Below are 144179 nucleotides of genomic sequence, written 5' to 3' on the forward strand. Positions count from 1 at the left end.
AGCACCTCAGGAGTAAATGTCAGTTGGCTTTTCATAGCCGATCATTCAGAGTATCTCTACCGCTCCTGCTGTCTCTAGAGAGTTGAAAACAGCAGGTCTGGGACAGGTAGCACATCCGGTGAACAGGTCAGGGTTCCATAGCTGCAGGCAGAACAGTTGAAACTGGAGCAGCAGCACGGCCAGCTGGACTGGGGACAGCAAGGAGTCATCAGGCCAGGTAGTCCTGAGGCAGTGTCCTAGGGCTCAGGTCCTCCAAGAGAGAGAAAGAAAGAGAGAAAGATAGAAAGAATTAGAGAGAGCATACTTAAAATTCACACAGGTCACCGGATACAACAGGAGAAATACTCCAGATATAACAGACTGACCCTAGCCCCCCGACACATAAACTACTGCAGCATAAATACTGGAGGCTGAGAAAGGAGGGGTCGGGAGACACTGTGGCCCCATTCGACGATACCCCCGGACAGAGCCAAACAGGCATGGCTTTAGAAGCTTCTGATAGGCTAATTGACATAATTTGAGTCAATTGGAGGTGTACCTGTGGATGTATTTCAAGGCCTACCTTCAAACTCAGTGCCTCTTTGCTTGACATCATGGGAAAATCAAAAGACATCAGCCAAGACAGCCCAAAAATTGTAGACCTCCACAAGTCTGGTTCATCCTTGGAAGCAATTTCCAAACGCCTGAAGGTACCACGTTCATCTGTAACAAACAATAGTATGCAAGTATCGTTATGTTTGGAGGAAAAAGGGGGAGGCTTGCAAGCCGAAGAACACAGTCTCAACCGTGAAGCACAGGGGTGGCAGCATCATGTTGTGGGGGTGCTTTGCTGCAGGAGGGACTAGTGCACTTCACAAAATAGATGGCATCATGAGGATGGAAAATTATGTGGATATATTGAAGCAACATCTCAAGACAACAGTCAGGAAGTTAAAGCTTGGTCGCAAATGGGTCTTCCAAATAGACAATGACTCCAAGCATACTTCCAAAGTTGTGGCAAAATGGCTTAAGGACAACAAAGTCAAGGTATTGGAGTGGCCATCACAAAGCCCTGACCTCAATCCCATAGAAAATTTGTAGGCAGAACTGAAAAAGCATGTGCGAGCAAGGCCTACAAACATGACACAGTTACACCAGCTCTGTCAGGAGGAATGGGCCAAAATTCACCCAACTTATTGTGGGAAGCTTGTGGAAGGCTACCCGAAACGTTTGACCTAAGTTAAACAATTTAAAGACCATGCTAACAAATACGAATTGAGTGTATGTAAACTACTGACCCTCTGGGAATGTGATGAAAGAAATAAAAGCTGAAATAAATCATTCTCTCTACTATTATTCTGACATTTCACATTCTTAAAATAAAGTGGTGATCCTAACTGACCTAAGACAGGGAATATTTACTAGGATTTAACATCAGGAATAGTGAAAAACTGAGTTTAAATGTATTTGGCTAAGGTGTATGTAAACTTCCGACTTCAACTGTAGATTATGCAAATCACCTTGTCAGCTAGCTAGCTATGCTGTTGAAACAATCTAACTAGTCTTTACCTGTGATTGGAGTTTGTTCTGCTGCCTCTTATTCCTACTAACAAACAGTTTAATTGAAGCCTTCCCTGTGCCTGACCATGAGATGAAACATGCAACTCAAAAGGGAGCCAGTTCTACACTACCATTCGGTGCCGGTGGCTTCTGCCTGCAGGAGGAAGTTAGTGGTGCAGGAGGATTGCAGTGCGTGCTCAGGTGGAGGCAGAGGAGCAGGGGAGTGGTAATTTTCCAAGATACAAAATATTGATATTTATTTGATGGCCAATTCATTTAAATAAGGCAGCAGAAAATAGACTAAAGTTGAATAAAAATGTAATAATTAAAAAACGCCACTGATCTAAAAGGGCACTTTTCTCATAGGAGGGCAGAAGGCCAGGTGCTCAGGCACCCCTAGACCTCTATCTGTGCACATGCCAGGTATGGAAGTACCAAGAGGGTTAGAGGAGAAAATAACAAGATAGTAAAAAAGGTAGAGTGACAGATTCAATGCATATTATAACATTACCTGGCCTACTTACATCAAATTGACAATTAAACCTGCATGTAGATATGATAGATGTTACATACAGTACAATGCATCACGGCTTGTTCTTGTTCTTATGGCATCTCTTTGTTGTTGCCTACATAATGGAGCACCCACGCCTCCTCTGCAACATAAGAGCGCCCTGGTAGGGACAGGCAAGCATCTGATTCAGACAGACACATTAGCCCAAGGGTCCTCTGACACAGCAGACTGGATCATCCCGATGCTGCACAACACTGAACATGAATCCGCATTGGGTTCGAAGATCACATAAACCACACGGGATGATCATTACCAGTTCGGGTGACCACATTTAAAATAATCAGCAGGTTGATTTTGTGGGACAGTCGCCTCCCACACACACACAATTCCCCCTTATGGTGTTGTGCTAATTTCTTAGGAGCCAGAGAGCAATAAAAAAAATGTAAATTATGTTAATGAAATAATTCCTCAGAGTTTGTACCGACAGATGTAGCCTATTGAATATCATTATAGAATTTGCTTAAAATGCATCCTCCAATTACAGTCTGCCTATGCCCACATATATTGTCTCAAGAAAATGTTCTATTTTTAATATCCTCAAACACCAAATTAGGCATACCTCATTTCAAAATAGGCCATGGCATCATCACTGTCATGATAAATGATGATAAATCTTCACATTTTACCAGTGAAATGTCCAAACTTTGTCCGCATGCCAATCGTTTGATCTCAATCAGTTTCATGTAAATATGCATTTAGATCTTCTTGAATTACTGTTTTTTATTTTTTTATCCTATTTTCTCCCCAATTTTCGTGGTATCCAATCGCTAGTAATTACTATCTTGTCTCATCGCTACAACTCCCGTACGGGCTCGGGAGAGACGAAGGTCGAAAGCCATGCGTCCCCCGAAGCACAACCCAACCAAGCCGCACTGCTTCTTAACACAGCTCGCCTCCAACCCGGAAGCCAGCCGCACCAATGTGTCGGAGGAAACACCTTGTACCTGGCCCCCTTGGTTAGCGCGCACTGCGCCCGGCCCGCCACAGGAGTCGCTGGAGCGCGATGAGACAAGGATATCCCTACTGGCCAAACCCTCCCTAACCCGGACGACGCTATGCCAATTGTGCGTCGCCCCACGGACCTCCCGGTCGCGGCCGGCTGCGACAGAGCCTGGGCGCGAACCCAGAGAATTACTGTTTTTTTGAGCAAATTAGAGCAGATGGTGTTAACAAAATATACTGAACAAAAATACAAATGCAACATGAGCTGAAATAAAAATGTCCATACACAAAAAAAGCGTATTTCTCTGAAATGTTGTGAACAAATTTGTTTACATCCCTGTTAGTGAGCATTTCTGCTTTGCCAAGATAATCCATCCACCTGACAGGTGTGGCATATCAAGAAGCTGATTAAACAGCATGATCATTACACAGGTGCACCTTGTGCTGGGGACAATAAAAGGCCACTCTAAAATGTGCAGTTTTGTCACACAACACAATGCCACAGATGTCTCAAGTTTTGAGGGAGCATGCAATTGGCATGCTGACTGAAGGAATGTCCACCAGAGCTTTTTCCAGAGAATTTAATGTTCATTTCAGCCAACTCCAACGTGGTTTTAGAGAATTTGACCAGACCACGCATAACCACGCCAGCCCAAGACCTCCACATCCTACTTCTTCACAGGAGGGCTCATCTGAGACCAGCCAACCGGACTGCTGATGAAACTGAAGAGTATTTCTGCCTGTCATAAAGCCCTTTTGTGGGGAAAAATTCAAAGCACATTCTGTCTAGTGGTGCACACTTGAGTTTTGGCCACATGGGATTTTTTTTTACTATTCAGCTAATAATCCTAAAATCTCATAAGAAATGAGTTTTTGGTGTAACAGTAATGTTATTTATACCATGCTACTATATTTGTTTCTGTCAGGGGCGCAACTTTGGTTTTAGAAGTGATAAATATTCCAAACAGCCTACACGACCGCTCGGAGGCGTCTGCATGGTCCTAAAGCACAACTTTGCCTTGTTTTGAATCACATTCCAATGGTTAAAACTATGGGGGACAAAAATGCCATTTCAGAATGTGGGGGGGACATGTCCCCCGTTCCCAGTGAAAGTTTCACCCCTGGTTTCTGTTATGTAGAAAATACTAACTAATCAGTATGTGATCTTCCAAGAGATTGATTCAGCATTGAACTGACTTTACTCAAGGAGCACCATTGTGAGAAGTGGCAGAGGGACACTCCAGTGAGCTCTAGCAGCACTACACCCCTGCAGTCTGCTGCACAGAATGAGCAATTGAAGTCTACTCTTTTGCGAGACCACATGTGTGGCTGTATAATTTAAATCTGGGAATATTTGGCCAAGGAAACATTTCTGGTTGGTCTCAGGGAATGTAAAACATTTAGGAAGCGAGATTTAAAATGGGATTGAGTGAAGTAGCAGCAAATATGTTGAATGAGCAACTAATGAGCATGAGAGATTACCTTATATTTTTCAGTCTAATATGGCTATTTACTTACCTTTGTAGCTCTTCATCAGAAGCATGATTTTTGTAAGTAGTTAGGCCTAACTGTCTTTCACAAATTTAGCTGGAATTTCCCCCGAAAGGATTGGCTAAATATGATTGGGTGAAGATAGGCCTATGTCTATGACATTGCCCAGGTCTTGTTTTGCACTGTGCATAATATCAGAACTCAGATCTTTAACATCAACAGTATGCTTAGGCTACCACATCCTTAATCCTTATGATATATGCAGGCCTATATTTTCATAAACGCGAAGTGACTGCAAGAGATAGGTTGGAATGTCTGACTGAAATACAAGATGTTGACAAATCTACATTTTTTATATAGAAATTAGTGGTGTTTCAATTTGTTGATAAAATGCCGGACATGATTGTTTGGTTGCAGGTCAAAGGGCCAAAATGCAGGACTGTCTAGCACAATCCAGGACATGTGGTCACCATATTACCAGTCATGTTAAACAGTTCATACACTGCATGTGGAAAGCAGCAGTCTTCTATTTCATGTTACGTTTTTACATATAAATCTGTATTGCTAAACTCATCTATTTGCACCAACAAATAGATGGATTTTGCTGTTGATGGGAGAAAATATGATGAATGACTCGTCGATTTTCTCAATATGCTCATACAAATATTTTTGTTATAAATGTGGTTTACATCAATGGAAAGAGTGGTTGATTTAATTTTGCCCGTCCCCCACTCGCACGTGTATGCACACGCACACCACGCCTTCCTTGCCTGAACGTTGGTTAGTAGAGTAGGCTGCCTACCATCGCTGTTCATGTTCTCGTCGTGTTGCTCTCGTAAAGAAGCAGTTGATGGAGCAGATGAGCCAGGATCTACCTTTTTTATTGAACAGGGAATAAAAGTATACACTGCTAACTAACGCACGAAAACCTAACGCTCATCAAGTTCTTTCTACCACAAAGCACGCGTAAAGAAAGAAAATAACTGAAAAAGTGGACACATTTTTGACAGAGTAATTTCAGGTGAGTGAGCAGCGCGCACTTTGGACATATTAAAATGTAAAATGTTAACTACGATATCTCAAGCATTTCCGAATGAAAAACCTAGAAATGTGTTTGGTGTCATTTTGTTGGGTTTCACTACAATTTTAATGGCTTTCTTGATGGACATTCTTCACTGCATGTTGCAGGTTTCGAAAACTTTGTGCCCGCTGTATTCCCACTCGAAGGTTAATTTGAGTTACAATACAAGAATGGTGAATTTCAAAAAGCAATGTAACAATTCCATTTAATGTGAACACATGAAAGTGAACTGTTTTTATAATTGTCTGAGACGTTTGAAAGGATTATAGAATTTGAAAAAATATATACAGGAATCGGATGAAAATAGATGTATTTTCATTAGAATATCGTTAGATTTGATTGCGTATCAAATAACTAATTAATAACGACATTCAAGCCAAAATCCATTAATAATGCATGACTATTGGAAATGACACTGGTCACATCATATTATGACCATGTGCACTTTTCCTTTCCCCAGTCAAAGTTTAAGGCACAGCATCTAATGCTGCAGCATCTCCCTCAGCTCTGCAGGTTATAACAGTCTCACTGTATCCCTGTCACTTTATCCAGCAGATTAATTTATCATATAACACCCTTCTCACTTATCGTCAGAGTGATTCCTCCTCATTCTTTATTCCACATGAAGACTTGCTGCTAATCAGGTTGCACCCCTCCACTTGTTGTTCATATAATGTCATTGTTACCCTCTCAAGTGAATTTACTGTCTAAAAGGAGTCAGATTACTTCTGATACAGCGATACCTCACTGTTGGGTATCAGACAGCACCCTCCGACCCAAAGAGCGTGTCCTCGCATGCTCGTGGATACCAAGCATACGCACGCTTGTGGATGTAACCCACTGTGCAAAAACTGGTTGAATAAACATTGTTTCCACGTCATTTCAACACAAAATCTATGTGATGACGTTAAATCAACTTGGAAAGCTAATTGGATTTGCAAAAAGTCATCAACATAAGTGCATTTCGTATTTTTGTAACCCAACTTTTAATCTAAATCCAATGATATTGTTTACATTTTTGTTAAATTCACATTGAATTCACGTTATTTAACAACTCATCCAAATGTAAATCAAAACTAGACTTTGAACTGACCACTTCCAACACGAGTGTAATGAAACCGGCAAGGAGAGTGAGCTTACCGCAGGGGTATTTGAACCCACAGCCTTCTGTCCCATAGCCCAGTGTGCCATCGACTGTGCCACAATAGCTTTCTTGTGTAGCCTGTTACTCAGTACTTTGTTGAAGCACCTTTTGGCAGCAATTACAGCCTCAAGTCTTCTTGGGTATGACGCTACAAGCTTGGCACACCTGTAGTTGGGGAGTTTCTCCATTCTTCTCTGCAGATCCTCTCAAGCTCTGTCAGGATGGATGGGGAGCGTTGCTGCACAGCTATTTTCAGGTCTCTCCAGAGATGTTCGATCGGGTTCAAGCTCGGGCTCTGGCTGGGCCACTCAAAGACATTCAGAGACTTGTCCCAAAGCCACTCCTGCGTTGTCTTTGCTTAGGGTTGTTGTCCCATTGTCCTTAGACTTCGCCCCAGTCTGAGGTCCTGAGCGCTCTGGATCAGGTTTTCATCAAGGATCTCTCTGTGCTTTACTCCGTTCATCTTTCCCTCGATCCTGACTAGTCTCCCAGTCCCTGCTGCTGGAAAACATCCCTACAGCATGGTGCTGCCACCACCATGCTTCACCGTAGGGATGGTTCCAGGTTTCCTGCAGAAGTGACGCTTAGCATTCAGGTCAAAGAGTTCAATCTTGGTTTCATCAGACCAGAGAATCTTGTTTCTCATGACATGCACTGTCAACTGTTGGACCTTATATAGACAGGTGTGTGCCTTTCCAAATCATGTCCAATCAATTGAATTTACCACAGGTGGTCTCCAATCAAGTTTGTAGAAACATCTCAAGGATGATCAATGTAAACAGGATGCACGTGAGTCAATTTCGAGTCTCCTAGCAAAGGGTCTGAATACTTATGTAAATAAGATATTTTTGAATTTTTATAAATTTGTAACGTAATAAAATGTGGAAAAAGTCAAGGGGTCTTAATACTTTCCAAATGCACTGTATATGCCGTCACAGAGCAGGAACTTTATGACAGTGGTGGGTCAGTGGCTTGGATGGAGCCATTGCTTATCACTAACCCTGTTTAATAGAGTTTCTATTGTTAATATAGTTTTTAATAATAACCCTGTTAATACTAGTTTCTATTGTTACAGCTGTATGGAAAGATGCACCTGGCAATGTAGGAGAATGGTATTTTTTATCCAGGTTTTCAGATCAGAATTTTTCTGGCCTGTCAGAAGAATAGTACATTTGATTTACATCATCTGCCTCTCCTCAGAGTCTTGATCTTTAGTCCTTAATGACGCAGATTATTTTCCTCAGCTTTAGGAAATGCGCACTTGTACAGTGGTTGCTCCACTAAAGTTTTGCCATTATGATGCAGGATTTAGAGGTAATTTGTGGTTTAGTACGGTACCCTGCGTCATCACCTCATTACTCCAGACCAGCACAAGAGGGAGTTAGAGCACTGATTATGCTTTTGGGTCCTACTGTGTGTCTGACAATGAATGGGCGACATAAACCTAAATAGAAACTGATAATTGTGCACGACTTCAGTATTACTAAAACTGTTGTTACACTAAGTTTCTTTTCTTTTCTTAGGATTATTTTGCTCTTACTGTAGTACTGTAGCCCACTCCCGACCATTCACGTTGTACAGCGCCTGTGCGCTTGTACAGTACAATGGTCTAAGACTGTGTTGCTACAGATGCTTGTTCAATACCTGTGCCAGCCTTGACTGGGAGACACATGAGATGACTGTAGGTTTTTGGTTTTTCTCACTCTAAAAACAGAAATAAATCATTCTAAATAACAAACTGGTTTTATTTACAAATTAGTAACAATGTCTCACCCCATGTTCAAGAATGGCCTTTTTCTCGCTCATTTTACGTTATTTGTAAACAAAATCATCTCCAAAATGTTATTTTTTAAACAAAGCAATTATTATTATTATTATTATTCATTTAGAATTGTATAAAAGCCCCTTGGATATTCTCACAGATATATTATTAACGCTGTTATTATCAGGACAATATATATTGGTCTTGGCTCCAGAGTGGCGCACAATGGGGTTGCCTTGCAGTTCTCCAGCTGTATCCACTGAAAGCGCGCAAGGTTCATGAGGGCAGGGGGCACGGGATGGGCCGCACAGAAGACGGACCTACTAGCCCATGGGGAAGGGAGGAGGAGGAAGTGGGGGGGGGGGGTGGACTGCCACCCCGCCGCACTGGGTAGCACAGAAAAACACTTTAAGGGGCATTGCACTAATAATGGCTCTGACTAAGGAAACGTTCCCTCTGTTCTTAGTGCCAGTCTGCACGTTCAAACTTAAACAATTTGACTAATAATGGCATTTTTATGCTTTCATTGATAAAATAATGATAAAAATACTCTTTCAAAATGTTTATTTAGTTATAATTACTATGGGAATAAATATCACTGAATTACAGAAATATTGAAACAAAGTTGTCTAATGAAGGTAAACAAATAGATGCTTACTGGAAAATATTCTTTCAAACACACATGGTCAAGTTGTACAGCGCCATTATGGCTATTAGCAGGTAGCTGGACTATAAACTTGCCTAGAAGGAGGGTAGGGGGAGAATTCTATCGTGAAATGTATTTCTTAGTTAGGTTGGCTGTTTCACAACCGGCCATGATTGGTTGCAATTTCAGGTTAATCCACCAGAAAAGACAAAACAAATAATACAACAAAAAGTATTATTATTATGTATCACATCCAACCGTGAGTGGGAGTCCCATAGGGCAGCGCACAATTGGTCCAGCATTTCTCTCCCTCTAAGAACATAAATAAATGTTTTGGCCTTTACAAATATTATTTTGGCCTTTATTCAGATTACAATCGCTCACGTTATAAAAAAAAAAGAAATAACCTCAAATATTGCTATATATTGTCAAGTTGATGGCACTGTCATATAGCGGCACCTACATAAAGCTGAGTCTCACTCGTTCATGGCTTTGTATCAAAATAAATAAGTACCAACATTCTTTCTGATGGTCTTTAATAAATACATGTTTTGGTTATCCTGACCTGGACACCATGTACAGTATTATAATAGCCCATTATGAGCTATTAGCAGGACAATATACCTTTACCAACACCTCTCTGTATTTTGATACTTTGTGGATGGGGGCTCCCCAGTGGCGCAGCTGTCTAAGTCACTGCATCACAATGCAAAATGTGTCGCAACAGATACCCGTTGTGGCCGCCACCGGAAGACCCATGAGGCAGCTTTTGGTTTTAATTTAGAATCCTCAAATCCTCTATATGTAATTATTGGACGGAGAGTCATGTCATATTTTTCGATATACTGTAAGCCTACCGTAGATGACATGAGTCTCACTATTGTTGAGTAATGTCCTGTTAGTGGTGTATATCTATTTATTTAAAGAGCATATTGAAGTTACAAGCAGTAGGATTTGAAGCAATAGCCTACAACTATTTTAGCACCGTTTTGCGCTTTCTTGGAATATAAACACAATAATATTAATCACATTTAATTAAGCAAACATTTTTCAAATCAGTCCCATATACTATGTTCTTACAAAAAAGGTTTTAAATTCTCTAGTACAGCTACTATTGAAGGCTGTCAAATGCTTCTCAAAGATGCCCTCTGGTGGTCAAACTAGCACTAACTAGCATTAATGGTACCATGCAAGCTGTACCGCAGTACGCTGCAACTTTTAAAGGACGCACCACTGTGGTGTATTTGAGGTATAAAAAGGCATCTAAAGTTTTTGTAATTTCCACTCATCTTCAGACTTGATTTGTCATAACGAAAAATGTACCATTAATTATAATCCACATTTCCTGTTGCTGCAGGATTATTTCCCTGCTGTGAGAAACTGGTCCAATTAAGATAGCGCATCTGTAAGTGTTTTGTGATGAAGATAATGTTTGAAAAACACTTCAATAAAGAGGCGGACTGTTCTGCCTTCTGTTCTGTCCCCTCTGTACATGTAGCATGCTTTGTGTTGGTTTCCATGACGCCTGCGTAGTGGTTGTGTTTTAATGTGTCCAGCCGACATTATGTAACATTCAAGCTTAATGTATCAGACACGAGAGGGGAGAGAGGCTGTTGTTTTTTCCTAATTAACATCGAATGTAAAGGCTATATTTCGGAACTACCAAAATCTCAAGTAGTAGTCTCTAGCAAACCTAGGTGTGAATTACCATTCTATGTAATGATTTTGAAACCCCACCCCCACAACTATCCTATTAAAAGCAGTGTATATGTATTTAGCTTCTTTTTTTTGGCACAGGTCGTTAGGGACTAGACTTCGCACGGTCCACGGATCGACTCCCGCATCAGCTGTTCTCGCTCTCTTTACATATGTCGGCTATATTTTCAACTAACGTTGGGCGGTATTCAGATTTTCATACCTTCATACCGTTCCTTTACCGAACCAGGGTATACGGTATTACTGGCAGTGCCTCTGTACAGACTCAATCAGAGAATATGGAGAGAAGCAATCACTTATTTCCTTTGCTAAATGGCTGTAAGGGAAAATCACATCTCCCCAATGACACCACTTCCAAGGTCAGTTTGATCAATATTCCCATGGGTGACAATTAATGTTCAATTTTGTTTCTGGTGTCCTTTGACAGCTCTTTGGTCTTGGCCATAGTGGAGTTTGGAGTGTGACTGTTTGAGGTTGTGGACAGGTGTCTTTTATACTGATAACAAGTTCAAACAGGTGCCATTAATACAGGTAACGAGTGGAGGACAGAGGAGCCTCTTAAAGAAGAAGTTACAGGTCTGTGAGAGCCAGAAATCTTGCTTGTTTGTAGGTGACCAAATACTTATTTTCCACCATAATTTGCAAATGAATTCATTAAAAATCCTACAATGTGATTTTCTGGATTTGTTTTCTCATTTTGTCTGTCATAGTTGAAGTGTACCTATGATGAAAATTACAGGCCTCTCTCATCTTTTTAAGTGGGAGAACTTGCACAATTGGTGGCTGACTAAATACTTTTTTGCCCCACTGTATATAGTGTTGGTCCCATGTTTCATGACCTGAAATAAAAGATCCCAGAGATTTTACATACTCACAAAAAGTGTATTTTTCTCAAATTTGGTGCACAAATTTGCTTACATCCCTGTTAGTGACCATTTCTCCTTTGCCAACATAACCCCTCCGCCTGATAGGTGTGGCATATCAAGATGCTGATAAACCGTATGATCATTACACAGGTGCACATTGTACTGGGTACAATAAAAGGCCACTCCAAAATGTGCAGTTTTGTCACACAACACAATGCCACAGATGTCTCAAGTTTTGAGGGAGCATGCAATTGGCATGCTGACTGAAGGAATGTCCACCAGAGCTTTTGCCAGAGAATTTTATGTTAATTTCACTACCATAAGCCATCTCCATGTCATTTTAGAGAATTTGGCAGTACGTCCAACCGGCCTCACAACGGCAGACCATGTGTAATCCAGCTTCTTCACTTGCAGGATCGTCTGAGACCAGCCACCCGGACAGCTGATGAAACCGTGGGTTTGCACAATCGAAGAATTTCTGCCCAAGCTGTCATAAACGGTCTCAGGGAAGCTCATCTGTGTGTTCGTTGTCCTCACCAGGGTCTTGACCTGACTGCAGTTCGGCATCGTAACCGACTTCAGTGGGCAAATGCTCACCTTAAATGGCCCCTGGCACGCTGTAGAAGTGTGCTCTTCACGGATGAGTCCTGGTTTCAACTGTACCGGGAACTGTATGGCGTTGTGAGAGCGAGCGTTGTGAACAGAGTGCCCCATGGTGGCAGTGAGGTTATGGTATGGGCAGGCATAAGCCACGAACAACGAACACAATTGCATTTTATGGATGGCAATTTGAATGCACAGAGACCGTGATGAGATCCTGAGGCCCATTGTCGTGCCATTCATGTGCAGCCATCACTTCATGTTTCAGCATGATAATGCACGGCCCCATGTCGCAAGGATCTGTACACAATTCCTGGAAGCTAAAAATGGCCCAGTTCTTCCATGGCCTGCATACTCACCAGACATGTCAGCCATTGAGGATGTTTGGGAGGCTCTGGGTTGACCTGTACGACAGCGTGTTCCAGTTCCCGCCAATATCCAGCAACTTCGCACAGCCATTGAAGAGGAGTGGGACAACATTCCACAAGCCACAATTCTATGCGAAGGAGATGTCGCACTGCATGAGGCAAATGATTGTCACACCAGATACTGACTGCTTTTCTGATCCATGCCCCTACTTTTTTTAAGGTCTCTGTGACCAACAGATGCATATCGGTATTACCAGTCATGTGAAATCGATAGATTAGGGCCTAATTAATTCATTTCAATTGACTGATTTCCTTATATGAACTGTAACTCAGTAAAATCTTTGAAATTGCATGTGGTGTTTATTTTTGTTCACTGTACAAAAAGTTCCAAGTTTAAGGGGAACTTCAAATGATGGCAATTTATATTTCATTCCAGCTTAAACATGCTGTATTTTGCTTACAGTGCATTCGGAAAGTATTCAGAGCCCTTGACTTTTTCCACATTTTGTTACGTTACAGCCTTATTCTAAAATGGATTAAATAGTTTTTTCCCTCAATCTACACACAATACTCCATAATGACAAAGCACATTTATTAAAAATATTAAATTGAAATATCACATTTTGCATAAGTATTCAGACCCTTCACTCAGTACTTTGTTGAAGTGCCTTTGGCAGCGATTACAGCTTCTTGTGTATGATGCTACAAGCTTGGCACCTGTATTTAGGGAGTTTCTCACATTCTTTTCTGCAGATCCTCTCTGCACAGCTATTTTCAGGTCTCTCGAGAGAAGTTAGATTGGGTTCAAGTCTGGGCACTGGCTGGGCCACTCAAGGACATTGAGACTTGTCCCGAAGAGACTGCTTCGTTGTCTTGGCTGTGTGCTTAGGGTTGTTGTCCTGTTGGAAGGTAAACTTTCGCCCCAGTCTGATGTCCTGAGCGCTCTGGAGGTTTTCATCAAGGATCTCTTTGTACTTTGCTCTGTTCATATTTCCCTCGATCTTGACGAGTCTACCAGTCCCTGCCACTGAAAAACATCCCCACAGTGTGATGGTGCCACCACCATGCTTCACCTTAGGAATGGTGCCAGGTTTCCTCCAGACGTGACGTTTGGCATTCGGGAAAAGAGTTCAATCTTGGTTTCATCAGACCAGAGAATCTTGTTTCTCATGGTCTGAGAGTCCTTTAGGTGCCTTAAGGAAAACTCCAAGCGGGCTGTCATGTCCCTTTTACTGAGGAGTGGCTTCCATATGGCCACTACCATAAAGGCCTGATTGGTGGAGAGCTGCAGAGATCATTCTCCCACTGGAAGATTCTCCCATCTGCACAGAGGAATTCTGGAGCTCTGTCAGCGTGACCATCAGGTTCTTGGTCACCTCCATGACCAAGGCCCTTCTCCCCTGATTGCTCAGTTTGGCCGGGCGGCTAGCTCTAAGAAATCTTTGTGGTTCCAAACTTCTTCCATTTAAGAATGATGGAGGCCACTGTCTTCTTAGGTACCTTCAATGCTACAGACATTTTTTGCTACAGATCTGTGCCCCGACACAGTCCTGTCTCGGAGGTTTACGGATAATTCCTTTAATATGGCTTGGTTTTTGCTCTGACATGCACTGTCAACTGTTGAACCTTTATATAGACAGGTTGAATTTACCACAGGTGGACTTCAATCAAGTTGTAGAAACATCTGAAGGACGATCAATGGAAGCAGGTTGCACCTGAGCTCCATTTCGAGTCTCAAGTCTCATAGCAAAGTGTCTGAATACTTATGTAAAAACTTTTTTTTATACATTTGCAAAGAATTCTGACAACCTGTTTTCACTAGGTTGATGAGGGGGGAAAAATAATTTTGTACATTTTTGAATTAAGCTGTAACTTTAAAAAAATTGGAAAATGCTTTCCGAATGCACTGTATGTAAATCTTCAACTAGTCATTGATTGCCATTGGATAACTACAGAGAGCTGTGAAAGACTACAGACAACTATCAGTTTACCTTCCATGAACCTTGGAACCTGGTCTGTTAATAAGGTTAAACAACAATAGCTAATTATGGCCTGGTTTTACAGTTAAGTGTTTACATTCATAGAAATAACAGTGAACAAGAAAAAATTGTTCACGTCATGCTTCATGTGCTTGTAGATAAAAATGCATTTTAAATTGGGTTGTAGCTGATGAGTACTCACTATTCAATCTATTTGAAGGTACTAAAATCATTCCATGAAGGATCTCCTATTTTGATCTTTTGATGCGAGACCAAAAATGTTTTTGTATTGCATCCAAAAACCCAGTGAGGCGTGCATGACGAGACTAGCCAACCACTAAATTTAGCTCTGTTCCTGTACAACACAGTGTGGACGGGCAATGCGTCTATCCCCCCTCCTCACTGTACCCCTGACGCTTATGTAGGACTTGGTAACCATGGCAACAAACGACATCAGAACAGAATGGTCAGATCAGGCGGTAAAGCGTGACGAAGAGGGAATAAAGATCTCTGACTTAAAACAATAAGTCAGAAGCTTCTATACTGTCAACAGCAGATCAAACAGATAAAGAGGAGCTTCACACACCTGCTTGATGCAGAGATCTCTCACTGTTCTCTTCTCACCAGTGATTTCATGCCGTTTTAGGATTTCCTTGCTGTTGTGTAATGATCAAACGTGTTTGGTTTTCTGTTGTCCTAGATGCTGATGGTACCAATCTATGTTTTTGTTTTATACTAAATCTAGTGTGCATTGAGGTTGATTTAATCAAAGTCCACCAAGTGGGGGGTGAAATACACGGCGATGGTCATAGCGTTCTGAAAGGCAACGTCTGTTTCCTAGCTTGGTGTTGTGCATGACCATCTGTTCCCTGTCACCAGTGCTTCACAAGAATTAACCTTTGAAAGTTCCAAGCTCATGACAGGAATCAGGGGCATGTCTGTGGCTGGTGGCCAGGCACCGACCTGCGTCACACCTGGGAGAAGAATTGACATTTTAGTCATTTAGCAGATACTTTTATGAGGAGCAACTTATATGAGCAATTCGGGTTAAGTGCCTTGCTCAGAGGCACATCGACACATTTTTCACCTAGTTGGCTCGGGGATTCAAACCAGTGACCTTTCAGTTACTGGCCCAGTGCTCTTAACCGCTAAGCTACCTGGTTATTGTATGATACTTATAGTAGTATTATGAGGCTGAATATTACACTGAAAGAAAATATAAATGCAACAATTTCAAAAATGTATAAGGAAATCAGTCAATTTCAATAAATTCATTAGGCCCTAATCTATGGATTTCACATGACTGGGAATACAGATATTCATCTGTTGGTCACAGAGACCTTAAAAAAAAGGTAGGGGCGTGGATCAGAAAAACAGTCAGTATCCGGTGTCACCACCATTTTCCTCATACAGTGCAACACATCTCCTTCGCATCGAGTTGATCAGGCTGTTGATTGTGGCATGTGGAATGTTGTCCCACTCCTCTTCAATGGCTGTGCAAAGTTGCTGGATATTGGCGGGAACTGGGACACGCTGTCATATACATTGATCCCAAACATACTCAATAGGTGACATGTTTGTTGACTATGCAGGCCATGGAAGAACTGGGACATTTTCAGCTTCCAGGAATTGTGTACAGATCCTTGTGACATGGGGCCGTGCATTATCATGCTGAAACATGAGGTGATGGCTGTGGATGAATAGCACGACAATCGGCCTCAGGATCTCGTCACGGTATCTCTGTGCATTGACGGCCCGGTATCACTGCCCATACCATAACCCCACCACCACCATGGGGCACTCTCTTCACAATGTTGACGTCCGCAAACCGCTCACCCACACGACGCCATACACTCTGTCTGTCATCTGCCCGGGACAGTTGAAACCAGGATTAATTCATGAAGAGCGCACTTTTCCAGCATGCCAGTGGCCATTGAAGGTGAGTATTTGCCCGCTGAAGTCTGTTATGATTGCAAAATGCAGTCAGGTCTAGACCCTGGTGAGGACAAAGAACAAGCAGATGAGCTTCCTTGAGACACTGACAGTTTGTGCAGAAATTCTTCGATTGTGCAAACCCACAGGTTCATCAGCTGTCCGGTTGGCTGGTCTCAAACGATCCCGCAGGTGAAGAACCCGGATGTGGAGGTCCTGGCGTGGTTACACGGGAGGGCAGTTGGATGTACTGCCAAATTATCAAAAAATATGTTGGAGGTGGCTTATGGTAGAGTAACATTCCATTATCTGGCAAGAGCTCTGGTGGACATTCCTGTATTCAGTGTGCCAGTTGCAGGCTCCTTCAACCTGAGACATCTGTGGAATTGTGTTGTGCAACACAACTGCACATTTTAGAGTGGCCTTTTATAGTTCCCAGCACAAGGTGAACCTGTGTAATGATCATGCTGTTTAATCAGCTTCTTGATATGCCACACCTGTCAGGTCGATGGATTAACTTGGCAAAAGATAAATAAATGCTCACTATAACTGTCACGATTATCTAAAGTAGAACCCAGAAGCAGACCAGGACAAGGAGAGTAAGACGAAGGTGAGTATTTATTTACAAGTGTAAATGTAGTGATAGAAAAATCCAAGTAGCGGAGCGGGCAGCGGAGGTGAGTTGATGGAATTGAGTAAGCAGATCCAAGGAAGTAACTGAAGTCACCGACGACCAGGTAGGGATGGGATGAGTGTTCCGGGTGAATGACTGTAGACAGAAAAAACGGAGGTAAGTTCAAGGCAAGCAAGACGTACAAAACAAACTCTATCAAACTGGAGGCTGATACGCTGGCACAACATACTGTTCATGGCTAACGATCCGGCAGGGAATGGATGTCAGGTCAGAGCTTATGAAGTGGAGGGGTGATGATCAGGACCAGGTGTGCAGATAGCTGATGGGATACAGGTGCGGGTAATCAGAGATCTCCCAACTAGCTATGTCGCCCGGCATCCAGACAGGGTGCGTTCCAGGACACCGGAAAAACACTCCAGGACAGAACACAGGCAAAAACAGACTCAGGAAGCGGGATTCGTGACAATAACAGGGATGTAAACAAATGTGTGCAACATTTTATTTTTTAAATACATTTTTTTGTGCATATGGAAGATTTCTGATATCTTTTATTTCAGCTCATGAAACATAGGACCAACACTTTACATGTTGTGTTTTATATTTTTGTTCAGTGTACGAAATGAGCTATGGAAACCACTAGGGATGCACAATATTTCGGTGAGCATATCAGAATCGGATGATATTAGCTAAAAATGGCAACATTGGCATCGGCCCGATTGTCTAGTTTAACGACGATGTGCAAAACCGATGTCAAAGCTGACGTGCATACCTATATAACGTAAGTAGATGACGTAATGACGCCGCGAAAAATACACACTACAACAGAACAAAACCAGAAAAATACTAAGCTCACTCTTCCAACAACTAAACAAGTTCAAGTCGAGCACTCATTTGAAAGAGTAAGACATTTTCAGCTGGACAACTCAAAGGCGAAATCCATTAACGGCAAGATAATGGAATTCATTGCCCTTGACAATCAACCGTTCTCTGTCGTGGATGAAGTTGGCTTTCACCGACTGATCGAGCACCTCAAGCCCAGGTACACACTACCAAGTAGGCGCTATTTTTCAGATGTTGTACACAGTATTGTTGAAATGCACATCTATGAGCTAGTTGCTATGGGCGTCACTGCTATTAGCGTCACGACTGATATTTGGACCAGCGATGTCAGCCCCATGAGCATGCTGAGTCGGACAGCACAGTGGGTCGACGAGGATTTTGTACTGACGAAAGCCATATTGCATGGTCAAGAATGTGCTGGTTCTCATTCCGCTGCTGCCTTTTCAATGGCATTTGACAACCTGTTTGAAACTTGGAAACATGAACACACTCCTAGTGCCATTTGAACAACTGACTTGAGAAATAAGCTAATCAACTGCATCTGCAGCAAACGTAATACCCTCTGTCATGGCATTGAAACTCCTGCTCAACAAAACTGCCGACACAGACGGTGGGGTTAAAACTTATTAAAGAACTTGAGGCTGTGAACAAGCGATGGAAATGGACACAGTGACAGTGCGCACCGAGGAAGAGAGGCCACAAACAGACAGCTGAAACTTCACTGCTTGACATGTATGATGAAATCCTGGTTGAGACTGAGCTAATGAACAACGAAACAGCAAGTAAGTGAAAGAAATAGGTTTTGATTATGTTTTACTGGTAATGGGGACATACGTAAATGCCAACAAAATAACTTTTTGGTCAGTGTGTGTTTGTGTGTAACCTTTATTTAACTAGGCAAGTCAGCTAAGAACAAATTCCATGTCACGATACAACAGGAATACAGCAGGATAGAATGTGAAGACAAATTTTTACTTTCAATCATTAGCGGGCATTAGAATCTATGTTCCTTTATTCTTCCTTTCTTTGTTGGACGACAACAGGACATAATGAGGACTACATGAAATATGTCTTGTATTTAATGGACATTAAAAAAAGGACTTGTCTTGCGTAATATTTAGGTTGTTTTCTCTATTTTTCCCCCATTTTTTTCGAACAATTGAATCCAATGAACTGAGCAGGCTGGGCTGACATGCTTATAGTCTTGCTAGGACTTTCAAATATGAGCATGCATTTATAAGATTGTACCGTTTTATTATTTCTATTAATATGATCTATTATTGTTACTATTTTTTTTTTTCGGACTGTTTTCCATGTTACTTACTTCCATCCTCATAGGTATTTATGTTATCATGGGACTGCCCATATTTCCCTCTGGCCAATGCCAATTGGCGGCCAAGGGTTTGCCTTCGGACGCAAAGGTGCGTCATGAGTCAGGGAGATGGTCTGATGGTCTTAGTGACAACAGACCTAGATATGGGGGGAGGTTTTAGTGGGTGGAATATTAGGACAATTGGAGGTTTACAAAGTTGCAGCTACAGTATGCTTAACAGTGCAAATTATTATGGTACAGCTATGTTTTGTCTTTGGCATCATTAAAACTGAAGAATTAATCTTTATCAAAAATTCTCTGTAATTATTATTATTACGTGATTAAACTACCAAATCGTGTAACTGTAATTAACTAGGAAGTCGGGGCACCAAGGAAAATATTTAGATTACTAAGTTCTAATTTTCCTAATATAACTTTCAGATATTTTAATATCTGATCACTTAGTCTTCTGATTAATGAATTCTTCTTTACCTCACGTTAGTCTCATTCCAAACGTCGTAAATTGTTGGTTATCTGCACGAACCCAGTCTTCACTATGAGTCATCCATACATCAATTGTCTTAAAATCATTTATTTACTAACTAAGTACTCACAGAAATGCATAACAAACAAGATAAGGTTACAAAGAAATGATAGGGGGATGTGCCCTAGTGAGCTAAACCGGTATGGCGGCTTGTTAGACAGAGTGATAATTATAACAATTGAAATGCTAATCCTTTGCACATGAACGCTCACTCATTCGGGAACAATTGCAATCAATATATATATTTACGCTCAGTGTGTCGTCGGGATCTCTGTTAAAGTTAGTTTCTGTTGGAGAGTCTGTCCGCCCTCTCTCTGTCGTGGTTAGAATGGATAGTTCAGAGTGACATTCATTCATGTAGATGTTTCGGCGGTTGTCGGTCTTCGCGTTCAATGATACCGAATTCCTAGCTGCAGACTAGTAATTAATATCAAAGACTTGTTCTTATTCTGTCGGTATCGATAGTCTAAGAGTTTAACCATGTGGTATGGTTAAAAAATTCTGCCATCTACTCAAGCCTTAGGTTTATGGTCTCTACTCAAACCTTGGCCCTCTCGTGGTAAGCTGGTCTGCAACCTTTAGCCATCTCGTAATTGAGGTAAGCTCGGTCTCCTCTCAAACCTTGGCCCTTTCGTTATCGAGGTAAGCTGGTCTGGTGATAGAAAACCCGGGTGGGGGTTTCATTCGGAAGAGCAGAAAAGGGCCTGTCCCATGGTGCCAGACCATAACTGTGCTCATGGGTGGTGCTCTGATTTAGTTAAACTCCAAAGGGAATTGGAGTTTCCTTCATTAAACAGTCCAAAATCACATTACACAATTTCACAAACAGTATCATCCTCACTCATTCATCTTATACAACAATTAGATGTAAGCCTCATAGCTGAGGCTATTGTATAAACAGCGTTATGGTAATGTGGCTGTATTGTCTCTCATGAGTTTCACAAAATTGTACCAAACGGACCAATTCGTACCTGGATTCTTCACCGATCTTTTATACAGTCTCCAGAAAATAAATATTGTTCGGACCTCAAGTTCTGTGAGGTTGAAGAAATTCCTTTGTTCTCTCTATGAAAACTCACTCTCTCTCTATACTGTGGCATGAGGAGATAATCTCCTCCAGGAATTTACGACCTCTCTGACCACAGAAGCCTGGGTGTAGGAGACAGGGAGGTAGGGGGATAGTGCATAGAAAAGGTGCTCGCTGTACCCAAAGAGGGCAACGTCATGACAGCTATATGGACACTTAATCATCATGGTGCTTTTTAATGGTAAGTTTACAAACATTGGTTGTGGTAAGTGTAATTTAAACTTGGGTTTTTGTATTTATTATGGATCCCAAAGCAGCAGCTTCTCTTCCTGGGGTCCAGCAAAATTAAGGCAGTTTATACCATTTTAAAAACATTACAATACATTCACAGATTTCACAACACACTGTGTTCCTTCAGGCCCCTACTCCACCACTACCACATACAGTGGGGCAAAAAAAGTATTTAGTCAGCCACCAATTGTGCAAGTTCTCCCACTTAAAAAGATGAGAGAGGCCTGTAATTTTCATTATAGGTACACTTCAACTATGACAGACAAAATGAGAAAACAAATCCAGAAAATCACATTGTAGGGTTTTTAATGAATTTATTTGCAAATTATGGTGGAAAATAAGTATTTGGTCACCTACAAACAAGCAAGATTTCTGGCTCTCACAGACCTGTAACTTCTTCTTTAAGAGGCTCCTCTGTCCTCCACTCGTTACCTGTATTAATGGCACCTGTTTGAACTTGTTATCAGTATAAAAGACACCTGTCCACAACCTCAAAAAGTCACACTCCAAACTCCACTATGGCCAAAAAAAACACCCCCCGTGTGGTTCTGGGATTTTTGCTCACCGTTCTTGTGATCATTTTGACCCCACGGGTGAGATCTTGCGTGGAGCCCCAGATCGAGGGAGATTATCAGTGGTCGTGTATGTCTTCCATTTCCTAATAATTGCCCCCACAGTTGATTTCTTCAAACCAAGCTGCTCACCTATTGCAGATTCAGTCTTCCCAGCCTGGTGCAGGTCTACAATTTTGTTTCTGGTGTCCTTTGACAGCTCTTTGGTCTTGGCCATAGTGGAGTTTGGAGTGTGACTTTTTGAGGTTGTGGACAGGTGTCTTTTATACTGATAACAAGTTCAAACAGGTGCCATTGTGAATGACCTAGTGAATGACCTGCAGAGAGCTGGGACCAAAGTAACAAAGCCTACCATCAGTAACACACTACGCCGCCAGGGACTCAAATCCTGCAGTGCCAGACGTGTCCCCCTGCTTAAGCCAGTACATGTCCAGGCCCGTCTGAAGTTTGCTAGAGAGAATTTGGATGATCCAGAAGAAGATTGGGAGAATGTCATATGGTCAGATGAAACCAAAATAGAACTTTTTGGTAAAAACTCAACTCGTCGTGTTTGGAGGACAAAGAATGCTGAGTTGCATCCAAAGAACACCATACCTACTGTGAAGCATGGGGGTGGAAACATCATGCTTTGGGGCTGTTTTTCTGCAAAGGGACCAGGACGACTGATCCGTGTAAAGGAAAGAATGAATGGGGACATGTATTGTGAGATTTTGAGTGAAAACCTCCTTCCATCAGCAAGGGCATTGAAGATGAAACGTGGCTGGGTCTTTCAGCATGACAATGATCCCAAACACACCGCCCGGGCAACGAAGGAGTGGCTTCGTAAGAAGCATTTCAAGGTCCTGGAGTGGCCTAGCCAGTCTCCAGATCTCAACCCCATAGAAAATCTTTGGAGGGAGTTGAAAGTCCGTGTTGCCCAGCAACAGCCCCAAAACATCACTGCTCTAGAGGAGATCTGCATGGAGGAATGGGCCAAAATACCAGCAACAGTGTGTGAAAACCTTGTGAAGACTTACAGAAAACGTTTGACCTCTGTCATTGCCAACAAAGGGTATATAACAAAGTATTGAGAAACTTTTGTTATTGACCAAATACTTATTTTCCACCATAATTTGCAAATAAATTCATAAAAAATCCTACAATGTGATTTTCTGGATTTGTTTTCTCATTTTGTCTGTCATAGTTGAAGTGTACCTATGATGAAAATTACAGGCCTCTCTCATCTTTTTAAGTGGGAGAACTTGCACAATTGGTGGCTGACTAAATACTTTTTTGCCCCACTGTATCTACAGTACTAAATCCATGTGTATGTATAGTGCGTATGTTATCGTGTGTGTATGCATGTGTCCGTGCCACTGTTTGTTGCTTCACAGTTCCCGCTGTTCCATAAGGTGTTTTTTTATCTGTTTTTTAAATCTAGTTTTACTGCTTGCGTCAGTTACTTGATGTGGAATAGAGTTCCATGTAGTCATGGCTCTATGTAGTACTGTGTGCGTCCCATAGTCTGTTCTGGACATGGGGACTGTGAAGAGAACTTTTGTGGCATGTCTTGTGGGGTATGCATGGGTGTCCGAGCTGTGTGCCAGTAGTTTAGACAGACAGCTCGGTGCATTCAGCATGTCAAAACCTCTCATAAATAAAAGTAGTGATGAAGTCAATCTCTCCTCCACTTTCAGCCAGGAGAGCTTGACATGCATATTATTAATATTAGCTCTCTGTATACATCCAAGGGCCAGCTGTACTGCCCTGTTCTGAGCCAGGGCAGCACGGCACCTGACCACACGACTGAACAGTTGTCAAGATGTGACAAAACTAGGGCCTGTAGGACCTGCCTTGTTGATAGTGTTGTTAAGAAGGCAGAGCATCGCTTTATTATGGACAGACTTCTCCCCATTTTAGCTACTACTGCATCATTTATGTTTTGACAATGACAGTTTACAATCTAGGGTTACTCCAAGCAGTTTAGTCATCTCAAATTGCTCAATTTCCACATTATTTATTAAAAGATTTAGTTGAGGTTTAGGGTTTAGTGAGTCTTTTGTTCCAAATACATTGCTTTTAGTTTTAGAAATAGTTAGGGATAATTTATTCCTTGCCACCCACTCTGAAACTAATTGCAGCTCATTGTTGAGTGTTGCAGTCATTTCAGTCACTGTAGTAGCTGACGTGTATACTGTTGAGTAATCCGCATACATAGACACTCTGGCTTTACTCAGTCAGTGGCATGTTGTTAGTAAAAAAATTAAAACGCAAGGGGCCTAAACGGCTACCCTGGGGAATTCCTGATTCTAACTGGATTATATTTTAGAGGCTTCCATTAAAGAACACCCTCTGTGTTCTGTTAGACAAGTAACTATTTATCCACATTATAGCAGGGGGTGTAAAGCCATAACACAAGTTTTTCCAGCAGCAGACTGATCGATAATGTCAAAAGCTGCACTGAAGTCTAACAAGACAGCCCCCGCAATCATTTTATCATGAATTTCTCTCAGCCAGTCATTTGTGTAAGTGCTGTGCTTGTTGAGTGTCCTTCCCTATAAGGTTGCTGAAATTCTGTTGTCAATTAGTTTACTATGAAAACAGCATTGTATCTGGTCAAACACAATTTTTTCCAGAAGTTTACTAAGCGTTGGTAACAGGCTGATTGATTGTTATTGTAAGTGGGAAAATAAGTATAGCAAGTTATAATTGTAATGGCTTAGCAGATCATAAAAAATATAAAAAAAATCATGGCTAAAAGAGGTTGGGTGGAAAAAGGACTGGGAGGGAGAAATATATTTTTGTCATGGCAAAGAAACACAAAAGGGGTGATTATACTAATTAATACAAATTTTGATCCGATTGTGCAAACAGATCCACAAGGAAGATGGATTATTTTAAATATGCTATTGGACCAAAAACGGATCTAGCTAATTAATCTCTACGGGCCAAATAATGTTGATCCACACTTTTTTTCAAAAGTATATATAATAATCTATTGAGCTCACAAGCAACGAAATAATCTATTATTATGGTGGGAGATTATAATAGGGTTTTAAGTACCTCAATGGATCGTAAAGGAAATCATTCTACAAACTATCACCCTCAAGCACTTAAGAAGATCACAAAGATCATGGATACATTAGAACTAGTTGATATATGGAGGTTGAAAAACCCTGACCTAGTGAGATATACATGGAGGAGGCTTAATCAAGCTAGCCGTCTTGATTACTTCCTTGTCTCGTTCTTGCTGGCATCAAAAGTTTAAAAAAGTATTAATAGGAGACCAGATGCGATTGGACCACCATCTAATTGGCCTCCATATAACTCTTACATATTTTCCAAGTGGACGGGGATATTGGACATTTTATCAAAGCCTATTGGGTGACAATTTATTCTTAACGAAGACAAAATAATTCATAAATTACTTTTTTTTGTACAACATAGGTACAGCAAATCTCCTTATTGTATGGGACACTTTCAGAGGTACTTTTAGAGGCCATTCAAAACAATACTCATTAAAACAAAAGCAGTTTAGGTCTTAATAAGAGATTAGACTAATAAAGGAAATGGAGGAAGTAACAGCGCAGGTAGATGGTAATGGAAACTGTACTACAGAGGCACAAAATAGGTTAGAGGAAAAACAAAAAGAAATTGAGGTACTTATTCAAGAACGATCAAGTGTAATGTTAGACAAAAATAAAGCAAATTGGATGGAAAATGGTGAAAAATGCACCAAATTTTTCTTGAATCTTCAACATAGAATTTTGGCCAATTTCTTTTTACAGAAACGTGTTACAAATGGAGTTCTCCATGATTCACCAAATTATATTTTGAAAGAGGAAACAAAATATTTTTATCATGTTTTCATTTCAGTCTCCTCCATGTCCACTGTACTTTTCAGGTTCTCAACAAGAAGGTTTGATTTCATTACTACTAAAACAGGACCCATGTGGTAAGTATAGAGATCCAGTCCATTTAAAAAACTGGAGGCCTCTAATACTTCAATGTTGTGATGTGAAAATCCTGGCGAAATGCATAGCACATAGAATAAAAAAGTTTTTTCCAGATATTGTTCATCCTGATCAGACAGGTTTTTTACATGGATGATATATTGGAGATAAGTCAATTACTTTAAATAATTGAACATTATGAAACATCGGAGATACCGGGTCTGGTCTTCAAAGCAGATTTTGAAAAGGCGTTTGATAAAGTATGACTAGAATTTATATATAAATGCCTGGATTACTTTAATGTTGGTGAATCTCTTATACAATGGGTTAAAGTTATGTACAGCAACCCCAGATGGAAATAATGGTTACTTCTCAGAAAGTTTTGAACTTTTAAGAGGAGTAAATCAAGGCTGTCCGTTGTCTCCATATCTATTTATTATGGCCATTGAAATGCTAGCTATTAAAGTTTAGATCCAACAAGAACATCAAGGGGTTAGAAATCCAGGGAATAAAAACAAAAGTGTCAATGTATGCAGATGACTCTAGTTATTTCTTAAGTCCGCATTCTGGATCCCTGCACAGTCTCATTAAAACCTAATTATGACAAGTGTACCATATTACGTATTGGATTGTTAAAAAATTGTGTTTACATTGCCTTGTGGTTTACCAATAAAATGGGCGGATGGTGAAGTAGACACACTTGGTAGTCACATCTGAAAAAATAGAAATGAACTTACCACAATCAATTTCAATAGAAAGTTTGCAAAAATAGATGAGATTCTGCAACCATGGAGAGGTAAACGCTTGTCTATTTATGGAAAATCACATTGATTAACTCTTTGGTCCTATCACAGTTTACTTACTTACTAATGGCACTGCCTACTCCAGATTACTCTTTCTTTTTTTTAATCTCATGAGCAAAAAATATTTCATTTTGGAATGCTAAGCCAGACACAATTAAACATGCCTATTTATATAATGAATATGAGTTTGGGGGGCTAAAATTATTAAATATTAAAGCTTTAAACCTCTCACTAAAAACTTCACTCATACATAATTTATACTTAAACCCCAACAGTTTCTCCAGTAGATTATTAAGCCTCATCCTTTGTTCAAAAATTACCTTTTTGACTTCATACAGATTACAACTTCTCATTTCTGACTAATTGAAAATGAAATTTTGTTTAAAGTCTTAAATAAGCCATACAAAGCTGGTTACAATTTCAGTTTTATCCCCCAGGAAAGATAGAACAATGTTATGGTTAAACTCAAATATACTGATTTAATTTAAAAAAACGTTCTTTATGGAAATTAAAAATAAAAAAAAAATATGAATGAAATTATGAATAGAAATGGAGGAGTTAAGTCACATATGCAGTTATGGAAAATATATGGGAATATCTGCTCAATCCAAATTTACAACCAACTGATTGCAGCTCTACCACAAAAATCCAAGTGGAAAAGGGAGAACGTAGGGAACTTGTTTGCCTGCCATATATTAAAGATACAAATTGGCTGAAAGGAACTGACATAAATAGAAAAATATACCAGTTTCATCTGAGGACAAAAATGTGGACAGCTGCACCATACAGGTTGCAAAATAAATGGGAGGATATTGTTGATGTACTAATTCCATGGTACATGGTTTATGAACTGGTACAAAAAACTACACGTGATTCAACACTTAGTTTTTCAATTTAAATTATTATATAAATTATTGTCACCAAAAGAATGCTATACATATGGGGCATAAAACAATATCAGTTCTGTAAATTTTGTTGCAAAGAGACAGAATCAATAGGTGCAATACCAGAATCAATGATCTATGTAGCTTGTTTCTGGTCACAGGTTCAGGAATGGTTAAAAAAATCACAACATGCACTTAAAATTAACCTTACAAATGGCAGTTTTGGGCGATTTGGAAAGCCATAGTCAGTCAATAAATAATATAATAATACTCGTAGGAAAGGTTTTCATCTTTAGTTCACAATCTGTGGATAATATACGATTAGAAAGGTTAATACATTTTGTAAAACATCACAGCACAATTGAAAAATATATGGCACATGGAAACCAAACGAGGGTGGTCTATGGTGATAGGTGGGATGGGCTGAGAGTGGCTGAGGTGTGGGTTTAAAGAGCTTATGTTCGGTAATGTATTATTGTTATGTGACTGCTTTATGTAAAATGTATGTATATGTAGCAAAAAGCTGTAAAAAAACGAAGATATTTGTCCTTGAAAGAGGGGGGGTGGTGGAGGGGTACAAAAATATATATTTACAATGACGGCCAAACCCAGATGACGTTGGGACAATTGTGCGCCGCCCTATGGGACTCCCAATCACGGCCGGATGTGATACAGCCTGGATTCGAACCAGGGACTGTAGTGACGCCTCTTGCACTGAGAGACAGTGCCTTAGACCTGTGCGTGTGTGAGTGAGAACTGTTTAACTGTACTAGAATGCTTAAAAGGCCGCCAATTTGTTTTTATATCGGTATCGTTTTTGGGGCAAGGAAAATATCGGTATCGGCCAAAAATGTAATATCGGTGCCTCCCTAGAAACAACCAGTCAAAGATGAACACTGACAGTACATCACCCAATTGTACCATTCATGAAGCCATATTACTCCATCATTAGATATCTACAGTGTAATAGTTGAAGTCTCTGTAGCTCCCAAGCCATTACTTTCAGATACTGTCTTTAAAAAAAAATGCAGTTTACTTCCATTAGTGGAAGAAAAAAATCTGCCTTCGCTCAATTTGAAATTCTTTCAATAGCAAAAGAAGACCAGCCTTCTAAATCAGCAACAGTGAAGGGCTTCCCCGTCCTGAAAAGGAGAGGAATCTTTTATCATATTGAAATGATTGATTCTATTGAAAAAGCTGGATGTTTTCTACTGAGGGGTAATAAGTGGCTTTTTATTATCTTCAGCAAGTTAGGTGAGGACACAGTCTACTTTTGCTTCCATAACTTTCATAAAAGGGACAGTGTGTGTCTCCTTTAAACAGAATATGCACTGACAGTTTTCCTTGTCACTTTGGTGTCACAGTCAACAGATTGACAATCTTGTCATCCTAGACCTAATCTTTACTATTCTGCCAATGTCCATCCATTTTCAATTCCTTTGAATGCTTTGCCTCCTAACATATAGTTTAAAAAAATTGTTTACGTGACCCATTCAAGCAATGAAAGACCTGAATGGACTACAATTTCTAAAGTGAATTAATTCCCGACAATGACCATACAAACAGGATGGTAATACACTAAATGGGGAGAGATAGGAAATGGTTTTGGATGTTGGGAGCATTGGCCTTGTGGCATTATGCTTCAGTATGTAATGAATGACGTTTCATTCTCTTCCAATGATTAAAATACAAACAAGAAGAAACATAGAAATTGACCTTGTTTAATTTTAGGTGAGCATTTATTCCAGTGCTAATGATTTGTTTCCTCTTTCTGGTCATCCATCGATCTTTTAACAATGATAATAATAATAATGTGCTGGGTGCTTATTTGTCCTATTTCACATCCGTTGACTCCAATGCTTCCCACACTTGTGTCAACTTGGCTGGGGATGTCCTTTGGGTGGTGGACTATTCTTGATACACACTGGAAACTGTTGAGCATGAAAAACCCAGCAGCGCTGCAGTTCTTGACCCAAACTGGTGCGCCTGGCACCTACTACCATACCCCATTCAAAGGCACTTAAATCTTTTGTCTTACCCATTCACCCTCTTAATGGCACACATACACAATCCATGTCTCAATTTTCTCAAAAATCCTTCTTTAACCTGTTAACAAGTGACATCAATAAGGGATCATAGTTTTCACCTGGATTCACCTGACCAGTTTGTCATGGAAAAAGCTTAAAGTTTTTAATACTTTTTGTATACTCAGTGTATATTTATCATTTGTTTATGCTGTAGTTTTGTGATTGTTGCATCCTGAATTATAGTCCTAAATAGACTTTGTTCCAGACTGTTGATATTGCTGTAAGGCAGAGTCTTTGACAAAGAACAATGTCTAACTTGTTTGTCTCAGTGGTGTTGTGACAATACTTTTTGCATATTCATGATTGACTTAGCACAGAGGCTCAGGCAATACAGCAAAGTATTATGAATGTTTTTGCATTATGCTAAGCATTATCTCTGTTAGCTATATCATACCTATTGATTGATGCTGTGTCTCGCAATCATTTTGTTTGCTGAAACGGAATCTAATTGTTGCTTTGCTAGGAAAACAAAATAATATAATAAAAAGCGAACAAGGGGTTTACCAGACATAAAACCAATTTCAAAAGTGACCCCTGAGCCGACACTTCACTATTTGAACAAGAGCCGCATTGCGAAACCATAATGGGATTTTAGAACTAAGTGTCACAAGGCGGCATGTCATTATGAAGCAGTTATATAAGCTCATTTGGTGTGCGTGTGTGAGAAAATAGTAGATGCTGTAATACAGAGAGCCAGGCAGGCAGCAGTTGTAGGGACCATTCCCCCAGGATCCATGCTAGGGAAGGGGGCTCAGCAGGAGAAGAGTGGCACACTGTACTTTGGACTTCAAACCACTCACAAATCACCAGTTAGTGATGCTGAGCTTTGCAGCTTTCAGGTGCAAGATAAAGGAGGTGCATACTGTAGTTAGTGTATATATACACACACACACATGCACAGACTAAACATTATCAATAACACAAGTATTGTAAATTATTACACATTACTTGAGCATGTATGTATTTGGCTATACTCTTACACCTGCCTTCTTTTACCTGGATTTAAAGAAGACTGCAGGAGGGGCTCCAGATAATGTATTGTGAACATGAAATATCTCCCTTCCCCTATCTAACATTTTTCCTATTGTGTCCGATATAGTACTGAGGACGCAGTACTGAAATATTCATTAGATAATACACAGATACTCGCTCACTGGGAGGGGAGCGATTTTAAAACAATGAAAATCCAGTTTAGGAGAAAGGGACAAGTGTAAAGGATACCTGTGGCCTGCTCTATTAACTCCAACTCCCTAATGTTCCCAGTTATCTAGGCCCTCCCCACAAACAGCCCTGCCCTCCTGGTTTACCTGTTTCCTGACCATGCATTATTCCCTGTGACGAGGAGGTGCTGATGATGTGAAAGTGGGGTTTAGTGGTAATTAGCTAGGAGTTCAAAACTCATTATGGAAGAACAGCAGGTGTTGTACTGGCCTCATCATACTGCCATTGTTTACAGATCGCTCGTTGCGGAAGCTTCCTTAGCCTGGCATCCTTGATCAACCAAACCTAAACTATTCGGTTTCACCAAAATAGCATTTCTCATTAATATACAATATCTCTAGGAACAACAGCTTACGATTTGTCGGATTTAATCTGTCCTTCACTATCAAATAAGCGTTTAAAATACGTTTTTACACAGGGTCTCTCATTTTCCACCTGTAGAAGTGGGAGATCATGTGAGAGATTACTCTCAAGTGACTGCGTGGTCTAGAATGGACTACAATGGTAGCCCACAGGCGGAAAATGGGATTGTTCCTAGAGATATTGAATATGTCTCTGTGGACAGGAAACTTTATTTTGGTGAAACCGAATAGTTTAGGGTTGGTTGATCAAGGACGCTGGGCTACAGAGGCTTCTGCAATGAGCCATCTAAACAAATGTTTTTAAACATTTTTATTTAACCTTTATTTAACTCGGCTCTTTGCGGGACGAAGCAAACTATAGAGCAACCAGAAACACATTTTCAGAGGCTTATTTTAGTGTATGTATGGAAGGGGTAAAGGGTAAAAACAAAAATGTATGTATTCACACACAAGCAGCTTATGAAAATGTGCTGGCAAACCTGCTGGCACCGCTGTTATATTATCTCTGTTATACAACCACCTAGACTATGGAATATAAATGCAACGTGCTGCAAGCTGACAGAGGATTACAGGCACAAACATACCGCTGCAGGTGTTGCTGCCAAAGGATAGCCACAAAATAAGTTCATGAAGCTAATGCCTTTAAGACAAACATTTGGGGAGTGATGTCGAATATAAGGTAATCCAAAACCTATGGAGTAAGGTTTTGACAGACTTGACCCACTTAAAGATCTATAGTGTTATCCATTACAGAGCTGACTATCAAATGTACAGCTAAAATCTAGATGGACATGACAATCATATGTCATCATCCCCGTTGTTTTCTAATTCTAAACTCTTTTGTTGTCGATTTTACAGTAGGATACATTTACAGTAGGCTACATTTACTAGAGGTACTGTAGAATCAGTGTAGATGACTTCTGTCATGGAATGGGTTTGTCTCTCTTGTGGAGTGGGTCCGGATCAGCATACACTATGGACTAGTACCACTCTCTTTATGAATGGACAATAGATATACAGTATTAAACAGAAATTATATTAGTATAGTTGCAGGAGATATGAGAACACAGAACAAATGGCCCATGTATTTTTACCAGTTGCAGTAGTAGAGTTGCATGAGGTGAGGCTGATTTCCAGTTTATCAGCTTCACTGTGCTTTTCAGTCAACGAGTCAGGCAGTATGTATCTCTGGAGCCCTGATCCTGTAGTTATATAGTAATGAGTCCCACTGTGGCCCACACTACACTCATCCTCCTCTTCTCCTTTCCTCTGTGTCTTCATTCCAGGAACTCATTCTCTCCTTCCCGTGCAGATGATTGATTCACGACCTGAAACAGAACTATGCGCTCTTCTCTCTCGCTGCACAGGGTTCGTTATTTCCCCCTCCTGGCTGATTACTATCAGTCTACCAGTCAGATGGAGATATTGCCTGCTCCGCTCCGAACCAACGCAGACAGGGCTGCTGCTAGAGTTGAAGCACCATGGGTACAGGGAATTTAATTACTGCTTTTGAAAGCTCTTGTAATGAACAGCAAAAAAAACAGACTTCTCTGCCAGAGTGTAGACTGTGTAGATAGCTAATGGCTCTGGCTTTTTGTGAGTTTATTAGAAAGAAAAATAATTCTGGATGCAATCATTCTGGCTCTGAAATGATACTTCAGTCTTCTCTCCTGGCCCAGAGTGCTATTCTGGGAGATGGGCTCCTCTAGACAATGGAGTGTGTTCTTTACGTGGTCTAGTCCAGGGGTAGGCAACTACACTGAACAAAAATATAAACGCAATATGCAACAACTTACACTTCTTAAAAGGAAATCAGTCAATTTATATAAATTCATTAGGCCCTAAGCTATGGATTTCACATGACTGGGAATACAGATATGCATCTGTTGGTTACAGATATCTTTAAAAAAAGGTAGGGGCGTGGATCAGAAAACCAGTCAGTATCTGGTGTGCCCACCATTTTCCTCATGCAGCGCGACACATGTCCTTCGCATAGAGTTGATCAGGCTGTTGATTGTGGCATGTGGAGTGTTGTCCCACTCCTCTTCAATGGCTTTTCGAAGTGGCTGGATATTGGCGGGGACTGGAACACACTGTCGATCCAGAGCATCCCAAACATACTCAATGGGTGACATGCTGGTGAGTATGCAGGACATCGAAGAACTGGGACATTTTCAGCTTCCAGGAATTGTGTACAGATACCTAGCTTATGCCTGCCCATACCATAACCCCACCTCCACTAAGGGGCACTCTGTTCACAATGTTGACATCAGCACACCGCTCTCCCACACGACGACATACACGTGGGTTGAGGTTGTGAGGCCGGTTGGGCATACTGCCAAATTCTCTAAAACGGCGTTGGAGGTGGCTAATGGTAGAGAAATGAACATTCAATTCTCTAGCAAAAGCTCTGATGGACCTTCCTATAGTCAGCATGCCAATTGCATGCTCCCTCAACTTGACATCTCTAGTATTGTGGTGAGTGACCGAACTGCACATTTTCGAGTGACCTTTTATTGTCTCCAGCATAAGGGGCACCTGTGTAATGTTCATGCTGTTTAATCAGCTTCTTAAAGGTCCATATACCTGAAAGGTGTGGCTTATCTTGGCAAAGGAGACTTGCTCACAAACAACAATGTAAACAAATTTAAGAGAAATATGCTTTTTGTGCATATGGAACATTTCTGTTATCTTTTATTTCAACTCATGAAACATGGGACCAAAACTGTACACGTTGTGTAATTTTTTTTGTTCAGTGTAGATTCAGCCGCGGGATGATTTTTGTCAGAGTGGATGGTCGGGGGGTTGGATCATACTGTAAGTATAATCATTTGCAAATGACCACAGTTGAGCCAAAACATACCTTGATTACATTGAGACCAGTGATGTAGTGGTAAAAAAAGTGGGTAAACTATCAACTCCAGTGGGCGATTGGGGTAAGACGAACAACCACCGATATAAACCAACACATATTACATTTTTAGAACTGTATTGTTTGATTGCACAGATTATCTTTTTTAGTGAAGGTGTTGCTTTACTCAACAGCCTCTCTGTCTGCTTGCTTTCTCTCTCTCTGTCTCCTCCTGCATTGCAGCCTGCCTCAGCCTCACCACTGTCTGTCTCATCACTACACTCTGTAAAGCTATTTTAAAAATAGATTTTTATATACATGAGAATAATATTAAATTGTCTTTATATTTAAATTGTCTTTACATTTCACTACATTTTAGGTACCATAGGCTGTCCCAACACAATTATATAAAAGTAAATTCTAACAGTGTAAAAGGCCCTTAGTTTACACTAAAATGTTGTATTCTAGACCCATTTGAAGAGAAACAAGTTATACATGTGTTTGATAAGATTACAGATTCTCTCAGGGGAACCCACATTGATCCCTGACCTGAAGTTTGGGAACCACTGTACTACTAACATCCCTCTGCTTCCTTCCTCTCTGCGTCTCCTTTTCCTCCTGCATTGCAACCTGCCTCACCACTGTCTGTCTCAGTACTCTGTAAAGCAAAGTTATTTTGTTATGAGAACTTATAGTAGCCTATCTTTTGTTAAGATTATAGCTAGCTTAATTTCAGTAAACTGCTCCTGCTGAGGTCAGGCGTTGTTTAACGTTAATTTCTAACTTCTAGCCACTTAGCTAGCTATATGTAGCGAGAGCCCTTGGCTTGAACTAACAAGTTAGCTGGCCACCTGACTGAACTATCAGCTACTATTTTTACCAACAGGAGTCGAGGGACGTTTAAAAAATGTATTTATGTCAAGCATCTCACAAACTCACTGTTTGCGGCATCTGTACTTGCCACTTTGTACTTGCCAGCGTTGATGTGGACTGAGGTAGAATGTTTCACGTCTCGGCCTGTGCCGTGGGCGAAGTTTGCCATTGGACAGAGTAGTGAATGCTCTGCTAACAAGGCAAATCCGGGGAGAGCAGGCAAACATAAGGAGCATACCTGAATCATGATTCCACTCGTTCAGATAGGCAGGCGTGATTAGAACTCAGATCAAGAATATTAGCGGTCTGAGGTTTAATCAACATTGGGAACACAATAATAACTGAGTAAACGATAACTAACTAAATAAAAAGGTGAGTAAACGCTATTTCACAAATAAAAAGTTGCGTAAATGGCGTTTATGTGTGTTTACCCTCCACTACAGCCCTGATTGAGATACGATCGCATGTCTCTCTTTTTATTTGTGGGAATACTTGGGAACAGATTTCCTAAATTCAAATAATGTTAAGCTTAATTCATAGTGATTTTACAGTCTGTTTTGCAAAAATCTTTGGGGGGGGCCCAAAAGAATCAATCGCAGCCCGGTTTTGGCCCGCGGGCCACCTGTTGCCGACCCCTGGTCTAGTCAGTGGAAAAGCAGGCTTTTGCTCAGCCGTGTTCTAATAAAGCACTTTCTTAAGTTGCTTGTTTATCTCAAATGGGTTAGGGGTCTTCCATTTAGAGAGAGTTATTCCTTCGGGTCCCATGGTTCAGAGCTTTAGACCCAGGTTAACATTTACCTAATGCCCATTAAATCTCTAGCCTGGTCCCAGATGTTTTGTGCTTTTGCCTATTCCATTGTCATTGTCAAGCCATGACAATTACATAAGGAGTTGGCAAGAGAACAGAAACAGACTGGCACCCAGGCTATTAAATATCTGCAGCGTGTTCCAAGATATTATTTACTGCTAACAATAGGTCACAAACACAGGAGATGTCCTCACATTTCTGATTTGAACCGTAATCAATAGACTCCTCTGCCTGTCTTTTGTCAGTTTAGACATTTACCTGCTTCCCAGCCGTGAGTGAAGGTTCACACTGAGCACAGCAGATGCCTCATACATCATGAATGATCGGTCTGAGTGTTGTCAGAAGAAAATGACTGTACTGTCGTGTTTACCCAATGAGATTTTTTCTCAATTCAATTACTCACCTAGATCTTTGCATTTCGGTTGCTTCCTATACAATGGCTACATGTTGTGGGGCTTTTTGGATGATAAATGTTGAAATTGCTGAAATAACGGACTGTTTTTATTGCATACACTGTACTTGTACCCAGTGGTGGAAAAAGTACTCAATTGTCATACTTGAGTAAAAGTAAAGATACCTTAATAGGAAATGACTCAAGTAAAAGTGAAAGTCACCCAGTAAAATACTACTTGAGTAAAAGTCTAAAAGTATTTGGGTTTTAAATATACTTAAGAATCAAAAGTAAATGGAATTGCTAAAATGTACTTAAGTATCAAAAGTAAAAATATATTATATTAAGCAAACCAAACGGTTTGGGGCACACTGCAACACCCAGACATCATTTACAAACAAAGCATTTGTGTTTAGTGAGTCATTCAGATCAGAGGCAGTAGGGATGACCAGGGATGTTCTCTTGATAAGTGTGTGAATTGGACCATTTTCCTGTCAAAATGTACTTTTGGGTGTCAGGGAAAATGTATGGAGTAAAAAGTATATTATTTTCTTTAGGAATGTAGTGAAGTAAAAGTTGGCAAATATATAAATTGTTAGGTACAGAAATTGTTAGGTACCCCAAAAAACGACTTAAGTAGTACTTTAAAGTATTTTTACTTCAGTACTTTACACCACTGCTTGTACCTAACAATTTTTTTGCTCCTAATACAACAACAAGATTACAACTGATTGAAATCATGTGCCTTTACAGTAGCTATTACTGCAGCTTTGGTATAATGGCTCATTTACAAAGGCCAAATGCCTTTCCTGTTTATCATTAATTTTCCCATTGTTTCCTCATGTATTCGTGATCCTTCCATTAGGACGTGTTATTTTCCTCTACCACGGAGTGAAACTCACATTGATTTTCCACCAGAGATGAGCCATAATTGTTCTTCTCTTAATAGGGACATGACTGATGACACTCCACTGAGATGTCACCTCAGTCAAATGCACTCTCCTCCTCATCCTCCCACTTTATTTCACTCTGCTTTCTACTGCCAAATCAACAGTGTTGTTCAGCAACCAGACACCCATCCAGAGAGGATCATATTTATGTATTCAGGGAACTGTATGCTCTGTTCAGAAAGAACTAAATCTGTTGCTGCTGCTGGTGGTATGAATTGTCCAAAGCTGAATAGTGTGTACGTGTTGCACCAGGGACATTTATGAACACCAATTCAGTTCCAAAAGTAATTTTTAAAAGGTTGTAAATTGCCATTCTGCCTAATAGCTAAATGAGTTACTTAGAACAGAAAACAGGAAGCTATCCTAAATTCATAAAAATCTCTATTACATTGAGACATTTGCCAGCTTGTCTTTTATTCCATGCATCTTTCCCCCGTTGCTTTCCCCACTGCTACATCCTTTTAGAGTAGTCTCTCTGAGATACAGAGAGCAGACCAAGGTGGTAAAGGGCTGTCTGACTCACTATTGAGTGAAAAGAAAGCAGCCTTCCAGATTACTGGAGAGTTCAATCTTTTTGCAGGAGAGTTATCGTGAATAATGTTGAGTCCAAAGTGACGGGCATATATGACGGGCATATTCGATAAACACATTTTGAAAACGATAAGTGCATGATGTTCCTCTGCCTATTTTGTGCATGGATTGAAAGCATTGATTTAAAAACAACAAAAATCTGCAGTTGTTAGTAATGATATGCTACATTCTTTGTCATAGCATTGCATATGCTGTATACATGCTGTATACTGTATAAGAACAGCAAGGTAATATACAATAGGCTTAGGTCATGGTGCTCTTAAGTTGTTTAGTAGTGAGGTGGAACTTGGTATCTACTGTTGTACAATGTGTACTATTGTAGCAACAATATGCTATGTCTTGGTAACAGGTGGTGTTGGTGTGATCTCCCTGTGTAGCTGAGGAGCTGCCATGCCATTCGGCTGTTTGACACTCGGGGAGAAGAAGGATTACAACAATCCCTCAGAGGTGACTGATAAATATGACCTGGGACAAATTGTCAAATCGTGAGTATTCCTTCACAATGCTTCACAATGACTCTTACATTCTATAGTCTGGGACTTTAACTAAATAGTAAAAGGATGCTTCTTCCATTCAGTATAGCTTTTAGTGAAATGTTTATTTTGTTTGCTCTTGTGTGTGGTCCTTGTTTAGGGAGGAGTTCTGTGAGATCTTCAGAGCAAAGGACAAGAACACACTCAAAATGTTTACCTGTAAAAAGTTTCTGAAAAAGGATGGGAGGAAAGTGAGAAAAGCTGCCAAGAATGAGATCCTGATCTTGAAGATGTAAGTTACATTCAGTTTGGCTTATGCATTATTTCAGAGCTTTACCCTTGGCATCTGAAATGCAACAGGAATCAAATCAAATTGTATTAGTCACATGCGCCGAATACAACATGTGTAGACCGTACAGTGAAATGCTTACTTACGAGCCCCTAACCAACAAAGCAGTTAAAAAAATTATAATTAGTAAGAATAAGAAATAAAAGTAACAAGTAATTAAAGAGCAGCAGTAAAATAACAATAATAACAATAGACGACACAACAGTGGTAGGCCTGATCATCGACAATGACGAGACAGCCTATAGGGAAGAGGTCAGAGACCTGGCCGGGTGGTGCCAGAATAGCAACCTATCCCTCAACGTAACCAAGACGAAGGAGATGATTGTGGACTACAGGAAAAGGAGGACCGAGCACGCCCCCATTCTCATCGACGGGGCTGTAGTGGAGCATGTTGAGAGCTTCAAGTTCCTTGGTGTCCACATCAACAACAAACTAGAATGGTCCAAACACACCAAGACAGTTGTGAAGAGGGCATGACAAAGCCTATTCCCCCTCAGGAAACTAAAAAGATTTGGCATGGGTCCTGAGATCCTCAAAAGGTTCTACAGCTGCAACATCGAGAGCATCCTGACCGGTTGCATCACTGCCTGGTACAGCAATTGCTTGGTCTCCGACCGCAAGGCACTACAGAGGATAGTTCGTACGGCCCAGTACATCACTGGGGCTAAGCTGCCTTCCATCCAGGACCTCTACACCAGGCGGTGTCAGAGGAAGGCCCTAAAAATTGTCAAAGACCCCAGCCACCCCAGTCATAACAAAAATCCAGAAAATCACATTGTATGATTTTTAAGTAATTCATTTGCATTTTATTGCATGACATAAGTATTTGATACATCAGAAAAGCAGAACTTAATATTTGGTACAGAAACCTTTGTTTGCAATTACAGAGATCATACGTTTCCTGTAGTTCTTGACCAGATTTGCACACACTGCAGCAGGGATTTTGGCCCACTCCTCCATACAGATCTTCTCCAGATCCTTCAGGTTTCGGGGCTGTCGCTGGGAAATACGGACTTTCAGCTCCCTCCAAAGATTTTCTATTGGGTTCAGGTCTGGAGACTGGCTAGGCCACTCCAGGACCTTGAGATGCTTCTTACAGAGCCACTCCTTAGTTGCCCTGGCTAGGTGTTTCGGGTCGTTGTCATGCTAGAAGACCCAGGCACGACCCATCTTCAATGCTCTTACTGAGGGAAGGAGGTTGTTGGCCAAGATCTCGCGATACATGGCCCCACCCATCCTCCCCTCAATACGGTGCAGTCGTCCTGTCCCCTTTCCAGAAAAGCATCCCCAAAGAATGATGTTTCCACCTCCATGCTTCACGGTTGGGATGGTGTTCTTGGGGTTGTACTCATCCTTCTTCTTCCTCCAAACACGGCGAGTGGAGTTTAGACCAAAAAGCTCTATTTTTGTCTCATCAGGCCACATGACCTTCTCCCATTCCTCCTCTGGATCATCCAGATGGTCATTGGCAAACTTCAGACGGGCCTGGACATGCGCTGGCTTGAGCAGGGGGACCTTGCGTGCGCTGCATGATTTTAATCCATGACGGCGTAGTGTGTTACTAATGGTTTTCTTTGAGACTGTGGTCCCAGCTCTCTTCAGGTCATTGACCAGGTCCTGACGTATAGTTCTGGGCTGATCCCTCACCTTCCTCATGATCATTGATGCCCCACGAGGTGAGATCTAGCATGGAGCCCCAGACCGAGGGTGATTGACCGTCATCTTGAACTTCTTCCATTTTCTAATAATTGCGCCAACAGTTGTTGCCTTCTCACCAAGCTGCTTGCCTATTGTCCTGTAGCCCATCCCAGCCTTGTGCAGGTCTACAATTTTATCCCTGATGTCCTTACACAGCTCTCTGGTCTTGGCCATTGTGGAGAGGTTGGAGTCTGTTTGATTGAGTGTGTGGACAGGTGTCTTTTATACAGGTAACGAGTTCAAACAGGTGCAGTTAATACAGGTAATGAGTGGAGAACAGGAGGGCTTCTTAAAGAAAAACTAACAGGTCTGTGAGAGCTGGAATTCTTACTGGTTGATAGGTGATCAAATACTTATGTCATGCAATAAAATGCTAATTAATTACTTAAAAATCATACAATGAGATTTTCTGGATTTTTGTTTTAGATTCCGTCTCTCACAGTTGAAGTGTACCTATGATAAAAATTACAGACCTCTACATGCTTTGTAAGTAGGAAAACCTGCAATATCGGCAGTGTATCAAATACTTGTTCTCCCCACTGTAGGTGTTCCTTTTGTCCAGGTGGGAAAGGGCAGTGTGGAGTGCAATAGAGATTGCAGCATCTGTGGATCTGTTAGGGCGGTATGCAAATTGGAGTGGGTCTAGGGTTTCTGGGATAATGATGTTGATGTGAGCCATGACCAGCCTTTCAAAGCACTTCATTGCTATAGACGTGAGTGCTACGGGTCGGTAGTCATTTAGGCAGGTTACCTTAGTGTTCTTGGGCACAGGGACTATTGTGGTCTGCTTAAAACATGTTGGTATTACAGACTCGGACAGGGAGAGGTTGAAAATGTCAGTGAAGACACTTGCCAGTTGGTCAGTCAATGCTCGCAGTACACGTCCTGGTAATCCATCTGGCCCTGCGGCCTTGTGAATGTTGACCTGTTTAAAGGTCTTAATCACATCGACTGCGTAGAGCGTGATCACACAGTCATCCGGAACAGCTGGTGCTCTCATGCGTGTTTCAGTGTTATTTGCCTCGAAGCGAGCATAGAAGTAGTTTAGCTCGTCTAGTAGGCTCGTGTCACTGGGCAGCTCTCGGCTGTGCTTCCCTTTGTAGTCTGTAATGGTTTGCAAGCCCTGCCACATCCAACCCGCATAGCGGGACCAAAGATTGCCCGTTTGCTAGCAGAATGGAAGGAATACAAAATGCATTAATCATTTTGTGTTAAAATTTCACATTTATGCAATTGAAATGGAAAAAACACCATAGAGGTAGTTAACAGAAATTACTTAATAACTGTTACTAATTACTGAAGTTACACATACTGTTCCCATAACATCCCCATTACGTTCCCATAACACCACTCCTGTTCAGATTGAATTCTCCATTAGCCTTTAACAATGGAAAGTTCTTCGACTACCATAAACTCTGAAGCAAGCAAAGGAAATGTACCTTTTCTAGTTACAGTAACGCAATATCTCTTTAGCAGTCTAGTCTGAAATAAGCATGGAGTAGGATCTGTAATGAGAGCCACAGACCCCAATCTGTAATTGAAAAAAATATATATTCAAATGTAATTAAAATACTTAGGTGATTAAATTAATTTAGACATTAACTTAAATTTTTGAATAGAATATGCCAATCAAAATTCCTTGAAAGACCAAATAAAATGTCTTATTAGCACACATTAGTTTACTGCTGTAAGGAGACCGATCTCTAGATTTAATTAATTCATCCAAATTTCACAGGAATTGAAAATGGTCCACTTTCCATACAGATCAAAATATCATCAAGTCACTCATACAATATCACAAGTAATGTCCATTTTTGTCTATACTGATTTTATTCAATGCATGAGTAGGCATTTCATAATCTGAATTTAACTTGAATGGGAAAAGGTCCAATTCTCTAATGGTTATTAAATCATTAAACTACTAATAAATTTGATCAAATGTTATGTCTTAATGATACCTAGTTAATCTTGGTTTAAAATTGCTCATTATATGACTTTGTTTTTCTCTGTTTACACCTGTGTCTCCCTCCCTCTTTCACAGGGTTAAACATCATAACATCCTCCAGCTGGTTGATGTCTTTGAAACTAGGAAGGAGTACTTCCTCTTCCTGGAGCTGTGAGTGTTATTGGAGGTTATTGAGTGACATTGGTTAGGGCTTTTTATTTGTTCTCTTGAAGTCATCATGGTTCCGTTCCAATGATTACACCATTAGGGAGTGTACCTATGTCCTGCAGACTTGCCAATGCATACTTCCCTTTCTCAACCCCTGTGTGAAATGTTTATTTTCCATATTCTCCTGGAGAATCTCATTTTAGTAAACTCATCTGAGAGTTGATTTTTATTTCTTGAATTTTGCAAGAGGCCAATTTAGAAATATGACACATGACAGTGGTTTTCTCTGGATGTTGTTATCTGCAGAGCTACAGGCAGAGAGGTCTTTGACTGGATCTTAGACCAAGGCTACTACTCAGAGAGGGACACCAGCAACGTTGTCAGACAGGTGTTGGAAGCCGTGGCCTATCTGCACTCCCAGAGAATCGTCCACAGGAACCTCAAGGTATACTGCACACTCAGCACACTGCCCCCATCTGGTGTTTCATAGAGGTTATTACACCATAGGCCACTCACTCGGGTGACAGCATTAGAAATAAGAAATGTAGCTACTTTGCCCTCTGCATTAAAAGAACATGAATTATATGGCACCCTGAGTAATTGTCCAACCTGCCAATTATGTATATTTTTGTCATTCTTTCTGCTTACCAAAAAGATCTATTCAGAAGTACACTTTGTTTTGTCTCACACAGCTGGAGAACTTGGTGTACTTCAATCGCCTGAAGCACTCCAAAATAGTGATCAGTGACTTCCACCTGGCCAAGCTGGAGAACGGACTCATTAAGGACCCCTGTGGAACGCCAGAGTACCTTGGTGAGTTGTTAGGGAAGGGGGCAGATCATAGACGTATGGGGGCAAATGGGTTTGACATGACAGTAATGGTGTTTGGACAACTTTAGAGCTATATACTATGTTGCTACCTCCTGAGCATTCCAATTTTCTATTCATGAATATTGGATTGTGTGTGTCTTACTGCAGCTCCTGAGGTGGTGGGACGTCAGAGGTATGGAAGGCCAGTGGACTGCTGGGCCATCGGGGTCATTGTGTATATTCTGTGAGTGTTCTCTATCACCTCAGTTCACTAGAGTTTACAGTGTCTTGCCCATACAGTACTCATGTTATCGTCCATCTCAGGTGACTATCAACTCTGTCTTGTTTTCTCTTTCTCCAGCCTGTCTGGAAACCCCCCTTTCTATGACGAAATGGAAGATGACGACTATGATAATCACGACAAGAATCTTTTCCGCAAGATTCTGTCAGGAGACTATGAGTTTGACTCACCGTACTGGGATGATATCTCTGACTCAGGTATAAAACACTATAATTCGAGATCAAATCAAAATGCAGTACTACGTAGCACATTTAGGAACCAGTAGATGGGAAAAGGAAGGTTTTTAGTCGTGTCTACTTCTGTTGCACCAGAAGAAAGAGAAGATGTATATAAATACCTCGACTAACCTGTACCCCCGCACAGTGACTCGATACCGGTACCCTCTGTATATAGCCTCGTTATTGTTACTCTTTTATTTTTTTACTTTAGTTTATTTAGTAAATATTTTTCTTAACTCCATTGTTAGTTAAGGTCTTGTAAGTAAGCATATCACAGTAAGTTCTACACTTGTTGTATTCAGCGCATGTGACAAATAACATTTTATTAAATGTTTTTATTTGTTGTACAGCAAAAAGCCTGGTGGCAAGTCTGATGGAAGTGGAGCAGGATCAAAGACTGACTGCACAGGAGGCCATCAACCATGAATGGTATGGATCGATCCAAGATTAAAATACATAACAATTTTTGTCTTAAGTGTACAGTGTGTGTATGTGTTTTGATTGGTTTTCTGTTTACCTGTCCCTTGTTTCAGGATTTCTGGGAATGCAGCGTCCGATAAGAACATCAGGGATGGAGTGTGTGGGCAAATTGAAAAGAACTTTGCCAAAGCCAAGTGGAAGGTATTCTTCCTTTCTGTCAAACAAACATTTTTTGGTACATTTTACAATCATTGTTTAACTTGGCTGCCCTGCATAATGTATGAATGTTGTACATATGAAGTTCTATTCATTCACTGCACAGATTCTTCACTTAGATGATAGCGTTCTAAAAATATCTTTCTATGGTCTTGTTCTTCCACAGAAAGCTGTACGGGTCACAACAATGATGAAGATGCTTCGAGCTCCAGAACAGAGGGACTCAGGGGCCTCCAGCCCGGTTCCAGGGGGCTCTACATGCCCTGTCACCTCCAGCAACACTCCAGTACACTCAGCTGATGCTCCTGAGGGCACCCCTGTCAGCACAGAGGCCACGGTCACCCTCCAGGTCCCTGACTCACAGAATTCACACGCCATCATCACTCCTGATGAGCCAGATCCCCTGCAACGGTGTAACGGGGACGCCGCAGTGCCCCTCCAAACACCCCCACAAACACAGGACGATCAGAATGGCTAGACAGAGCAGCACCAGTACAACCCCACCACACACACCCTGTTAATAACACTCCGCCCCACACTCCCCCTTGCAGCATTAGTGCAGCAACATCTCACTCGGTCTGTTATATCTGTGATTGTTTGAGATGGTCTGTCTATCTTAAGCATTGTTTTCTCTCACTATTTTCCCCTCCAGTTTTAAGGATACTCATCCTTTTGAAAATGGTTCAAAGTGTGTGAGGAATACTAATTGTTTTGAGCAGGTCTAGGAAATGTCTCGGTCTCAAACTTTCTCTTCAATTAATTACTTTTAATTTCATGGAAATCTCAATTCTAGAAATGTATCTGTCTGAATCTGAATCACGCCTTTAGTGCAGTTCTTAGACACCTACAGTACATGTTTGTAATGTCCTGCCTCCTTGGTTCCATCTCTTAGAGAGGCCATTTCTAAATCTGTTTGCTACTGTACCCTAGTCGATATGTTAGTGAGAAATGATCCTCAAAGCAACTAATAACTGCATATATTGTCTTTATACTCCAGTTTATGAAAAGACGAAAGAAACCTGTGAGAAAGTCTGTCTGGTTGATTCATGGTCCCAATAAAATAATGTACAGGCCTTTATTAAGATTTTGTAAATAGTAGCTCATGTTGTATGTAATTAGTTTAAGGTAGTGTCAAGCCTGTTACACGGTGTGGTATCTATGTTTTAAGCATCTTTTAGCTGAGCTGAAGGGTTGCCAAAGTATTAGGTAAATCTATGAATTGAGAAATATTGGTAATGCTGTATAAAACAGACTTTTTTGAATTACTTTAATTGTGACTGATCAGTATGAGTTTTTTCCCCCATATGCCATAACCAGCTAATTTAACCTTACTGCTTTTCATGATGACATTCGTCATTGTTTAAAAAATTGGTTCCTATGGAGGTATGGGACAGTAGAAAATATTTGTAATTTACAGATTATACACTTGACACATTATTGTTTTTTCCTCTTTTCCCATGAATACCTGTAAAGCGGAAAAATATATTCTTAATTCACTTATTCATATCATGGGAGCCACCACACAAGTATGTGACAAATCAAAGCAATGATTTTATCAAGCCTCACACATTTAAAAGTATGCTACAAGGTTAATGTATGCTATTATAAGTATGCTATTATTATGTATTTATTTAGCGACTACATTTTCTTGTATTTTCAGTAACGTCCCTCATATTTTGTTTCTGTATTCCTTGACTGAAATCTATAATAAAATGAATGGTGATTCACAAGTTATATTTTTGATGCACAATGTATACCAACATATCATCCTCATTTCATTCCATCACATCCTGCATCGAGGATGCTGAAATTACACACACAAAAAGTGAATTCTAGCTAGCTAGCAAGCGAGTTATGTGATTGTCTTTACTGGATGCACTGAGAAAGTTGACTAACGTTTGATATACTTAATTTTGAGACTTATAACTAAGTTAATATATAACATAAGTTATATGATATATCAAATTGTATTAGTCACATGCGGCGAATACAACTGGTGTAGACCTTACAGTGAAATGCTTACTTACGAGCCCCTAACCAATTTAAGCCGTTTTCCATGTGTTAATATAATCATATTCATCTGTGGTGTTTTGTTGTTACATTAGCTATCTAAGGTAACAGGTTGAGGTTTGTCACAAAACATGATATGCTAAGGCTGGTGGGTTAGCCTGGCTGTAAATTGCCAAGTTGATGGTAACAACGATGAGTCTGTTTTTTAGTTTCCATTTACTCGTAGAATTTGATATTTTTCTGGCCTCCTGCTCCACTTCATCCAAGTGCCCCATTCTCCACAGGGTAAAATAGTTTTGGTTGGCTAGCTATCTAGATTGTTACAGAAACTTGCGAGCAGAGATGGAAATTAAGCTAGCCTAAGGCTACTATTCTGACTGGGCTATTAGAAAAAGTGCAAAACTAGCCTGCCAGGCCAGTGAAATTGTATATTTTTAAACATCCCATGGCACAGATTTTCAACCTGAATGTTACCGGCCTCGTAGAAATTGCTGTCTCCAAAAGCCCACCTGGCAAGTGCGCAAAACCCTTAAATTTCATCCTTGCTTGCAAGCATCCGATTAGTATGAAAGGAACAGCAACTAATGTCAAATGGCGCCAAATAACATTACCTACGCTGCTCTCGCTCGAGAGCTTGCGTCGTTCGAACACCTTTGCCGAGCGAGTTTATCAAAGAAAAGTTAACATTTCTTGAGTTTATCTAGCGCATCGTTTTTTGAGTAAAGTTGATTTAAGCTGTTTTCCAGCGCACTGATATATTTATCAATTCTAGCATTTATGTTTATGGTTTTGACCAATAATTTATATATACACTAGATGACTGATGGGAGCGCAGTTTTGAAGCCACCCATAGAGATAGATGGAGGACGTATCAATTCAATTCAATTCAAGGGGCTTTATTGGCATGGGAAACATGTGTTAACATTGCCAAAGCAAGTGAGGTAGATAATATACAAAAGTCAAATAAACAATAAAAATGAACAGTAAACATTACACATACAGAAGTTTCAAAACAATAAAGACATTACAAATGTCATATTATATATATGCAGTGTTGTAACAATGTACAAATGGTTAAAGCACACAAGTTAAAATAAATAAACATAAATATGGGTTGTATTTACAATGGTGTTTGTTCTTCACTGGTTGCCCTTTTCTTGTGGCAACAGGTCACAAATCTTGCTGCTGTGATGGCACACTGTGGAATTTCACCCAGTAGATATGGGAGTTTATCAAAATTGGATTTGTTTTCGAATTCTTTGTGGATCTGTGTAATCTGAGGGAAATATGTCTCTCTAATATGGTCATACATTGGGCAGGAGGTTAGGAAGTGCAGCTCAGTTTCCACCTCATTTTGTGGGCAGTGAGCACATAGCCTGTCTTCTCTTGAGAGCCATGTCTGCCTACGGCGGCCTTTCTCAATAGCAAGGCTATGCTCACTGAGTCTGTACATAGTCAAAGCTTTCCTTAAGTTTGGGTCAGTCACAGTGGTTAGGTATTCTGCCACTGTATACTCTCTGTTTAGGGCCAAATAGCATTCTAGTTTGCTCTGTTTTTTTGTTAATTCTTTCCAATGTGTCAAGTAATTATCTTTTTGTTTTCTCATGATTTGGTTGGGTCTAATTGTGCTGTTGTCCTGGGGCTCTGTGGGGTGTGTTTGTGTTTGTGAACAGAGCCCTAGGACCAGCTTGCTTAGGGGACTCTTCTCCAGGTTCATCTCTCTGTAGGTGATGGCTTTGTTATGGAAGGTTTGGGAATCGCTTCCTTTTAGGTGGTTGTAGAATTTAACGGCTCTTTTCTGGATTTTGATAATTAGTGGGTATCGGCCTAATTCTGCTCTGCATGCATTATTTGGTGTTCTACGTTGTACACGGAGGATATTTTTGCAGAATTCTGCATGCAGAGTCTCAATTTGGTGTTTGTCCCATTTTGTGAAATCTTGGTTGGTGAGCGGACCCCAGACCTCACAACCATAAAGGGCAATGGGCTCTATGACTGATTCAAGTATTTTTAGCCAGATCCTAATTGGTATGTTGAAATTTATGTTCCTTTTGATGGCATAGAATGCCCTTCTTGCCTTGTCTCTCAGATCGTTCACAGCTCTGTGGAAGCTACCTGTGGTGCTGATGTTTAGGCCGAGGTATGTATAGTTTTTTGTGTGCTCTAGGGCAACGGTGTCTAGATGGAATTTGTGGTCCTGGCGACTGGACCTTTTTTGGAACACCATTATTTTGGTCTTACTGAGATTTACTGTCAGGGCCCAGGTCTGACAGAATCTGTGCAGAAGATCTAGGTGCTGCTGTAGGCCCTCCTTGGTATCTCTATCTGTGCCATTATAGCGTCTGTAACAGCCTCAATGGCGCTGTCCATGCTATCTCCATTTTGAATGAATAAATGTTCTTCTTCATGATTAGCTGATCCCTCCTGAGGCACCAGTTGGACAGCAGGGTCACCAGGAGGGTTCAGCCAATGAAGTAGGAAGTCCCACCCAGTTGACTACATTAAAATGGTGGAAACCATCAATGGCTCTGTCCATGCTGGAAGGGCCCTTTGGCCACTAGAGGCCTCTATCATTCTCTATTAAGCAACAGCACCTCCATCTTGGTACTCCATTGTAAAAAAAAATATTTTGGAAGCTGTAGAAAATAATTTATTAATGTATACAATTATTTTTTCCTCATGTATTCTATTGCAGACACATTAATACATACTTTTACATTCTATTATGTGAACTAAAAATACAAATTTAAGTATAAAAAAGATCTAGAAACATTTTTAGAAAGTTCAAATGTTACTGTCCCACTACAAATGGAGGACTGCTTCTTGGTTCTGACTAGAGGGAGTACAGCTACAACCAGAACTGACTTTTTCATAGCAGGTTAGGAGAATTTATGCAGCAGGTTAGGTTAATTATTGTAGCAGGTTAGGAGACTTAGGTTAAGGGTAGGAAAAGGATCAGGAATGTTGTTATATAAATTCAACAAAAGACAATAATAAGTTAATTTGACAAAGGACAAATCAGTTGAAATCGCACTGTGGATGTATTTGATTCTATAACTGCATTGGGGGCATACATATATTTCACTGTACAGCCTTACCTATGGACTGTGGATCAATGAAATGGTATATCAGCCTATTCAGTGACACCCACAGAACACAACTTTGAAGAGTTTACACACATATTAGCATCGTAGCTCTTATTGTAGGACTTTGACTGTGGGAAATCACCTCAATATTCAGCCTATTGACTGGTGAGCTAATGTTGCTCATTTCACAGTAGTGTCATTTCACAGTGGTGTCAAAGTCCTGCAATAACAGTTATGACCTTAATATTTGTGTAAGCTCTTCACAGTTGTATTCTGTGGGTGTCACTGAGTAGGCTGATATCTATGGATCTTGGGTCCATTAAACGGGGTATGGCATTGCACATTGCAATATGAATGTCTAATACACTCAATAGACTGACTGGTGAGGGGATTTCCCACAGCCAAGGTCCTACAATATGTGTTACTACTGCTTCACAGTTGTGTTCTCTGGTGTCACTGAGTATGCTGATACCCAATTTCATGGACCCAAGATCCATAGGTAAGGCTGTACATTGCAATATGAACGTTCAATACACAGTACGTTGACTGGTGAGCTAATGGAGCTCCCGAGTGGCGCAGCGGTCTAAGGCGCCGCATCTCAGTGCTAGAGGTGTCACTACAGACCCTAGTTTGATTCCAGGCTATATCACAACTGGCTGTGATTGGGAGTCACATAGGGCAGTGCACAATTGGCCCAGTGTTGTTAGTGTTTGACCAGGGTAGGGTGCCATTGTAAATAAGAATTTGTTCTTAACTGACTTTCCTAGTTAAATAAAGGTTATAAAATGTTACTCATTTCACAGTGGTGTGAAAGTCCTGCGCTATGATGCTAATATTTCTCTAAACTCTTCACAGTTGGATTCTGGATTGATACCCCATTTCATGGACCCAAGATCCATAGGTAAGGCTGTGCATTGCGATATGAATGGTCATTATACACAATAGGCTGAATAATGACTTGATTTCAACACAGTTAAAGTCCTGCAATTAGAGCTACGACCATAGCCAAGGCTGTACAATGCATTCAATACATTCACAGTGCGATTTCAACGGATTGTTATTTTTTGGTAAAATTAAATAATTGTGTTTTGTTCAATTTATATAACAACATTCCAAACTTGTTAAGCATTTTCTAGTCCAAATATGGCATGATTCGACTATTTGTAGTCAATCAACAGAAGTCAATGATGATTTAATTGACCAATAAATACAAAATTAGCTGAAATCGCACTGTGGATGTATTAGACTTCTGAATTGCTTTGGTGTCATGCAGTCGAGGCGTGATATTGATCAACCAATGGTGTGTTAGATACCAGCCATGGACGTTTGACACCCCCTCATTTCCATATGGGATAAAGAAATACAGGAATAAATATATAAATGAATAAAATTAATGAAAATTTGAATAATTAGATAAAACATACATAATTAAAAACATACATTTGAGTCAGTATTTTAGCTTTTTTTATGTGTGGATGTATTTATTTATACTGAACAAATATATACACTCAACATGCAACAATTTCAAAGATTTTACTGAGTTACAGTTCATATAAACAATTCAGTCAATTAAAATGAATTCATTAGGCCCTAATGTATGGATTTCACGACTGGGAATACAGATATGCATCTGTTGGTCACAGATACCTTAATTAAGAAAAAAGGTAGGGGCATGGATCAGAAAACCAGTAGCTGGTGTGACCACCATTTGCCTCATGCAGCGTGACACCTCTCCATCACATAGAGTTGATCAGGCTGTTTATTGTGGCCTGTGGAATGTTGTCTACTCTTCAACGACTGTATGAAGTTGCTGGATATTTTTTTATTTAACCAGGCAAGTCAGTTAAGAACAAATTCTAATTTTCAATGATGGCCTACCCCAGCCAAACCCTATTTACAATGATGACCTACCCTAGCCAAACGACACTGGGCCAATTGTGCGGCGCCCTATGGGACTCCCGATCACAGCTGGTTGTGATACAGCCCAGGATCAAACCAGGGTCTGTAGTAACGCCTCTTGCACTCCGATGCAATGCCTTAGACCGCTGCATCACTCGGGAGCCTGATATTGGTGGGAACTGGAACACGCTGTCGTACACGTCGATCCAGAGCATCCCTTACAGGCTCAGTGGGTGAAATGTCTAGTGAGTATGCAGGCCATGGAAGAACTGGGACATTTTCAACTTCCAGGAATTATGTACAGAATGGCAAAACAATGGGCCTCAGGATCTCGTCACAGTATTTCTGTGCATTCAAATTGCCATCGATAAAATGCAATTGTGTTCGTTGTCCATAGCTTATGCCCGCCCACACCATAACCCCACCGCCAATATGGTTAATTCTGTTCACAACGTTGACATCAGCAAACCACTCCTACACACAACGCCGTACACGTGGTCTGCGGTTGTGAGGCCAGTTGGACATACTGCTAAAATCTCTAAAACGACATTGGCGGCAGCTTATGGTAGACAAATGAACATTAAATTATCTGGCAACAGCTCCGGTGGACATTCCTGCAGTCAGCATGCCAATTGCACACTCAAAACTTGTGGCTTTGTGTTGTGTGACAAAACTGCACATTTTAGAGTGGCCTTTTACTGTCCCCAGCACAAGGTGCACCTGTGTCATGCTGTTTAATCAACTTGTTCATATGCCACACCAGTCAGGTGGATGGATTATCTTGGCAAAGGAGAAATTCATCGATACGTATTCATCGATACGTATGCTATGATGCTGGTAAACTTGTCTCGCGCACCTACAGTGCTGGTCATAAAAAAAGCTAGCTAGCTCATGATGCAAACAATGTTCTTCCCCAAAAACATAGCAAAACGACAATCTGTTTCAGTAGCTATAGTTAGCTAGCTAACTATCTAGCTTGGTGTCATCATCTAAAATAACCCTAATTTATAAGACCATTCTTATTTGATCAATGGTGGTCGGACCCATCTATGTGAAGATAGCCACAATAAGGATTAGCCACACTTGTGGACTTTGCGGTTAGCCTTCAAATAAAAGTGTCATTGACAGTGATGCAAATTAATACAAATAGTAGAATTATGACATTGAATATATCATGCTAAATGAGGTTAAAATGTTATATAAAATCAACAAAAGACAATAATTTGTTAATTTGACAAAGATCGGTTTAAATCACACTGGATGTATGAGACTTCAGAATTGCATTAGGGGCATACTTATTTCACTGTAGAGCATTTCAATTTATAATATATATATATATATATATAGCTGGCTAGCTATATATATATATATTTAACCAGGCAAGTCAGTTAAGAACAAATTCTTATTTACAATGACGGACTAGGAACAGTGGTTTAACTGCCTTGTTAAGGGGCAGAACGACAGTTGTTTTACCTTAGTAGCTCGGGGATTCTATCTAACAACCATTCGGTTACTGGCCCAACGCTGTAACCACTAGCCTTACCTATAGATTGTGGATCAATGACATGGGGTATCAGTCTACTCAGTGACACCCGGAGAACATTGGTGTCGTAGCTCTTATTGTGGGACTCAGAAATAACTGTGAATTGAGCCACATTTATTGTCAACCTATGTGTATTGAACACTATTCCAGAGGAATAACAATACCGCGTGGATGTTTTGGAGTCTGATAACTCTGAGGACGTTGGGAAAAAATATATTGGGTATTGGGTAGACTGATACCCCATTTCATTGATCCCCACTCCTTAGGTAAAGCTGTACAGTGCAATATGAATGTCAATACACACAATAGGCTGACTGGGGAGGTGCTTTCACACAGTCACAGTCCCGCGATAAGAGCTACAACGCTAATATTTGTGTAAACTCTTCACAGTTGTGTTCTGTGGGTGTCACCGAGTAGACTGATAACCCATTTCATTGCTTCATATTCCAACCTTGTTTGACATTATCTAGTCTAAATATGGCATGATTCCACCAATTGTAACCTTCTGCATCACTTTCAAATACGTACTTTTATTTTGAAGGCAAACAGCAAATTCCAATTTTGTGCCTAATCGGTATTGTGGCTAGCTTCATAACACATAACCCGGTCCGTTCGAGCGTCATGAAGCTAGCTGGCTGTTTATAACGTTAGCTTTGGGCAACAGGGTTTAGTAGCTGGCTAGCTATTTATTTCCATGAACTGAAGTTCAATTTCAATAGGCTAACAACAAGTGGCTACCTAGCTAATACCAGAAGTTACGGTCCAACACAACATTCTACAATTAAACGGTGTTATTTGACGTGTAAAATTAAAAGCTTATTTAACATGTCAAATAGTGTTATTTGACGCGTCAAACAGCGTTCCATAGTATACTTGCTGCCGTCAGTGGATACTGTAGTTCCCACACTGTCAGAGGACTACTATTCCCACTTAAAAGTTACCCTCCCCGGAAATATCGGTTCCTTAAAATTTCCGGTCTCCATTTATTCCCCGATTGTTTCTCAGAAGAAATATCAAGGTGAGTCTCCCCTATGAAAAATACGTAGAAATTAATGAAATATGATTATGTAACGCTCATATCAACATCTGGCGTGAAATAAAAACATACCGCGTATTCTTTGAAAACAGATGGGTACCTGCCAGTATATTAGCTCGCTCGTGGCTTGGAATACAAAGCCGATGGAGGCAGTTAAACGTTGTCGTTACTGTAGCTAGCTAGACATGGTTGCCAGCACGGATAACGTTAGTTAGCTAGATGAAACGTCGTCATTAACTGGCAATGCACGCCATCGTCTACCTTGCTTGTTTTTCATCAACATACTTGATAGCTAGCCAGACAGTAAGCTAGCTAGTTTCAACTGATCAACAAATGGTGTAGTAAATATTGACTGAATGGAGCTAGCTACTATCTTACTCAATTTAGCTAGCTAACGTTAGTAACACAAGTATTAGCCCTAGCTTAATACCAATGTCACATATCTAGTTTGCTAACGACTCCATTCATTGGCACAACATACGAGGCTAAATAAAGATGGTGGTTGATGCAGACTATGGTATCAATACCATCTCGCTTTGTAGTAGCTACACTGTTTTTGTTTACTTTAATTTTCTCAGATGCTTATCAATCTCCCTATAGAAGGGGTATTTATACTGTAAAGGAAAAAATGCATTGGAGGTAAACTACTGTCTGGGATTTAACATGACATATTTTTGCTCTGTCAGATAAGTTGGTTATATGAAAATGATGTGGGACGGACCCAGGAGAGGACCACAAGGGGGCCCACCCTTTCGGTAAGCAGATGGTGGCAATGGCAGTATGCAAATAGAAAAACTATTTTACAAGAGAAAGTTAATGTTTTTACATTCTTATGGTGGTTACTTGATTTGAGAGCTACTTAATTTTAAAATGTTTGTAAATGTTTAGAGCCCAAAGTATGAATTCTGACTTTTTTGTTCCAGTGGGGACAATCGTGGAGAAATGTTTGGGGGCCGAGATGGCCCTATGCCTGATTTCAGGGGTAGAGACGGAATGAACATGGGTCCCAGGGGACCACAGGATCATGGGCCTCCTATGGACATGAGGAGAATGGACTGTCCACCTGATATGAGGGGCCAGTCTGATATGAGGGACCGTGATATGGAACCACATGACATACGAGGGAGAGGAGAACCACCTAGGGATTTCCTGGGGAGACCTGGAGAAGAACCAGACTTCAGCCTCAGAAGGCAGTATGAAATGTCAATCAGGGACAAGCTGCTTAATGCAGCTGCTGGTGGTAGTTTCATGGGGCCTGGGCCAGGCATGGGAGGGAGAGGAATGGGAGGGAGAGATGTGAGGGGGAGAGGCATGGGAGGGAGAGGCATGCCTCCACGAGATCTACGAGAGCCAAATGACAGATTTATGGACATGAGAGACAGGGATATGTTCCGCAAGGATATGCCAGGCTTCAACAATCCAGACATGGATGGAAGGCGAGGAGGATTTCCCATGGAGCCTATGGGTAGAAATGAGGGGTTCAGAGACATGCGTGATAGGGACAGGCCCCCGATGGGCATGGATGACATTGATGGGTTTAATATGGACATGCCTCCACGAGACCGAGATCGAGACAGGGGAATGATGGACTTTGACAGGAGGGGTGCTCCTCCATTGAATCCAAGGAAAAGATTTGAGTCTGATACGGACTTCAGAAACCGCGTTGGACCTCCAGCTGAATTCAGAGGTAGGGATAGATCTCCCGTAAGATTTGCCGACAATGATTGTGCTCCAATGGATGTCAGGGGAAGGCCTAGCGGCCCTCCAGATCTTGGTGGCCCAAACAGACCCAAGTTTATCGGTACAGATCCAGAAGGCACCCTTAGAGACAGAGAATTCCCAGAAATGGAAGAGGTGTCGCTTGCAGAGGAGTGGAAGAACCGTAAGAAGAAGGATGACTCTCTTCCATCTCCCATGACCAGAGGTCTTCCTCCTTTCTCCAAAGAGATGCAGGGACAGCGATTCCCTCCAGTGTCCAGAGAAGGCAGTCTTCTTGGAGAGCCAGCAAACTTTAAAGAAAGGAACATGCCATCTACAGAATTCCCTGGGAAAAAAGATGGGCCTCCTTTTGGCTTCCCTCGCCCCAACAGAGAAGCTCCAGGTTCCCAGAACTGGGATAAAAAGCCACCCACAGATATCCCTGGCATGGATCTGCCACCTTTTGGCCGTAGAAGTCTTCAGGACCCTGCCTTTCCACCCATGGGTCCTGGGCTCCTGCCAAACATGCCGAACAGAGAGAATGATGGCAAGCGCTGGCCCGAACATGGGGATACCAAGCAGAATCAAAATGCACCAAATCGAGTTGACAGGCCCCCATACCTCTTGGAGAAGGACAGACCCCCATACATCCTAGAGAAGACTCCACCAACTCCACTGGGCCATGGGCCAAACGATAAAACTCGTTTCAAAGGGCCGAAGGATGCATTGCTTGAACAAGGCCCAGAGAGGGTTAAGCTGGTTCCAGGGCCAGACTTCCAAGGCAAAGACCAGGACTACAGGGACATTGATTACAGAACAGGTCCAGGGATAGTCTTTGACTACAAACATGAGGAGCTCCCAGGACCTGACAAAGTTCTAAAAGAATCCAAAGCAGTCCCGGCTCCAAAATTCAGTGACTCTGGTTCCCAGGTTAGTAAAGCCAATATTTAGACTAAACCCAGAGAAAATGTAAATGTTTTTTATGCATCTAAATACAAATTCCATACAAATGTTCTTGTACATCTGTTAGTTGTCCATTTTGTCATTCATATGAATTTCAATTGCTTTAACCTGTTATTTGGACTGTCAACTAAAGGATCAGGATTACCGGAGTGCATCGGTGAAGGACAAGGTTACTCATACAATTTGCATCACTGGAATTCCTAAGACAGCCACAATGGAGCAGGTAGGAATCAAAACACAGACATTTAGCTTTTGACTTGATACTTTTCTGATTTCACAAAATCATGCAGTTAGGTGAAAGAAGTTTAGTTATATACGTATATGTGTGTGTGTGTTAAGGTTAGAGCCTAACAATATTTAATTATCTTTTAGATCCTTGGCGCCTTTGCAGTCCGTGATGGTGTCCCAATGCAGGGCATGAAAATCAAGAATGTTGTGCCAGGTGAGACAAAAGTCCCCGTGTGGACATGCTCAACTCGAACGATATCTCGAATCTCCTACGAATTGTTTCGCTATTTCGCTATTCGAATCATACGCTCATATTCTTTTCAAAGTGTCTTTGTTGCCTCCGATGTTCTCGGTCTTGATGCAATCGCTCATCAGTTCAACAGCCAAGTTTTCTAAGTATTTAGCCATTAGCGTTTTTCATTCCTGACAATGTAGGAACACTGTCCAAACATCCTGATTGCAGCAGTCTTTGACAGTGACTATCAGTCACTAAAGTTCTTATGACACGCAATCTCTTATGTTGTTCACACCTTATTTGTTTCCTTATACACCATTTTCTATTTTATTGAAACAAAAAACGAATTGATTACGATAGAATATGGGCAACAAGTTTATATTATTACTATGTAAGTACTTCAGGTTCTTGGTGTTGCTGTTCTCGTCATTCAGCTTAGACTAAAGTTTTCTCAATGATTTGATTGTAGGACTGCATCAGCCATCTACGTTACATTTTGGATCCCTGAGAAGCTACAATACCAAGTTTCTGAGTGACAGTATTATGGCAGGTTTAAAATGCAGCAAGACAATCCATACTTTCTTTCATACAAAGTAGGCCTATGCCTTAGTAGCACTTAAATCATACACAGTACACATATGCCTTAGTAGCACTTAGGTTATGCTATGCTTGCAGGAATTTACCTTAAGAGGGAAATTTTAAGTAAGCTGTAGTTGGTGTACTTGGGAGTATGTTTACAGACAACATTCAATCCATAGTTGGATCTGGAAAAGATGTTGGTACTGGCTTTTAATTAAGGACAACTATGCCAACTCAAATATTAAAGATAAATGACTAGAATCCATTTTGTGCTGCAAAGGTATGGAGAGATTGGCATACATGTCAAAAAATGAAGAATTAGGACAATGTTCGATTTCCCCCAATGTATTCATCGAAATGCTACACCATCACCACAAAAATGCTGAATGTGATCTCCTTTCGTGAACTGCTGTCCTTACTGGCATTGACTAACGCAAATCCATCTGTATTTCAAATGCTGTCCCCAGGTTACAGCTACGATACGGCCTATGTGGAGTTTTTAAACCTCGAGGATGCAGTCCACTTCATGGAATCCAACCAGGTGGCCCATCCTCATCTCTCTACATCGGCTGTGCCTTCGGGCAGGAAGAAGGCTTGGGCTGGGGGCGGGCATTTTAGAAGGGGGAGAGGTGGGAGCAGGGTTGGTTATTGTTTGGGATCATTTATGGGAGTTACTCCCTACCTGTGGGTGTGTGAATTGACATCGTTGGCGTAGGTTCAAGGGGACTTCGCACAACAATAGCTTAATAATGAGGTCAAAGAGGAGGCGTGCTTCTGGTGATGCACTTGGCATTGAAAAAGAAAGAAAAAGAGAAACCACTTCGAACAACATTCTCCAGATTTGTTTGCCGTAATGTAATCCTCTTAAATCGGAATGAATTTAGAAATGAAAACAAAGAAAACCATCTCTGAGAAAAAAATCACGTAGTCTCAAAACAATAAATGAGGTAAATGTTTGGATACATGGAATAAGAAATAAGGTACGTTGTATGTCTAAGCCCATAGGCATATTATCATAATGGGTCTTGTTCCTGGATTCTTGGTCCTCTGTCCATCCAAGTCTTAGTTGGATAGTTTTCTTTACAGTGATATCTGATCATTTTTAGATAGCAATGTCAGATCCTTCATGTTTTTTTTGCGTCATTTTAACATTGTTTTTATCAGGCTGGGAATAGTAGCTATTGGTGTTATGGGTATTACCTGCAGAATAATATACTAAGGATCCTAAGGTCTTTTCCAGATCAGACTACTCAGTTTAGATTTTATATTAGCTTTGAATCATTTACATATTTACATATTCCAATATAAAGTTATTTTTGGAACTTGAAGCTCAATAGATTCTAAAAAAGAATTGACTGCTGCTTTGGGATGGGTTGTGCTTACACGAGTAAGGCAGCCATTTCTGAGCTAGCGTTCAAGTCCATACTAGGTTTGTTTTTTCCCCTTTCAACTTTACACAGACTTTAAACGTACACGAAGTTGCTATTCATTTTGGTGGTGGCCATTATCCTTTCAACGGTCCTTTGGTGGCAATATTGGAAAGTTGATCTGTTTACAGTTTTCTGTGACCCTTTTTCCTTTGACTTATTCCTTCTTGGCAATATCTTGCCATCACCTTTGGCTATCCACAAGGCCAACTTTACCTCAGTGTCTTGGGGGTACTTACTACATACATTCTAGAATACTCTGTGACTGTTTGTGTCTTGAGGGTTTTACTCATTCCTTGATCTCAACAAGTGGACAATGTTCAATTTCATTCATCTTTCTCTACACAGAGAGAGCTGTGCATCATCCATAGTAACGTTATTCCTTTGCATTGCTGAATGGATGGACTCCATCTCTAAATGCATCCTCCACATCAGATCCACTCTTGCCTGCTAAATACAAGTATACATCTTGATGCACATTCACTTGACAACAGGAATCTTTTCTCTTGACCACAGTTCTTGGCTCACTTTCTCCTTTTGTTGTGAGACCTTTCAATTGGTCCTATTGGTATAGAGCCATGTAAAGTATCAGCAGCCTGCAATGGTTGGTTTTTAGCCATGGTAGCACAGGTGAATGTCAGTGGTGCACGCCATGGGTATATATAACTGATATTCTCCCAACCATATTGGCGTATTCTGGTTCCCATATTGAGGGAATCGTGATGTACTACAATCTTAAGCAACAGACCATCATCAAGGCCAGAGCCATATCTGGCTCTGCTCAAGGCTGGAAAGAAGCAGAACCAGTGACAGGTGTTACACGTTCCTTTGATGTGTCTTCTGTGTTAATTTACCCCATTGGGTAGCTGGTTGCTACAATGGTTTTGGGTCTACCATACAATGGTTATGATTTAGTTACCTAAGATATTGATTCTAGAAACATGCGCTTCCTCGCAATTGTTTCATGTAGTCAGCTGTATCTTTACCCATCAACGATTACATAAAAAGTTTAAAATACACTCGTCTTGGTTCCTGGATCTTACAATCCTAACCCTGTTAACGATACCGAACTCAGCAAGTATGGGTTATTGTAGATATAACTGCCACTCACCATTTTAGTTAAACTGGAGATTTTGAGTCTACCAACCTACAGCTTGCATGTCAAATCATGCAGTCATGTCAGTCATGCCTTTATGCAGATTAGTGTCATATACATTTACAGAGCACTGCCGACACAATGGTATATTGAATTTCATGTTGGATTAAGTACACATTTTAAGTACATATTTGAGTCCTATACTGTCAAAGAATATAGCTTTCTAGCTTTATCTAGTAAGACCACTAATATGAAATTCATAATCTCCTCCCCAAAGTACTGTACATGAGAAAAGCTAGAATTTCCACCTCCTGGCAAACAGTAATGCTATAGCATGGAGGAAATACCTTGGAAGGTATTGGTCGATCTAAGTTCCATATTCCTGTCAGAACCATAATGGTCGTCCCCTTTACCCTCGCCACTGAGGAGGACTAAACCTGCCACAGTGCATGATGGGAGTCTGTTATTCTCTTGGAACATTTAGAATTGTGAGTCACTTGGTTGGCAAGGAAGCAGATTTCTCAGTTTGAATCTAGCTCACTCTCTTCCTGTTTTTCAGGGATCCCTGAAGGTTGGCACTAAAACCGCTCTGATGCGATACGTCCAGCCGGACAGAAGTGGCAAGGAAGCTCTAGTAAGTGTTGGATATCACAGTTAGGGCCTTTTGTAGATGGAAGTGATTTATTCCCTTTACCTTTGTTCTTGTTTTAAGCATAGATCTTTTTCTTATTGGTAATGTCCACCCCAAGATTTGTATGCATGCTGGATTTGATTTGCCTGTGCTCCTTATGTTAAGCCATAGGTTGTTGAGACAACCACCACTAAATAACTGATGTGCCTTCTCTTGCTGCTTTAGGAACCAGGGCACAAGGCAGGCCCTCTGACCCAGGAACCCCTACTGGCAAGCCCAGGCCAGCTCCTGGTCAACAAGGCCAAGAATGAGCACCACAGCCAGGATGTCTCCCAAGCCAAGACCCCAGTTGACCCCCTGTCCCAGCAGGGCTCATGGCAGCGCAGCTCTGACCTCACCCCAGAGGCCTGGCAGCAGCAGGTGGACCAGCAACTTAGACAGCAGGAGGCTGAGCAGCAGGCAGAGTCCTGGGCCAGCCGCAACCCCCCTCGCCAAGGCCCTGGCCCACATCAGATGGACCCCATCTTTAAGGAGAGCAAGAGTGAGTGAGCTGGGGCAATATTGCAATAGTTGGGAATTTAGAATTGGAATCATTGGGGAGTAGGGAATTTAGAATGGGAATCGTTGGGGAATAGGGAATTTAGAATGGGAATCGTTGGGGAATTTAGAATTGGAATAGTTGGGGAGTAGGGAATTTAGAATTGGAATAGTTGGAGTAGGGAATTTGGAATTGGAATTGTTAGGGAATTTAGAATTGGAATTGTTAGGGAATTTAGAATGGGAATCGTTGGGGAATTTAGAATTGGAATCGTTGGGGAGTAGGGTATTTAGAATTGGAATCTTTGGGGAATAGGGAACCCTAGTAAGGAGTTGGTGTGATTGTTTATTTAAAACATTTGTTTGTTTCTAAGGAAAGCTCAAGATCAGTGTGCTTGTTCCTCTGTTTCCTCACAGCCATGATCATAAAGAATGTGAAGCCCACCACTACAGTGGAGACCATTCTGAAATCCCTGGACCCCTTCGCCTACCTTGATGAGAGGAACGTTCGTCTGGTCAGAGGAAAACCCCCGGGAGCCAAATGCTTCTGCTTCGTAGACATGGACTCCCATGAGGTATCACATAGCTGCCATTACATGTCAGTTGGCCACTTTGTCATGGTTTATTGCACTCCCATGTGTATGAATGTCTGAGAGTTGTACCCTGCTTAATGGATGTTACGTCTGTGGATGTCATGACGTGGCCTTCTTCCATCCTAGCAAGTGACCCGTCTGGTAGAGCTCCTCACCAAGCCCAGGCCTCTCTCTATCGACGGGGTCAGGGTTTACGCTGAGGTTGCTAAGCCACTGAAGAACCAAAAGTGAGTGACACTTATATCATGTAACCAAGCTTTTCAGTATAAGACCAGTGATGTTATTTTTTTACCACTGATGATTTGATGGTTCCTATTCCCCTGTTAGCTACAGAAAAGAGTTTGATAAATCCAACACTTCTCTCCTGGGGTACCCACCTGAGGCCAGTATAACGGAGGTACGTTAGGTGTTTGGTATCATTTTTGGTTTTGTTGAGATTGTGTTGGTTAGAAAACGAATGTGTTGTTTTGTACCCTAATCACAGCAGCAGCAGTACTATTCATCCCAACCTCACAACCAGCCACCAGGAGGCCCCCCACCTACCATGCAAGGTGAGACCTCTCTCATTAGTCAGTATCCCCATTCAAACACTATTCTACCTGACAATGTATGCCCTCCGGGATCTGTACATGAAGAGACAAGAAATGTTGCGTTGGGCTGTGGCTGTTTGTCTTTCAGCTCAACATGCTTCAATCGTCAGGTCATGTTGAGTAGAAAATGAGCAGGAAGAAAATGATTTGTATTATTTTTACCTAGGCGATCATATGGGTGGACCGATGGGCTCAGACCCTCTCTCCAATTCATCTGTTTCGCACTTGAACTCCAGCATGACTTCGGTAAGACACCATCAGACTATTATAAAACCACTTTATCCAAAAGTAAAGAAACATTGACAGTTTAAGCAGAGGAAATGCTTGAGTGAGTGTGAAATGCTCTTCTAACCAATGCTTCCCTCTTCCACATCCTAGGGAGGTGGCTATGCTGAACCTCCACCAGTTGATCCCTACCACCAGGCTCTGGACCCCCAGGTCTCCTCTGCTACAGCAGCAGGGGGGATGGCAGCAACAGGAGATCAAGGCACTGATGGCTACAGCTATGGTAAGGCCAAACAGTAGGCCAAGTGCCCTTCTCAGACATCAGGGAATATGCAGCTTCAGAAGCTCTTGTGAATCTGTGGAAAGTATGTGAATAGACAGACAGGAAATGAATCATTGTCATCTTGTCATACTCTTTTAACAACTTCTTTTTTTTTTGTCCAGCTACTGAAACTCCAGACATGACGAACTACCTGTATGATGCCACTTCTGGGTTCTACTATGATCCCCAGACTACCCTGTACTATGACCCTGCCTCTAGGGTAAGAGTTCTACACAGTAGCTCATATGTGATACATTATCTTCAAATTACCTTGGTGTGTCTGTGCTACTCTACGTCCTTCATGTCCAACGTGTGTGTGTGTGTATGTGTGTGCAGTATTTCTACAATGCCCAGACCCAGGAGTACCTGTACTGGGACAGTGTGTCCAAGACGTACATCCCTGTTCCCGGAGGACACTCTACAGACACCCAGCTCCCCATTGCCCAGTCTGGTGTTGCCTTGGCACCAGACGTACAGGCCATTCTGGCTAATCCAGCAGCAGACGCTCCGCTGGACATGAAGAGACCAGAGCCAACCCCTCACTTCGACCCTCCCCAGCTCCTGAACCCCACTCCTGCCCCTAACCCTAACCCCAACCCTTCCCCCGAGAGGAGAGAGGAGGAGGACACTGCACCTCGCATGGACAAGAAAGACAACAAAGACAAACCAGGAGAGAAAGAAGAGAAACCCAGGAGCCTAGCCGCTTTCAAGGTTAACCCACAATATAGTCAAGTATAATGAAGCTATAGGAACAATACACCACCTTATAGATGGTTAACACGCATGTCTGTCTCAGATCATGAAGGATATGGAGCGCTGGGCTAAGATCCAGAACCGTCAGAAGGACAGCGTCCGTGTTCCGTCCCCTGTACTCAAGACCTCCGGTGGCGGGCTGGATGACAGGAAGTCCTCCAAGGCAGCTGACGCAGCCTTCACCATCTTCGAGAGGAAGGTGGGTACCGGGAGCCTCTGTGACATGCATGCACTTTAATGGAATTGTGTGGAATTAAATCAGTTTTTTTTCACTGTCCCTCTTCTCTGTTTCCCCAAACAGGGTGGAGACGACCTCTTCAAGAAGCCTATGGCTCCTCCCAAGAAAGAGGGGAAGGGCTCAAAGGTAAGATTGATTGATTGGTGAGGTCACTGTCAAAAGCCTACAATGTTCTGTTGTGTATGAGCAGGGGGAAAGGGATGAATTTGATTCCAAACCATTATGTCTGTGGGGTGTCTTCCTCCATCCCCGGTGACGTTGTTTCTGAACTTCCTGCTCCCCACCCTTCCCAGCAGTCCATTGGCTCTCTGGGCCTGCTGGCGTCAGACTACGCAGCAACAGGCAGTGATGAGGAGGAGGAGGTGGTGCAGCATGAGGATCCTCAGGCCTCTAGGAGTCAGTCTCAGGAGAAGGAAGACAAGCTGACAGACTGGAAGAAGATGGCGTGCCTGCTGTGTAGGAGACAGTTCCCCAATAAGGACGGACTGGTGCGCCACCAGCAGCTCTCAGACCTCCACAAGCAAAACATGGAGATCCACATGAAGATCAAGAGATCAAAGAAAGAGCTGGAGGCTTTGGAGAACCAGGAGAAAGAGGTCAGTGGAGGCTAGATGTACACATTTGATAAGTAGTTGTAAAGCAGTTCAATAGTTGTGAAAAGCTTAATTTTAGTTGCCTTAATCTCTCTAACCTCCGATTCAGCTATGTTCAGGAAGTATTGTTGAAATGTTATATGAACGATGTATTGATGTCTGTAATCTGTTCCACAGCTGAGTGCCAGGGAGTCCAACGGCTCCCCTGAACAGAAGAGAAGGAAACATCAACACCAGAATAGCTGGGTCGGTGGCTCCAGGGACATGCATAAAGGCAGCGAGAGGCCGGGGTTAGGTTCTGAGCCTGTTGAGGTACTATAACATCTTTCTTTTTCAGTCTGTTGGCAAGTTGGGTTTTTTGGTGATTTTAACCCCAGTTGTTTTGTTTTTTTCATTTAAAGCTTGGTGGTGATTTTAACCCCTGTTTTTCATTTAAAGCTTGGTGGTGATTTTAACCCCTGTTTTTTTTTTTTTTTTTTTCAAAGCTTGGTGGTGATTTTAATCCCAGTAGTTTTTATTTATTTAACCTTTACGGGATTGGTGTCCACCCCGCGGGACGGTTAAGCTAACGTGCGCTAATGTGATTAGCATGATGTTGTTAGTAACTGGAAAATTTCCCAGGACAAAGACATGTCTTATATCGGCAGAAAGCTTAAATTCTTGTTAATCTAACTGCACTGTCCAATTGAACTATTACAGTGAAAAAAGACCATGCTATTGTTTGAGGAGAGTGCACAACAACAAACTTTTATCATGGCAACTGGTTTGATACCTCTAAAGTTAAATAATGTACTTCAGTAATCTTGCTCTGATTTGTCATCCTGAGGGTCCCAGAGATAAAATGTAGCATCGTTTTGTTTGATAAAATCCATTTTTATATTCAAATGTAGGAGCTGGGTTCTACAGTTTGAACCCCTGCTGTGTCCCCCATCTAGATGTGTGAAGGTTAGTGTCTTTTCTGTAGGGAAGCTAATTATCCATCATTTATGACATTCCTGGGATTGTGTAATTTTTATTACCATATCAATTTTGTATGTTCTCTATAGTTATGAACTTGAAAATGTATCAGTTGACCATTTGGGCAGACTTGATACAACATTTTGAACTGTAATGCAATGGTTCATTGGATCAGTCTAGAACTTTGCACATGCACTGCTAAATTGTGCCTAGACTCGTAAGTGATATAATGGCCTTTCTCTAGCATTTCAAAGTTGATGGGGGAGTGCATGTTTTTTTCTTTTGTATTATCTTTTACCAGATCTAATGTTATTCTCTTTCATTAATTTCACATTTCCACCAACTTCAAAGTGTTTTCTTTCAAATGGTATCAAGAATATGCATATCCTTGCTTCAGGTCCTGAGCTACAGGCAGTTAGATTTGGGTATGTCATTTTAGGCGAAAATTGAGGGGGGAAAGGGTCCGACCATAACGAGGTTCTATTAAAGCTAGTTGGTGATTTTAACCCGCTTTTTTTATTTAAAGCTTGGTGGTGATTTTAACCCTTTATGCTTCCTATCTTATCTCCCACAGAGGAAGAAAAAGGAGTCTGTTGTCTGGAATCATGCCACCTACAAACAAGCGGTGCGCAAGGCCATGTTCGCACGCTTCAAAGAACTGGACTGACCTTTCCTCCTTTTCAGTTTATTAAACATTTCGCTAAATTGAGTGAGTCACTGAAGGCTTGTACGGAATGACACATTACTCAAACGGTGCACACCGTTCTTCAACCGCCATTGAGCTATGTTTGCTTTTGGTGGGTGTGACCTGATCAATATTGGCGTGACCTTTTGAAATCGCTAAACTAATGCAGTGCACCATACACAATTGCCCTCTGTACCACCATACTCAACATTCTTCATAACAGCACCGTTTCCTTTGACTCAAACGTTGCACATCGTTCTGTTCTGCTGAACACACCCCACATCACCCAATCCCGACTGTGTCCCTGTGTTTGTATGTATGGGGAACATTGGTCGAATTAATGTGCCTGCCAAACCCTAGCGGATCTTTTGGACTGAGCCCACCTCTTACTGTATCTGTGGGCCCACCTCACTGTACTACCAGCAATGCAATCTGTCCGTAGCTGTTGAGACAATGTAGCTGTAGGGAGACCGTTAGGGCCTCCACATTTCTGCAGTGTTCTCTATGCTTGTTGGAGGGCCATTCACCCCCCCCCCCCCCCCCCCCCCAGTCCTGACAGAGCCAGATGATCTGAGAGCAAGATGGCAGGAGAGTGGGAGAAGAAGCAGTGGAGTTGGTGCTAAGTTGCTCTACAGACTCAACCCAAATAGCAAGCTGTCTTTGACCTCCTAATCAATCCTTTTAAGGGATGTAGCTTTTTGTTTTGCCATGTGTTGTGTGTGGCTGATGTGTAGTGTTATTGCAGCCAGATCTGGTGTTGTAGAGTACTTGTTGTACGCCACCGGGCGGTTTCAGCTACATATTGGGCATTTATTTTAACACAGCCTTTTACATGGACTTATTCCTTTCCTTGTTTGATTTATACTCTGTATTGTGTGCGCACCTTTTTTTAAGTAAAATATCAAATCTACTTGAATTTGAGTCTGTGGTTTATTTCTGTGAAATGTGTGATATTAGTTTGGAAAGGTGTGCAATAATGGACTGTATCTGTCAGACAAATGATGTTCGGTAACTCTCCATTGGGTGGCAGCAGTGTTCTTTTGAGATATGTACAGTCACTGAACCTGAACGTATTTGTCTTCCCATGTTACCCATTCAGATAATGCAATAAACTGGAATACGCCTAAGATGTTTTTATTTTCTTAAATTATGGAATTTGCACAATGGTCTTTGCTCATTGGTCTTGGGTATTGTTGAAGGTGATAAGAAATAGGATGATGTAAAACTGACTTGTCTGTCCATTGCCATGGCTACCCAGACTCCTTGCTACGCGACGCTCACAGACCTTAGTTTCTTCTCAGCAATAAGTCTGGATCTGAGTACCTCCCCCTGACCCTACACTGAATGCCAACACATTCGGGGCCATCTGATTGGTCCAGAAACAGATGGGTTGGGCCAAAGCCAGAACACAGTGGGTAAAGCGGCTGTGAGACTAATTGGATTACCTTGTGATACCGGATGCTATTGCTCTGGGACTAAATATCAGATGTCAATGGTTCCAAGCCAGGTGCCAGCTCTCTGCTCATGTCTCCTTTTTATTTTATTTGTCCCCTGAAGTTGTGTAGCTTGCTCTAATTAACCCTTGAGTCATATCTGAAGTCGCTGTGTCCATGGATTCTTGACCCCGGCCTTCAGTCAGTCAATGTAGAACAGAACAGCCTTACGTTGCTGTGTCTTACTCTGTACATTTACAAGACTGCACTCAAGGGAAAATGGACCCATTGATTTGTGTTTTGTGATTTTAGTTCCCATCAGCAGGTTACCTTTGACTCAAACTTTGCTGTCTCCCATCCAACCTGCTCCTTTATTTTCAAGCCTCCAACGGAGTGGTTAATGCAGTTTCTACCCAGAGGCATTCTCAGTAAGGGGAGTCTTTAAGTCTGGAGACAGACACATGGCAGGGAAGCAGCACAACTCAGTGGAAAGCCTGTCTTGGCAGGGAAACAAGGCAAGTGCATAGCATTACCACAAACAAACCAAACGCCACCAACAATGGCATGTTAAAGGGCATGTAGAGTGTGTTTTGGAGAAAACCCCAGCTTGAAATCACATGACTTGCTATCCAACTTTTGTTTTTGGTGTCATAAATGTGCTATGGTTCAGTAATTAATTTCATACTTCCAATTGCAGCTCTTATCCCTTAGTATTATAATTTTTTTCACGGCGAGCCAAGCGTTTGATTATGTCAGTGCTGATGGCAGAAAAGAATCCATACCCCTCTGGTGGCTGGTTTGAAGTAGAGGTGGTAAGGTATGATTGGTGATGCCATGCTGGGTCAACAGATACTCCATCATTGGTAACCCACCATGTCAGGAGTCTGAGAGCTGCAGAGTGATCCTAGCATTGCCCCACCATAGGCTGGTCATAAATCACTGTCCTCTGGCCTGCCGTGGCTCTCTTATCGCCTCTGTACCAGAGAACCCCCCTCTCCATGCTCTGCTTTGTGAAAAGGGGACAGCTACATGACTGTTTGTTTTCTGCTCATGCTTGCGTGTCGGTCGGTTGGGCCCAACATTTTACTTTGTGTCTGCATGTTTGACCTCTGCTATTCCAAGCATGGTCTCACTCACTGTCTCGCATGCACACCGAGTGCTGTTCAACATTCACAGTCTGTTGAATCAAAGCACTCAACTTTTCCTTACACAACAAACTAGTCTATAAATATTGTTTTGGGGAGCTGAGACTTCTATTTTAATTAGATGTGAGACGTTGTTACAGCGTTGTTCTGATCCTTCTGGTTCTTCTCTGGTTGTAATAGTGAGATCTGTGCTGTGTCAAGTATAGCTCTTTGCAGCAGTACAGAGGAAGGGAGACACATGAAACAGTTCCGTTTCCCCTCTGATATCGACACCGTCAGTGCACATTCAGTGTAACATCTGTAGGCCTACAGTAAAAAAACGAATATGTTGTGATTTTGAGTCCGTGGGCTGTCAGTTATTCAGTACACAACATAAGAAAAAAGCTGTCCCCATAGAATAACCCTTTTAGTTCCAGGTCGAACCCTCTGGGGAAAAGGAACCCAAAAGGGTTCTTCAAAGGGTCTTCGTATGGGGACAGCAGAAGAACCCTTTTAGGTTCTAGATAGCACCTTGTTTTCTAAGAGTGCAGTACTTTTATTAGTGTTCTCCTTCATCAAATGATGGATGCACACCACCGTGGAGCATGTCTCTGCATGTATCCTTAGTTTAACTGAACTGTGATGTTCATGCTCACCAAAGCGCCACTGACAGCACATACATCATGGACATTAAAAGGATTATACTGAGGTGTCCTGATGTTATTTCTCTATTAAGGGAGGTTTGTGTTCTTCTCAAGGTCAGGTTCTTTGATTCCCCCATTAAGCAATCTGCACATATTTCCCTTCAGAGTAATTTGTTATATAGCCAGTGGCACTGATCAAATGAATATTGTCAATGCTGCACATGTACTCTTCTAATACATTATCTTTATTTGCATATAGATGGAGAATGTATCTGGAAGATATCTATTGTAAGTAGAATTCATACATTTCCTTGAATTAGGTATGCTGTATGACTTGGACTCTGAACCTAAGGTTAATTAAAGAAACACCTCGAAGAGAAGTGTTACCGTCTGGAAGATCTGTGTATTAATGGTGTTATAGATGGACAGTGGGAATACAGCAAGCTTCCACACTGTAAGCTAAAGCGCAAATATTGTCTGGCTATAAGACGACAAGGTGTGCATACTAAAAGATATAGAATACTGTGTCTGTTAAAAGGACATTGCTGTTGAATGTGCATCTTGGGATATCTTATGCAGAGAAAAAAAGTATAATAGCATTGCATGTATGACTCTTCCTAGGGGCCTTTAGATTATGTGGCCCCTTAGTTTATGCATGGAGTAAAGGCCAGCTCTTGTTTTATTTACAGATTTAAATTATAATACGAAGGAAATAGATAACTGGAGCCGTGCAATTAGAGGTTGTTAATGTTTGCAATTTTACAACATTACACAGATTTTTAAACGGCATGTTGTTTGTCTAAAGGGGTTTGTATTATGCAGATATCGCTCTGTTAAGCCCAGTCAGAATCCATGGATTTTCTGTACTATCGGCATCTTTGAAAAGAGACTTCTCAAGGTTTCCTTTGTGTTTAATGGTCTGATTTCCATTCCTCTTTATATCCGCTCTGTCACAAACCCCCCTCTGTCACAGATGTCATCATTACCGACCGACAGCCAATGCCGTAGTGTCAGTTGATTGAATATTAAATGAATGTGAGAGGGACTTCATGAGGATGAGGACCAAACGAGGTAGTAGGGCACAACGGTGGCGAGTCACCGTTTTGTAATCCGTTCACGTACTGCTGGAGATTTCAGGCACTAGGGGTGTCAGAGATGGAGCACAGCAAGCCCAATTATCCCAGTCGGACAGCAGACGAGGGACCAGCAGTCAGGGGATGGAGCTTTAGAAGCACCTCAGATAGATGTGCTGTCAATCTGCACAGCAGATAGAGGTGGGAAGAGACTCTTTTGATCATCATGAATGCAGGTTTTGAAACAGCAGCAGTTCCAGACGGACAAACATGCAGCACATTATGTGCAAAACAAATTAAAATGTGAGCACTCTATCTTTTCATTCATGTGACAAACGGCTATGTGGCTCTTTGTGGATAGAGGTGGGTGTAATTACAGTATGATGTTTTGTATTAGGCCTGAAGTCACTGTAAATGTGGCCTTCATTTAGCCATTTACTCCTAGCCACTCCAGTACTCACATCATTATTGGAATATTACAGTGTATAGATTAGTTTGCCTCAAACCGGCCTACAGTAAATTCTACTTTTTATGACAACTCTTAGAGTTTCAGCTTTCCTCACTGTAAAATTGATGCAAGTGAAAATCAATGTATACTGGATTTACTTTGTTTTATGACAGATGGTCACATGTACGCCTCATGTAAAATGATTCTCCTTAAAGAGTAGCATGTGTGTTTTGTGGAACTGGACAAATATAAAAGCCTGATCATGCTCCTCTCTACATAATCTCCATGGTGCTTTTCCTTTCAAGTGTAAGTTGAAAAATGGAGTCTGCCATTGAGCTTATCCATATGACATCATCTTAAAAATGTCCTGGTTGTCAGAAAGAGACCGGGCTTCAGGGGGCAGCTTTGATTCCGGAGACGGAGCCAGTGGCTGGTACAGCAGGACTGGTTCCGTTGTTCTGTGGTTCCGTTGTCTGGCCCATCACTGAGAACATTATAAAACATTGGGAACACTTAGAACTGGTGATGTCATTGCTCTCCGCCTCAGCTCAGACAGGAGTAACAGCCTTGAACAAATACAGAAAACAGGAGGTTGGAACCATTTCCTTTGCTGATTGAGCTCTCTGGCGCACACACTTAAATAGTGGATGAAGAGAATACTTTCAAGAAATAAAGGAGAGACAAAATAAATTGTATTTTCTTTCTCTGACAGTCAGTTTGAAGCAAGTAGCTTGGGTCATAATTTTGCTGTCTAGCCACCAATCTGTTCTCTGTATGTTTAGGTTGTAGCTCAGGGAAAGGTGAAGTGTGTTTCTTTGAAGCGTTGACCGTGACCCCTTCTGTCCCTGACTCCTTTCTCACCCTGACCACTCCTGACCCTGACCACTTCTGACCCTGACCACTTCTGGCCCTGACCCCTTCTGGCCCTGACCCCTTCTGGCCCTGACCCCTTCTGGCCCTGACCCCTTCTGGCCCTGACCACTTCTGGCCCTGACCACTTCTGGCCCTGACCACTTCTGTCCCTGACCCCTTCTGGCCCTGACCCCTTCTGGCCCTGACCCCTTCTGGCCCTGACCACTTCTGGCCCTGACCACTTCTGGCCCTGACCTCTTCTGGCCCTGACCCCTTCTGTCCCTGACCCCTTCTGTCCCTGACCTCTTCTGGTCCTGACCCCTTCTGGCCCTGACCCCTTCTGGCCCTGACCTCTTCTGGCCCTTACCCCTTATGGGCGGTGTTCCTGACACTAGGAGTAGGGTGTATGCCACTGGGAGGAGGGTGTCTGGCACTGGGAGGAAAGTGTCTGCCGCTGGGAGGAGGGTGTCTGCCGCTGGGAGGAGGGTGTCTGCCGCTGGGAGGAGGGTGTCTGCCACTGGGAGGAGGGTGTCTGCCACTGGGAGAAGGGTGTCTGCCACTGGGAGGAGGGTGTCTGCCACTGGGAGGAGGGTGTCTGCCACTGGGAGGAGGGTGTCTGCCACTGGGAGGAGGGTGTCTGCCACTGGGAGGAGGGTGTCTGCCACTGGGAGGAGGGTGTCTGCCACTGGGAGAAGGGTGTCTGCCACTGGGAGAAGGGTGTCTGCCACTGGGAGGAGGGTGTCTGCCACTGGGAGGAGGGTGTCTGCCACTGGGAGGAGGGTGTCTGCCACTGGGAGAAGGGTGTCTGCCACTGGGAGAAGGGTGTCTGCCTCTGGGAGAAGGGTGTCTGCCGCCATGAGGTTGTGAGTGATGGCTCACTGACCACGTTCACGCTAATTACTAATTTCACAATGCATTTGTAAACATACTGTACAAAACGGCTCCTGGAGCTACTTATCAGTGATTTATGAAGCGTCCCTTGAACCATTGCCTTGCTTCATTACAGATCTTATCATATGCTGCATCTAGTTCGTCGCCAGAAAGTTAATCATTTTAATCTTAGCTGTCATGAAGCCTGGCGTTCGGTTTTTGAACACTCCATAAATCATTATTGTCTTCCAGACAATGTCATATTAGCCATGCTTCCATTACAGGATCCGAGAGGATGTTTCACAAAGGCCAGGAACAACGTCTATCCAGGGATAGCCACAGCCACCGCTTAAGTACCTCTATGGCAACTGTGAAGAGAGACAGCAATTATGGTTGGATGAGATTGATGCACCTGGGTTGTTGTGTGTTTGTGTTACTATGTTGTTATATTAGCATACCTGTTAGCTTGTGGTAATAGGATAATTACTCAGGTATGTTTGATTTTCCACTCTCTCGCTCTCCCTCCAATTGCATTTGGCCTTGACTGATACTGAGTTACAACCGAGTCGTGTGAGTGAATAGATTCCACCTCAGTCATGGAGCGTAAACAGTCTGAGGGAAGACCTGCCTGTCCTGGCCTGGTCTCACATCTCTCCCTATTCCACCTCTCTTTCTCTTTTCCATCTCTCTCCCTATTCCACCTCTCTCTCTCTCTCTCTCTCTCTATTCCACCTTTCTCTCTATTCCACCTTTCTCTCTATTCCACATATCTCCCTATTTCAGCTCTCTCTCTCTCTATTCCACCTTTCTCTCTTTCCCACACCTCTCTCTCTCTATTCCACCTCTCTCTCTCTATTCCATCTCTCTCTCCCTATTCCAACCCGTTCTCTCTATTCTACCTCTCTCTCTATTCTACCTCTCTCTATTCCACATCTCTCTCTCTATTCCACATCTCTCTCCCTTTTCCACCTCTCTCTCTTATTCTATCCATCCTAGCTTGTCCTTTGTTCTCTATCTCTATACAGTCTTACTCCCTCCCATATTTGCACTCTTGATCTCCCCAACCCTCGCTTCTCTCTCTCACTTATCACTGATTTTGTTGCACCCCTTTCTCCTCTTGTGGGCAAATTCCACATGAGTGTTGTAATTCCCTGTGATGGTGTGCCGCTATTGAGCAGACACTCCCCATTAGATCCGGAAATACTCTACTCCTACCGGGAGCTCTCTATCTATCCCCTGTCTGTAAGGTGGTGCTCGACTCCCGTTGGAACCTGTTGACCCTTAACTTGCCTTGCATTCCTAGCTCTTGATTTATTGGGTGTAGAACTTATGTTCTGTATTTTCCATGTCATTATTTTTTGATGGACGTTTATAGCAGTCAAATAATATTTTCCTAATATACCTGATGACATGTGTTTGTGTTAGAATCAGTGGAAGGTTAAAAAGGGTGTGAATTGAATGTCAATCTGTAATTATCACCAGGCCGGTTCAATGTATCAGATGTAGGATCTACCCTGGGAGATAAAGCTGCATATGTCCACAGAGACAGAGAAGACTCAGTATCTCAGCAGCATCTACATCCTCCGGAGGTTCAGGCCTCTGTTTAACCAGTGGCGAGTATTCATGGTTGCCAACGGAAGCCAGGCTTCCCCAAAACCTGTACCAATAAAAAATGATGAAAAAACAACATACAAAATAATATGTTTTTTGTTTCACCGGAGAAAGCATTTTAGCGAGCACCCTTCTTTCTCAGTATGTGTAGCCCATCTATGCTGTCTGGTCAAAAAGAGTATGACATTGTTGCTGCCCGCAGCATTGAATGCAAAGTAAGCCAGCGAGTATTTGGCCTCCCTTGATAAAAAAATATAAAATAATAGCCAATCAGCGTTGAGGTCAACTGTGAATGGTCCTGGCACACAAAAATAGTGTCAAGGGAAGCGCGTTTGGATTTGGCTTCAAACCAATCACATCAAAGCAAAAAGTAATTTACAAAAATAAACTTGAATAGTTGCATCTCGTTGTGTTGTTGTCCTCCGGTGGCTAGCCAGCAAGCTAAAATTGTCCCTTTCTTAAATGAACCATGGATGGAGGTAATTCAATTGTAAACAACGACGGTAGAATTATGTCATACAACCAATTAATCCAGGTGTATGGAGATGTATGCTCAATACAAAATTATAACCAACTCATCGCAGCTCTGCCACAAAAATGTACAAGGCAATTGCGAGAGAGAAAGGAATTAAGTAGTTTATCTGACACCAATTAAAAATCATAAATGGCTTAAAATGACTAATATAAATCGTAAAATGTATGAGATTCACTTACGGACAAGAGGGTTGACAATAATGCAGATTTTCGATGTCCCAGTACCATGGAATCAGGTTTTTGAACTGATATACAAAATAACAATTGATGCATCAATTCGTTCTTTTCAATTTAAGCTATTATATAAAATTCTCGCTATAAAAAGAATGCTCAGCATATAGGCATTCGAGCGGGGCTTGGTTTTTCCCGCCCTTGGAAAATCCCTTTGGGCCGGAGGCGGGTCTTTGTCTTGCCGGCATCTCGGGGCGTGTGGGGGCGAGCACACCCACTGATGGGAGCAGCCGTTTCCATTGTCTGTGCATTGTATTGTATTTTTGTTTAAATACAAACAATATGGCCTTCCTGAAGAGCTAAGTGACCTTCAGCGTGGCACCGTCATAGGATGCCATCTTTCCAACAAGTTAGTTCCTCAAATTTCTGCCCTGGCCTCCACAATTCCCTGACCTCAACCAAATTGAGATGGTTTGGGATGAGTCGGACCGCAGAGTGAAGGAAAAGCAGCCAACAAGTGTTTAGCATATGTGGGAACTCCTTCAAGACTGTTGAAAAAGCATTCCAGTTGAAGCTGGTTGAGAGAATGCCAATAGTGTGCAAAGCTGTCATCAAGGCAAAGGGTGGCTATTTGAAGAATCTCAAGTATATTTTCATTTTTTTAACACTTTTTGGTTACTACATGATTCCATGTATTATTTCATAGTTTTGATGTCTTTACTCTTGTATTACAATGTAGAAAATAGTAAAAATAAAGAAAAACCCTTGAATGAGTAGGTGTTCTAAAACTTTTGACCGGTAGTGTACTGTATATATACAGTATCTCACCGGAGAAAGCCTCTGCACTTGCAAAACAGCGTCCCTCTTTCTCTGTATGTGTAGCCGATCTATCTGATGCTGCCTGACATTGTTATCGCCCATAGCATTGAAAGCAAGTTAAGCCAGCGAGAATTTGGCCTCCCTTGATAAAAAAAGATAATATATAAAATACTATCCAATCAGCTTTGAGTGAGCTCAACTGTGAATGGTTCTGGTGCACCAAAGAAAGTGTCAAGGGAAGCCAGTTTGGATTTGGCATCACACCAATCACATCAAAGGCAAAACGTAATTTACCCCCTCAAAAAATGTATTGTTGCATCTCGTTGTGTACTCTGGTGGCTCGCTATCAAGCTAAAATCTTCCCTTTCTTTAATCAGCCATGGATGGAGATAGGGATTTGGACTTGTGGCTTTGCTTAATTCTACATATTGGCCAATGATTATTACTCTGATTCTGATCCAACCATATATTCATAAATTGTGCCCCTCTTAAGTAGCTGGCCTGGCGCATTTTTGCCCATGAAATGAAGTTAGGCTAGCTAGCAAGCATTTAGCCAGGTAGCTTAGGACAACAAAAATTAAAAGCGTGTACTGAATGACAGAGTCATAGACCGCTTGGGCAACATGAAAGAGAGAAGGATGTCATCACTGTTTCTCTACAAGTAGGGTGAGTCAACATGTTTTTTTTGCTTCCACGCACACATACACCCACAAATCAGTGCCATGGACAGCGACATATTTAGCTTATGTTGATTGGACTAACTTGTTTTTGGTATATTTCCGTTGTCACTGTATTAGACTAAGCATAGCTGATTTGATGATTTTGAAATGTTGAAGTTGAAAGGGTGTTGGAATAGTGGAGGCAGCTCCTGTTTTCTTGTCGACTTGCAGTAACTCTCCGAGGTTCTAAATTAATGGTTGTTTAGTAGTCTGAAAATGTTGGAAACATTAGCTTGCTTGACCATGCTGTAGGTCATAAAACTGTTTGTTACATGTAAAATGCTTTGTGGACTTCACCGGATAGATGTTGCTTTCCGGTTTTGTGATGAAACAAATGTGTGGTTTAATTTATTCTGCCACTGGTCTTCTCATTGTCTCGGCCTTTGGCCTATATATCACTGTGGCAAGGTACAGTTGAAGACGGAAGTTTACATACACGTAGGTTGGAGTCATTAAAACTAGTTTTTTAACCACTCCAAAAATGTATTGTTAATATACTATAGCAAGTCGGTTAGGACATCCACTTTGTGCATGACACAAGTAATTAAAAAAAAAATTGTTTACAGACAGATTATTTCACGTATCATTCACTGTATCACAATTCCAGTGGGTCAGAAGTTTACATACACTAAGCTGACTGTGCCTTTAAACAGTTTGGAACATTCCAGAAAATGATGTCATGGCTTTAGAAGCTTCTCATAGCCTAATTGACATCACTTGAGTCAATTGGAGGTGTACCTGTGGATGTATTTCAAGGCCTACCTTCAAATTCAGTGCCTCTTTGCTTGACATCATGGGAATATCAAAAGAAATCAGCCAAGACCTCAGAAAAAAATTGTAGACCTCCACAAGTCTGGTTCATCCTTGGAAGCAATTTCCAAATGCCTAAAGTTACCACGTTCATCTGTAACAAACAATAGTATGCAAGTATAAACACCATGGGACGACGCAGATGTCATACCTGTCACGATCGTCTTGACGTGGAAGTGAGGACCAAAACGCAGCGTGTGGAAAATACATCTTCTTTTAATGAAGGGAAAAAACAAACACTTACAAAATGAACAAAACAAACGTGAAGCTAAACCGAACTAAGTGCACACATGCAACATAGAACATAGACAATTACCCACATTAACCTAGTGCCTATGGCTGTCTTAAATATGGCTCCCAATCAGAGACAATTAATGACATCTGTCTCTGATTGAGACCATTCAGGCAACCATAGACACAGCTAGACACCTACACTAAACACAAACCCATCTACTCTACTTAACCCCCTAAACCATACAACCACCCTAGACAATACAAAAAACACATACATTCCCCATGTCACACCCTGACCTAACTAAAATAATAAAGGAAACAAAGAATACTAAGGCCAGGGCGTGACAATACCGCTCAGGAAGGAGACGCGTTCTGTTTCCTAGAGATGAACGTACTTTGGTGCGAAAAGTGCAAATCAATCCCAGAACAACAGCAAAAGACCCTGTGAAGATGCTGGAGGAAACAGGTACAAAAGTATCTATATCCACAGTAAAACAAGTCCTATATCGACAAGGAAGAAGCCACTACACCGAAGCAGCCAAAAAGCCAGACTACGGTTTGTAACTGCACATGGGGACAAAGATCATACTTTTTGGAGAAATGTCCTCTGGTCTGATGAAACAAAAATAGAACTGTTTGGCCGTAATGACCATCGTTATGTTTGGAGAAAAAAGGGGGATGCTTGCAAGCCGAAGAACACCATCCCAACCGTGAAGCACGGGGGTGGCAGCATCATGTTGTGTGGGTGCTTTGCTGCAGGAGGGACTGGTGTACTTCACAAAATAGATGGCATCATTAGGAAAGAAAATTGTGGATATATTGAAGCAACATCTCAAGACATCAGTCGGGAAGTTAAAGCTTGGTCGCAAATGGGTCTTCCAAATGGACAATGACCCCAAGCATACTCCAAAGTTGTGGCAAAATGGCTTAAGGACAGCAAAGTCAAGGTATCACAAAGCCCTGACCTCAATCCTATAGAAAATTTGTGGGCAGAACTGAAAAAGCATGTGCGAACAAGGAGGCCTACAAACCTGTCTCAGTTACACCAACTCTGTCAGGAGGAATGGGCCAAAATTCACCCAACTTATTGTGGGAAGCTTGTGGAAGGCTTCCCGAAACGTTTGACCCAAGTTAAACAATATAAAGGCAATGCTACCAAATACTAATTGATTGTATGCAAACTTCTGACCCACTGGGAATGTGATGAAATACATAAAAGCTGAAATAAATCATTCTCTCTACTATTATTATGATTCTTAAAATATTCACATTCTTAAAATAAAGTGGTGATCCTAAATGACCTAAGACAGGGAATTTTTACTAGGAATAAATGTCAGGAATTGTGAAAAACTGAGTTTAAATCTATTTGGCTAAGGTGTATGTAAACTTCCGACTTCAACTATATATGAACTAACAGGTTATAGAGCAAACAACCTAATTATCACAACACATAGGTTGTAATATGGCTTTTTCTTTTCCTGGCTTGGCTTCCAAAGTGATTTTACCCACGCACCGCTACTGTGGTTATCCTGACTTGACTCCTAATATGCTGTAATCTCCCACCACAGGAGAATTATGTTAGCACTCTCTCGACCCCTGGGGCAGAAGGCAGACACAGAGGGAGAGGTGGGGTGGAGGATGAGTCTATGTTCACGGAAGGATGGTCTATGCCTGGCAGGCCCAGAGAGTTGAAGGCAGATCCCTCTCTGTGGTATCTTGTATTTCCTGGTTTTGTCCAGCTGCCAGGTTTCTGGGTGGGATCATCTGCACCTTGGGAGAGGATCAAATAAAAGGGCACAGAGGGCAATGCTGAAAGAATATTTTTTTTTTTTTTCTCTCTCTCTCTCTCTCTCTCTCTCTCTCTCTCTCTCTCTCTCTCTCTCTCTCTCTCTCTCTCTCTCTCTCTCTCTCTCTCTCTCTCTCTCTCTCTCTCTCTCTCCTCTCTCTCTCTCTCTCTCTCTCTCTCTCTCTCTCTCTCTCTCTCTCTCTCTCTCTCTCTCTCTCTCTCTCTCTCTCTCTCTCTCTCTCTCTCTCTCTCTCTCTCTCTCTCTCTCTCTCTCTCTCTCTCTCTCTCTCTCTCTCTCTCTCTCTCTCTCTCTCTCATATATATATATATATATCTGTGGTCTTGGGATAGCCTACTCACATCTATCCCACCTCATCTTCTCATTGCCTAAGAAACACTTATAGCCATTGGTGTTTAGTGGAATCCATGTTGTGTCTGGTGTGTTACATTTTTTTGAGAGGTCAAACACGGGAGGATATATTGATGGAGAAAGAGTTTTCTACATTACAGAAACAGCTGGTGAACAGCTCCCCATTCTAGACCTGTGATGACAGAGTAATGGCTGTGCCTTTGGTTCGTCTCATGCTGCTCATAGGGCAGTACCTGTGCAGTGGGCCTTTAATGTGCTCTGAATCGGAAAGGTTCTTACAACACCAGCTCTTTCTCCCAGTACTGCTCTGGTCTCCGCTCTCAGGCCTCTCTTCTCTGTCTCTCACGCCATAGACAGAACACATGGTTAGCTTCATTATCAGCTGTTTTCAGTACATGCTTTCCTCAACAGATAAACCTATCATCACACAGGGCATTGTGAAACAGGTGATATGATGTTGTTGCTTTTTACTGTACCTTCCCTCTCCTACTCGCTTTCCATTACAGAGAACATATTATCTGTTAGGTGACTTATCGGGACAATGTCAGTCCCTAAACTCATGCTTTGTGGAATGCTTGTTCAAAGGGGATAGTGTTATAGTATGAACCTGAATTGGATTATTTGTTTATTTGTGACCGACTGGCTCGATTCGGTCTTATGTAGCTAAATTTGAAATGGTGTTTTTTAACAGTGAGTACGGTAGTGTATTGAACAACCAAAGATTTCAAGACAAAAGTCTGGTTTATACTACGTCTATCGACATGTCTGTATAAAGTTGTCACAGTGACATCATGAACATTCTATCGTCGTCCGACATGGAACTTGTCGTTGTCGTTATGAAAAAGTATTAACACAAAAATGACTGGCTGCATGACATCAGTAGCCTGGTGGTCCAAAATAGCATAACTGATGAATTTTAATACCAATAAACCCCTCCGTTTAAAAATGAATTTAGTGTATGTCAATCTAGCAAACCAGGCAACTAGAAGCAACTTTCTAAACAATGTTTTGGTTTGTTTCTAGCTTGTTAGCTAGCTAACGTTAAGTTAGCTAACGTTAAGTTAGCTGACTAGACAGATCAAATAATGATCATATCATATAACTGACAATGTATTAACGTTAGCTAATTTGTATTCATTATTACAGGAATATAAACTCACAACAAGATCATTATTTACAAGTCAAAGGAAAGCTAATTACAAACACACTATATTAAATATAATCAAAGTTTATTTGTCACATGCACAGGATACAGAAGGTGTAAATGGTACAGTGAAAGGGTTACTTGCATAGTGGAGTATTTTGTTTAGATATGTAGCTAGCTAAACAATGAACCATAATCCCAACTCATAACATTATTACCCTGAATGAATCTACAGGTAGCTAAATGCTAACCAACTAGGTTCAATGTTAGCTAGCTAGCTAACATTAGGCTATAACTAGCAATGCAAATAGCTCTGAGATACGAATAATAGTACTACACAGATCAGACACATAACATTAGCTAGAGAGCCAGCTAACTTTAGCTAGCTAGCTAACAGTACGCTGTAACTTGCAATGAAAATGACTTTCTGACAAATTAGAAATGTATAATATCTGAAAATGGAGCTAGCTAGACTCTCTTACATGTATACATGGACGAACGCATCTCTCTGTCACGAATGCCATGGTTTCCCATAGTTTGAAGATGTAATCTGGAGACAGGTGTTTTATACAACAGCCTTCTGTGTTCTCTTTTCGACTCCCTCCGCATTTGAAATCAAACGCCTGAATTTTCTCCATCTCCTTAGCAATTATACTCTGCTTCCACCGGGCATTCCACTGATTTCAAAACTCTGTCCTCCAGAAAGTGGAAAGCCTTGGCAGTTCTTTTTGATATCTTTACAAAATGCTGCATTAGAAAGGATTACCTACACATACTGAGCACAACTCATGTTATAGACATAAGTGTGCTACATGGCAGACCAATCCGAACTCATCTCTCGGCATGTCCAGCCCATCCATTAACTCAACCAATCATGGACAACGGGAAGGTTCCTGACTTTTTCCGTGGCTAAACCAACTAGGCTCGTAGTTTAATCATTTTATTCATATTCACAGATCAAAATAAAAAGTTTATGTTCAAATGCCTCTCCTGTGAAGTAGTGACGCGCGACATATGCCTACTTTCCTGAAACGAGTCGCATTTGTTTATTTGGCTCCCCATTAGCTTTTGCAGAAGCAGCAGCTACCCTTCCTGGGGTCCACAAAAAAACTGAAAACATGACAAGTAACGAAACACTGATAGACAAGGACAGTCACAGAAATGTTTAAATACAACGATATACAAACTATACAAAAACAAACAATTATGCTTTAGTCTGTGTCCACTCACAGTCCCTGCTGTTCCATGAGAGGTTATTTAATCTGTTTTTTAAAGGTAATTTTGTTGTTTGCTTTAGTAATTGGAGATGGAAGGGAGTTCCATGCAATCATGGCTCTGTATAATATTGTGCGTTGCCCCCCTAATGCAGAGCACATCACAACTCCAAGACTCTGGAGACACTAGGCTCCTTTCAAATGAAGTATAATCCTACAGTTATACATTTAGCTAGTTGGCCTATCCACTGTAATTGCTTCTGTAAATTATTGGAAAGTAGTGTAATTCTTGCCTCGGTTATTTTGTAATTTTATTCATTTCCTTTGGCCCTGGTAGGCTATATTTTTGTACCTTTATTTAACCAGGCAAGTCAGAACATATTCTTCTTTTCAATGACGGCCTAGGAACAGTGGGTTAACTGCCTCGTTCAGGGGCAAAACAACAGATTTTTACCTTGTCAGCTCGGAGATTCGAGCTTGCAACCTTTCGGTTACTAGTCCAACGCTCTGACCACTAGGCTACCTGCTGCCCCATATTTTTTCTATTGCCAAGTTCAATATAGTGGGTACTCAAAAAACAAACATTGCATTATATATTATATAGCTTTTACAATTACTGATATTTAAATTACATGTTATCTTTACCATTAATACAGTGTAATAAATAGCCTTTGCTGAGTGTGCAAATCTGTCAATCTGATTCAATAGAACAGAACAAGTGGTTGATGTACAAAGAGTGTCAGATATTCCACGAATGTTAGAGAACGGAAAAACCATATCTGTTGGTCATCTTGCTTGGTTAAAAAAATGTCAATTCTCTCTGCCTTGTAGCACTGCAAGGCTTGTTTCCATCGCAGATATAGGGTCAAAGGTTTACAGTCTTGAAAACACAGGCCTGAAGGCTATAAACAACTGTTTAGTTAGTGGTCAAAACAGACGGTTGGATAATCAGTGTCTGAAGGGACTGTCTTCAACAGTGGAAGTTGTTTTAGGTCTAATTGAGAAACACTGAGCAAATCTTTCTCAGTTCTACAAAAAACACAATTATTATGGAGATATTAACTAGGTTCTTTATTCTTGAATGATAAACATTCACAATTGGATAATGGCATATCTGTTTCCAATGCACCCCATCATCTGATGTAGACTTTCCTTTCACCTTTCTTTTGTCTTTTGCACTGAAGTATTATAGCAATGTTTTATGTAGATTGTTTTACACAGATGAAATTGGATGCCGAAAAGCATGAAACATGCAAATGTTGCCATCTTATTGTCTTGTACACTCGACAATTCCCCTCCACTCTCCTTGATTGTCAATGACTGTCATGAGAGATTGCATCGTGCTTTTTTCTTCTTCTTCTACTCATGATAATCTATGTAATGGGGTTGGAAAACCAGGGCAGAGTTAATGTATTTTTGTGTGGAAGGAGAACATTTTCATATATTCAGTGCTACTCTCTGCCAGTCCATTAGTAAAGAGAAACCATTGCTTGCAATTTAACTTGCCAGCTGCAAAATGGCACAGAAAGGAGCGCCCTGCGGTAAAACCACCTTGTTTTCCACAGCCAGAGCTCAGAGCTGTACGTTGGGATCAAGACAGTGGATCTCTGTGTCTAGTTAGTGTCATTTGTCTTCAGTCGAAGGGCTGGAGGCCCCATGGGTGACACGTGCAGGTCATAAGTGACTCCAAATGGTTTGTCTTCTCTGAGACCTAAACACAGAGAGGAAACCAGCAGAAAGACCGCAATCGAAGGAGTTTAAACGGCACAGAGCTGGAAATGGATGTCAACTCCTAACTTCTAAGTTCTTGAGCCTGTGTGTAAGATGTGTGTCTGTATGTGCAATGTGTGTGAGTATGTACATGCATTATTCTGTCAGATCTCCATCTTTCATACACAGAGAAAACAGTGTATCTGACATCATTATGGGTTTCCATTACCTAGTTGAGAAGTTGAGGTCCACTTTCACCCCAGGACAAGATTAACTATCGTATCTCTTAAAATATTCAGCTTGTCTTTCAACAAAGGAATCACACTGTTTGGGAGCCCTAGGCTGTTATCTATTCTAATGCTTGAGCATGTCCACCGGTACCGCTGTTTTTTATCTTGGTACTTTTGCCAATATTTTTTCCAATTACTTTTTTCAACACACAGTACATTTGTACTACATTATAACACTGGCAACTTGCTGTCATGCCTTTCAAAGCAGTATCAGTATTAGCTCAGATGAACCTGATGACATCATGCTCTCACCACCTCTGTCTGCCCTGCTCATCAGAGTGGATGATTACTTTGAAACTTGGCTGCCCTACCCTGTGCTCTCTCAGGGCCAATAGGACTTCTGTCTCTAACTGGGAGGTGGAGGAGGACTGATACACATGTAACCTGCATTATGGCTGTCAGTCATAAAATACCCCAGGTCCTCAAACTGACCACTTCCTAAACCATGCCACGCCCAACCTGACCTGTTGGTCAATGGTCAAGGTTTATTTTAAGTGAGTTAGCAGATGACTCCCTAAACCACAAACTGAACAATGTCTCACAACTGCAGTTTTGATAAGGCACTAAATACATTGAGAATTCTGGGCAAATGTTAGGCCTACAAGTCTGTGATCCAACCGAAATGAAGAAATGCAGCAAGTGAAAAGACACTTGGCAGCATCTTTGTGAAATCAACTGTGCTGAAACAAAACAAATGACGTAAGGTCAATCAATCAGCCTATTCTCTACACTAAATGAGTCCCCGTGTATTAAAGAGCCATAAAATGAAGCCTCATCAAAGAGAGCCTTTGTGCTGAGCTTATTGCTGGGACTCTTTTGTAATACAAGCCAACCCTGCAATACATCGGAATAAATGTTCATCTAAATCCCAGATTCTGAAGTAAAGAAGAAAACAATCACGCGATAGATATCCACAGTTAGACAGCTGTGAATGGTTGTTTGGTTGTTCAAACACTCATAAGGGTGAGTCTTATAATAAGGGGACGTTTGACATTTCTGACTGCTTCTCAAGCAAAACTGTCATGACAAGAATGTAGGCACTTTTGAATCAAAGCAGCTCACACAAGAAGAACTTCAAACTGTGAAAGCATTCCTGTGTGGCTTATCCTAGTTTTCATTTGGGTAGACCAGACATGTCTATAATCTCACTTCATTCCGTTTGATTTGATTGGAGATCAAATCAGTTGGAGAAGATTCAACACACTGAAAAGAAATGCTGAAGTAATCATTTATACGATCCTGCATTGGCAGTCTATGCTCTATGTTCTAATACTCTTAAGATCCCAATTTTAACATCATTACTAAACTTTAGACATATGTGACCTACCGGCTCCATTTGGTCTTATGTATCAAAATTTGAAATTGTGTTTTTTTTACATTGGATATAAGTAGAGACTCAGAGCTAGAAAATGGCATATCATACACAACATTTGAGGAACAATGGCAAAGTAATTCTGCTTTGAAAGTTGATAAACTTGTAAACTCACTTTTGAGAAAATGGCCATTGAATATTTTGTTACCTACAGGAGAGCTCTTCTTTGTCTACAACCATTCAGCATCGTTCACACCCTCTTAAGCTGTAGCCCCACCCATCTCTTTAAGGATTCACATGTGAGGCTATGTATTAAACAACCAAAGATTTCAAGACTAAAGGCTGGTTTATACTATGGGTGTGTTCATAAATTTAATCTGGAGTGCCAGAGTGTGCTCTGGGCTTTCGTAAACTCAGAGCGTTGTCAGATTGTCCGTTTATAAATTCAGATCGTTTCGCTTTCAGAGTGCACAATGGATGCTCTGGCCGAGAAGTAGGGTTGATCCGAGCTTTCTGACCAAACAGCATTCAAGCACCCAAGCTAACTGGCTAAAATTGGCTAGCTTGCTAGTTACTTCCAGACACAAAAGAGAAAACAGCTCACTCTGACCATTTTACTCGCCCTAGCAGAGCTGGTTAGGCTGTTTTTATGTTATCCAGAGCATTGGTGACTGGAACTGTACTGCTGGCAACAATTTAATTACGCTTTTTTGCCAAAGTTTACTGACACTGGCAATATTCAACGGGTGTTGAGCGTTCATAAATTTGTCAGTTATTCTGCGCTCTGGCACACTCAAACGAGAGTGCTCTGAAATCGGAGTAGAGAGCCAGAGAGAATTTACCAGCGACATCATAAATATTCTATTGAAATAGTTGCTTCCATAGTGGAGTCTTTTGTTTAGACATGTAGTTAGCTAGCTAACGAAACAATTACCCATAATCCCAACTCATAACGTTACTACCATGCATGAATCTGCAGGTAGCTAACCAACCAGGTTCAATGTTAGCTAGCTAATATTAGGCTATAACTAGCAATGCAAATGGGTCTGAGATATGAATAATATTACTACACAGATCATACATGCAACGTTAGCTAGCTACCTAACAGTACACTTTGACTTGAAATTAAATGACTTTCTGACAAAATGAGAAACGTGCAATATCTGAAAATGTAGCTAGCTAGACTATCTTGCCCGTATACATGGATGGACGCTTCTCCCTCTCTGTCACGGATGCAATGGTTGCCCTTAGTTTGAAGGTGTAATCCGGAGACAGGTGTTTTATACAACAGCCTCTGTGTGTTCTCTTTTCAACTCTGTCTGTTTATTTGTAATCAAACGGCAGAAATTTCTCCATCTCCTTAGCTATCATACTCTTATTCTACTGATTTCAAAACTCGGTCCTCCAGAAAGTGGACAGCAACACTTATGCAGTTTTATTACGTGATATCCTTCAAAAAAAGTTGCTTTAGAAAGGATTACCTACACATACTGACCAGCTCATATTATAGACAGAATCCTGCTACATGGCAGACCAATCAGAACTCATCTCTCGGCATGTCCAGCCCACTCATTATCTCAGCCAATCATGGCTAGCGGGAAGGTTGCAGACTTTTTCCGTGGTTAAACCAACTAGGCTCGTAATTGAACAATTGTATTTGTATTTACAGATGGCATACAAGTTTGTTATTAAGGCACATGAAAGTTCACATGTTCCAAAAGGCATTTCTGCCAAAAAACGCATTTTGATAAAAAAACAAAGTTTACGTTCAAATGGAGCTCCTGTGAAGCAGTGAAGCGCGACATATGTCTAGTTTCCTGAAATTAGTCACATATAAGTTACCACAACCGGTCTCAGGGATAGCTAACTCTGGAAATTCCTCTGGTCTATACTGAGTTAACTAAAAGCTGATTTACCTTTCTTGCATCTTATTTGTGGAACAATCTTCTAAATATTCTTACATTTGATGTTTTGATACCTCTAAAGCAATTCAGAAAGCTGATTGAGGACCTTATTACTGATGAATGTGTTTGTTTTTTATGACTGTGTTTTTCTTTCTGCTTGCATTTTGTATTTAATTTATGTAATTCTGGGCTCATCTGTAAAATAGACCTTGTTCTCAGTATGACTCCCTGATAAAATAAAGGTTAAATAAAAAAATTAAATTCTACGGCCCTCCCGAGGGGTGCAGCGGTCTAAGGCACTGCATCGTAGTGCTTGAGGCGTCACTACAGACCCGGGTTAGATCCCAGGCTCTGTTGCAGCCGGCTGCGACCGAGAGGCCCATGAGGCGGCGCACAATTGGCCCAGCATCGTCCGGGTTACGGGAGGGTTTGGCCTGGTGGCATGTCCTTGTCTCATGTTTCAGAGGACACATGGCTCTCGACCTTCACCTCTCCCGAGTCCATATGGGAGTTGCAGCAATGGGACAAGACTGTAACTGTCACGCCTGCTCCCGCTCTTCCTCCCTCAACATTACGCACTCAAGCCACCTTCAGTACAGACACATGCCTTTCCCCGTCACGCACACCAGCACTCATTGGACTCACGTGGACTCAATTACTTATGTAATTTCCTTCCCTTTATCTGTCTATTTCCTGCTTCGGGATTGTTTGTCATATGTCCTTGTTTACCCGTGTGCTCACCCTGTTCCTGTCATGTTCTATGTTTGTTCCTGAATAAATGTTTGACTCCCCTTACCTGCTTCTCATCTCTGGCATCAGGACCTTACAGGAACTACCAATTGGGGAGAAAATAAGGGATAAAAAGTTTTTAAAAAGATCAAATAAAACATTTCTATAAGTTTCATAAACATTTGGCTAATTGAATTGAGCGATGTCATTGAGGAATATTGAAGTGTATTAATTTACAGATTAATATTACTATTACTCTGTGTATAGTAAGGTTTGCCTCACATGATCCTCACATACCATTCCTAATATATTCTCCTGTCTGCCCATCCACAGCGCCTGTCTGTACATCCGGTCCTGTTTCCACTGGTCTTACTGACAGTAACTGACTACAGGCGAGCAGCACTGGGAGTTGTAAATGTGTTATCGTCCCCCAACTGCTGGAGGCTTGGCTCAGACACCTGTCCCTGAATTCTAGACTGCTGGTTTCCCAGCTCACTTTTTGCAGAGCAGCACTGATCACTGTGGTCTGTGTCTGTCAGGACCTACACACCAAAATAACCTCATGAGGACGAAAGAAATCAGAGAAAGGATTATAAAAAATTACATGACTTAGTTGAACTGTAAGTTGCTTATGGGGAGGCCAGGGGAAAGCACCGGGGACATCACTGAGACTGATGTGTGAAGGGAGAAACTGGTGCCTTCTCCATGGTGCTGACAGGGAGAGCCTTATCTTGTGTGGAGAGATGTGTCCTATAAACATGGGGCTGATGGACCTCAGAGGCTTGCAGTAGCTGCCCAAGATGGCCGACCCCTGTACAAAAGCATCAACTCCATAGAGAAAGTAGGCTACATGGGGGAAAGGATTTAAGATAGAGTTAAAATGACAGCTGTAAATATGTTGAATATACTGTACACTATGGACACAAAAATATGTGGACACCCCTTCAAATTAGTTGATTCGGCTATTTCAGGCACACCCGTTGCTGACAGGTGTATAAAATCGAGCACACAGCCATGCAATCTCCATAGACAAACATTGGCAGTTGTCTTGTCTGTGAAGAGCTCAGTAACTTTCAACGTGGCACCTTCATAGCATGCCACCTTTCCAACAAGTCAGTTTGTGGTTTCGGGCTAGGCTGCTTAGTTCCAGTGAAGGGAAATCTTAATGCTACAGCATACAATGACATTCCAGATAATTCTGTGCTTCCAACTTTGTGGCAACAGTTTGGGAAAGGACTTTTACTGTTTCAGCATGACAATGCCCCCGTGCACAAAGCGAGGTCCATATAGAAATGGTTTGTCGAGATCGATGTGGAAGAACTTAAATGGCTTGCACAGAGCCCTGACCTCAACTCCATCGAACACCTTTGGGATTAATTGGAACGCCGACTGCGAGCCAGGCCTAATCGCACAACATCAGTCCCCGACCACACTAATGCTCTTTGGCTGAATGGATGCAAGTCCTCGCAGCAATGTTACAACATCTAGTGGGAAAGCCTTCCCAGAAGAGTGAAGGCTGTTATAGCAGCAAAGGGTGACCAACTCCATATTAACGCCCATGATTTTGGAATGAGATATTCAATGATCAGGTGTTCACATACTTTGGTCATGTAGTGTAAGTATTACAGGAAATGTGCAATTAAGCCTCCAAATTTGTAAACAGGAACCATTTCCTTTCTAATAAATACATGTAATAACTGTTTGTGTCAGTTTTAAGGTAAAGTTATATAATTAGAACCTTAATGAATGCTATAATTAGAGAGTGTTGATGTTTACCGCTCAAGTTGGATTCTGAGTTTCTAAGTTACTCACTGGATTGATTAACTCTTCAATGTGATAGTTATACTGTATATCTTTGTGTATCCTTGCCATACTATATATTGGTTCAAATAAATCTATATCCTTATTGTGGTTTTTCCCTGGTTACTGAAAGGCTTTGCTTAGTGCTATGTGTGCTTAACACATTTAGTTTGAATGCATTCAGTTGTACAACTGACCAGGTATCTCCTTTCCCTTCCCTCCCTGCTTCCCCCCTCTTTAAATTATAATGTTAAGAGATCCATCAGTTCTTCAGGTTAAAAGCAGAAAATCTGCTGAGCTAAGAACCTCTCAGGGGTGCTGTCACTGAAGTGGACACTTTCTGTCCATCAATGAATACCTTTCCTCTTCATTTCTAAAAGCAGAAGTGTGAGTTTTCTCTCTCTGTGTGGGAGTTTTTCCCCCAGTTGTCTTTTTCTCTTTGTAACTGTAATCAGAAGTTAACCTTTGAAATGCCACACTGTTTCAGTCCTGTCTTTTTCAGCTCCAGCTTTCTCCAGTTAATTAGTGTCAACACAGTAAGTCTTCCTCTCATCATTGTGCGTATCTTCTTTATCTGTTTTTCTCCCTGTCAAAAAAAGGGAAATATTTTTACTGTGAAAGAACACAAACAGAGAAAGACATAATTGTTTTGATATATCTATGCAGCTAGCTGGAACACACAATGTTGTGGGTGATCCACTCAGCCTTGTCTACAGTACCTCTCCGAGCCAAACAACAGAGGACATTTGTCCGTGTCCCCACAACAGAGCCAACAGTAAATCACACAGAGCTGACGGAGGTAACAATGAGGTGGGGGGGGGGGGCTCTCATGGCCGACACCCACCCTCTCCTGTCCACCTGGCCTGGGAAGGCAGGGTTGCTATCCCTGCTCTCTGGTCCTGCTTGGTGATTGGGAGCTGTCAGCAGGGCCTGAGTGATGGAGGCAGGGTGCAGGGAGGCAGACAGGGTCAGGACAGGTAATGAGGACAGTAATGGCACCACTTTTCCTGGCCATGGCCGAGGTCTCCCAGGGAGGTGTAACCAGACCTGGGTTTTGTGGGATAACAGTGAGAGTAAGTGGGCCCTTGGGGTTGGTGGTCATGAGTCTCTGGTTGTCTGGCACTTGTTTGTTTTCCAGGCGCAGGAAAGCTACCCTGTGTTTGGGGCTAGGGAGACCTGGACAGGGGGCGAATAGATGGATGGATGGTGCCCTTTGCACCAGGCATGTCATGGTCTTAACTCTGGCTTTGGAGGACAAATTCAGACCTTGTGTTGTGTGACCAGACATGTGGCTTTGACCTAAATATTTCCCACTCTTCAAATAATCTACCACCCCTTTATATACTTACATCACATAGTTTTATATGTGATAAGACAGAATGAATGTGGGCTTCAAGAATTACGCTACATGATTGGATTAAGATATGTGATTACTATGTGTCCAAGCACATGAGAACGTACCAGTCACATTACAATATTTAGGGATTAGTATTGCACTGCACTGAATATCTGACTCTTAAGAGTTTTTATGTAAGCTTCCGATTTGACATCGCTTGATATTGTGTTTATGGCTTACAGGAAATGGAGAGGACATTAAACTTCCATCTGGCTATTATTGTACAGGCAACTGCCAAATTAATCTAAACACTTGAGTAAATGAGGGATACAAAGTATATTGAAAGCAGGTGCTTCCACACAGGTGTGGTTCCTCAGTTAATTAAGCAATTAACATCCCATCATGCTTAGGGCCATACATAAAAATGCTGGGCAAGCCATTATTTTGACTACCTTGGCTATGGTATGCCCCCATCCACAGGGCACTGTGGTCACTGAATGGTTCGATGAGCATGAAAATGATGTAAACCATATGCCATGGCTGTCTCAGTCACCAGATCTCAACCCAATTGAACACTGGAGATTCTGGAGCAACGCCTGAGACAGTGTTTTCCATCACCATCAACAAAACACCAAATTATGGAATTTCTCATGGAAGAATGGTGTCGCATCCCTCGAATAGAGTTCCAGACACTTGTAGAATCAATGCCAAGGTGCATTGAAGTTGTTCTGGCTTGTGGTGGCTCAAAGCCCTATTAAGACGCTTTATGTTGGTGTTCCCTTTATTTTGGCAGTTACCTGTAGATGCCATCAGTCACACTATGCTGTTGGCCAACAATGTGAACAAATAAGTCCGGTAGACCGGATCCTTGGGTTTGGTCCATCTCCAGTGAGGACCCAGCATTTCTTCCTCTTGATGTGAGCTTGAGCATCTCCATGGATCATACCTGGGGTCGTGCAGGAGGGCGGTTAGAGATCAGCTTGCCCACCTTTGTGCTGCATGCGTTTCCATTTGTGTGTGGCCCGGCCTGGTGCACACCATCGCTGCAGCTGCTCCAATATAAATCACACTCAGAAACTCGATCAGGCCTCCTCAAGGACAGGGTGCCCATGAATGCCCTCAGTAATGAATTTGGAATCTTTGTCTGACACAAACATTTTGTTACACGTACACTACATGACCAAAAGTATGTGGACACCTGATTGATGAACATCTCATTCCAAGAACATGGGCATTAATGTGGAGTTGGTCACCCCTTTGCTGCTATAACAGCCTCCACTCTTCTGGGAAGGCTTTCCACTAGATGTTGGAACATTGCTGCAGGGACTTGCTTCCATTCAGCAACAAGAGCATTAGTGAGGTCGGGCAGTGATGTTGGGTGATTAGGCCTGGCTCGCATTCGGCGTTCCAATTCATCCCAAAAGTGTTCGATGGGGTTGAGGTCAGGGCTCTGTGAAAGCCAGTCAAGTTCTTCCACACCGATCTTGACAAACCATTTCTGTATGGACTTCGCTTTGTGCACAGGGCCATTGTCATGCTGAAACAGGGAAGGGCCTTCCCCAAACTGTTCCACAAAGTTGGAAAGACAGACTCGTCTAGAATGTCATTGTATGCTGTTGCGTTATGATTTCCCTTCACTGGAACCATTAAAAACCGACCATTATTCCTCCTCCACCAAACTTTACAGTTGGCACTATGCATTGGGGCAGGGAGCGTGCTCCTGGCATCCGCCAAACCCAGGTTCGTCCTACAAACTGCCAGATGATGAAGCATGATTCATCACTCCAGAGAACGTATTTCCACTGCTCCAGAGTCCAATGGCGGCGATCTTTACACCACAGCTGATGCTTGGCATTGTGCATGGTGATCTTAGGCTTGTGTGCAGCTGCTCGGCCATGGAAACCCATTTCATGAAGCTCCCGACGATCTTAGGCTTGTGCTGACGTTGCTTCCAGAGGCAGTTTGGAAATTGGTAGTGAGTGTTGCAACCGATGACAGACGATTTTTACACGCTACGCAATTCAGCACTCGGAGGTCCCGTTCTATGAGCTTGTATGGCCTAGCACTTTGCGGCTGAGCCGTTGTTGTTCCTAGACATTTCCACTTCACAATAACAGTACTTACAGTTGGGCAGAAGCCACTGAGCTCTTCAGTAAGGCTATTCTTCTGGCATGTTTGTCTATGGAGATTGCATGGCTGTGTGCTCGATTTTATACACCTGTGTGGCCGAAATAGCCGAATCCACTAATTTGAAGGGGTGTCCACATACTTTTGTATATATAGTGTGTATTCACTTATCAATCTTATGTTATCTGGGTTTGGGGAAGAACATTGTCTTCACTCTTCAGGTCAAAACATCAATGGCTATTGTTTGACTTTTTCAAAAGTATTTCTGTGGGACAATGTCGAGCTTCTGTCTGAGATAAGACAATCAGTCAACTCTCTAGAGTACAATCATTTAGCCACCTGATGAAAGCTTTATTCTGTAGTTCACAGCTTCCTGTTCAGATCATGTCACTGAATAACACATCCATCCACCAAACTGAGAAACTTCCGGCGCCGACAGAGATGGCCGCCTCGCTTCGCGTTCCTAGGAAACTATGCAGTATTTTGTTTTTTTACGTGTTATTTCTTACATTGGTACCCCAGGTAATCTTAGGTTTTATTACAAACAGTCGGGAGGAACTAATGGATATAAGAGCAACGTCAACTCACCATCATTACGACAAAGAATACGACTTTCCCGAAGCAGATCCTCTGTTTTGCCAAACACCCAGGACAATGGATCGGATCCCAGCCGGCGAACCAAAACAACGACGCCGTAAAAGAGGCAGACGAAGCGGTCTTCTGGTCCGGAGACGGGCACATCGCACACCGCTCCCGAGCGTACTACTCGCCAATGTCCAGTCTCTTGACAACAAGATAGATGTAATCCGAGCAAGGGTAGCATACCAGAGAGACATAAGAGACTGTAACGTTCTTTGCTTCACGGACACATGGCTCACTCGAGACACGCTATCGGAGTCGGTACAGCCAGCTGGTTTTTTCACACATCGCGCCAACAGAAACAAGCATCTTTCTGGTAAGAAGAAAGGCGGGGGGGTATGCCTTATGATTAACGAGATGTGGTGTGATCATAACAACATACAGGAACTCAAGTCCTTCTGTTCACCTGACTTAGAATTCCTCACGATCAAATGTCGACCGCATTATCTACCAAGAGAATTCTCTTCGACTATAATCACAGCCGCATATATTCCCCCCGAAGCAGACACATCGATGGCCCTGAACGAACTTCATTTGACTCTATGTAAACTGGAAACCACATATCCTGAGGCTGCATTCATTGTAGCTGGGGATTTTAACAAGGCCAATCTGAAAAAAAGACTCCCTAAATTCTATCAGCATATCGATTGTGCAACCAGGGCTGGTAAAACCCTGGATCAGTTGTTATTCTAACTTCCGCGACGCATATCAGGCCCTCCCCCGCCCTCCCTTCGGTAAAGCTGACCACGACTCCATTTTGTTGCTTCCAGCCTATAGACAGAAACTAAAACAGGAAGCTCCTGCGCTCAGGTCTGTTCAGCGCTGGTCCAACCAATCTGATTCCACGCTTCAAGATTGCTCGATCACGTGGACTGGGATATGTTCCGCATTGCGTCAAACAACAACATTGACGAATACGCTGATTCGGTGAGCGAGTTTATTAGCAAGTGCATTGGCGATGTCGTACACACAGCAACTATTAAAACATTCCCAAACCAGAAACCGTGGATTGATGGCAGAATTCACGCGAAACTGAAAACGCGAACCACTGCTTTTAATCAGGGCAAGGTGACCGGAAACATGACCGAATACAAACAGTGTAGCTATTCCCTCCGCAAGGCAATCAAACAAGCTAAGTGTCAGTATAGAGACAAAGTAGAGTCGCAATTCAACGGCTCAGACACAAGAGGTATGTGGTAGGGTCTACAGTCAATCACGGATTACAAAAAGAAAACCAGCCCCGTCGCGGACCAGGATGTCTTGCTCCCAGACAGACTAAACAACTTCTTTGCCCGCTTTGAGGACAATACAGTGCCACTGACACGGCCCGCGACCAAAACCTGCGGACTCTCCTTCACTGCAGCCGACGTGAGTAAAACATTTAAACGTGTTAACCCTCGCAAGGCTGCAGGCTCAGACGGCATCCTCAGCCGCGTCCTCAGAGCATGCGCAGACCAGCTGGCTGGTGTGTTTACGGACATATTCAATCAATCCTTATCCCAGTCTGCTGTCCCCACATGCTTCAAGAGGGCCACCATTGTTCCTGTTCCCAAGAAAGCTAAGGTAACTGAGCTAAACGACTACCGCCCCGTAGCACTCACTTCCGTCGTCATAAAGTGCTTTGAGAGACTAGTCAAGGACCATATCACCTCCACCCTACCTGACACCCTAGACCCACTCCAATTACCGCCCCAATAGGTCCACAGACGACGCAATCGCAACCACACTGCCCTAACCCATCTGGACAAGAGGAATACCTAACAACATCTCCACTCCGCTGATCCTCAACACTGGGGCCCCACAAGGGTGCGTTCTGAGCCCTCTACTGTACTCTCTGTTCACCCACGACTGCGTGGCCATGCACGCCTCCAACTCAATCATCAAGTTTGCAGACGACACTACAGTGGTAGGCTTGTTTACCAACAACAACGAGACGGCCTACAGGGAGGAGGTAAGGGCCCTCGGAGTGTGGTGTCAGGAAAATAACCTCACACTCAACAAAACAAAGGAGATGATCGTGGACTTCAGGAAACAGCAGAGGGAGCACCCCCCTATCCACATCGACGGGACAGTAGTGGAGAGGGTAGTAAGTTTTAAGTTCCTCGGCATACACATCACAGACAAACTGAATTGGTCCACCCACACAGACAGCGTGGTGAAGAAGGCGCAACAGCGCCTCTTCAACCTCAGGAGGCTGAAGAAATTCGGCTCGTCACCAAAGCACTCACAAACGTTTACAGATGCACAATCGAGAGCATCCTGTCGGGCTGTATCGCCGCCTGGTACGGCAACTGCCCCGCCCACAACCGTAAGGCTCTCCAGAGGGTAGTGAGGTCTGCACAACGCATCAACGGGGGCAAACTACCTGCCCTCCAGGACACCTACACCACCCGATGTCACAGGAAGGCCATAAAGATCATCAAGGACAACAACCACCCGAGCCACTGCCTGTTCACCCCGCTATCATCCAGAAGGCGAGGTCAGTACAGGTGCCTCAAAGCAGGGACCGAGAGACTGAAAAACAGCTTCTATCTCAAGGCCATCAGACTGTTAAACAGCCACCACTAACATTGAGTGGCTGCTGCCAACATACTGACTCAACTCCAGCCACTTTAACAATGTAAAAATTGATGAAAAAATTTATCACTAGCCACTTTAAACAATGCCACTTCATATAATGTTTACATACCCTACATTACTCATCTCATATGTATATACTGTACTCTATACCAGCTACTGCATCTTGACATCTTGTTGTAATACATGTATCACTAGCCACTTTAAACAATGCCACTTTTATATGTTTACATAACCTACATTACTCATGTCATATGTATATACTGTACTCGATACCATCTACTGCATCTTGCCTATGCTGTTCTGTACCATTACTCATTCATATATTTTTATGTACATATTCTTCATTCCTTTACACTTGTGTGTATAAGGTAGTTGTTGTGGAATTGTTAGGTTAGATTACTCGTTGGTTATTACTGCATTGTCAGAACTAGAAGCACAAGCATTTCGCTACACTCGCATTAACATCTGCTAACCATGTGTATGTGACAAATCAAATTTGATTTGATTTGTGCACTGTGAGAGGAGACAGTCACGTGAGGTTACAGGCTCTCAGGAGAATCAACCAATAGGCTCCTAGTCTGGCCAATCTCTCTGTCCTTGGCACATAAAGATGGATTCAACAATGGAAGTCTAATCCCCCTGGCCCCAGCTCCTATGTGAATCTCATCTGTCAGGCTCTACAAGAGGGGACTTGCTCCTGCATATGAGGCTGCCGCCAAGTGTCTGAAATTCCACCTTATGCACTTCACAGCAATTTATATGTCAACTATCATTGTCCTGCTGCCGCCCTGTGTCCCGTGACAGGTATTAATTATCATTATCATGAATTGCCTCTTTTTTCCCGTCCTCCTATTTTAGAACTCCTGTCTGGACATTCTCTGAGGTTGTTTTTTGAACAAACGTTGTCATGAATAAAGACTTTGTCCTTGATATAGATACCGGCAGAGATGTCAGTGTAGACTGGTTAATGTACTGTGTACACTGGTATGTGAATTGAAAGGGGCTCATTGAAAATCTGTGAAAGAGGCGGATACATTTGACCCTCTTTGAGGTGGCATTAACAAAGCATATGGATGTAGTTGTGGCCGTTGTTGAATGAATTACTGCCTCAAATGGATCTCCCACAAGCTGTTAATACAATGGTGTATACCTGTTCCCAAGGAGTTTTGCCCTGAAGGAAATAGGTAATTTTCTGTTCCTCAAGCCAAATAAAAGAACAACTCAGGATTATGTTTCAGTCGAGCCGTGAAGCTGATTCCAACCACAACATAGTTGAGCCAAAAAAGAGACACCACATTGGCCCAACCCCATACAATTACAAAATTACAACCAGGTTGACATGGTCTGTGGATACAGGAGGCATGCACAGTCCATACTCACACATGCATCAATGACTAAGTGGAGCTTTTTAACATGTCACATCACATATACACTACTGCAAACTAAAACCACTGTGAACACATATTTACACAATCTCTGGTAAAAAAATTAACAATCATCTGTCTGTTGGTTGGCCGTTCTTTACAACTACAGTCAGTGGTGTCATGCCCATACAGGGCACAAAGGCACAACATGCCCTCTCAGATTTGTGCTGTTTACATTTTTTTCAAATGTTAAATTAATTACTAAACTTAATTTTGAAGCCCATGTTTTATCATAATAGTTTATAAAACGGTCTGTCAGCAGTATTTTGCAGAGGGGACATTGGAGATCATTCCACATGACAGGCAAAAAAAAATCAAAGCAGATTATCCATCCCTGAGACCGGGTCTGGCAACTCCCACATTAAAAAATACTCTAGTGCATACTATGGTAGGAATACTATAGTATTCACTGTTGTGTTTTTGCAGACTTTACTTCAGTATTCACTGTATTTTTTGGGCTGACTGGGAATGGGCAGGGTAAATGCAAATTAAATACTGTAATATTTACTATAGTTTTGGATCTACGGTCCTGCTGCACCTGTCGAAATCAACTGATAAACGTATCCTACTGCACGCTGCCTATTAATGAGGTGGTAACACAAGACCATTCATGAAATCTCTAACACAAACAAATACTGGTTCAATCCATTCAGTGCTTTCAGGCTGTGTTCATTGTCATATTGACAATATACAGACAGTATATGCCTAATGAAAAATAATATAGTAACATGTATTTAATTGTAGCCATTCAAAAATAAACTCCATTTAGCGTGTCATTGCCTTGTTGCTCAAGTGGTTTGCAAGTGATTTCCATTTTTCTAATGGTTGTCAATTTCTTTGGGTCATATTTTTTACTGTGCTCATCTAAGGTATGTCCTGTACAACTATTTGCAACGCATCCGTGCAACAATGTTATCATAACCACCAAAAGTGATCACACCAATTCACTTTCTCTCCTCAACTTTCCCCAAAATGCATTTTCTAGGCCTGTTTACCATTCAGCAATTAGTAAAAACAAGCCAGACAGGCTCTAGATGTAGCCTATAGCGTAAGCAGAAGCGTATGCATGTTGTACCATGATTCATAAGCTCAGTGTTAGGCTTAATACTGCAGTGAATATATCCAGTCAATTTTCACAGCGAAAGAAAAAAAGTTTATTTGATAACTAAATCATAGGTAGCTACACTATGTGCGCTCCTGAGGATGTGCTAAGTGCGCTCTCTCCCAATCCCCGGGTATGCAGCTGGAAAAGCTACCACGTTTCAGTTTTTTAGGGACAACAAATGTATCCTAAGTATTAAAATTGGCAGCAGTTTTACGGGCGCCAAACCAATTGTATTATGTGTTTTTTTGCGTTATTTGTAACCTATTTTGTACATAATGTTTCTGCCACCGTATTTTACGGCAAAAAAAGAGCTTCTGGATATCAGGACAGCGATCACTCACCTCGGATTAGACTAAGATTTTTTCTTCAACAAGCAGGACACACAGGACATTGTCCGAACACCTGACAAAGCCAACATCCCCGTTATTGGCAAGAGGAAGAGACACAGGTACAGAGGACACGGGGCGGGGTGCCTCGTAAGGATCTGCAGAAGGCGAGTGGGAAAGCTGCAGTTACGTCAATATTACTCGCCAACGTGCAATCATTGGACAATAAATTAGACGAGTTACGATCATGAATATCCTACCAACGGGACATCAAAAACTGTAACATATTATGTTTCACGGAATTGTGGCTGAATGATGACATGGATATTCAACAAGAAGGATATACACTTCACCGGCTGGATAGAAAAGCACAACTCCGGTAAAACGAGGGGGGGGGGGGGGGGGGGTGCGGTCTGTGCATATTTGTAAACAGCTGGTGCACGAAATCTAAGAAAGTCTCTAGATTTTGCTGGCCTGAAGTAGAGTATCTTATGATAAACTGCGGACCACACTAGTTGCCAAGAGAGTTTTCATATATACTTTTCGTGGCTGTTTATTTACCATCACAGACGGATGCTGGCACTAAGACCATACTCAGTCAGCTGTATAAGGAAATAAGCATACAGGATATCGCTCACCCAAAGGCGGCGCTCCTAGTGGCCAGAGACTTTAATGCAGGGAAACAAATCAGTTCTACCTAATTTCTATAAACATGTTAAATGTGCAACCAGAGGGAAAAAAATCTAGATCACCTGTACTCCACACACAGAGACACGTACAAAGCTCTCCCTCGCCCTTCATTTGGTAAATCTGACTACAATTCTATCCTCCTGTTTTCTGCTTACAAGCAAAAATTAAAGCAGGAAGCACCAGTGACCCTGTCTATAAAAAAGTGGTCAGATGAAGCAGATGCTAAACTACAGGACTGTTTTGGAATCACAGACTGGAACATGTTCTGGGATTCTTCCAATGGCATTGAGGAGTACACCACATTGGTCACTGGCTTTATCAATAAGTGCATCGAGGATGTTGTCTCAACAGTGACTGTATGTACATACCCCAACCAGAAGCTATGGATTGCAGGCAACATTCTCACTGAGCTAAAGGGTAGAGCTGCCGCTTTCAAGGTGCGGGACTCTAACCCGGAAGCTTATAAGAAATCCTACTATGCCCTCAGATGAACCATCAAACAGGCAAAGCGTCAGTACAGGGATAAGATTGAATCGTACTACACCGGCTCCGACGTTCATCTTATGTGGCAGGGCTTTCAAACTATTACAGACTACAAAGGGAAGCACAGCCGCGAGCTGCCCAGTGACATGAGCCTACCAGACGAGCTAAATCACTTCTATGTTCACTTCGAGGCAAGCAACACTGAGGCACGCATGAGAGCATCAGCTGTTCCGGATGACTGTGTGATCACGCTCTCCGTAGCCGACGTGAGTAAGACCTTTGAAAAGGTCAACATTCACAAGGCCACGGGCCAGACGGATTAACAGGACGTGTGCTCCGGGCATGTGCTGACCAACTGGCAGGTGTCTTCACTGACATTTTCAACATGTCCCTGATTGAGTCTGTAATACCAACATGTTTCAAGCAGACCACCATAGTCCCTGTGCCCAAGAACAGTAAGGCAACCTGCTTAAATGACTACCGACCCGTAGCACTCATATCCGTAGCCATGAAGTGCTTTGAAGGCTGGTAATGGCTCACATCAACACCATTATCCCAGAAACTCTAGACCCACTCCAATTTGCATACCGCCCAAACAGATCCACAGATGATGCAATCTCTATTGCACTCCACACTGCCCTTTCCCACCTGGACAACAGGAACACCTACGTGAGAATGCTATTCATTGACTACAGCTCAGCGTTCAACACCATAGTTCCCTCAAAGCTCATCACTAAGCTAAGGATCCTGGGACTAAACACCTCCCTCTGCAACTGGATCCTGGACTTCCTGACGGGCCGCCCCCGGTGGTGAGGGTAGGTAGAAACACATCTGCCATGCTGATCGTCAACACTGGAGCCCCTCAGGGGTGAGTGCTCAGTCCCCTCCTGTACTCCCTGTTCACCCACGACTGCGTAGCCATGCACGACTCCAACACCATTATTGGGTTTGCAGACGACACAACAGTGGTAGGCCTGATCACCGACAACGATGAGACAGCCTATAGGGAGGAGGTCAGAGACCTGGCCAGGTGGTGCCAGAATAACAACCTATCCCTCAACGTAACCAAGAATAAGGAGATGATTGTGGACTACAGGAAAAGGAGGACCGGGCACGCCCCCATTCTCATCGACGGGGCTGTAGTGGAGCAGGTTGAGAGCTTTAAGTTCCTTGGTGTCCACATCACCAACAAACTGGAATGGTCCAAACACACCAAGACAGTCGTGAAGAGGGCACGACAAAGCCTATTCCCCCTCAGGAAACTAAAAATATTTGGTATGGGTCTTCAGATCCTCAAAAGGTTCTACAGCTGCAACATCGAGAGCATCCTGAGTGGTTGCATCACTACCTGTGTAACGGATGTGAAATGGCTAGCTAGCGGTGGTGCTCGCTAATAGCCTTTCAATCGGTTATGTTACTTGCTCTGAGACCTTGAAGTAGTGGTTCCCCTTGCTCTGCAAGAGCCGCGGCTTTTGTGGAGCGATGGGTAACGATGCTTCGTGGGTGACTGTTGATGTGTGCAGAGGGTTCCTGGTTTGCGCCCGGGTCGGGGCGAGGGGACGGACATAAAGTTAAACTGTTACATTGGTGCCGTGACCCGGATCACTGGTTGCTGCGGAAAAGGAGGAGGCCGAAAGGGGGGTGAATGTAACCGATGTGAAATGGCTAGCTAGTTAGCGGTGGTGCGCGCTAATAGCCTTTCAAACGGTGACGTCACTCGCTTTGAGACCTTGAAGTAGTAGTGGTTCCCCTTGCTCTGCAAGGGCCACGGCTTTTGTGGAGCGATGGGTAACGATGCTTCGTGGGTGACTGTTGTTGATGTGCGCAGAGGGTCCCTGGTTCGCGCCCGGGTCGGGGCGAGGGGACGGACTAAAGTTATACTGTTACTTTGATGCTGTTGACCCGGATCACTGGTTGCTGCGGAAAAGGAGGAGGTTGAAGGGGGGTGAGTGTAACGGATGTGAAATGGCTAGCTAGTTAGCGGTGGTGCGCGCTAATAGCCTTTCAATCGGTTACGTCACTTGCTCTGAGACCTTGAAGTAGTGGTTCTCCTTGCTCTGCAAGAGCCGTGGCTTTTGTGGAGCGATAGGTAACGATGCTTCGTGGGTGACTGTTGTTGATGTGTGCAGAGGGTCCCTGGTTCGCACCCGGGTCGAAGCGAGGGGACGGACGTAAAGTTAAACTGTTACACCTGGTACGGCAACTGCTCGGCCTCCGAGCGCAAGGCACTACAGAGGGTAGTGCGTACGGCCCAGTACATCACTAAGGGGCTAAGCTGCCTGCCATCCAGGACCTCTACACCAGGCGGTGTCAGAGGAAGGCCCTAAAAATTGTCAAAGACCCCAGCCACCCCAGTCATAGACTGTTCTCTCTACTACCGCATGGCAAGCGGTACCGGAGCGCCAAGTCTAGGACCAAAAGGCTCCTCAACAGTTTTTACCCCCAAGCCATAAGACTCCTGAACAGGTAATCAAATGGCTACCCAGACTATTTGCATTGTGTGCCCCCTAAACCCCTCTTTTATGCTGCTGCTACTCTCTGTTTATCATATATGCATAGTCACTTTAACTATACATCCATGTACATACTACCTCAATTAGCCCAACTAACCGGTGCCCCCACACATTGGCTACCCGGACTATCTGCCTTGTGTCCCGCCAACCCCTCTTTTACGCTACTGCTACTCTCTGTTTATCATATATGCATAGTCACTTTAACCATACCTACATGTACATACTACCTCAGTCAGCCCAACTAACCGGTGCCTGTGTATACCCTCGCTACTGTTATAGCCTCGCTACTGTATATAGCCTCGCTACTGTTATTTTTCACTGTCTTTTTTACTGTGGTTTTATTTCTTTACTTATCTATTGTTCACCTAATACCTTTGTTTTGCTTAAAAATTGCACTGTTGGTCAGAGCCTGTAAGTAAGCATTTCACTGTAAGGTTTACATCTGTTGTATTCGGCGCACGTGACAAATAAACTTTGATTTGATTTGACATAGGCTACCACAACACAATGTAATGAATAATGTTATTATTGTTATCAAGTGAGTACAAACTCTAGTCTAGGCTGTAAACTGCAGTGAATCGCGTATGTAATTTGACTAACCTTGCGTTTGGAATGCATCCCAATATTAATTTCGAAATAATCATTTGGATTAGTTGTGGGTTTTTTCTCTGCAGTTTAGTCTACAAGGTCCAGGCCATAAGGTCAGTAATATGTTATATTTAGTTGGGATGTTTTGTCTAACACAAACATGCTAATGCAGGGATTTCTAGTGGCGCGCATATGCATTATGATAATGCGCAACCGCAGAGGAAGTTGTAGGATATCCATAGTTTCCGCTTTTGGCTTCCATGTTTTAAAAGCTTGGAAAATGAGTTGGATAAGTCTGAACGTTAACAATGAGGTAAGGTATAGCGGAAGTTTATGCAAGAGGGCTTTTTAAACAAAGAGTGCAATGCAAAGATCTATGAGACTTCAAGGAGGGCCAGCCTACTTTCTGATACAAAATGCAGTGATGCCTACTAAACCTATCGCCCATAATAAAGCACAATGTGGTATGATAAACTGTGTAGAATGGCTTCAATACAGTGGCAGCTGCATTCATATATCGGCATAGTCAATACGCAGAATGAATGTTGACTGAATTCTATTTAACGACGACAGGTCCTGTTGCTATAATTTTTGTATTCCTTAACTAACTCATCAACATGCCCAGTGGTGTAGCGGTGCCTGGAGAAGTCGGTACACTCAAATTTGGAAAAATATCCCCTGCCCCAAAAAATGTCTTGGAGGGTGTAGCGGAAGTTGCACACCTAGCAAGAGACCTTTTGGCTAGCTGTGTTTCTGTACTGTACAATGTCCTACATGTGATGGCAGAGTTTGCCAAACAAATGCTCCCCCCGCTGCAATTGATTCAAAACCTCATGATATCATTCTACCAGGTAGTCTTACTTTGCAGTTAACATTTAATTGGGAAGGTTTTTTGGAAAAGCCTTTAGAAATGTTAATTTAAGCAGCCCATGATGACTGGATTGCGCATCGCAAAGATTCAACCAGGACTTCAAACCAATCTTTTTCAATGCCTTGTTTGCATACCCATTGTTGCCTTAGTTAGCATTTACTGGTAGATTTGAGTTGCAACGTCCTACCTACCTACACTGCCGGCTACCGATGTTGTTCTTCTGTGAGCTGCTCCATGCAACAACTAGTTGAGAGCTCTTGCTGCCCACAGATGACATCCCGCTGAAACTAGCCACCCTCCAGAACACCCCCCTCCATCCTTACATACTTTGTGCCACCTCTAAAATAATGGGTGCATGATGCCCCTGACTGCAGTGTATCTCAATCTCTACAATACCTAGTTGCTTCCCCTGGGTGATCATGGGAAAAGCAGTTTCCTGGCCCCTTTTTCTTTACAGCGAGATACACCAGACAGACAGCAGATGGAAACTAAAATGTGATGGAACAAGCCAACGCCTGAAGCAGTCAGTTGATGATGGCACAGGAATGACAGACGCATTCCCAGTAGAGCTCTCCAAAGAAAACATCCCCATGGAGACGCCTACATTAATTCTCCATTAATTGAGATAATGATACAATTTTTTTTGTCTGTTCAGTTCTGTATAGGCCTCTTTGTCTGAGCAAATCACTCAGCTTCTGCAACCCACCCTTCCCCCATCCACACCCCTCCAGTCTAACTCCTCTCCTTGCCGTCTGTCTGTCTCTCTATCATCCGTCAGTCTGTCTATCTGGCCCATGCCTGGAGCAATAGCAGTTTAGAAAGCTGATTCATGTTACCATAACAGAGATGTTAAGATTCAAACATCAATGGAGGGTTAATACTTTAGGAAAACCATTGCAGATACAGTACAGCAAGGCTTGGTAAGACTAAAGGTCTGTGCTTAGGGAGCATGGAAACTTTCTACCCATACCAACAGATAGCAGAAGCCTGTGACTGAGCACGGGACACTTCAGATGAATTCCTTTTACCTAGCTGGCCAAAAAACAGAATGCAATTTTGGGCTATGAACAGACTGGACTGGACTGGCAGCGATGCCTGGGCACAGGGCACGGTGGGATGGATGGCTCTCTCAGCACTGTGATTGCTATCTCGTTTACAGAGTCATTAGTCCCAGGTGTGAGGGCGGTCAGGAGTGGGGGGTGACTGGGCTGTTCATCAGTTCTCTTGCTGACAGACGGGCTAAGACGCAGAGCGCCTTCAGTAAACCACCTGCTGGGCTGAGGAGGGCTGGGTGTCACCCCATAGTCAGGACAAGGGCAAGCAGCTCAGAGACTGCACGGACACTTGGATCCTGCGCAATAGATGATGTGCTGGACTGAACCCTAGTGTAATTTATCACTGTCTCTGTTCACTGACATCCTCTACCATCATGCTTAAAACATGCTTTGTGGCTAAGGGAGTGAATGTTATTTACAGTGCATTCGGAAAGTATTCAGACACCTTGACTTTTTCACCATTTTGTTACGTTACAGAATTATTCTAAAATTGATTAAATAGTTTTTCCCCCTCATAAATCTACACACAATACCCCATAATGACAAAAAAGGTATTATTATTTTTTTTTTTATGTATAAATACGAAAAATAAAATATCACATTTACATAAGTATTCGGACTCTTTACTCAGTACTTTGTTGAAGGACCTTTGGCAGCGTTTACAGCCTCGAGTCTTCTTGGGTATGACTCTACAAGCTTGGCACACCTGTATTTGGGGAGTTTCTCCCATTTTACTCTGCAGATCCTCTCAAGCTCTGTCAGGTTGGATGGGGAGCGCCGCTCCACAGCTATTTTCAGGTCTCTCTCTGGAGCAGGTTTTCATCAAGGATCTCTCTGTACTTTGCTCCGTTAATCTTTCCCACAATCCTGACTAGTCTCCCAGTCCCTGCCACTGAAAAACATCCCCACAGCATGATGCTGCCACCACCGTGCTTCATCATAGGGATGTGCCAGATTTACTCCAGACGTGACGCTTGGGGTTCAGGCCGATGAGTTCAATCTTGATTTCATCAGACCAGAGAATCTTGTTTCTCATGGTCTGAGAGTCCTTTAGGTGCCTTTTGGCAAACTCCAAGCCTTTTACTGAGGAGTGGCTTCCGTCTGGCCACTCTACCATAAAAGCCTGATTGGTGGAGTGCTGCAGAGATGGTTGTCCTTCTGGAAGGTTCTCCCATCTCCACAGAGGAACTCTGAAGCTCTGTCAGAGTGACCATCGGGTTCTTGTTCACCTCCCTGACCAAGCCCCGGGTGGGCAACTCTAGGAAGAGTCTCGGTGGTTCCAAACTTCTTCCATTTAAGAATGATGGAGGCCAGAGGTCTCCCGAATGGCGCAACAGTCTAAGGCACTGCATCGCAGTGTTGGGACATCACTACAGCCTGGGATTTCACCGGGAGTCCCATAGGGTGGTGCACAATTGGCCCAGTCTCCCTCAGCAAATCTGTGAGAAAAAAAATAATATTGGGCTTTACAATCATTTACAAAAAGACTTAGAAATCTATTTCAAATTACAAAAAATAAAATGACAGTAAGGATCTTTAAAAAGAACTTGCAGTGTTTTGTGTTGGCGGTTGTCCTATCTGTCTGTGGTTCTAGACTTTAGGGAGGTTCTTCGAATAGATCTCGGATCAGCTTCCCCAAGTCCAAACCTGAACTAAATAATTGCACACAGAACAGACCTTGGGTCAGTGCTTAGGGACACCTTTCACCCACACAGTGTGTAACGGTGTTCCTCTCTCTCTTCATACGAAGAGGAGGAGTAGTGATTCGACCAAGGCGCAGCGGGTTGTGAATACATAATGATTTATTAGAACACGACGAAAAACAAACTATACTTGAATAAACTAACAAAACAAATAAACGATGCAGACAGACCTGAACACGAACTTACATATAACGTGAAGAACGCATGAACAGGAACAGACTACATAAAACTAACAAACCGAAAACAGTCCCGTGTGGTACACAGACACAGACACGGAAGACAACCACCCACAAACAAACAGTGTGAAAACACCTACCTTAATATGACTCTCAATCAGAGGAAATGAAAAACACCTGCCTCTAATTGAGAGCCATATTAGGTCACCCTTTAAACCAACATAGAAACAGAAAACATAGAAATGCCCACCCACACTCACGCCCTGACCGACTAACACATACAAAACAACAGAAAATAGGTCAGGAACGTGACACAGTGGGACAGCTCGAGGCCTGGTATTTGTAATTGTATTCATTATGGATCCCCGTTAGCTGCAGGCTACTCTTCCTGGGGTCCAGCAAAATTAAGGCAGTTTATATTATTATTATTAGCTCCATGTGTACATCCAAGTTCCAGCCGTGCTGCCCTGTTCTGAGCTAATTGCAATTTTCCTAAGTCCCTGTTTGTGGCACCTGACCACACGACTGAACAGTAGTCAAGGTGTGACAAAACTAGGGCCTGTAGGACCTGCCTTGTTGATAGTGTTGTTAAGAAGGCAGAGCATCGCTTTATTATAGACAGACTTCTCCCCATCTTAGCTACTACTGCATCATTATGTTTTGACCATGAGAGTTTACAATCCAGGGTTACTCCAAGCAGTTTAGTCACCTCAACTTGCTCAATTTCCACATTATTTATTATAAGATTTAGTTGAGGTTTAGGGTTCAGTGAATGATTTGTCCCAAATACAATGCTTTAAGATTTAGAAATATTTAGGACTAACTTATTCCTTGCCACCCACTCTGAAACTAACTGCAACTATTTGCTAAGTGTTACAGTCATTTCAGTCGCTGTAGTAGCTGACATGTATAGTGTTGAGTCATCTGCATACACATTTATTCAAAGCCAGTGGCATGTCATCAGTAAAGATTGAAAAAGGTAATGGGCCTAGACAGCTGCCCTGGGGAATTCCTGATTCTACCTGGATTACGTATATGTTCTGTTAGACAGGTAACTCTTTATCCACAATATAGCAGGGAGTGTAAAGCCATAACATATACGTTTTTCCAGCAGCAGACTATGATTGATAATGTCAAAAGCCACACTGAAGTCTAACAAAACAGCCCCACAATCTTTTTATCATCAATTTCTCTCAGCCAATCATCAGCCATCTCTGTAAGTGCTGTGCTTGTTGAATGTCATTCCCTATAAGCATGCTGAAAGTTTGTTGTCAATTTGTTTACTGTAAAATAGCATTGTAACTGATCAAACACTATTTTTTCCAAAAGTTTACTAAGTGTTGGTAACAGGCTGATTAGTCGGCTATTTGAGCCAGTAAAGGGGGCTTTACTGTTCTTAGGTAGCATAATGACTTTTGCTTCCCTTCTAGCCTGGGGGTATACACTTTCTAGTAGGCTTAAATTGAAAATATGGCAAATAGGAGTGGCATTATCGTCCACTATTATCCTCAGTAATTTTCCACCCAAGTTGTCTGACCCCGGGGGCTTGTCATTGTTGATAGATAACAATAATTGTTTCACCTCTTCCACACTCACTTTACGGAATTTAAAATTACAATGCTTGTCTTTCATAATTTGGTCAGATATACTTGGATGTGTACTGTTAGCGTTTGTTACTGGCATGTCATGCCTAAGTGTGCTAATCTTGCCAATTAAAAAATCATTAAAGTAATTGGCAATATCAGTTGATTTTGTGATGAATGAACCATCTGATTCAATGAATGATCGAGCTGGGTTTGCCTTTTTCCCCAAAATGTAATTTAAGGTGCTCCAAAGCTTTTTACTATCATTCTTTATGTAATTTATCTTTGTTTCATAGTGTAGTTCCTTCTTCTTTTTATTCAGTTTAGTCACATTATTTCTTAATTTGCAATACGTTTGCCAATCGGTTGTGCAGCCATTCCTTTTGCCTCATCCCTCTCAACCATAGAATGTTTCAATTCCTCGTCAATCCATGGGGATTTAACAGTTATACATTAATTTTCTTAATAGGTGCATGCTTATTGGTAACTGCAATAAGCAATTATATAAATGTGTCAAGTGCAGTGTCTGTTTGCTCCTCATTACACACCATGTTCCAACAAATATTATTTATATCAACAACATAGGAATCACTACAAAACTTCTAGTATGATCTCTTATACACAATATTAGGCCCAGCCGTTGGAACTTTGATTTCCCTACTTCTTGAGTGGGCAGCTTGATGAAAGCCAGTCAATATTAAATCACCCAGAAAATATACCTCTCTGTTGATATCACATACATTATCAAGCATTACCCACATGTTATCCAGATACTGACTGTTAGCACTTGGTGGTCTAAATCAAATAACATTTTATTGGTCACATACACGTGTTTAGCAGATGTTATTGCTGGTGTAGCGAAATGCATGTGCTTCTATCTCCGACAGTGCAGTAATATCTAACAAGTAATATCTAACAGTTTCACAACATATACCCAAAATACACGTAAATCTAAGTAAGGAATGGATTAAGAATATATATACATATACCGTATGTCAGAGCGGCATTGGACTAAGATACAGTGGCATAGTATACAGTACAGCATATACATATGAGATGGGTGATGCAATATTTACAAACAGTTAAAGTGACTAAGATACCGTAGAATAGTATAGAGTACATTTTACACATATGAGATGAGTAATGCAAGATACTGAAACATTATTAAAGTGGCTAGTGTTTAATTTCCTGAAAGTGGCCAGTGATTCCTAATCTATGTCTATTTGCCCCCGGTAATGCGTTGGGCAGACCGCACCACCCTTTGGAGAGCTTTGCGGTTGTGTGCGGTGCAGTTGCCATACCAGGCGATGATGCAGCCCGACAGGATGCTCTCAATTGTGCGTCTGTAAAAGTTTGTGAGGATTTTAGGTGTTAAGCCAAATTTCTTCAGCCTCCTGAGGTTGAAGAGGCGCTGTTGCTGTTGTGCCTTCTTTACCACACTGTTTGTGTGGGTGGACCATTTCAGTTTGTCAGTGATGTGGATGCCGAGGAACTTGAAGCTTTCCACCTTCTCCACTGCGGTCCCATCAATGTGGATAGTGGGGTGCTCCCTCTGCTGTTTCCTGAAGTCCACGATCAGCTCCTTTGTTTTGTTGATGTTGAGTGAGGTCTATAGCAGCTTCGCACCAGAATGGGCTTTAGGTGAGGCAGATAACCTGTAGCCATATTACATATTTAACATGAGATCCTCTCTAACCTTTACAGGAATGTGGTTCTGAATATAAACAGCAACACCTAGATGATTGGCATTTCTATATTTTCTATAAATGTTATAACCTTGTATTGCTACCACTGTATCATCAAAGGTATTATCTAAGTGAGTTTCAAAGATAATCAGAATATGAATGACATCTGTTACTAGCAAATTCTTGATTTCATGAACCTTGTTTCTTAAGCTACATATGTTAACGTGGGCTATTTTGAGCACTTTTCTTCTGGAATGCTTACTTGTTTTTATTGATTTATTGGGAAGCTTAGCAGAAGTAGATATGCTCATATTATTTATGTTAGGACAGGGTGAGCTGCACACAGTGGACTTCCTCCTAGGGCACACCGGCTTAGTACTAACAGTATACATCTGGTTCATAGGCACATGATTACTGCATACAATAGCTGTAGGATCAGCAGAGTCATTCAGGGCAGTTAGAGGGACATGATAGGGATTAGCTGAGCTGGGCTTGGGGAAATGATAAGTGGTTGTCTCGACGCAGCCTTATATTGCTGTGAAAGGATCCAGGAACCCGAATGATTTGGGTGGATCCCATCCTCCTTATAAAATGGGTTTCGTTTCCAAAAGGTATCGAAATTGTCAACAAAAGTTATGTTACACCCATTAAGCTGCAATAATCTCATAGCCACCTTTTGAAGAGAAAGAATCCTGCTAAAGCTTTCAATGCCACAATTCAGAGAGGGCACAGGGCCAGATATGATGGGTCTTTTGTTAGTGTCTAGCAGAGAGTCAATCAGCTCTTTAAAATCCAGTTTCAACTGGTCAGAGCTGTTCTTCATAATGTCATTAAAACCCACATGGACTACGATATAATCGATTTCCATATCTTGACATAGTAGAGTACCAGTCAAAAGTTTGGACACACCTACTCATTCAAGGGTTTTCTGTATTTTTTTATATTTTCTACATTGTAGAATAATAGTGAAGACATCAAAACTATGAAATAACACATATGGAATCATGTAGTAACCCAAAAAGTTTTAAACAAATCAAAATATATTTTAGATGTTAGATTCTTCAAAATATCCACCCTTTGCCTTGATGACAGCTTTGCACACTCTTGGCATTCTCTCAACCAACTTCATGAGGAATGCTTTTCCAACAGTCTTGAAGGAATTACCACATATACTAAGCACCTTTTGGCTGCTTTTCCTTCACTCTGGGTCATTGTCCTGTTGAAAAACTAATGATAGTCCCACTAAGCGCAAACCAAATGGGATGGCGTATGGCTGCAGAATGCTGTGGTAGCCATGCTGGTTAAGTGTGCCTTGAATTCTAAATAAATCACTTACAGTGTCACCAGCAAAGCACCCCACAACATCCTACTCCTCCTCCATGCTTCACGGTGGGAACCACACATGCGGAGATCAGCCGTTTACCTACTCTGCGTCTCAGAAAGACACACACATCTCAAATTAGTCTGTTTCTTGAACTCTGTGAATCATTTATTTGGGCTGCAGTTTCTGAGGCTGGTAACTCTAATGAACTTGTTCTCTGCAGCAGAGGTAACTATGGGTATTTCTTTCCTGTGTCGATCCTCATGAGAGCCAGTTTCATCATAGAGCTCGATGGTTTTTGTGGCTGCACTTAAAGAAACTTTCAAAGTTCTTGAAATTGACTGACATTAATTTCTTAAAGTAATGATGGACTGTCATTTCTCTTTGCTTAAGTCCATAACATGGACTTGGTCTTTTACCAAATAGGGCTATCTTCTGTATACTACCCATACCTTGTCACAACACAACTGATTGGCTCAAACACATTAAGATGGAGTTAAAAGAAATTGCCATTCCAAAGAAACATACAGTAAGTCCAGGGAATACTTGTAGAGCCATTCAGCTCCTCGTGAGTTATCTGCTTGAAATCCATCATAAAGTCTAATCCCTCGAGAGGGATACAGTTCACGGGATACAGTTCTGCTACAATGACACATGCAGGCAAGTGAATTCTGTTTCTGTACCTAGAATCCACTCCAGGAAGAAGCCCAGGCATCACACGTTATAGTCTGTAAGACAAAAAGTGAAACAAAATATTCTCTATTGTACAGTTTGAACAACCGTTGAACCATGCCATCAAGACATCAACATCCGGGTAGACCAGTTGAACATGCATATATGTGCACAGGCACAGAATACATTTACAACAATATTTAGTGTAATAGAATAAATATGTCATAACCCTCAACATTTTCACAGTGACTGGACCGTACAAATGAGCCAAGGTAGGTAGGCAGGCAATATCTACGTACAGCCATGTCTATCAGGCATGCTTAGGCTAATATTTTTATAGTAAAACCAGCTTCAGTTATAGAGATTTACAACAGTAAATTGTTCTATTATTGTTTCTCTTCGCTGTTTGCTAGTGAACTTAACTAGCTAGCTTGCTGGATGTGCAATATTTGTTTGGAATCCTATCTTGCATCATTCTTATAATTGTGTGAGATTGAAATTCATCCACGGTCATAATGATAACCAATGTCAACCCTCGTCAATTAAGTTACATAGCTAGCTAGTAAACTAATTTACTGTTGCCGTTGTTACACATTTGCTAACAAGTTACAAACACAAGGTGTGGTGCGTGGTGTGTAGTTCACTAACTTAGAGTGTGTTTGTAAATTCACTCTGGAGTGCCAGAGTGCACTCAGAGTGAGCTCTAGTTGTTTGTAAATGTAGATTGTTGTCAGACTATCCGTTGTAAATTCAAAGCGTTTTTCTCTCAGAGCATTCAGAGCGCACACTGGATGTTCTGGCCGAGGAGTAAGGTTGATATTTCAGTCATTTCACAGTCATTGCATCACAGTCATCGTGTCACTTCCTGTTGAACGTGGAACGAGGGACAGCTCGGTTTGTTGTTTTGAAAAGTTGTGAAAGTCTATTGAAACAGTCTGGTTACTAGCTTGCTAACTTTTGAGTTGGATCCCACGCCACGGTTGGCATAAATTGCTGGGACCGCTACTCTCTGTCCAGTGTCTATGGAGCTGCTTGGCATAGCAGCTAGCCTAGCTAGCTACCTCTCAAGCTAGCAGGGTTTTCTTGAGGGCTTGAACGCAGCCTGCGATGCTGTTAGCCATTATGGCTGGGACCACGGATTGTCCCGGGCTTGTGGCTGTCCAATCTTCACTTCAACCTGCCCTGTCTGGAACTGCGAGGAGTAACATCTTAACCTACATTGCTACCATGACAAAGACCAAAGCCGGTGGGAGTACCGTTTAGGACAGCGGTGTCTCTCTATCATATTTGAAGGATCTTTAAAACAAACAAAAATAGTTCTACCAGCAGTTGTTACAACAAGACGAAAAAAAGCTAAAAGCGTTGAGTCCAAATACGGATGGAGTCAACTAATAAAATAATGGGACTACCTGACCAGAGAAGTCCAGGACCTGGAGAACAGTTTGCAGTTATCCAAGGGTCATCTCGATGAGTTTAAACAGGACAACTACAAGATGACAGCAGTCTGTAAGTCATCGAGACAGGACATCAGTTCTGTAAGTGATTCCATGATAACAATGACGGAAAAATCTAATTATCTCGAGGGACAATCAAGGTGGGACAACATGGTTGTGGATGGAATTGCAGAATCTCCACATGAGCCCTTTATGGAGCTTGAGGTCAAAGTGAGAGAAATGATCTCAGAGAAACTGAAGATGGACCACGGGAAGATTGAGGTGGAGCATGCCCACCGGACTGGAAAACCCACTGCCTGCCCATGTGACAGGCCCAGGCCGATAGTGATCAAGTTCCTGAGGGTCAAGGACAAAGGTAGCTGTTCTGGAAAGAGCCAAGAACTTGAGAGGAACAAACAGTTGAAGTCGGAAGTTTGCATACACCTTAATCAAATTAATTTAAACTCAGTTTTTCACAATTCTTGATATTTAATCAGAGTAAAACTTCCCTGTCTTAGGTCAGTTAGGATCACCACTTTATTTTAAGAATGTGAAATGTCAGAATAATAGGAGAGAATTATTTATTTCAGCTTTTATGTCTCTCATCACATTCTCAGTTGGTCATAAGTTTACATACACTCAATTAGTATTTGTTAGCATTGTCTTTAAATTGTTTAACTTGGGTCAAACGTTTCGGGTAGCCTTCCACAAGCTTCCCACAATAAGTTGGGTGAATTTTGGCCCATTCCTCCTGACAGAGCTGGTGTAACTGAGTCATGTTTGTAGGCCTTGCTCGCACATGCTTTTTCAGTTCTGCCTACAAATTTTCTATGGGATTGAGGTCAGGGCTTTGCGATCGCCACTCCAATACCTTGACTTTGTTGTCCTTAAGCCATTTTGCCACAACTTTGGAGTATGCTTGGGGTCATTGTTAATTTGGAAGACCTATTTGCTACCAAGTTGTAACTTCCCGACTGATGTCTTGAGATGTTGCTTCAATATATCCACATAATTTTCCATCCTCATGATGCCATCTATTTTGTGAAGTGCACCAGTCCCTCTTGCAGCAAAGCACCCCCACAACATGATGCTGCCACCCCTGTGCTTCACAGTTGGGATGGTGTTCTTTGGCTTGTAAGCCTCCCCCTTTTTCCTCCAAAAATAATGATGGTCATTATGGCCAAACAGTTCTATTTTTGTTTCATCAGACCAGAGGACATTTCTCCAAAAAGTACGATATTTGTTCCCATGTGCAGTTGCAAACCGTAGTCTGGCTTTTTTATGGCGGTTTTGGAGCAGTGCATGACACAAGCTCCTTGCTGAGCGGCCTTTCAGGTTATGTCGATATAGGTCTCGTTTTACTGTGGACATAGATACTTTTGTACCTGTTTCCTCCAGCATGTTCACAAGGTCTTTTGCTGTTGTTCTGGGATTGATTTGTACTTTTCGCACCAAAGTACGTTCATCTCTAGGAGACAGAGCGCGTCTCCTTCCTGAGCGGTATGACGACTGCGTGGTCCCATGGTGTTTATACTTGCATACTATTGGTTGTTACAGATGAACGGGGTACCTTCAGGCGTTTTGAAATTGCTCGCAAGGATGAACCAGACTTGTGGAGGTCTACAATTTGTTTTATGAGGTCTTGGCTGATTTCTTTTGATTTTCCCATGGTTTCAAGCAAAGAGGTACTGAGTTTGAAGGTAGGTGTCACGATCGTGTGGAGAGACGGACCAAGGCGCAGCGGGATATGAATACATCTTCTTTTTATTGATGAAGAAGATAGAACACGAAACGAAACACTTACACAAACTATACAAAACAACAAACGATCGTGAAGCTAAATAACGTAGTGCACACACACAGGCTACAAACGTTCAACATAGACAATTACCCACAAACATCTAAAGCCTATGGCTACCTTAAATATGGCTCCCAATCAGAGACAACAATAACCAGCTGTCTCTGATTGAGAACCAAATCAGGCAACCATAGACTTTCCTAAACACCTACACTCAACCATAGACAATACTAGACACATACACTCCACACAAACCCATACACTAAAACCAACACCCCCTTTACCATAATAAACACCCAAAACACAAACATACCCCATGTCACACCCTGACCTAACTAAAATAATAAAGAAAACAAAGAATACTAAGGCCAGGGCGTGACAGTAGGCCTTGAAATACATCCACAGTTACCCCTCCAATTGACTCAAATGATGTCAATTACCCTAACAGAAGCTTCTAAAGCCATAACATAATTGTCTGGAATTTTCCAAGCTGTTTAAAGGCACAGTCAACTTAGTGCATGTTAACTTTTGACCCACTGTAAGTGTGATACAGTGAATGATACGTGAAATAATCTGTCTGTAAACAATTTTTGGAAAAATGACTTGTGTCATGCACAAAGTAGATGTCCTAACCAACTTGCCAAAACTATAGTTTGTTAACAAGAAATGTGTGGAGTGGTTGAAAAATGAGTTTTAATGACTCCAACCTAAGTGTATGTAAACTTCCGACTTCAACTGTACATCTTCCTCAATAAGGGCTATCCTGAAGCTGTGCGCCAGAAGAGGAAAAAACTTATCCCAGCCATGAAAGCTGCCAGAGCGCGTGAGGAAATTGCTTAGATCTGCTATGACAGGCTCATTATCGATACTGCCTCCCAAAAGCCTGGAAGGGATGAGAGAGCCAAGCCTATTGGTTCGTAGCTTCAACCCCACAGCACACACACAAACACTTACACACACAAACTGAATAATGGACTGCTGAATGTGTATATTTGTTTTCTTGCTTAGTTTGCTCTTTTCCATATTATGTCTATCTCTGATAAGCTACCCAGGAAAGGGCTGAAAATAGCCCATATTAATATATGTAGCCTTGGAAATAAGGTTCATGAAATCAATAACTTGCTAACATCAGATAACATTCAGAAATGATCCATTTCTGAGACTCACTTAGATAATTAATTTGATGCAGCGGTAGCAATACAAGGATATTACATCTATAGAAGAGACAGGAATACTTGTTGGGGAGGTGTTGCTGTATATATTCAGAGCCATGTCCCTGTAATGCTTAGAGAAGATCTTATGTCAAGTGTTATTGAAGTGTTGTGGTTGCAGGTTCACTTGGAGGTTCGCCTTTTCTTTTGAGGAGTTGCTATAGGCCACCAAGGACTAACAGTCAGTATCTAAATAATATGTGTGAAATGCTTGATAGTGTATGTGATGTAAAAAGAGAGGTCCATTCTTGAGGACCTGAATATTGACTAGTGTTCATCAAGCTGTCTGCTCAAAAGGAAGCTTCTCACTGTAACCAGTGCCTGTAATCTGGCTCAGGTTATTAATCAACCTACCAGGGTGTTTACAAACACTACCGGAACAAGATCATCCACATGTACTGATCACATTTTTACTAATACTGTAGAACTGTTCTAAAGCTGGATCCGTATCCATCGGATGCAGTGAGCACAATATAGTGGGCCTAAAATAGTGTGTAAGAGACATTACAAAATATTTAGCTGTGACTCTTATGTGGATAATGTTGCAAATATTTGTTGGTCTGATGTGATTAATATGGAGCATCTAGACGCTGCACTTGATGAATTGACAAATTGATTCATCACAAAACCATTTGATGTTGCCAATTATTTTAATGATTACTTCATTGGCAAAGTGGGCAAATTTAGGCAGGAAATGCCAACAACAAACTGTATGCCATCGTACTCATGCATAAAACAAATAATGAAAGAAAATAATTGTCTGTTTGAATTTTGTAAAGTTAGTGTGGGAGAGGTGTAAAAATTATTGTTGTCAATCAATAATGACAAACCTCCTGTCATTGACAATTTAGATGGAAAGCTGCTGAGGATGGTAGCCACTCCTGACTCTATAGCCACTCCTATCTGTCACATCTTTAATCTGAGCCTAGTGGAAACTATTTGTCATCAGGCCTGGATGGAAGCCAAAGTCATTCCTCTACCCAAGAGTGGTAAAGCGGCCTAACACCAGACCTATCAGCTTGCTGCCAGCTCTTAGCAAACTGTTGGAAAAAATTGTGTTTGACCAAATACAATGCTATTTCTCTGTAAACAAATGAACAATAGGCTTTCCGCATGCTTATAGAGAAGGGCACTCAACTTGTACTCAACTGACACAAATGACTGATGATTGGTTAAAATAAATTTATAATAATACGATTGGGGGAGCTGTACTGTTAGATTTCAGTGCAGCCTTTGAAATGATTGACATTAACTTGTTGTTAAGAAAACGTATGTGTTATGGCTTTTCAACCTCTGCCACATCATGGATTCAGAGCTATCTATCTAATAGAACTCAGAGGGTTTTCTGTAATGGAAGCTTCTCTAATGTCAAACATGTAATGTGTGGTGTACCGCAGGGCAGCTCTCTAGGCCCACAATTCTCTTTTATTTTTTACCAATGACCTGCCACTGCCATTAAACAAAGTATGTGTGTCCATGTATGCTGAAGATTAAACCATATACACATTAGCAACCACAGCTAATTTTTAAAATATTTTTATTATTTTTATTATTTCACCTTTATTTAACCAGGTAGGCAAGTTGAGAACACGTTCTCATTTACAATTGCGACCTGGCCAAGATAAAGCAAAGCAGTTCGACACATACAACAACACAGATTTACACATGGAGTAAAACAAATGTACAGTCAATAATACAGTAGAAAATAAGTCTATATACAATGTGAGCAAATGAGGTGAGATAAGGGAGGTAAAGGCAAAAAAAGGCCATGGTGGCGAAGTAAATACAATATAGCAAGTAAAACACTGGAATGGTAGATTGGCAGTGGAAGAATGTGCAAAGTAGAAATATAAGTAATGGGGTGCAAAGGAGCTAAATAAATAAATACAGTAAGGGATGAGGTAGTTGTTTGGGCTAAATTATAGATGGGCTATGTACAAGTGCAGTAATCTGTGAGCTGCTCTGACAGCTGGTGCTTAAAGCTAGTCAGGGAGATAAGTGTTTCCAGTTTCAGAGATTTTTGTAGTTCGTTCCAGTCATTGGCGGCAGAGAACTGGAAGGAGAGGCCAATTCCTCCTCCAAAGGAGGAATTGGTTTTGGGGGTGACCAGAGAGATATACCTGCTGGAGCGCGTGCTACAGGTGGGTGTTGCTATGGTGACCTGCGAGCTGAGATAAGGGGGGACTTTACCTAGCAGGGTCTTGTAGATGACCTGGAGCCAGTGGGTTTGGCGACGAGTATGAAGCGAGGGCCAGCCAACGAGAGCGTACAGGTCGTAGTGGTGAGTAGTATATGGGGCTTTGGTGACAAAACGGATGGCACTGTGATAGACTGCATCCAATTTATTGAGTAGGGTGTTGGCGGCTATTTTGTAAATGACATCGCCGAAGTCGAGGATCGGTAGGATAGTCAGTTTTACGAAGGTAAGTTTGGCAGCATGAGTGAAGGATGCTTTGTTGCGAAATAGGAAGCCAACTTTAACTTTGGATTGGATATGTTTGATGTGAGTCTGGAAGGAGAGTTTACAGTCTAACCAGACACCTAGGTATTTGTAGTTGTCCACTTATTCTAAGTCAGAACCGTCCAGAGTAGTGATGCTGGACGGGCGGGCAGGTGCAGGCAGCGATTGGTTGAAGGGCATGCATTTAGTTTTACTTGTATTTAAGAGCAGTTGGAGGCCACGGAAGGAGAGTTGTATGGCATTGAAGCTCATCTGGAGGGTTGTTAACACAGTGTCCAAAGAAGGGCCAGAAGTATACAGAATGGTGTCGTCTGTGTAGAGGTGGATCAGAGACTCACCAGCAGCAAGAGCGACATCATTGATGTATACAGAGAAGAGAGTCGGCCCAAGAATTGAACCCTGTGGCACCCCCATAGAGACTGCCAGAGGCCTGGACAACAGGGCCTCCGATTTGACACACTAAACTCTATCAGAGAAGTAGTTGGTGAACCAGGCGAGGCAATCATTTGAGAAACCAAGGCTATCGAGTCTGCCGATGAGGATGTGGTGATTGACAGAGTCGAAAGCCTTGGCCAGGTCAATGAATACGGCTGCACAGTATTGTTTCTTATCGATGGCGGTTAAGATATCGTTTAGGACCTTGAGCGTGGCTGAAGTGCACCCATGACCAGCTTTGAAACCAGATTGCATGAAGTCATGAAACCATTAACAAAGAGTTTCTGTCTGTTTTGGAATGGGAAGCCAGTAATAAACTGGTCCTGAACATCTCTAAAACTAAGAGAATGATATTTGGTACTAATCATTCCCTAAATTCTAGACCTCAGCTGAATCTGGTAATGAATGTTGTGGCTGTTGAACAAGTTGAGGAGACTAAATTACTTGGTGTTACCTTAGATTGTAAACTGTCATGGTCAAAACATATAGATTCAATGGTTGTAAATATGGGGAGTGGTCTGTCTGTAATAAAGAGATGCTCTACTTTTTTGACACCACACTCCACAAAGCAAGTCATGCAGGCTCTAGTTTGATCTTATCTTGGTTATTGTTCAGTCATATGGTCAAGTGCTGCAAAGAAATCCTAGAAAAGCTGCAGCTGGTCCAGAACAGATCGGCATGTCTTGCTCTTCATTGTAATCAGAGGCCTAATATTAATACTATACATGCCAGTCTTTCTTGGCTGAGGGTTGAGGAAAGACTGACTGCGTCACTTATTGTTTTTATAAGACACATTAATGTTTTGGAAATTTGCATAGTCAACTTATACACAGCAGTGACACACACACTTACCCCACCAGACATGCCACCAGGGATCTTTTCACAGTACCAGGTCCAAAACAAATTCAAGAAAACATATAGTATTATATAGAGCCACGAGTGCATGGAACTCCTTTCCAACTTATAGAGCCGCAAGTGCAAAGCAAACCGGTTTCAAAAAAACAAATAAAGCAACACCTCACAGCACAATGCCTCTCCCCCATGTGACCTACTTGTTGTGTGTATGTACTGACATTCATGTGTAACTGATAGATGCACACACACACACACACACACACTACATGTTTTTAAATGCACACTACTGTTCAAAAGTTTGGGGTCACTTAGAAATGTCCTTGTTTTTGAAAGAAAAGAAAACATTTTGTCCATTAAAGTAATATAAAATTTAGCAAAAATACAGTGTAGATATTGTTAATGTTGTTAATGACTGTTGTAGCTGGAAACGGCTGATTTTTTATGGGAATATCTACATAGGCATACAGAGGCCCATTATCACCAACCATCACTCCTGTGTTCTAATGGCACGTTGTGTTAGCTAATCCAAGTTTATAATTTTAAAATGCTAATTGATCATTAGAAAACCCTTTTGTCATTATGTTAGTATAGCTGAAAACTGTTGTCCTGATTAAAGAAACAATAAAACTGGCCTTCTTTAAACTAGTTGAGTAACTGGAGTATCAGCATTTGTGGGTTCGATTACAGGCTCAAAATGGCTAGAAAAAAGACATTTCTTCTGAAACTCATCAGTCTATTCTTGTTCTGAGAAATGAAGGCTATTTCATGCGAGAAATTGCCAAGAAACTGAAGATTTCGTACAACGCTGTGTACTACCCCCTTCACAGAACAGCGCAAACTGGCTCTAACAGAATAGAAGGAGGAGTGGGAGGCCCCGGTGCACAACTGTGCAAGAGGACAAGTACATTAGAGTGTCTAGTTTGAGAAACAGACGCCTCACAAGTCCTCAACTGGCAGCTCCATTAAATAGTACCCGCAAAAAAACTGTCTCAACGTCAACAGTGAAGAGGCGACTCTGGGATGCTGGCCTTCTAGGCAGAGTTGGAAAGAAAAAGCCATATCTCAGACTGGCCAATAAAATATTAAGATGTAGCTTGCTAGCTACTTCCAGACACAAATGAGAGAATACATCACTCTGACCACTTTACTCACCCTAGCAGAGCTGGTTAGGCGGTTATCATGTTATGCAAATTAATTACTTAAAAATCATACAATGTGATTTTCTGGATTTTTGTTTTAGATTCTGTCTCTCACAGTTGAAGTGTACCTATGATAAAAATTACAGACCTCTACATGCTTTGTAAGTAGGAAAACCTGCAGAATCGGCAGTGTATCAAATACTTGTTCTCCCCACTGTATGTAGGTGTCATACCTAGCCATAAAAGAAAGCAATATATGTCACAACAGGTGTAAATATATAGGTCATGACAGAGTTATGACCATATTATGACAGGTTATGACACTGGGTGTCAAGTAAAGCGTTAGCAAAGTGGTAGATGAGCAAGAGCAGAGCAGGCCGGGGCTGGAATATCCATTGCAATGTGTAATGCAGCCTAGTTTTATTTACGCCATCCCAGCAGATACAAAGAAAAAAATATATGTCTTAGAAGTACTGTATAACTTGCACTTCGTAGCCTATAGAACATTTGATTGAGACCACACTAAATAGCCTATAGACGCACTTGATATTGCACGCTGTCACGATCGTATGGAGAGACGGACCAAGGCGCAGCGGGATATGAATACATCTTCTCTTTATTTTAATGACGAAGATGAACACGAAACGAAACACTTAAACAAACTAAACAAAACAACAAACGATCGTGAAGCTACAAACGAAAGTGCACACACAAGCTACTTACGTTAAACATAGACAATTACCCACAAACATCTAAAGCCTATGGCTACCTTAAATATGGCTCCCAATCAGAGACAACAATAACCAGCTGTCTCTGATTGAGAACCAAATCAGGCAACCATAGACTTTCCTAAACACCTACACTCAACCATAGACAATACTAGACACATACACATACACTCCACGAAAACCCATACACTAAAACCAACACCCCCTTTACCATAATAAACACCCAAAACACAAACATACCCCATGTCACACCCTGACCTAACTAAAATAATAAAGAAAACAAAGAATACTAAGGCCAGGGCGTGACATAACCCCCCCCTTAAGGTGCGAACTCCGGGCGCACCAGCACATAGTCTAGGGGAGGGTCTGGGTGGGCGTCCGTCCACGGCGGCGGCTCCGGCACTGGTCGTGGTCCCTACCCCACCATAGTCACTACCCGCTTTCCTAAACCCACTGGAATAAGGGGCAGCACCGGACTAAGGGGCAGTACCGGACTAAGGGGCAGCACCAGGATAAGGGACAGCACCAGGATAAGGGACAGCACCAGGATAAGGGACAGCACCAGGATAAGGGACAGCACCAGGATAAGGGACAGCACCAGGATAAGGGGCAGCACCGGACTAAATGGCGGATCCTGGCTGGACGGCTCTGGCGGATCCTGGCTGGACGGCTCTGGCGGATCCTGGCTAGCTGACGGATCTGGCTGCTCATGTCTGGCTGACGAATCTGGCTGCTCATGGCTGGCTGACGGATCTGGCTGCTCATGGCTGGCTGACGGATCTGGCTGCTCATGGCTGGCTGACGGATCTGGCTGCTCATGGCTGGCTGACGGATCTGGCTGCTCATGGCTGGCTGACGGATCTGGCTGCTCATGGCTGGCTGACGGATCTGGCTGCTCATGGCTGGCTGACGGATCTGGCTGCTCATGGCTGGCTGACGGATCTGGCAGATCCTGTCTGGTTGGCGGCCCTGGCAGATCCTGTCTGGTTGGCGGCCCTGGCAGATCCTGTCTGGTTGGCGGCCCTGGCAGATCCTGTCTGGTTGGCGGCCCTGGCAGATCCTGTCTGGTTGGCGGCCCTGGCAGATCCTGTCTGGTTGGCGGCTCTGGCAGATCCTGTCTGGTTGGCGGCTCTGGCAGATCCTGTCTGGTTGGCGGCTCTGGCAGATCCTGTCTGGTTGGCGGCTCTGGCAGATCCTGTCTGACGATCGGCTCTAGCGGCTCCTGACTGACGATCGGCTCTGACGGCTCGGGACAGACGGGCGGCTCTAATGGCACTGGGGAGACGGATGGCTCAGATGGCGCTGGCGAGACGGATGGCTCAGATGGCGCTGGCGAGACGGATGGCTCAGATGGCGCTGGCGAGACGGATGGCTCAGATGGCGCTGGCGAGACGGATGGCTCAGATGGCGCTGGCGAGACGGATGGCTCAGATGGCGCTGGCGAGACGGATGGCTCAGATGGCGCTGGCGAGACGGATGGCTCAGATGGCGCTGGCGAGATGGATGGCTCAGATGGCGCTGGCGAGACGGATGGCTCAGATGGCGCTGGAGAGACGGATGGCTCTGGCCGGCTGAGGCGCACTGTAGGCCTGGTGCGTGGTGCCGGAACTGGTGGTACCGGGCTGGGGACACGCATCTCAGGGCTAGTGCGGGGAGCAGGAACAGGGCATACTGGACCCTGGAAACGCACATTAGGCCTAGTGCGTGGTGCCGGAACTGGTGGTACCGGGCTGGGGACACGCATCTCAGGGCTAGTGCGGGGAGCAGCAACAGGACGCACAGGACTCTGGGGACACACAGGAGGCTTGGTGCGTGGTGTAGGCACTGGTGGTAATGGGCTGGAGACACGCACCATTGGACGAGTGCGTGGAGGAGGAACAGGGCTCTGGAGACACACTGGAAGCCTGGTGCGTGGTGTTGGCACTGGTGGAACAGGACTGGGGCGGGGAGGTGGCGCCGGAAATACCGGACCGTGCAGGCGTAATGGCTCCCTTGAGCATTGAGCCTGCCCAACCTTACCTGGTTGAATGCTCCCCGTCGCCCGACCAGTGCGGGGAGGTGGAATAACCCGCACCGGGCTATGTAGGCGAACCGGGGACACCATGCGTAAGGCTGGTGCCATGTAAGCCGGCCCGAGGAGATGTACTGGTGGCCAGATAGGTAGAGCCGGCTTCATGGCACTTGGCTCAATGCTCAATCTAGCCCTACCAGTGCGGGGAGGTGGAATAACCCGCACTGGGCTATGCACACGTACAGGAGACACCGTGCGCTCTACTGCGTAACACGGTGTCTGCCCGTACTCCCGCTCTCCACGGTAAGCCTGGGAAGTGGGCGCAGGTCTCCTACCTGCCCTCGGCCCACTACCTCCTAGCCCCCCCCAAGAAATTTTTGGGTAGTACTCACGGGCTTCCAGCCTTGCCTCCGTGCTGCCTCCTCATATCGCCGCCTCTCTGCTTTCGCTGCCTCCAGCTCAGCTTTGGGACGGCGATATTCTCCAGGTTGAGCCCAAGGTCCCTTTCCATCCAATTCGTCCTCCCATCTCCAGAAATCCTGTGTAGGTGGGTCCTGTTGCCGTTTCGCACGCTGCTTGGTCCTTTGGTGGGTAATTCTGTCACGATCGTATGGAGAGACGGACCAAGGCGCAGCGGGATATGAATACATCTTCTCTTTATTTTAATGACGAAGATGAACACGAAACGAAACACTTATACAAACTAAACAAAACAACAACGATCGTGAAGCTACAAACGAAAGTGCACACACAAGCTACTTACGTTAAACATAGACAATTACCCACAAACATCTAAAGCCTATGGCTACCTTAAATATGGCTCCCAATCAGAGACAACAATAACCAGCTGTCTCTGATTGAGAACCAAATCAGGCAACCATAGACTTTCCTAAACACCTACACTCAACCATAGACAATACTAGACACATACACTCCACACAAACCCATACACTAAAACCAACACCCCCTTTACCATAATAAACACCCAAAACACAAACATACCCCATGTCACACCCTGACCTAACTAAAATAATAAAGAAAACAAAGAATACTAAGGCCAGGGCGTGACACACGCCCAGTGGAGAATCAGAGATGAGGGGCGGCATCGGGCACACATTGATATATAGCCTTACAGGCAACTCATTTTAAAACCCTGAGAAATAGTACAATTTCATCAATTACAAATTACATGACCCTCCCCTGGACTAGATCAAAAAATATAATAAACCCTCCCCTTGACTGAAATTGAAAAAGCATGACACTCCCCCATTTTCCTCCAGGTAACCATTCTGTACATTTCGGTCCATCCCTAACATGTGATGATTCATCAAAGGATTTTTTTACATAGTCTTCTGGTTCCCATAGAGATGCTGGTCTATTTTCATAATCTATCTGCTCTCTAGTCATCGTTTCGCATGAGTAGTAGCCAGAATGTACTCCATATGTGGATTCTCTGGGGGATAGTTTCCCAGACCCAGTATACTCCTGGACCAAAAAAGTATGCTCAATGGAGATTCTTCATTGAATGTGCCTTTTAGTCTAGGGATAGGTTTGATCTGAGTCTGGGAAACCGTCCGTCAATGTTATATATCATAATTCTACATTTGTGTGATTTTGTGCCATCACTTGCAATCTTGGTACATCTTTCCTAAATGAAATGAAAATTGCCTTGATAGCTGCATAGTCAAACGTTCTAGCTGACTTATAATATCTATGTTTGGCCAAACAGCTTTCCTTAGCAACACTCGTTCTCTACCCGTCTCCCTGATGGGACTTTACAGAGGACAGATTATGCAGCTGAGAGACATAGACTGGAGAGAGATAATGAAGACAAGACAGTGGAATAGTGAACAGCAAGCCATATTTCTGTCCCTCTGATCCATCAGACAAGGTGCCTAACTAACCCAGTTCCGTGGACCTGATGCATAGGCGCTGCTCCACTCTTGGTTCTCCCAGGATACTGAGTCCTGAGCCATGGATCTCACATGGGTCCCTAGACGGGTTTTAATTATTTCTCACCCTCTGCCCTGTTCCTAAGGAAAATGGGATCCTCGGTTATTTCCTGTAAAGTTTAATAAACACCACACGCAGAAAGTGAGACCTCGGTGTATGTGCACTTCCTGAGGGTGCTATGGAGCAGACAGGACCTCAGCCCAAAACATGGGGCTCTATTGAATTCCAGGGAAGTGAGGTGGATACTGTATTCACCCACGAATGGGCTTCTATTTCCACAACATTGAACATCACACCTAAATCATGTCAGCTGCTCAGGAATATGGGTCAATGTGTTACTTTAATGTACTTTGATAGATAAACCCTTTACCCCGATATCTACTGTAAGGAGGTCATTACCCCGATATCTGCTATAAGGCGGTCAGACAAAGTGGGATTCAGTTTGTAAGTCGCTCTGGATAAGAGCGTCTGCTAAATGACTTAAATGTAAATGTAAAAATTCAGCTAAAGCCCCCCAAAAAATTTGGATTCTTCTTAACTGTTTATTTAATAAAAGGAACTAAGGGACATATCGAAATTTACATGGGAGGAGGTTTTGTCAAAAACAGGGGAGAGTTGAGTGTTTTTTTATTGGGCACAGGGGAGGGTAGTGCAATTTTTCCCTGGTTGACATTTGCTCTTCTGCTCATATTTTCCCTATAAACAATGGCTTGATTTACTTTTGATATTACCCTAATAATGTATAGAAACGTTTGTGAAGGTTTGGTATGGTGTTTCTATCATTAAGCTTTTGCTACTGCAGGCCTATGATATGAAAGCAGTGCGCCCCGTCATTCCAGCTGACTCCGACAGTTGAATTTGAGGTGAGGAAGACTGTTTCAGGCCTACCAGAGTTACTCCTGTAATCTAACAATATAATGCTTATCTTTATGCAAGATGATCTGATAACAAATGTACATATTAGCCTCCTTTCGTACGTCTGTATCTGTATAGCAGACGCTGTAGCCATCTGGCATAAAGAAACGCATGTCGGTGTCGTAGCATGGCACTGCATATCTCTCTCTCTATATCTCTCTGGGGTTAGGCCTACGCGTCTCTTTCTTTATATAGGCTACATATTGGTATTGGTACAGAAAACTGTTGGTGGATAATTTGTTGCATATATTTTCTAGAATTATAAATATGGGATCAAAATGTTGAAAATCTGATTTCCCCCTACCTGATCATTGTCTGCAGCCAGCTCTGATCATAGTGTAATGAAACAGGCAGGGAGAGTGAGCTTGTCTGTGGTGGTCAGCAAACCCCCAACCTTCTGGCCCGTAGCCCTGCATGGCATCGACTGTGCACTAAAGCATGCAAAGTGGCAAAGTCGATATCCACGTTTCTAAACACAGGGTCACTGCGGTTATTGTTATTTGTGGTTGTAAACATTATTTAGAGTTAGCTTTATGGGGGGGGAAGGTGTTCCATGTATTTTACTGTACAAGGGGAGGGTCATGTGAAGATATTTTTTTACATTGGGGAGGGGGGTGCAGTTTTTTATGACACCTTGAGTTGGACCAGCCAATTCCCCCGAGAAAATTTAGATCTGTCCCTAATTCGATTTATTCTTAAATTGTACCTTTTGTTTTCGTTCCTTTCTTCAAATGATCAGGTCACATGATTCTCAGTGGGGATTGTTGTTATCCTGATGGCTCCGTCATTATGTTATTACTTTCTTTTCTCCTCTGGGAGACAGAGGACACCATGAGACTAGCTGGAGATCCCCTGGGAGACTGAGAGGACACCATGAGACTAGTTGGAGATCCTCTTGGAGACTGAGAGGACACCATGTGACTAGCTGGAGATCCTCTGGGAGACTGAGAGGACACCATGAGACTAGTTGGAGATCCTCTTGGAGACTGAGAGGACACCATGTGACTAGTTGGAGATCCTCTTGGAGACTGAGAGGACACCATGAGACTAGTTGGAGATCCTCTTGGATACTGAGAGGACACCATGTGACTAGCTGGAGATCCTCTGGGAGACTGAGAGGACACCATGAGTGCAGCTCTAGGTTATCTTCCTGCCAAACAACACTACGCACCTCCTCCTCTTCTCTCCTCCCTCTCTCTCAGAGAGTGTTTCACTACACCACACGATTCATCTCCAACATTCTTCAAAACATCAAATCTGTCCAACCACTGATCAACATCTGATAACTGTCTGCAGCTGTGTTGTTGCCATTGTGAGGTCTCCCAGGGCACTACTTTCCTGGACTACAGCATGCCTCAGTTCAGTGTTCACACGGTCTGAACACAACCGTGACAGTAACACTCTGAAACCAACCGGTCACCCAACCCCCCCATCCTCCAAATGTCACATGTGGACCCCAGATGTGTATGCGTGAGCTGACATCATGTCATTTGTCGTCATATGTCGTGTCATAGGCGCTAATATGACCTAAATATAGCTGCCCTCTTTGGACCCAGCTGCCATCCACTCACTGTCAGTCACTGACTAGTGCAATACAACGGAAAGCTCGTGCCCCACTTCACAGAACTATGCAGTCGGTTTACATCATTACAGTAAGTTGTTCAGAACACATGCCATAGAGACATTATTAGATTTGTGATCTACGTTTGGTTGACCAGATGAGTTCCTCAGAAAAGGACCAAAATAGCCAACTAGGTATCCCTCTCTCTCTCTCTCTACCAGTTTATTGTGGTGGAACACCCTCACTGCCCTATGATTGGATAAGTATGGGCGTCTGTGAAAGGAATTCTCATCTAGTCTGCTTGAGGGAAGGTTGGCTGCTTGTGAGGTTGTCCTGATAAATGCAGCGCATGGCTATGTTAGCATCGCTATAGCCTTCCACAGCAAGCAACCATATACAGTACCAGGCAAAAGTTTGGACACACCAACTAATTTAAGGGTTTTTCTTTATTTTTACTATTTTTCTGCATTGTAGAATAATAGTGAAGACATGACAACTATGAAATAACACATGTGGAATCATGTAGTAACCAAGTGTTAAACAAATAAAAAATATATTTTATATTTAAGATTCTTCAAAGTAGTCACAAAAAAGTGTTAGTAGCCACCCGTTACCTTGATGACAGCTTTGCACATTCTTTGCATTCTCTCAACCAGCTTCATGAGGTAGTCACATGGAATGCATTTCAATTAACAGGTGTGCCTTGTTAAATGTTCATTTGTGGAATTTCTTTCCTTCTTAATGCATTTGAGCCAATTAATTGTGTTGTGACAAGGTAGGGGTGGTATACAGAAGATTTGGTAAAAGACCAAGTCCATTATTATTGCAAGAACAGCTCAAATAAGCAAAGAGAAATGACATTCCATCATTACTCTAAGACATGAAGGTCAGTCAATCTGGAAAATTTCAAGAACTTTGAAAGTTTCTTCAAGTGCTGTCACAAAAACCATAAAACTGGCTCTCAAGAGGACTGCCACAGGAAAGGAAGACCCAGTTACCTCTGCTGCAGCAGATAAGTTCATTAGAGTTAACTGCACTTCAGATTACAGCCCAAATATATGCTTCACAGAGTTCAAGTAAAAAACACATCTCAACATCAACTGTTCAGAGGAGACTGCGGGCAAAGAAGCCACGACTAAAGGACACCAATAAGAAGATACTTGCTTGGGCCAAGAAACACGAGCAATGGACATTAGACCGGTGGAAATCTGTCCTTTGGTCTGATGAGTCCAAATCTGAGATTTTTGGTTCCAACCGCTGTGTCTTTGTGAGATGTAGAGTAGGTGAACGGAAGATGGAGGTGTGATGGTATGGGGGTGCTTTGCTAGTGACACTGTCTGTGATTTATTTAAAATTCAAGGCACACTTAACCAGCATGGCTACCACAGCATTCTGCAGCGATATGCCATCCCATCTGGTTTGCGCATAGTGGGACTATCATTTGCTGTGTAAGGGCTATTTGACCAATGAAAGTGATGGAGTGCTACATCAGATGACCTGGCCTCCACAATCACCCGACCTCAACCCAATTGAGATGGTTTGGGATGACTTGGACCTCAGAGTAAAGGAAAAGCAGCAAACAAGTGCTCAGCATATGTGGGAACTCCTTCGAGACTATTGGAAAAGCATTCCTCATGAAGCTGGTTGAGAGAATGTCAAGAGTGTTCAAAATTGTCATCATGGCAAGGGTGGCTACTTTGAAGAATCTAAAATCTAAAATATATTTTGATTTGTTTAAAACTTTTTTGTTTACTAAATGATTCCTTATGTGTTATGTTATTTCATAGTTTTGATGTCTTCACTATTATTCTACAATGTAGAAAATAGTAAAAATAAATAAAACCCTTGAATGAGTAGGTGTCTCCAAACTTTTGACTTGTACTTTATGTCCTGAATATTTACTATTTCTATGTAAATATAACATTGAGCTATGGTTGAAATTTGGGAAGATGTGCTTCTCCTCTGTGTCTGTATCCAGGGAGATTTGTTGTGTTCAACCCCTTAATGAGGTAGGGACCCTTGTCCTGACCGGATACATGTGAGTGAGCAGAACCAATGGCAGTTTGATGGAGCCCTCCTGGAGTCCATGGTTCCTCACTGGGCCATGCCTCGGAAATGAGCCCCATCTGGACCACATCTGGACCTCATCAGGTCTCTCGCCAGTGGAGGGGGAGCAGGAGGGGAGGTAAGGGGGATGGCGTGAAGGAGTCTGACACAGGACAAGGGGGCGCGCTAGGGAGGAAATGAAGAAGGCAAAAGTGTGACACCCAGGTGAGCGGGCTGCACCCAAGGCCTCCCTCCTTACTTCCACCTAAGTTTATCCAGATGAGTGGATCCTAATGCCATGTGGCTGCTACTCACAATGCAATGGGTCGCCCAGATGTTGATGTTAGTCTATATGGCTGGCACGTACAAGCCTCTCTCTTCTCAGAGAGAGCTGGAATTTCCTTGCTGTAGTTTGATGTGGAGAGATAGCAGTCTGTTGCCAGTCAGTCAGGATTTTCCTATCTTTTAATTTGAGACACGAGACTCTGAAAGCCTTTCTGATTCAGACCAGGCCTCTGTTGCCCGACATACGTGCACCTCGATGTTGACGAATTCCACAGCTTCTATCAGTTAGTTTCAGAACATCCAATACTTCCCGCATTACATACTGAAACTGTAGTCTTTTGGGATATTTGAAACATGATGGAGCACGGGCATCTGTGTTCTTTAACATAACACATAGGCCTATGACATGGGACACTATTGTGTTTTTAACTATTGTGTTTTTTTCCCCCACAGTGTGACATTTTCCAAGAGACTGCCCAATGTTGTTTTTGGCCTTCAGTTATGCAACTTCAATTCTTGTGTATAAAAATTGATTTTTAGGGGGCTGATTGTCGTTTCAGAATTAATTTGATGTTTTTTCCCCCATTCTGCCAGCCACAATGGAAAAAAAAGTGTTTCACACATGTCACGAACAACATATTCTGGAAAAAGTTTTATTTGAAACAAAGGCATTTACTTCCTGTAGTTTAGTCAAGTTTAGCTGCAGCCCAGCGGGACTCTCTCAGTCTGCCACTCTGCTAGCTGTGTCAAAGCTGCTCCTGCTTAGCGCTCTCACAGTGTGTCTGACACAAGGCTTGTTCAAAAGCCCCTCTCGTCCATAACAGACCTGAGGGCATAGCAGCGCATGCAGGAGGCAGTTAGTCTACTCTACAGGGTTAGACACGCTAACGAAGCCAGCCTGGCCAATAGGACCCCCTGGGCACGACCTGTCAGAACCATCCATATTCCACTCTGCAGGAGAGTTTAAGGACCTAGAAAAGGTCCTTGTGCTTGTTACTGAAACCCTGCAGGCAGATCCCCAGACAGCCCTGGAGCAGGACGCCTGCTAATGAGAAGCCAGCCGCTGGCTGCAGCTCTACATCTACACGGTTACATGGCTGGAAATAAGTTAAGTTACCACCCCAACAGGACTCAACTACTTTGCCTCTAAAACTTTGGAGAGCAGCGGACCTTCCTAAGCACTGCACATTGGCCACAGTCATTAGAAGCTAACTTGGCTGGAGACAATTCAGATTTGTCAAGGCAAAGGAGAATCAAACCAAATTATGCTTTATTTATACCGCACACTTCAGACATGGAATGCAACGCAATGAGTTTTACAGGGGAAAAACAATGAAAAAACAATGAAAATAAAAGCTGAGATATTTACTACACAACAAACATAATATAAAAAACAAAATAATGACAGAAACTGAACAACTAAAAAAGGAGTAACGACTGATCACCAAATTGGTTAAATCTTGTGGTGGTCTGGATGTCAACCACTACTGCTCCCATGCAATAGTCCAACTATAAATACTGTCCATTATTTAATCAGAACGTCACAGACAGCTTGTTGTTTCCGTCTATCCCTGTCAACAAACAAACACAATCTGACACCCAGTTTACTGGAGCTCTCCTACTGTCAGAGATGGTAATCTATCAATGTTATCTGATATCCATGAAGCAACAACATGTGTTTCCTTTTTTTTATGTTGATACTGTGAAAAGTTGGGATATTGTGTGTGTCCATAAATTAAACACACACAGACACAGACACAGAATCATTTCACATTTTAACGCACAATTTTACACTAAGAAAACCCTCAGCATAATATTATGGTTTCCTGATTTTTTCACATTTTTTCACACACTCACACGCTTATAGACACAGTCTATCTATCAGTGCTTTAATGGATACTATCTCACAGATGAGCGTTTTCCATCACGTTCAAACCTCACAGTATGACCATGGCTGACCATGATTGACCTATCTCAGTAATTTACGCACTGCATAACACATCACTTCCGGTTCAACGCGGAACGAGGGAGTGCTCAGTTTGTTGTTTGGAAGGTTTTGAAAGTCTTTTGAAAAAGTACTAGCTTGCTACCTTCTGAGTTTGGATCCCGTGACGCGGTTGGCATCAGTTGCTGGGGCCGATACTATCTTTCCAGTGATCCTGCCAACCAAGGTCGGGTCTGAGGAGTTGCTTGGCGTAGCAGCTAGCTGGGTTGTCTTAAGGGCTTGAACGCAGCCCGCAATGCGGTTAGCCATTGTGGCTGGGACCGCAGATTGTCCCTGGCTTGTGGCTGTCTAGATCCCTGCTGTTTATTGTTGTTGTTTCCATCAGTTATTGAATCCGATGGCTTATTCTTCACAAAACCATTTGATTTTGCCAATTATTTGAATGATTATTTAATTGGCAAAGTGGGCAAACTTAGGCAGGAAATGCCAACAACAAACAAGTGTGCCATCGTAGTCATATATAATTTTTTGAAAGAGAAATGAAAGAAAAGCATTATATGTTTGAATTTTGTAAATTTAGTGTGGGAAAAGTGGAAAAATTATTGCTGTCGATCAGTAATGACTAACATCCTGACATTGACTACTGAGAATGATAGTTGACCCTATAGCCACTCCTATGTGTCATATCTTTAATCTGAGCCTAGAGGAAACTCTTTGTCTTCAGGCCTGGAGGGAAGCCAAAGTCTAACAGCAGACCTATAAGCTTGCTGCCTGCTCTTAGCAAACTGTTGCAAAACATTGTGTTTGAACAAATGCAATGCTTGGTAAACAAATGAAAAACAGACTTTCAGCATGTTTATGGAGAAGGGCACTCAACATATACTGCACTGACACAAATGACTGATGATTGGTGAAATAAATTGATAATAATAAGATTATGTGAGCTGTACTGTTAGATTTCAGTGCAGACTTTGATGTTATTGACCACAACCTGTTGTTGAGAAAATGTATGTGTTATGACTTATCGTGGATTCAGAGCTATCTATTTAATAGAACTCAGAGGGTTTTCTGTAAGGAAGCTTCTTTAATGTCAAACATGTAAAGTGTGGTGTACCGCAGGGCAGCTCTCTAGGCCCTCTACTCTTTTCTATTTTTTACCAATGATCTGCCACTGGCATTAAACAAAGCATGTGTGTCCATGTTGTTGATTCAACCATATACGCATCAGCAACCACAGCTAATGAAGTCACTAAAACCCTTAACAAAGACTTGCTGTCTGTTTTGGAATGTGTGGTCAAGAATAAACTGGTCCTGAACATTTTCAAAACTAAGACCATTGTATTTGATACAAATCATTCAATAAGTTCTAGACCTCAGCTGAATTTGGTAATGAATGCTGTTGAACAAGTTGGGGAGACTAAATTACTTGGTGTTACCTTAGATTGTAAACTGTCATGGTCAAAACATATAGATTCAATGTTTATAAAGATGCGGAGAGGTCTGTCCGTAATAAAGAGATGCTCTACTTTTTTGACATCCCACTCCACAAAGCAAGTCCTGCAGGTTCTAGTTTTATCTTATCTTGATTATTATCCAGTCATATGGTCAAGAAAGACCTAGTGCTCTGGCTGGAATCCATGCTACACTGGAAAAGTTGTGTGAGGAGGTAGCAGGGCTGAGGGGGAGTTTGGAGGTCAGTCAGAGTGAAATTCTCACGTTCCGAGGAGAAAACAAGGCACTCACAGCCAAGGTAAAAATCCATGATTCCAACATGGATTGTCTACTCAGGGAAGACAGCGTGAGGAAGGAGTCGCTACTAGACATACAAAGTCGTAGCATGCGTGAAAATATTTTTTTTCTGGGATTCCTGAGGACGCATCCAATAATCCAGAGGGCTCGATCAGAGAATTCATGCATTCCGCCTTGAAACTTCCTATAGAGACTGTAAACAAGGTGGCTTTCCACCGAGTACACAGACTTGGAGCTCGGAGCGACAAGACCAAGGGTCCCCGACCAATCATCGCAAAATTTGAACACTACCAACAAAAGGAGCTGATCAAAAGCAGGGGAAGGGAGCTTAAAGGGACCAAATTCGGTCTCAATGACCAATTTCCAAGGGAGATAAACGAATGTTGTAAGAGACTGTATCCGGTACAAAGGCAACAAAGGGAGAAGGTTAAGTGTGACTTTCTCATTGTGGACAAACTCTTTATGATGGACAGCTATTCCGAGACAGCTCCATAACACCATGGCTGTACTAAATTCTACAGGGACTTCAGGTTACGAAAAAAAGAAAGTATGGGAACTGTAACAATATCTGAACATTATGAAATGGATATGAACACACACGTACTCAATTACATGCTCGCTTACACATACAGACTTATACATACACACACAAACCTGATATCACTCTCTTGTCTCACTCTCTCTTTCTCTCTTTTCTCTTCTCTTCTCTCTTCTCTTCTCTCCCTTTCTTTCTATTGTCGAGAACTGTTTTATAATTTAATGTGGTTATTGTTTGTCTATATTTTTTATGTATTTGTCTACATGTTTATATATGTTTACAACAAACAGGGGGAAGATATCAGAATACGGGCATTGGGGAATAATAACATATTGTACGGAATACATTTGTACTGTAGTGAAGCCATCTCTAGAGTAATGCTAGGTCTCTTTCATGATCATGTGAAACATCAATTGCTCTGGAAATGCTGGGATGTGTTTTTCAGTGATGTTAAAGGTAATTATGATGCAACTATGACGGTGATACGATATGGATTACAATTATCATCATAAATATTAAGGCTATACGCACTACATGTTACACACATAGACACTCAACCATGCAAAGAGTTATTATTTATTTGGACATCACACATTATAGTCTTACTCTTATACAGCCATCGTACACACTCTCACTAAATCTCATCCAATATCATGCACATCAACCCACTCATATTTACTACACACATAATATCTTGTCTCAATTTTCTAACATCTGTGGCATTGGCTCACAGGCAAACAAGCAAGGGAATAAAACAAATATTGCTAGAACCTATTTCTTGAATTCTAAATATCAGACATTTGAAGGCTCTAGTTTTGTCCGTCTTAATACCTCTGATGGCAGTAACTTTACAAGCACTAATTATGGTCAATTTAGACTGAGAATAGTATCTAGTTATGGTAAGGGGTGAAATAAGTATAGCCAGTTATAATTGTAATGGTTTAGCAGATGATAAAAAAAGAAGATCAGTCTCTACATGGCTAAAAGAAAAGGAATATAACATATACTGTTTACAGGAAACTCACTCTACATCCTTAGATGAAGTTGCATGGAAGAAGGAATGGGGTGGTGGTATAATTTTCTGTTATGGACAAAGGAACTCATGCAAAAAAAGAAAGACCTAGTAGCCGCACGTCTTGCTCTTCATTGTAATCAGAGGGCTAATATTAATACTATGAATGTCAGTCTCTCTTGGCTAAGAGTTGAGGAAAGACTTCTTGTTTTTATAAGAAACATTAATGTGTTGGAAATTCCAAATTGTTTGCATAGTCAGCTTACACACAGCACTGACACACACACGTACCCTACCAGACATACCACCAGGGGTCTTTTCACAGTCCGCAGGTCCAGAACAAATTTAAGGAAACATACAGTATTATACAGAGCCATGAGTGCATAGAACTCCCTTCCATCTTATATAGCCGCAAGTGAACAGCAAACATGGTTTAAAAAAATAAATAAAGCAACACCTCACGGCACAACGCCTCTCCCCCATGTGACCTACATGTTGTGTGTATGTACTGACATGTACAGTGGGGCAAAAAAGTTCTCACAGACCTGTAACTTCTTCTTTAAGAGGCTCCTCTGTCCTCCACTCGTTACCTGTATTAATGGCACCTGTTTGAACTTGTTATCAGTATAAAAGACACCTGTCCACAACCTCACAGTCACACTCCAAACTCCACTATGGCCAAGACCAAAGAGCTGCCAAAGGACACCAGAAACAAAATTGTAGACCTGCACCAGGCTGGGAAGACTGAATCTGCAATAGGTAAGCAGCTTGGTTTGAAGAAATCAACTGTGGGAGCAATTATTAGGAAATGGAAGACATACAAGACCACTGATAATCTCCCTCGATCTGGGGCTCCACGCAAGATCTCACCCCGTGGGGTCAAAATGATCACAAGAACGGTGAGCAAAAATCCCAGAACCACACGGGGGGACCTAGTGAATGACCTGCAGAGAGCTGGGACCAAAGTAACAAAGCCTACCATCAGTAACACACTACGCCGCCAGGGACTCAAATCCTGCAGTGCCAGACGTGTCCCCCTGCTTAAGCCAGTACATGTCCAGGCCCGTCATGATCCAGAAGAAGATTGGGAGAATGTCATATGGTCAGATGAAACCAAAATAGAACTTTTTGGTAAAAACTCAACTCGTCGTGTTTGGAGGACAAAGAATGCTGAGTTGCATCCAAAGAACACCATACCTACTGTGAAGCATGGGGGTGGAAACATCATGCTTTGGGGCTGTTTTTCTGCAAAGGGACCAGGACGACTGATCCATGTAAAGGAAAGAATGAATGGGGACATGTATTGTGAGATTTTGAGTGAAAACCTCCTTCCATCAGCAAGGGCATTGAAGATGAAACGTGGCTGGGTCTTTCAGCATGACAATGATCCCAAACACACCGCAACGACAATGATCCCACTCCACTCCTGGAGTGGCCTAGCCAGTCTCCAGATCTCAACCCCATAGAAAATCTTCGGAGGGAGTTGAAAGTCCGTGTTGCCCAGCAACAGCCCCAAAACATCACTGCTCTAGAGGAGATCTGCATGGAGGAATAGGCCAAAATACCAGCAACAGTGTGTGAAAATCTTTTGAAGACTTACAGAAAACGTTTGACCTGTCATTGCCAACAAAGGGTGTATAACAAAGTATTGAGATAAACTTTTGTTATTGACCAAATACTTATTTTCCACCATAATTTGCAAATAAATTCATAAAAAATCCTACAATGTGATTTTCTGGATTTTTTGTTCTCATTTTGTCTGTCATAGTTGAAGTGTACCTATGATGACAATTACAGGCCTCTCTCATCTTTTTAAGTGGGAGAACTTGAACAATTGGTGGCTGACTAAATACTTTTTTGCCCCACTGTATGTGTAACTGATAGATGCACACACACACACACACACACACACACACACACACACACACACACACACACACACACACACACACACACACACACACACACACACACACACACACACACACACACACACACACACACACACACTACATGTTCATGTTTTTAAATGTATGTAAATTGTAAAGTATTTTGTCTGTAATGTATTTTTTGTTATGTGTCGGACCCCAGTAAGACTAGCTGTTGCCATGGGGATCCTAATAAATCAAATCAGAATCAAATCAATTCTCAGACAGGGTTGAGGAACAAAGTGGGAAAGCAGAGAGGCATGCCGAGCCAGACCATTGGGTGTTGTGTTCCTTCCGTGTGAAATGTGTCTGTAACCATTTCCCTCTGCATCCGTCATACCTCACTCAACCAGAGCACCGAACAGCTCCCCAGCTGTGTTAGCTGCTGACATTTTTGTGTCTTTTCTCTGGTTACTTCAAGAAGTGCACAATCCAAATAGCTGCATGCAGGTATGTTGGATGTTTGCATGCATGAAATAGTGGATCTTAATTGGAAAACCACAAAATCGCTGTTTTTACGTAACAGTCACAGCACATCTGGATCTGTCTCCAGACATTCCACACAGGTCAGGGGTCACAGAAATTAAACACATTGGGCGAGAGAGAGAGAAAACACAAGTCTATTCAGAGAGGCCTGGCTGAGTGCACCGACAGGAGAGGAGAGTCTGGCAAAGCCATTTTCATCCTCCACAGTTGAGACTGAGACCTTTGCTGGCACTAGAAACATCTGGATGCAGGAGAGAGGACAGGGAGACAGGGCTGGTACGTGGTGGAGCGGTCCCAAAGGGACATTACATAGAGCGGCATGGCTAATGTGAAGGTGCTGCAGTGACCCTGATGAGGTGTTGCAGGACTGAGTTCATACAGAATGGTCACTGAGCTATATGGGAACAGGATAGGACAAGCTACATTATAGATACATGTATAGCCTTATAATGATTGTGTCTTCAATAAAGGAACCAGGACACAACTGGTCCTTTCAAATACACAGTTAGTACTGGTAATGACATTTTGATTGTGATTTTCATGGTAATGGGAAATGCAAACACATATTGACATATTTATTTTAGTGGCCAGTTGAGTGGTTTCTGGTAATGTCTCCCTGGTGTGGTTCCCAGGTGCTACATGCTATGGGACCTTTGTAATGAGGTGTCTGTTCAGACTTCAAGATAAGCTCATGAGCTCAACTTTCCTCTAAACACATTTCCTGTTCTGATTTCCCCTGATACAGCTTTCACATGGTGATGGGAGGCTGACAGCTTTCACATGGTGATGGTATGCTGACAGCTTTCACATGGTGATGGGAGGCTGACAGCTTTCACATGGTGATGGGAGGCTGACAGCTTTCACATGGTGATGGTATGCTGACAGCTTTTACATGGTGATGGTAGGCTGACAGCTTTCACATGGTGATGGTAGGCTGACAGCTTTCACATGGTGATGGTAGGCTGACAGCTTTTACATGGTGATGGTAGGCTGACAGCTTTCACATGGTGATGGTATGCTGACAGCTTTCACATGGTGATGGTAGGCTGACATCTTTTACATGGTGATGGGAGGCTGACAGCTTTCACATGGTGATGGGAGGCTGACAGCTTTCACATGGTGATGGTAGGCTGACAGCTTTTACATGGTGATGGGAGGCTGACAGCTTTTACATGGTGATGGGAGGCTGACAGCTTTCACATGGTGATGGGAGGCTGACAGCTTTTACATGGTGATGGGAGGCTGACAGCTTTTACATGGTGATGGGAGGCTGACAGCTTTCACATGGTGAACCTTCCACAGACCACAATCAACAGCCTGCTCAACTCTATGTGAAGGAGATGTCGAGCTGCATGAGGCAAATTGTGGTCACAACAGATACTGATTGGTTTTCTGATCCACACCCCTACTTTTTTTTAAAAAGGTGACCAACAGATGCATATCTGTAATACCAGTCAAATCCATAGCTTAGGGCCTAATTAATTAATTTAAATTGACTGATTTCCTTATATGAACTGTAACTCAGTAAAATCTTTGAAATTGCTGCATGTTGCGCTCATGTTTTTGTTCAGTATATTTATAATTACTTTGACTAATTATGAAATTCAAGACACTGTTGAGAGCTTTTTGGTTGGCAGGTAGAGGGGATTGTATGACAACTTGCTCGAATTTGATGCCTGCTGACTTGCATGTGTATCAAGGGTGGATGGTTTTGAGATGTGGAATTGTACACTGCGGTGCAGAAACCACAGTCTAACACTGTGGCACACTTTCCCTGAGTATAACTCACAGTGAACTCTAATCACAGCACTAAATCTAACTGGCTGACTGGCATTCCTGTTTTTGGCCTCTTAAAAAATGCATTGAATTGGCTTCTTAATCGCTGAGGAGTAAATAGCCATGCTCCAGACCAGAAATGGGGGCAGTAACATGTCATGTAAAGAGGAGAAAAGGCAAACCCTAGGTTTAACCTCAGATCATGTTGCTGCTCTGAAAGAGGACAAGAACTGAAATCCAAACTAATCCAGTGTGAAATGCTCTGGGGCCCACTCCTTAGGGCCAGTCCCAAATCAAAACATATCACCCTTCAACAGATGGGTCTTGTGTCTTCATTTTCAATAAAACCCAACATGTGTGTCTTTCTCAGGCAGTTGTTGACAGCACACTAATTCATTGTCCCCTTCATTATGCTTCCATGATGGGGCATCAACAGACTCAATAAGGAAGCCATACCAAACTCTGAATGTTCAATAATAATGCAACCACTTGACTGGATGCATGGTGAGAGTCTACAGAGCCTACAACCCATCAACACAAAGAGTCCGCACCCCAAAAGAGCTTTCACAGAGCCAGTACAGGGGGGTTAAAAAGCCTATTAAAAACAACAGGTCCAGTAAGGACTAAGAAAGGCCTAGCTACTGGCTGAGCTGATCTTTCCTCTTCTTTATATGCTTCTTTGCAGCCTTCTGTGAGAAATCTGGGGTGTTTTCCCACTTTCTTTCTGTGGTGAAACAAAAAGAGCCATCTCTCATTGCTAAAGGCCCCCTGCGCCCGGTCCTAATCCTCCTCTGAAGTGCCTCTCCTCTCCTGGGCTCTAAATGGCTGGTTGGTCACAGAGACAGCAGACACAGCCAGCAGCCAGCAGGAGGGGTAGAGACTAGACCCAGACACAGTTACACACTTACCCCAATGTGTGTTGTTGTTCAATGGATTTGTCTTATTCAAATCAAAATGGAGGGTTTTTCTCCAGCCCAGTCAAAACAGCAGAATTGAAAATCAGGGTCTTTGGCCTGTTGGAAGTACACTGCCGGTCAAAAGTTTTAGAACAACTACTCATTCAAGGGTTTTTCTTTATTTTTACTATTTTCTACATTGTAGAATAATAGTGAAGACATCAAAACTATTAAATAACACATATGGAATCAAGTAGTAACCATGTAGTAAATAACCATCATGTAGTAACCAAATTGTTAAACATAAAAAATGTGAGATTCTTCAAATAGCCAGCCTTTGCCATGATGACAGCTTTGCACAGTCTTGGCATTCTCTCAACCAGCTTCACCTGGAATGCTTTTCCAACAGTGTTGAAGGAGTTCCCACATTTGCTGAGCACTTGTTGGCTGCTTTTCCTTTACTCTTTGGTCTCACTCATCCCAAACCATCTCAATTTGGTTGAGGTCAGGGGATTGTGGAGGCCAGGTCATCTGATGCAGCAGTCCACCACTCTCCTTCTTGGTAAAATAACCCTTACACAGCCTGGAGATGTGCTGGGTCATTGTTCTGTTGAAAAACAAATGAGTCCCACTAAGTGCAAACCAGATGGGACGGTGTATCGCTGCAGAATGCTGTGGTAGCCATGCTAGTTAAGTGTGCCTTGAATTCTAAATAAATCACAGACAGTGTCACCAGAAAAACACCCCCACACCATAACACCTCCTCCTCCATGCTTTACGGTGGGAAATGCACATGCGGAGATTCCTTCCATTCCTGTGGTGATCCTCATGAGAGCCAGTTTCATCATAGCGCTTGATGTTTTTTGCGACTGCACTTAAAGAAACGTTCAACGTTTTTGAAATGTTCCAGATTGACTGACCTTCATGTCTTAAAGTAATGATGGACTGTTTTTTCTCTTTGCTTATTTGAGCTGTTCTTGCCATAATTTGGACTTGGTATTTTTTTTTCTTCCAGGTGACTACCTCATGAAGCTGGTTGAGAGAATGCCAAGAGTGTGTAAAGCTGTCATCAAGGCAAAGGGTGGTTATTTGAAGAATCTCAAATAGAAAATATATTTTTGGCTACTACATGATTCCATATGTGTTATTTCATAGTTTTGATGTCTTCACTATTATTATACAATGTAGAAAATAGTAAAAAATACCGGTAGTGTAGATGAAATGATTGATGAGGGTAAGTGAAATCTTGCAGGTGGAGACACTACCCACATGAAAAAATACTGTGGTGTATACAATTTTATGAATTCTATAGTATTCACTGTCGTGTTTTTGCATACTTTACTGGCAGTATACTTTATAAATACTGTTTTTAAAACGTAGTAGTATATACTATAGTAATTAGTGTAATGTTTTTGCGGACTGTAGTATACAATAGTATTTACTGTAGTGTTTTTGCGGACTATAGTATACTTTTGTATTTACTGTAGTGTTTTTGTGGACTGTAGTACGGTATACTGTAGTATTTACTTTACTGTTTTTGCGGACTCTAGTATGGTATACTGTAGTATTTACTGTAGCGTTTTTGGTGACATTACTGTAGTATTTGCTGAAGTGTTTTTGTTTTATTATCTTTGACATAGAAGTGGGGGGCTTTCTCCTTGAGGAAACCTACTGGAGAAATAATGAAAGAGCAACTGTTCCTTAATCTGTAGGTAGGTAGGACTGGGTTCTGAACAGAGTTCAAAACCCAGAGAGTTTTTTTCTATAATCATAGGGAACACAATATTCTGTATGGCCTATACTTGACATGTAGGTTTCTTACTTACGGGTGGCACAAATTGGATTATGGGGGAGGGGAATGGGCAGGGTATATGCAAATAAAATACTATAGTATTTACTATAGTAAAATTTTTTGTGTGTTTCTAAGGACGGTAGTGTTTTTGTTGACATTTCTGTAGTATTTAATACACTGTTTTTTTGTTGACATTTCTGTAGTATTTAATACACTGTTTTTTTGTAGATATTCTATAGTATACTACACAATTCTATACGAAGTACTACACACGATCGAGGGATACTATAGTGTGTAATATAGTATTCTACAGTATACTACATAATCCTATAGTAAACTGTAATATTTGTTTATGTGGGTAGAGTGTTAATAAAAAAAGCAACACTCATGGGCAAAGCAGCCAAGACAGTTGTACATTTTCAATGAGAAACCGTGCTAGCATGAAATAATGCTATAGTCTATTATATCTCTGGAACTGACGATTATGTCCAAAGAAAGGTGTCCCGCAGCTGCTTAGTCCAGGGTTCTTTCTGCTGGAAAGAGAAGCATTTCAAAGCTAATGGGCCTTACACATATCTGGATGGGAACTCTTTCAACCAGCGATGTAAACCACCAA

General features: G+C 42.2%; 2 protein-coding genes, 1 long non-coding RNA gene and 1 other non-coding gene across 9 annotated transcripts; 2 read left to right on the forward strand and 2 right to left on the reverse strand.

The window, feature by feature from the left end:
- Positions 1 to 5245: 5245 nt before the first annotated feature.
- Positions 5246 to 45942, forward strand: LOC139554847 (caM kinase-like vesicle-associated protein). Of its 3 annotated transcripts, none has more exons than XM_071368028.1 (11): positions 5246 to 5564; positions 37960 to 38095; positions 38244 to 38375; positions 42172 to 42246; positions 42550 to 42688; positions 42936 to 43056; positions 43222 to 43297; positions 43415 to 43551; positions 43923 to 44001; positions 44106 to 44193; positions 44375 to 45942. In XM_071368028.1, exons 2-11 carry the CDS (start codon positions 38001 to 38003, stop codon positions 44684 to 44686), a joined length of 1254 nt encoding a protein of 417 aa, XP_071224129.1. In that variant the 5' UTR covers positions 5246 to 5564; positions 37960 to 38000; the 3' UTR covers positions 44687 to 45942. The 3 variants fall into 3 exon arrangements, with proteins under 3 accessions (XP_071224129.1, XP_071224150.1, XP_071224139.1); XM_071368049.1 differs by having other exon boundaries at positions 5437 to 5564; positions 37988 to 38095; XM_071368038.1 differs by lacking the exon at positions 5246 to 5564 and adding an exon at positions 33941 to 33963.
- Positions 17238 to 17693, reverse strand: LOC139550709 (uncharacterized). Its single transcript, XR_011670116.1, has 2 exons — positions 17501 to 17693; positions 17238 to 17406 (listed from the first exon to the last, which is right to left on the reverse strand). It is a non-coding gene; the product is annotated as an uncharacterized lncRNA (long non-coding RNA).
- A 7740-nt stretch (positions 45943 to 53682) lies between the features above and the next one.
- Positions 53683 to 67048, forward strand: LOC139554854 (RNA-binding protein 5-like). Of its 4 annotated transcripts, XM_071368090.1 has the most exons (22): positions 53683 to 53764; positions 54469 to 54537; positions 54706 to 56410; positions 56577 to 56666; positions 56816 to 56885; positions 57953 to 58026; positions 60568 to 60642; positions 60865 to 61180; positions 61594 to 61751; positions 61896 to 61996; positions 62097 to 62166; positions 62254 to 62320; positions 62526 to 62605; positions 62738 to 62867; positions 63029 to 63126; positions 63243 to 63617; positions 63703 to 63858; positions 63961 to 64023; positions 64191 to 64493; positions 64668 to 64802; positions 65381 to 65435; positions 66022 to 67048. In XM_071368090.1, the coding sequence occupies exons 2-21, from the start codon at positions 54482 to 54484 to the stop codon at positions 65399 to 65401; spliced, it is 4143 nt and encodes a 1380-aa protein (XP_071224191.1). In that variant the 5' UTR covers positions 53683 to 53764; positions 54469 to 54481; the 3' UTR covers positions 65402 to 65435; positions 66022 to 67048. The 4 variants fall into 4 exon arrangements, with proteins under 4 accessions (XP_071224191.1, XP_071224173.1, XP_071224183.1 ...); XM_071368072.1 differs by lacking the exon at positions 65381 to 65435 and having other exon boundaries at positions 53684 to 53764; positions 64194 to 64493; XM_071368082.1 differs by lacking the exon at positions 65381 to 65435 and having other exon boundaries at positions 53684 to 53764; positions 62257 to 62320.
- Positions 67049 to 143416: 76368 nt separating this feature from the next.
- LOC139568982 (U7 small nuclear RNA) lies at positions 143417 to 143470 on the reverse strand. Its single transcript, XR_011673819.1, has one exon. It is a non-coding gene; the product is annotated as a U7 small nuclear RNA (small nuclear RNA).
- Positions 143471 to 144179: the final 709 nt, after the last annotated feature.

Source organism: Salvelinus alpinus, chromosome 2 (assembly GCF_045679555.1).
Source record: "Salvelinus alpinus chromosome 2, SLU_Salpinus.1, whole genome shotgun sequence".
Classification (NCBI taxonomy): domain Eukaryota; kingdom Metazoa; phylum Chordata; class Actinopteri; order Salmoniformes; family Salmonidae; genus Salvelinus; species Salvelinus alpinus.

Bases quoted from the DNA above. Each gene is read 5' to 3' on its own strand.
- LOC139554847 (XM_071368028.1), top strand. From the start codon at position 38,001: ATGCCATTCGGCTGTTTGACACTCGGGGAGAAGAAGGATTACAACAAT. The intron at 38,376-42,171 runs GTAAGTTACATT...CCTCTTTCACAG, and splicing joins GAGATCCTGATCTTGAAGAT to GGTTAAACATCATAACATCC. The intron at 44,002-44,105 runs GTATGGATCGAT...CCCTTGTTTCAG, and splicing joins GAGGCCATCAACCATGAATG to GATTTCTGGGAATGCAGCGT.
- LOC139554854 (XM_071368063.1), top strand. From the start codon at position 54,482: ATGAAAATGATGTGGGACGGACCCAGGAGAGGACCACAAGGGGGCCCA. The intron at 60,643-60,864 runs GTAAGTGTTGGA...TTGCTGCTTTAG, and splicing joins GAAGTGGCAAGGAAGCTCTA to GAACCAGGGCACAAGGCAGG. The intron at 62,868-63,028 runs GTAAGGCCAAAC...TTTTTTGTCCAG, and splicing joins CACTGATGGCTACAGCTATG to CTACTGAAACTCCAGACATG.